General features: G+C 46.3%; 3 protein-coding genes and 1 long non-coding RNA gene across 6 annotated transcripts; 2 read left to right on the top strand and 2 right to left on the bottom strand.

The window, feature by feature from the left end:
* The first annotated feature begins 2,853 nt into the window (after positions 1–2,853).
* CHRNG (cholinergic receptor nicotinic gamma subunit) lies at positions 2,854–48,328 on the top strand. The gene is made up of 12 exons (XM_083177478.1): positions 2,854–2,896; positions 5,450–5,589; positions 7,207–7,251; positions 7,453–7,562; positions 9,917–10,072; positions 25,614–25,711; positions 28,112–28,312; positions 40,816–40,930; positions 41,952–42,066; positions 44,250–44,460; positions 45,142–45,275; positions 46,889–48,328. The coding sequence occupies exons 1-12, from the start codon at positions 2,854–2,856 to the stop codon at positions 47,069–47,071; spliced, it is 1,551 nt and encodes a 516-aa protein (XP_083033604.1). The 3' UTR covers positions 47,072–48,328.
* On the bottom strand, positions 7,391–39,704 carry LOC146064232 (uncharacterized). 3 transcript variants are annotated; one of them, XR_014471768.1, is made up of 8 exons: positions 39,499–39,704; positions 38,155–38,255; positions 29,134–29,264; positions 22,621–22,658; positions 21,084–21,360; positions 14,719–14,756; positions 13,124–13,400; positions 7,391–7,551 (listed from the first exon to the last, which is right to left on the bottom strand). It is a non-coding gene; the product is annotated as an uncharacterized LOC146064232 (long non-coding RNA). The 3 variants fall into 3 exon arrangements; XR_014471770.1 differs by lacking the exon at positions 29,134–29,264; XR_014471769.1 differs by lacking the exon at positions 21,084–21,360.
* Positions 48,329–53,791: 5,463 nt separating the features above from the next.
* LOC146064235 (phospholipid scramblase family member 5-like) lies at positions 53,792–83,501 on the top strand. Its single transcript, XM_083177482.1, has 7 exons — positions 53,792–54,309; positions 61,911–61,985; positions 64,728–64,920; positions 75,356–75,467; positions 77,933–78,032; positions 79,130–79,188; positions 80,461–83,501. Exons 1-7 carry the CDS (start codon positions 53,883–53,885, stop codon positions 80,485–80,487), a joined length of 993 nt encoding a protein of 330 aa, XP_083033608.1. The 5' UTR covers positions 53,792–53,882; the 3' UTR covers positions 80,488–83,501.
* Positions 83,502–83,933: 432 nt separating this feature from the next.
* Positions 83,934–109,028, bottom strand: EIF4E2 (eukaryotic translation initiation factor 4E family member 2). Its single transcript, XM_083177485.1, has 7 exons — positions 108,923–109,028; positions 105,945–106,059; positions 97,053–97,187; positions 95,734–95,838; positions 87,088–87,240; positions 86,363–86,499; positions 83,934–84,641 (listed from the first exon to the last, which is right to left on the bottom strand). Exons 1-7 carry the CDS (start codon positions 108,940–108,942, stop codon positions 84,602–84,604), a joined length of 705 nt encoding a protein of 234 aa, XP_083033611.1. The 5' UTR covers positions 108,943–109,028; the 3' UTR covers positions 83,934–84,601.
* Positions 109,029–127,411: the final 18,383 nt, after the last annotated feature.

The following is a 127,411-nucleotide window of genomic DNA, read 5'->3' on the forward strand; positions in this document are numbered from 1 at the left end:
AATATAATTTGAGCCCCCTTCCTTCACCCCAACCCAAATTCACAATATGCATACCTTCCAACATGACCCTCTCCAGGAGGGACACAATACTCTGCTCCTGGACTGTCCTCTGAATGTATGATTGCCATCACCTGTGGTGAACAGATTAATTGATGGAAAGGGTGCTTCAACACAGGTGATGGTAATCATACATCAAGAGGTGAGACAAGGAGCAGAGCATTGTGTCCCTCCTGGAGAAGGTCATGTTGGGAGGTATGCAATATGTAACATAGCAGTGGGTGAAATGTAGAGACAGATGGGGAGAGGCTGGAGGGCAGAGTGTGACTGGAAAAAAGAGTGGGTGACAGGGGGCCCCTTATCCCTCAAGGGCACCTGTGCACTGCACCTGCTGCACCAATGATAGTTCCACTTCTGCCTACAATTCCGGTCAGTCTGTTTTTCTCCACATAGGCATACCTCCCAACATGGTCCTCTCCAGGAGGGACACAATGCCCTGCTCCTGGACTTCTCTCTTAATGTATAATTACCCTCATCTGTGTTGAACTAGTTAATTGATAAGAAAGGTGTTCCACCACAGGTGATGGCACTCATACATTACCAGGGAAGTGCAGGAGCAGAGCAATGTGTCCCTCCCGAATTCTGTGATTGAAAAAATGCCCCAGGATTGTCATCCCTAGTTGGGAGGTATGACATAGGCACAGTCATATTTGTTCATTGAAAAATGGGGGTTATTCAGGTTGATTCGCAAGGCTGCAAATTCGTTGCCTTGCGAGTCCACCAAACCCCCCCCCCCGCTGCCGCCCCATCAAAGTGTGGCTTCGCCCGAACAGCTGAAAATGGATGTTTTGCATAAACATCCATTCGCATGGCTCGGGTAACTGCCCACATCTTTCGATGGTCACCGACCATCGAATGATGTTTAGCGTGCACGCATATATAAGTGACTTTTCAGTTGCGTACATTTGTGTGCACGCTGGCGTGGATATAGGCGGCCAGCTGATAGCTACCCGCCCCCCACACCCGTGTCACTGCCTCATTACCATGAGAACGCCCAGCGTTCCCATATGGTAATGGCGCAGCCCAGCGCCCCCCCCGCGCCGGCATGGGTGCGTGCACCCAGCGAACCGAAAGGTCACCGTGGGTGCACGCACCATACGCCTGCACATGCGCAGACACTCGCCTGCGCATGTGCAGACGCGCAACATCGGTACTGCGTGTGAATGCACGCAGTACCGAAGTGATCTGAATGAGGCCCAATGTGTGTGCGCTGAAATGGGCTCATTTCCAAACAGATATTGCCATATTGAGAAGAAAAAATGTGTTGCAAATGACACTGAGTGCAACGCAGATGCTCTTTTTAATATTAATGATAATGGCAAATATGCATTAATGTTAAACTTAAATATTTTAAGTGTATTTATGATTTGTTTTATGTGTTCTGATTATTTCTAAAAATAAGTTATTTCTTCTTTGCTCCAAGTTCTGTTGTCTATCACCACACATTACCATCAGTGATATTCAGTGCTGCAAGTAGGATTAATGTCTTAGTGGTACTGTGCCGCGCGCCGAAGACGCGCGGCGAAAAATGGGCGTGGCTGTGGGCGTGGCTGTGGGCGTGGTCATGACGCTAGTGGGAGTGGCTACACGGCAAAGGGGGCATGCATAACCAAATTTACAGCCCCTTTTCTTTGCAAACTGGACTATGCAGAGAGGTATATTATGTAATTATGTTTAATAATTAAACATTTCTGCAACGCTGTCTGACCACACTTCTGGGCCAGTACATACATCTGGGGGGCAGCCAGGGCTGCTATGCTAGCCTAGTGCCTTTGTGACTTACTGTAAGCCCAGAAATAAATATGTATTATTAAACATTTCTGCAACGCTGTCTGCACCACACTTCTGGGCCAGTACATACATCTGGGGGGCAGCCAGGGCTGCTATGCTAGCCTAGTGCCTTTGTGACTTACTGTAAGCCCAGAAATAAATATGTATTATTAAACATTTCTGCAACGCTGTCTGCACCACACTTCTGGGCCAGTACATACATCTGGGGGGCAGCCTAGGCACTAGGCTAGCATAGCAGCCCTGGCTGCCCCCCAGATGTATGTACTGGCCCAGAAGTGTGGTGCAGACAGCGTGGCAGAAATGTTTAATAATTAAACATTTCTGCCACGCTGTCTGACCACACTTCTGGGCCAGTACATACATCTGGGGGGCAGCCAGGGCTGATTACAGAGAAACTTTTCAACTTACTTAACTTCTCTAAGTAAGCGCGGGCGCGGCACACGAGTGAAGCTGCTTCAGGCCGCCGACTGTCCCCCCTCCCGTTTGCTGCGTCACAGGCTGGCTGCAGAGGATTCCCGCCGGCGCCAAATGGTCTGGCCGCGGTGACGTCCTCTGAATATGTTAAGCGTGGATGCGGCACGCAGGACGCGCCGGCGCAATGAAGTCATTGCGCATTCCGGCGCATGCGCAGTCAGCGCTGCCCGTGTTCCTGCGCATGCGCAGTCAGCGCTGCGCGTGGATTTGTCTTAGCGGTACGGCGTACCGGCGGTTTGTGATATAGTGGTACGCCGTACCACCGCGTACCGCCTGAATTGCACCACTGGTGATATTTACTGCAGTGCCCAATTCTTGCACTACAATGCAGCCCTCTGCTGTCAGCACATGTTTCCCATCACTACCGCTCAGTAATTTAGAACATTGTTATTTCCCATTGTCCTCTTTGGTATCAACAGCTGACTATTCCTAGGACAGCTGCTTATAGTGTCCCAGAGGCCTGGTCAGTCCCTAAAATAACCATTCCAGGCATTGCAGGAAGACTACAGACAGTGAATATGAGTTACAAGCATGGACAACGTGGTGGTTGTGTTACTCTCTCTGTGCTTCACAGGTAGGGACCTCCTCAGCATCTTCTCTACGCTTTTTTAATATATAGGAAATAACAGTACACTGTTCTTTATTAAAGGTAAAATCAGTAACATATACATTTGTTACTTTGATGTGTTGTTATACTATTCAAAATGATCATAGCCTTTATATTTAGAATAATACTATGATTGTATATATATATATATCTATATATATATCATTTAGACTCACTGATTTTGATATATAACAACGTTGGAAGTTCTTAACTAGATTATTACTTTTTTTAAATCGATTGCGTATCGAGTATTTGGGGTACATTTACTAAGATGGGAGATGTAGTTCACATGGGATATTGCTATGGGCAACCAATCAGATACTGTTTATTATCTTCTAGAAGCTGCTAAATAAATACAAAGTAGATTCTGATTGGTTGCCATAGCAACATCCCATGTGAAAATGAATTCCCATTTTAGTAAATGTCCCCCTTAGAGAGGTGTAATGTGCAGAATGAAATTGCTGTATGAGTGCATAACATATATGTATTATCACTGTGTGCATGTAAAATAAATGAGCTTAGTAATATGAACATCCACTGTCTCATCTCACAAAGAGTCAAATCAAATAAACAATATATTTGTAACAGCAATGAAGGATCAAGAGCTTACATATCAGGTGTCACTATCTGACGTGCTAAAATTCACACGTATCGAATCTATCAAAAGCACAAGCCCTAAATCTGATGGAAACAGACAAAGCTTAAAAAGTAAATGTTTGTAATTTGCGAAGATCAGAGATCTTGGGAATATGAAATTATGGGTCAAATGTAACAGGGTGTGAGAATGAGAAAGTGAGAGATTTTGGAAGAGTTTTCCCCTTTTTCTAAAGCAGCAACCATTTACACGGCAAAACCAAATTGTTTTTTTTTTTTTCAGTGTAAATGATTGCGGCTTTAAAATAAATGGTAAAACTCCCCAAATCTCTCACTTTCTGATTCTCACACCCTATTACATTTGGCCCTATGGGGGAAATTTACTAATATCTCACTTCAGGCAAATTCCCGGGTCTAGCATGTCGACCCGGAAATTTGCCTTTTAACACGGGTTTTTTTCCAGTGTGAACGGGTCGCATACCCAGATCTCATACATGGGTAAAACCCTTTTTTTTACCCGTGTTTGAGATCCGTGTATGCAGAGACGGGTTGACCCGTTCTCACAGCATAAAAACCCATGTTAAAAGGCAAAATTACGGGGTAGAATTTCTTCACCCGGGAATTTGCCTTGCAGTGAGAGCGGGGTCCGTCTCTGCAGTCCATGGCATTTTAATGCTGGGTAAAAGCCGTGTATTTCTCACTTGCAGTGAGAACACGGTATTAGAAGGGGTATTCACATGGGTTGTTGCTATGGGCAACCAATCAGAATCTAATTCTTATTTATTTAGCACCCTCTAAAAGATAATAGACAGGATCTGGTTGGTTGCCCATAGCAACATCCCATATGAAGTAGAATTCCCATCTTAGTAAATTTCACCCTATGTATCTGTCTCAGGGTGTTTTTCTCAGTCTGGTGCATGGGCCAATCAATAGAGGACCCGATCCTGCTCTTATTGCTGGGAACCACCTTATTCCCATGACCACCGGTAGCTCATAAGGCATTTCTGCCCACATCTACTATTATAGACCTTGCTAAACAAAATCCTAATTTAGGCCCTTATTCTGGTTCACACGCAAAAGCCAATTCCTTCTCAAATGTACAAAACCGTGTGCACTGCAGGGGGGGGGGGGGGGGGGCAGATGTAGCATGTGCAGAGAGAGTTATGCGGGGTACACACCAGGACGACCCGCTCACGATGCACATTGTGAGAGGGTCGTCAGTGTTTCTTCTGACCCGCTCACGATGTGCACCGTGAGCGGGTCCAATCTGATGGCGACCCGCACCCGGGAGTATGGTTGTTTCCAGATCCTACCTGCTGCAGGTAGGATCTGAATAACGACCGACCCGCGGGACTGCACATCGGATCGGTATCGGTCCATATCAGGACAGGAAAAGGGCCCAATCACCACACAATCTACAACCAATCGGTCGGAATTGGATCTAGATTGATGGGATCGGACCCTTGTCGTCCTGGTGTGTACCCAGCATTAGATTTGGGAGGGCTTTTACTTCAAAGTGAGATCTATATTGCAGTGTAAAAATAAAGCAGCCAGTATTTTCCCCCAGAAACAAAATAACTCACCCAAATCTAATTCTCTCTGCACATGTTACATCTGCCCCCCTGCAGTGCACATGGTTTTGTCCATTTGAGAAGGAATTTCCCTTTGTGAGTTAACCAGAATAAGGGCCTTAGTACATAAGGGAATACCAGCAACAATGTGGGGATGGATAAGAGATTTGTTTTATATGTGCATTAAATAGTTTGGGAATAGTGCTAGCAATGATTTACAAACATCAAAATATAATAAAATCCATAACCTGTATATCAAAATAGTTTATAGGATAGTAGTTAATGTAAACAGATGATGCACTTTAGGTATAAGCCATTTAGCCTAATGTGATGACATTATCTCTCCATTTCCCAGCTGTCTTGTCTCAAAATGGTGAAGAGAAGCTCCTGAATGATCTGATGAAGGACTATAACAAGAACCTGCGTCCAGCAGAAAAAGATGGTGACATTATAAGTGTCAGCATAAAACTTACCCTTACCAATCTCATCTCCCTGGTATGTGTATATGGCCGGCTGCACCATCCCTTCAACTAAGAACCATCTGTATAAACCCTAAATATAGTGTATAAATGGGACCAATAGCCTTTTATTTCTTAATCATACTTCCTACCATTGGCAGCTCCAGAGGAGTGGCTGCAGCACAAACAAACATTCAAATAGGGGAGAAATACCATCTGCCATTGAGTCAGTTTGGAATGGCAGTTGGTGGCAGTGGGTGTGGCTCCCCTATTTGAATTTTGAACTGTGCTGCAGCTCCACCTCTGGAGGTGTCACTGCTTCCAACTATCCCAGGATAGGTGGTACTAATGTGAGGCCTTTGTTCTGTTGTCCAAGCAGTTGAAATCATTGCTTGCACAATTCTTAGGACAAAGGTGTCAGATGCAGGCTAGTACTTAGATGTGACGTGTGGCCATATTCCCACTGTAATTTGCCATGCTCTTTATCTTGCAATGTTCACTCTAATAAAGAGATTGCAGGTTCCATTGGAGTCTCACACACTGCTATAATGTGGCTATCTGGGCATGATAACCTCCCGCATTATTACTTGCACCACACAGAGATGTGAGCAGAAATGACCATGTATTTTCTCTCCAGTAATTGCTAGCATTATTAGCAGTTTTAAGGTTCCGACATTACATCATGCTTTAATAAAACTGCCAATAGGCGGTCACATTAGTTCCCCACAAGTACCCTTGCAGTGATAGTAAGTGGGGCCTTGTTTTGTACTTACAATACCACTGAATTGTAGATTTTGCTAATAGCCTTAAATCCATATGTCTGTGTCGCTATTGGGCCATAAGCAAGACGGGTGGAGCACTGTGCAAGACCCCAAAATTATGCAAATGGGGTTGTGGCACTAGGCTATGCCCCCTCAATGCTCATCGCCGTAGCTGGACTGGACACGCCTCCAGCGCAGCAGATACCAATTTGAAGAAGAACAAAGTTGGGAGATATAATTAACCCAATGTGATTACATGTTGCAATTAGGGAAGCCAATCCTGGGGCATTTTTTCAATCCCGGGATTCGGGATTGAAAAATGCTCAATCCCGGGATTCCCGGGATCCCGGGATTGGCTTTCCTAAAAAAAATGCCCTACATGTTTACCTGGTTGCCGGGTGGGGTCGCTGGAAGGGTGGGCGGGGAGCTGGGAGGGGTCTCAGGGAGCAAGGAGCTGGGTGGGTAGGCAGGAGCAGGCAGGAAGCCGGGTGGGGGAGAGACGAGGGAGTTGTCCGTGAGCCGGGTGGGTAGGCGGGGTCTCCGGGAGCCAGCCAGCAGCATGTCTTGGCTGTCTGTGCGGCCTGCGCAGCGTGACCTATGACCTCATCATGCTGCGCAGGGCCGCGCTGCCGGGTACAGGGGAAGTGGGCATGGGCAGTCTAATCCCGAAATCCCTGGATTGGATACACCAATCCTGGGATTGAAATCCCGGTGTTTTGGGGGCCAAATCCTGGGATCCCGCTGATCCCGGGATTGGCCACCCAAGTTGCAATGCAGTCCTGAGAGTTTATATTGCATCCAGATTGCATTGAATATGCGATTAATGATAAATGGGCCTCTTAATGCCCTTTCAGAGTGCAGCTATGTAAATGATTCTCTGTTGTCACTTGCAGAATGAGAAAAAAGAGGCCTTGACCACCAATGTCTGGGTTGAAATGGTATGTACATTAAATAAATAGAAAATGCATGTAAGGGGCAATGTAACCTTTGCAATTTGAATGCTTTATTGATTATTCTCATACAACAAAATTGCTCTGAAAACAGACCTTTGATGTTACACTGACTAATTTGTTTTGTAATTATTATTATTATAAAGTTCCGGATTTCTAACTTGTTTTATATTTTCCCTGTTATTTCAGCAATGGAAAGATTATCGCCTGAGATGGGATCCAGAGGATTACAGTGGCATTGAAATCATTCGCATCCCCTCCACCATGGTGTGGCTCCCAGATGTCGGCCTAGAAAACAAGTCAGTATGGTTGAAGTCTCGAATAACCTTATGTTCTAAAACTAATTCACTACAGTTCTGGACATTGTTCCCCTAGCCTTCATGCAGCACTGCAGAACCCGACCCCACCACATCCCATCTGTGTAAATGTAGGTGGAGGAAATCCTGCAGGTTTTATCAAATTCCCAAAAATTTATATTGCCAGTTTTGGAATAAAATGTAAAAAATATAGTTATAAACTGACTGCAGCCATTGGGCATCAGTGGGAAAACAATGATATATGTATTGAGAATCTATAATCGCACTTCCCACCATGTTACCATACGCAGCTGCAGAGGTGGAACTACCATTGGCGCAGCAGGTAATTTGCACCGGGGCTCCTGAGGACTAAGGGGCCCACTTCTGCCACCCACTGTTGTGTGGTATATTGTGAACTTGGGTTTAAATGGAAGAAGGGGGCCCCAATTATATTTTTGCACCTAGACCAACCACACAAAATGTGCACAGCGGTATCTGGGGGTCCATGTGCTCAGGTGTCAACATTGACACCAAAGAAATTTGAAAAATACATTTTGATTCATCATAATTTTTCATGTCTGCTTTTTGCTTGCACATTTTGACCTTGTACATGTTGACCTTTTGCTGTCATCCTAATGATTGTTGACCTAGACATTGTCTGTGAGCTAATCTACAGCCACATAGAGGACCCACGCTGCTCATTGGCTGTGTAACAGCCGCCTCAGGTCTAATATCTGCCGGCGTAATAGCATTGCTTCTGATAACCTGCTGTAGTCAGCGGGCACTAGGACCCGGAGCGGATGTTATTGGAGACACTGCTACCAAACATGTTGCCAGCTAAGAGGGTTATTCAGTAAGGATCTCAAATGCAAAATCTTTATCTAATGGCAAAACAATGTGCACTGCAGGTGGGGCAGATGTAACATGTGCGGACAGTTACATTTGGGTGACTTATTTTGTTTCTGTGCAGGGTAAATACTGGCTGCTTTATTGTTACATTGCAATTTAGATTTCAGTTTGAACACACCCCACCCAAATCTAATCCTCTCTGCACATGTTACATCTGCCCCACATGGTTTTGCCCATTAGAGAAAAATGTTGCTTTTGAGATCCCCATAAGCCCAGTGAAGCTCATCTGCCCACATCCAGCTGTCGGTTGGCCCCCGCTGGTGATTGCTGATAACTCACTACAGTGAGTGGCAGTGCACGCAAGTGCTGCAGCTGCAGAGTAACTAACAGTCAGATGTTTACCTCTGTGTCTTTCCAGGTGGGGTATGGTGGTCCGGCAATCGGGATCCAGATCCCGGAATCCCAACTGCCAGTGCTCCGACAGAGAGGCAAGAGGGCACAAAAAAGCCCCTTTTGGATCCTGACTGTCAGGCATTTAAACAGTCAAGATTCCGATGTCGGAGTACTGACCGTCGGAATCGCGACTGTCGGGCAGTCATCCAGCACTCGTCTTTCCTTCTCATCCATTTACAGCATTGGGCAGAAGGGGCTTGAGTTAATGGTATTTGATCTACATTGTTAGTAGCTGTGGTTGCATCTACCCCACTCTGGGTGCAAAATATTTGTAATTTTCAGACTAACGACCCAAAACTTTTCTGCTCAGACCCAGGATTTTCTCTTCTGCAAAAATCCAGGTTTCACACTTCTTCACAGACCCAGGAAATTCCATCAGACATAAGATTCCATCAGACATAATAAGATGTTTTTTTTTAAAGTAGTCACCATAAGGGGATGGTTTGCAGGCACACAATAGGTCATGCAAATAAGGGGACAGCCCTAAATGGACTAAGTGTGGTTTACAATTGTAAATAATTGACATAAAAAAACACGATCCCCCACATTTGCATCAGGGACCATCAAATGATTTATCCAGTACACGCAGATCAGAGACACCTCTGCTTCCAGTATTTTGCCCATGAAGTTCTAGTTGCGCCCCTTGTTGAAACCCAGAAACGGCCATTTTATGGAAAGAGAAAAAAACATCTCAAATCAATTCCACTAAACAAGAGTCTCGGAACATAATTGGGGCCATTATTATTTGTACTATTATTTATTATTCAAAGTAAGCTGCAGTATATCATATTCACATATCCTGCTCTAAATAGACAGTTTACTTGACCTCCAAGAACATTTATGGTAAAAAGAAATACAGATTCTGCCACCGATTATCTGCACAACAGTTCCAAATAATATAATCCAATTATTTACGTAAAAACATTATAGAAAAAAAACACTAGTACTTCAAGATATAGCTTATGACCCTATCTTTGGTGTGGAAAGTACTGATGGTAATGGAATGTATTGTAAGTGCTGTTATGTTTAATCATTGTTTCCCCTCCATCCTGCAGTGTCGATGGCATCTTTAACATTGCCCTATACGCCAACACATTAGTGTCTTCGGATGGCTCCATTTACTGGCTGCCTCCTGCAATCTATCAAAGCAGCTGCCCCATCGTGGTCACATATTTTCCTTTTGATTGGCAGAACTGCTCCATGGTATTTCAGTAAGTACTGTCAACTATCTGTGAAATAATTCATTTGAATTATATGTAATTAAAATAATGGAAAGCATTTTCTGCCTGTGTTCACCCTGTGCATGCTGGTCCCTATTATTGCAATGTGCATTTTGCCATGGTACAATTGCAAGATAAGATCATACCTTACAACAAAATATACTACTGTACTATATGTACATTTATAAAAGTAATCACTATTGCGTGTTGCTCGCTGCAGACATTTGACTGTGCATTATAAACAGTTGGATCTAGGGGCCTGATTCAGACCTTATAGCTCACCTGCAAAGTTACAGATCACTGCCAGTACATAGCCACAGCCCAGATCGAATTTCCCAGTCTGTGCCAATGTACAGTATGTCTGACCCTTCCACGGCTCTACAACAGATAGAGGCCAGCACTGAAGTAACAGACCCTCCCTTAGAATGCATAGGCACACCTGGGTTTTTCTGACAGTCCCAGAAAACGGGTAAAAATGGCTACCACCTCCAAATTCCTGTACCTCAAATTGCGGGGGATTGCGAATAGATATTAGCATATATAGTACATATATGATCTATATGCATACGCAGTCATTTGGTAATCTAAAGGGGTACTTGTTTAGTTTCACAGTGACAGTTCCGGACTTAGGGCCTTATTTTAGTTCACTCTTTCTGCCAAAATCCTTCTTAGATGGACAAAACCATGTGCACTGCAGGTGGGGCAGATGTAAAATGTGCAGAGAGAATTATATTTGGGTGGGGTTTTACTTCAAAGTGAGATCTATATTGCAGTGTAAAAATAAAGCAGTCCGTATTTTCCCTGCACAGAAACAAAATAACTCACCCAAATCTAATTCTCTCTGCACATTTTACATCTGCCCCCCTGCAGTGCACATGGTTTTGTCCATCTAAGAAGGATTTTGTCAGAAAGAGTGAACTAGAATAAGGCCCTTAGTGTAGTGTCCCTTTCAGAATAGGGCTCGTGTTCCCGCTGCAGCGTAGTGTGTTCCACGCGACCAGCGTAGTCAGTCAGAAGTAGCGTATTGTATTAAGCGTAGGCAGTACGTAGTCAGCGTAAGCGTCCCTGTCAAAATCGGCGTAGTGTGTGTACCCACGACTAGCGTAGTCAGAAACAGCATCTAGTTCACCGTAGTCAGAAGTTGTGTCCCTGTCAGATACAGCGTGTTGTTCTCGCGTCTAAGTCAGTCAGCTGGTAGATTGAGCGGTACGCTGTTAGCGTATAGTCAGTCAGCTGTTGTGTAGTCAGTCAGCTGGTAGATTGAGCAGTACACAGTTAACGTAGTCAGTCAGGTGTTGTATTCTCTGAGAGGCACACGTATCGGAGACATGGCTGCCGAGAGGTTGACAATTTTTACTCTGCCCCAGACTGAGGAGGAGGCAGTGGAATTCCTTCAGGGGCAACATTTCCTGACTAAGACACAGACCTGCCCCAATGGGCACCCGATGAGGCTCAGTATTAGGGAGCCGATGTGGCGCTGCCATATCCGCACCTGGGGAAAAAAGGTCAGTCTGAGGGCTGCACAGTGGTTTAGAGGGTGTCATCTGACCTTCGTTACCCTCATCCATTTATATTCTGCTGGGCTGAGGAGCTGACTAGTGTACGTTTTTGTCAGCGACACCACTCTGTCTCCCAGGCCACCACTGTGCAATATAATAATTTAATGCGGGAGGCCTGCGTTGTTGACCTCCTGTGGCAGCTTCAGCGACAAATTGGCAGCCCATGCACCATTGAGAAGGTTGAAGAAAGCCTCTTTGTGAAGCGCAAGGCCAATGTTGGCCCAGCAGTGGACCCTTGAGGGCATCTCCAGACAGACCGGAGAGTGTTTTTTGATGGCGGACCACTATTTACTCCGACTGCTGGAGGGCGTACCAAACCAAGCAGATGGAGCAGTCTGGGTATCATCACACCAGGGTGAACCACCGCTAACACTTTGTGGATCCGGAGAGCAGGGTTCACACCCAAAATATAGAGAGACTGTGGGGATCCTGCAAGTGGCGCAATAAGCGCCAAAGGGGGACTGCGCGCCATCAGCTGGACTCATATCTCCAGGAGTTCATCTGGAGGAAGACACTGGGCGCAGAAGACCCCTTCAAGAGCATTCTGCATGCGCTGACCCTGCTCCCCCAGGCAGACATACAGGTGCATGATATGGGAGGTATGAATGTGTTCCTGAAACACCCCCACTATCCACGTCAGCCCGAAGTGTGGCGAGGGGACACGTTACGCGTCCTACCGACCTTTTCATTACCCCCACTATCCACGTCGGCATAGTGTGGCGAGCGCAGCGAGCCACCAAGCCTGAAGCGTAGCGAGCCCCGCAAGGGGACGTGGGAAACTTCACATGTATTCCGTGTCCACTCGCCACGCTGTACTTAGGCGATGTAGTTAGATGCTGTACTTAGACGCAATAGCGTCTACATTTTAGACGCAGCCTTCAGACATTCCCATTGTTAGCGGTTTGCCGGGGTGTCTATGTGATGATTGTATGTATATATATATAGGTAGCAATGCCTTCCCAGAAGGCAACACAGACTTTCACAGAAAGTAGCAGTTCTAGTGAATTGATGGACACACATCTATAAGTAAATGTCTTCACAGAAGGCAACATACGCTATCATAAAAACAAGACTTTTATTTCTTGTCACTTAACGGGGACATATAAGCTAACACCCCTCTGTAAAGGGGAAGTGTACTGTGCCGGACAGCCTACCCAATGGCAGACCTCAGTGGATGATACCATTCTCCCTGCTCTGAGGGGAGGGACCCGTTGTTACGATGTGATGAAGTAGATGTGAATGGACAATAAAGTTGGGGTGCTCGCGCTCAGCGCAAGCCCCAGAGCAGCCCGCCTAAACAGAGTATATAAATAGGGGAGAGCCGTTAGTGAAGAGAGATAAAATTCCCCTCAGCTTGGTGTTAATATCAGCGCGGTGCTGACAGGCAGTTCTCCTCAGGAGATTTGGTCCGGCAGAGCTACGCAGCATAGTGGCAGCGGACAGCAGTGCTGGAAAAGAGGTGCAGGAACGCTGAGACGCTTACCAGGAGAGAGCGATTGAACAGCGCTAGTCAGGCAGGATTGAGCGGAGTCCGGCGGCGGGTGCAGGAGACGGCGCCATCTTGATGACAGAGGGAGTCGCGTCATTGAGAAGGCGGGCTGCATTCGTGACAAGAGGCGGACGGCAGCGCTGGGAAGGAGGCGGCTTCGTGGACCTGGCTGTGGAGAGGCAGGTCTGGGCCGGCATCTGAGGGAAAGGCGCGGCCTGAGTGACAGGCAGCCATATTAGGAAGCGGCAGGAGAGACGGAGACTGGGCGGACCTAGAGGCAGAACGAAAGAGAGAGGGGCGCGGTGAGTCTGTATTGCTCCAGCCCATTTTTAACCCTGCATCTCCCTCAGCAAGTCTCAGAATTATACCCAACACAGCGCAGGTTGAGGCAGTAAATAAAACGCCCATTGTAAATCACGCAGTGCAGGCAAAAGGCAGTATTGTTCATCCCCAGTGCAGACTATCGCTGCTGATACACAGTAGTTCAACTCAGAGTGACAGCACATTTCCAGTGCAGACTATCGCTACTGGTACACAGTAGTTCAACTCAGAGTGACAGCACATCTCCAGTGCAGACTATCGCTACTGGTACACAGTAGTTCAACTCAGAGTGACAGCACATCCCCAGTGCAGACTATCGCTGCTGATACACAGTAGTTCAACTCAGAGTGACAGCACATTTCCAGTGCAGACTATCGCTACTGGTACACAGTAGTTCAACTCAGAGTGACAGCACATCCCCAGTGCAGACTATCGCTGCTGATACACAGTAGTTCAGCTCAGAGTGACAGCACATTTCCAGTGCAGACTATCGCTACTGGTACACAGTAGTTCAGCTCAGAGTGACAGCACATCCCCAGTGCAGACTATCGCTGCTGATACACAGTAGTTCAACTCAGAGTGACAGCACATTTCCAGTGCAGACTATCACTACTGGTTCACAGTAGTTCAGTCCTGAGTGACAGCACATCCCCAGTGCAGACTATCGCTGCTGATACACAGTAGTTCAGCTCACAGTGACAACGCATCACCCATACACGGTTGCACAATACAGCTGCTGATTAAGGGATAGTAACTGTGTCTTGAAAAGCATCCAATACAAGTGAAGCTTGAGAAATTTTGTATTAGTAGACGCTTATCTTGTGTTTTGCTCACCTCTACATATATATACATAATAGGCTAAACCCGGCTAGCAAGAAGCCAGGGGACGCCTAAGAAGACATTATAATTACCCTAGCTGACATAAGGAAGGCACAACATATTTGCTAGAGCCAGGGAACACTTCGTAGCATACAGGAAGGAAAGTATATGTTAAGCACCAGAGGCTAAACCCGGCTAGCAAGAAGCCAGGGGACGCCTCAGAAGACATTATAGTTTCCCTAGCCGACACAAGGAAGGCACAACATATCTGCTAGAGCCAGGGAACACTTCGTAGCATACAGGAAGGAAATTATATGTCAAGCACCAGGGGCTAAACCCGGCTTACGTTGGGCCAGGGGACGCCTCCAACAGGATCTTCAGAGTAGCAGATACAGCGTTACAACGACTAAAGTAGAAAGAGTCAGAGCAGGAAATTACAGTCAACTTACCTCTACGTCTATTGTAGTCGGTGCCTAGCAGCTTAACCCTAAGAAAAAGGAACAGTTCAACTTAGAAACATTTTATATAACGGTTTAGTTACAGTTAGAAAATTCTAAACTTTATAGAAGTATACCTTATTGCGCAATAAGTTCTATATCTTGGTCTGTGGTTTATTACATACTTCACCTACAGTGTAGGGTACCTAAGTGTTATTGCATTTACCTTTGTTATTTATAGCGTCAAAGGTAGGATACTATGTTATGTTTATTGTGAGAGGCTGATAACCGAGGAATTCAAGTGGAGAACAGACAGGTTCCGGTTTAATAAAATTTGCATTGAAATGGTAGTGTATTTCATGTAATTACTCCTGCGAGAGGAAAGTTACACTGTAATATTGTCTGTTTAATACATTGTTCAACGAATAATAAAAGAAAACCAGTCTTTGAAAACTAACGTGTAATCTTTTAAGAAGAGGAAACCATCTACATACTTACCCAGGAAAAATCTATACGGGATTTCGCAATTGGCGTCCACGAACAGGAGACGAAGGAAAAATGTCAAATCCACAAACTCCTGCGTCAACATCCGGAAAAAGGTTCCTACCAACAATAAACCTTTCACCTAACAGTAAAATAAACGCTACAAGAGAAGGAGATGCAACGGATACAGTAAGTTCTACCATGCGTAAACCGGCATCGATAACCATGCCCTATTACTTTGGAGCACCCTGGCTTCCCACTTATACGGGAGACAGCAAGACAACTGAAACCAATGCGTTCCGCGACTTTAGGGAACAAATTGAGACCATGTTCCAGGTATACAAATTAGATGAAGACCAACAAGTGGAGATTCTTTTGGCTCAACTGAAGGGGTTTGCGAAAAGAGAAGTGAAGTCGTGGCCGGAAAGCCAAAAGAAATCGGCAAAGGACATATTGGACAAGTTGGCAAAGGAGTTCGATGAAAAGACTCTGTCCGAACTTAAAACACTGTTTTATTCCAGGAAACAACAGCCGCATGAAACACTTCGAGAATACGCTGTAGTATTACAAGAGGCCTTCCGGGATATAAAGTTGTGTGCCCCAAAAGAACCTATTGAAGAAGACGAGACCTTAACCAATCAATTCCTAGACGGGATTCATGATGTGAATACCAAAGGACAATTAAAAATGTTACATCGACAAGAAGCACCCATCAGCTTTTCAAACTTCAAGGAATTGATCCGAAAAGTGCTAGGCGATAAACCCAAAAAGGGAAACGTAATTGTACCTGTTGAAACCACCCTTCAGCAAATCCAATCCACCGCCTCTAAAGACCCTATCACAGAAATAAAAGGGCAAATTGCCGAATTAACTCAAGGGATGACTGAGCTGTGTCGAGAGTTAAAAACGTTGAAAGAAACACAGGCACCATCAAGATCCTGGCGGATGGGTAGAGAACCACCCTATGGTAGTGCAGGGCGAGGAACTTCGTGGAGCTCTAGACGACTACCTACAGATCAATTCGACGAGCAGGGAAGACCTATCTGCCGGCGTTGCCAGAGAAGTGGGCATATAGAGAGAAATTGCCGTAGCTCCGCCCCTTTAAACGAAGAAATCCCGAGGGCAGGGACCAACCGTCGGGAGATTCCTCAATAGAAGGTCCCACCTCTCAAGAATGGACACCGAAATTCGTGGGGTGTTGTCCCATCATCGAAATTAAAATAAATGGAGTCAACTTACACGCGTTGTTAGATACTGGGTCACAAGTGACCACCATTCAATGGGATAAATTTACTCAACACTGGCGAGAAGACAACATCATAACTCCACCACCACCTTGGCTGACACTATTGGCCAGCAATGGACAAAGTATCGAATGTTGTGGATATTGGGAGGCTGAGATTGAAATAGGACGAGCCAGACTTCTCAATCAGGGATGCTTGATTACAGCCGTCAAAGATCAATGGCTACCCCCCATCGTTATTGGCATGAATGTCCTAAAGAATTGCCCAGAAGAATTGATTGATGCTTTGAAACAAGAATTGTCTACCCGAAATCTTCCCGAACGACGATCGGTACAACAGACCATCCGATTCCTTCAGAGTCAACAGAGATTTGCTGACAAGAGAGGAGAGATAGGAACTGTTCGCAGTGCTGAGAGACGAAACATCATATTACCCCCAAATTCAGAGCATCTGATTTGGTGCAAGACCAAAGTTGGCCCACGAGGACGAGATTACGATGCTGTTGTGGAGAGAAATAAGCACACTTGGACTGAGCCGTTCGTTGTAGCCCGGGCCCTAGTCACCGTTGTGCAAGGAAAAGTTCCTGTACGACTCCTGAATCCGCACAATTACCCCGTCAAGGTGGCCCGCTTTCAAACCATTGCACAGATTTACGAAGCAAATTTCCAAGATATCCTAGATGTAAGCACCATTGCCGTCCAACAGACTGTCACCGATCAGAAAGAAACAAAAGTCAATGGCCAGGAGGAATGGTGGAGAAGTTTACAGATTGGAGAACCTGATACCCCAGAAGAAGAGAAAGCGGGAGTACTACGGCTAGTCCTGAGGAATGAGGAGGCTTTCAGTAGACACGCTGCCGATTTTGGTAGAGTAGAAGGGGTTCAACATTACATCCCTACTGGCACTGCTTCCCCGATAAAAGAAAGACATCGTCCAATACCGCCTGCTCTGTATCAACCAGTGAAGCAGATGATAGAAGACATGAAAGCTTCTAAGGTGATTCGGGACAGTCACAGCCCGTGGGCTGCGCCGATAGTCCTAGTTCGGAAGAAGAATGGAGAACTCCGTTTTTGCGTCGATTATCGAAAATTAAATGCAGTGACTCATCGAGACGCCTATCCTCTTCCCCGAATAGAGGAATCCTTAGCTGCCCTAAAATCGGCTGTGTACTTCTCAACTTTAGACCTGACGAGTGGTTACTGGCAGGTGCCAGTGGCCCAGGAAGATGTTGAAAAGACTGCTTTTACAACCCCCATGGGTTTATTTGAATTTTTGCAAATGCCCTTCGGACTCATGAATGCGCCAGCCACTTTCCAAAGGGTGATGGAATACTGTCTAGGATCCAGAAATTTTGACATCTTACTGTTGTATCTAGACGACATCATCGTGTTTTCTCATACTTACGAAGAACACCTTCAACATTTAGAAGAAGTTTTCCAACGGCTGGCCAAATATGGGTTTAAGCTTAAGCCTTCTAAATGCCACCTCCTTAAGGCCAGTGTCCAGTATCTAGGCCACATTGTGAGTTCTGAAGGAATTACAGCAGACCCAGAAAAAATCAGAGCAGTGCAAGACTGGCCCACCCCGGTGACTGTTAAAGATGTCCGACGGTTTCTGGGATTTGTAGGATATTACAGGAGATTCGTGGCTGGATTTGCAAAAATTGCCGCCCCTCTTCACGATCTGTTAAGGGGTATACCGGGGAAGGAAATCCGAGGAAATACCCGAGTCAGATGGGACGATCGACAGGAAGATGCCTTTCAACAGCTGAAGCAGGCTCTCATCGACGCCCCCTTACTGGCATATCCAAATTATGACTCACCCTTTAAAGTATATACGGATGCCAGCAATCAAGGGTTAGGTGCTGTCCTAGCACAAGACCAAAACGGCAAAGAAAGAGTAATAGCCTACGCCAGCAGGAGTCTGAAGAAATCCGAAAGAAACGATCAAAACTACAGCGCGTTCAAGTTAGAGCTATTGGCTTTAATATGGGCGGTGACAGAAAAATTTAAAGACTATTTAGCCGCCACCCCATGCACCATCTATACTGACCACAATCCTCTGGCACATCTACAGACTGCCCGACTTGGAGCGTTAGAACAGAGGTGGGTCTCCCGCTTAGAAAACTTCCAATATAAGATCAAATTCAGAAGCGGGAAGAAGAATTCAAATGCGGATGCCCTTTCGAGATTGCCCCAGGAAGTGGAACCGGAAGAGGAAGATTCATGGGAAGATGTCGAAATACCCTTATTTGGCCCACAGCCCATTAAACAACGAACGGTTGTCCTCCGTGGAGCAGAAGTTGTCCTTTCAGCAGTTCAAGGGGGTGCATCCAGTCATCAAGATTTAAATTGGAAGGAATTGCAAAGTAAATGTTCTATGCTCCAACAATTAAAACACTTCCTGATTTCACAAAGAATCCCCAGCCGGGAAGAACGGCAAAGACTTCCGACTGAATTGGTCCAATTGCTGAGGTATCGAGACAGACTAAGCTTCGTCAATGGAGTCCTGGTCAAAAGCAATATAGATCCCTGCACCCATGATCATCTTAACCAGATACTTGTCCCCACGGAACAGCGGCCTCAAGTGTTACAAGCTTACCATGACAAAACTGGACATTTCGGGGTCAAGAAAACCGAGAGTGCCATTAGAAAGAATTTCTTCTGGGTAGGGCTTCATACCTATGTTGAGAAGTGGATCGAAAAGTGTCCTGCTTGTGCAGTTAAGGCCCATGTGCAACCCGGACAGAAAGCTACATTACAGCCCATTCAAAGTACCTTCCCACTTGAGATAGTAACCTTGGATCATGTCAAGTTGGGGCCCAGTGATGCCGGTTACCAGTATGCCTTAATGATGATGGATCACTACACAAAATTTATGGTGACCGTACCCGTCCATGATCTGACCGCAAAAGCCATGGCAGAGGCTTTTATGAAGAACTTTGTTAGACCCTACGGGTTTCCAGAACAGATCCTCACAGATCAAGGTTCAGCATTCGAGGCGCAATTATTTCAAGAACTATGCAAAACGTATGGGTGTAGGAAGATCCGAACTACGCCCTATCACCCACAATGCAATGGGCTTTGCGAGAGAGCGAATCAGACTTTACTGGGAATGATCCGGGGCTTGTCCACAGCTCAACGATTAACCTGGCCTTCATTATTGCCCGAACTTACCTACGTGTACAATAACCTTGAGCATGCTTCAACGGGACATACTCCTTACTACTTGCTCTTTGGGCGAAAAGGCAAACTACCAGCGGACTTGGAGCTCAATGCTCTTACTGAAATTCCGAACCCTGCCCAAACTGACTGGGTAATGGAGCACAAACAAAGAATTGATCTTGCTGCCGAAGCTGTCGTCAAGAGAATGGGGGAAGTCCACTATCGCCAAGAAAGAGACTACAATCAGAATGCCAGGGCAGAACCGCTAAAAGTAGGAGACCGAGTTCTGAAGAAAAAGCAACACCGAAACAGTAAATTGGACCCTATCTGGGAGAGTACTCCATACCAAGTGGTTCTTTTACCTTCAACAGAGACTGTAGTGTATGGAATTGTGAAGGAGGGAGAAGAAAATGGTGATGTGAAGATGATCCATCGGAATAACCTGAAAATCTATAAGGCTCAGCCAGAACAAGACTTCTCCGAAACAGATCAACACGGAACCAAGGACCTTCAGCCGAACCTGGGAGACTTTTTGCGCGATCCTATGGACTTGTTACTTCTTATGAACGGCTCTGTGCCACCTTGCGGAGTTCGCAGGGTACCGTCGCACCAGTCAAGTGATGACAGAGCTTCAGAACTTATTCCGCTACCTGAACCGGCTTCGTTCCATGAGGAAGTTGAAACAGAGCAAAGACCAGGAAGACCGGTCAGAAGTACTCGGGGGGTAAAACCCCTCCGCTTCAGAGACTAAACATAAATGTTAAAGTAAAGCATGATTACCGATACAAAGGTAAACCTTCTGACTCCGAAAACATGTGATGATTTGCAATGTTAGAAATATAGATATGTATTATATTGATGCTTAAAAAAAATTATAAAGTTCATTGCCTGAGGACATGCAATGTTTTACCGGGGAGAAATGTGATGATTGTATGTATATATATATAGGTAGCAATGCCTTCCCAGAAGGCAACACAGACTTTCACAGAAAGTAGCAGTTCTAGTGAATTGATGGACACACATCTATAAGTAAATGTCTTCACAGAAGGCAACATACGCTATCATAAAAACAAGACTTTTATTTCTTGTCACTTAACGGGGACATATAAGCTAACACCCCTCTGTAAAGGGGAAGTGTACTGTGCCGGACAGCCTACCCAATGGCAGACCTCAGTGGATGATACCATTCTCCCTGCTCTGAGGGGAGGGACCCGTTGTTACGATGTGATGAAGTAGATGTGAATGGACAATAAAGTTGGGGTGCTCGCGCTCAGCGCAAGCCCCAGAGCAGCCCGCCTAAACAGAGTATATAAATAGGGGAGAGCCGTTAGTGAAGAGAGATAAAATTCCCCTCAGCTTGGTGTTAATATCAGCGCGGTGCTGACAGGCAGTTCTCCTCAGGAGATTTGGTCCGGCAGAGCTACGCAGCATAGTGGCAGCGGACAGCAGTGCTGGAAAAGAGGTGCAGGAACGCTGAGACGCTTACCAGGAGAGAGCGATTGAACAGCGCTAGTCAGGCAGGATTGAGCGGAGTCCGGCGGCGGGTGCAGGAGACGGCGCCATCTTGATGACAGAGGGAGTCGCGTCATTGAGAAGGCGGGCTGCATTCGTGACAAGAGGCGGACGGCAGCGCTGGGAAGGAGGCGGCTTCGTGGACCTGGCTGTGGAGAGGCAGGTCTGGGCCGGCATCTGAGGGAAAGGCGCGGCCTGAGTGACAGGCAGCCATATTAGGAAGCGGCAGGAGAGACGGAGACTGGGCGGACCTAGAGGCAGAACGAAAGAGAGAGGGGCGCGGTGAGTCTGTATTGCTCCAGCCCATTTTTAACCCTGCATCTCCCTCAGCAAGTCTCAGAATTATACCCAACACAGCGCAGGTTGAGGCAGTAAATAAAACGCCCATTGTAAATCACGCAGTGCAGGCAAAAGGCAGTATTGTTCATCCCCAGTGCAGACTATCGCTGCTGATACACAGTAGTTCAACTCAGAGTGACAGCACATTTCCAGTGCAGACTATCGCTACTGGTACACAGTAGTTCAACTCAGAGTGACAGCACATCTCCAGTGCAGACTATCGCTACTGGTACACAGTAGTTCAACTCAGAGTGACAGCACATCCCCAGTGCAGACTATCGCTGCTGATACACAGTAGTTCAACTCAGAGTGACAGCACATTTCCAGTGCAGACTATCGCTACTGGTACACAGTAGTTCAACTCAGAGTGACAGCACATTTCCAGTGCAGACTATCGCTACTGGTACACAGTAGTTCAGCTCAGAGTGACAGCACATCCCCAGTGCAGACTATCGCTGCTGATACACAGTAGTTCAACTCAGAGTGACAGCACATTTCCAGTGCAGACTATCACTACTGGTTCACAGTAGTTCAGTCCTGAGTGACAGCACATCCCCAGTGCAGACTATCGCTGCTGATACACAGTAGTTCAGCTCACAGTGACAACGCATCACCCATACACGGTTGCACAATACAGCTGCTGATTAAGGGATAGTAACTGTGTCTTGAAAAGCATCCAATACAAGTGAAGCTTGAGAAATTTTGTATTAGTAGACGCTTATCTTGTGTTTTGCTCACCTCTACATATATATACATAATAGGCTAAACCCGGCTAGCAAGAAGCCAGGGGACGCCTAAGAAGACATTATAATTACCCTAGCTGACATAAGGAAGGCACAACATATTTGCTAGAGCCAGGGAACACTTCGTAGCATACAGGAAGGAAAGTATATGTTAAGCACCAGAGGCTAAACCCGGCTAGCAAGAAGCCAGGGGACGCCTCAGAAGACATTATAGTTTCCCTAGCCGACACAAGGAAGGCACAACATATCTGCTAGAGCCAGGGAACACTTCGTAGCATACAGGAAGGAAATTATATGTCAAGCACCAGGGGCTAAACCCGGCTTACGTTGGGCCAGGGGACGCCTCCAACAGGATCTTCAGAGTAGCAGATACAGCGTTACAACGACTAAAGTAGAAAGAGTCAGAGCAGGAAATTACAGTCAACTTACCTCTACGTCTATTGTAGTCGGTGCCTAGCAGCTTAACCCTAAGAAAAAGGAACAGTTCAACTTAGAAACATTTTATATAACGGTTTAGTTACAGTTAGAAAATTCTAAACTTTATAGAAGTATACCTTATTGCGCAATAAGTTCTATTGCGCAATAAGTTCTATATCTTGGTCTGTGGTTTATTACATACTTCACCTACAGTGTAGGGTACCTAAGTGTTATTGCATTTACCTTTGTTATTTATAGCGTCAAAGGTAGGATACTATGTTATGTTTATTGTGAGAGGCTGATAACCGAGGAATTCAAGTGGAGAACAGACAGGTTCCGGTTTAATAAAATTTGCATTGAAATGGTAGTGTATTTCATGTAATTACTCCTGCGAGAGGAAAGTTACACTGTAATATTGTCTGTTTAATACATTGTTCAACGAATAATAAAAGAAAACCAGTCTTTGAAAACTAACGTGTAATCTTTTAAGAAGAGGAAACCATCTACATACTTACCCAGGAAAAATCTATACGGGATTTCGCAATTACTTTAGACACCCCGTCAAACCGCTAACCAAGAGGGTGTCAGAAGTGTGCGTCTACAATGACCTGTGAGCGCTGGGCTGCCGCGGAGTCACTACGTTCACAACGTAGTTCAAGGCAGCCGATGAGCTATGCTGATAATGTAGCTACACTGATAACATACAGTAGCTTAGATAAGAAAGCCACGTATAGCGTAGCGCTGCTGCCCAAGATCAATTCCTATTATTTATGGTCAATGTACCAGACAAATCCAGTGCTTGTGGCTGCCAATCATGATATATGTGGACAAACGGAAGCAAATCCTGTCCCTCACCACATAACTGTGACATATACCCACAATGCACTTAATTAAAAAAAAATTTTAACTGAATTTCTCGATAAGAAGCATTTTGGCCTAGGGGTGCCTTGAAAATATTTTGATGCTCTAGGGTGCCGTGATTCAAAAAAGTTTGAGAACCACTGCCCTAAGTCCATTTGCACTGTATATGAGTCGGACTTGGATAGAGATGAGCACGTCCAGATTTCTGAATCCAGAAGCTACCGAACGGCAGGGATCTGAACTGAGATCCGAGCTCCATTCGGTGATTCCCGCCAACCTTGGCTTGCAGAACGAGGCAAACGTCATTATCCCAGTATCGGATTATCATGAGATCTGAACTCTATATAAGCCCCCCTCAACCACTGCGATCTTCACTGTGGCATTGGAGAGGGTTGAGCGAGGTTGTGTCTATCTGGGAAGCTTGCGTGGGGTGGCGACCTGGTCGTAGTGGAGCTGTTCTGTTGTGCCCTGTGCAGTCCAGTCCTGTGGTACTGTATTGTCTGTTGCTGGTGCTGGTGTCCTGTACTGCTGTATAAGTCCAATGCAGTGGTGCTTGCTGTTTAGTGCTGCCATTAAGTCCAGTGGTACTGCTGTTAAGTCCAGGGTAACTTAATGCTAGTCCAGTGGTACTGCAGTTAAGCTCAGTGATACAGCTGTATATGTCCAGTGACAGTCCAGTGTACTATAAAAGGGTTATTTTAATCCGTCTAATTTTTTCAGGCTTTGCCGTGTGTGTGTGTCCTCATGTGCCGCAAAGGGCAGTGCAATGTTTTACTCTATTTGTCAGTATCTCCCTACAATATGCTGTCACCCTCAGCCTCTCCCCCTTCTACCCTGACTTCTGCTGTTACCTTCGGCCTCTCCCTGTCACCCACTGGTTCCCCCTGCACTTCTTACACCCTTGCTTTCCACTGTCACCCTCTGCCTAATACTGTCACCATTTGCCTCTCCCTGTCACCCACTGTTGTGTGGCATATTGTGAACTTGAGTTGGAGTGGAGGAGGGGGGACAGAAATTATATTTTTGCACCTGGGCCAACCACTCACAGGTTCCGCCACTGGCTGGAAGTACAGCAGACAGAGGTGTCTTTAGAAAAATTATCTTTTCTATGTCTCTGCAGCCCATCCCTGTGATCTACTTTGCCGGGTGCCAGGGGCCTGCGCATGTGTCAACTTTTCCATGTCGACCTTTTGCTTGTGTCAACCTTGTGCGTGTCGGTCTTTTGTCAATGTTGACATTGTGTATGCTGACCTTTTGGTGTTGACCTATTGACCTAGACACTGCCGACCATATGATTTATAGCCCATTACAGTGTCCCACTTCATATTATGTAATACTGCAAATGCCCTCCAGTTCATTTTATACCACATTACAATGAGCAGGGCCAGGGTCATAAACGGATATATTGTAGGCCACAAAGAAAAAGCTTGTAAGGCCACTATCTACCAACCAATGGTGACTGACAAGTATATATAACACATGTATCTGTGAAAGGGAAGGTGGACCTCTCTCAGCTCTGGGCCCCATAGCAGCTGCAACATGGGGTATGGATCATTATGTCCACAAGATGTTGGTCAACAAGCATTGGGTCAACACCATTAGGTCGACATGCAAAGGTCGACATGGGTCTAGGTCGATGTGTATTGGTCGACATGGGTCTAGGTTGACAGGTCATTAGGTCGACACAAGCATTAGGTTGACATGGGCAAGGTCGACAGTCAAAAGGACGATATGGGATATTTCTCTGTTTTTTTCACCCAAATGTCGACACAGTCAACATGGACACTGAAACGTATCACCGCTTCTGCTCGCCATGCTTCGGGCACAATGCCTCGCTACGCATGGCACACTATTTTATTCTCCAAGTGGATGGTAGGGCATGAAATACCGCCTGTCGGCACATGTTGGCTCAAATACAGTGAAAAACCACTTGTCGACATTTTTCAATGTCGACATTGCCCATGTCGACCTAATGCTTGCCGACCTAATGACCTGTCGACCTAGACATATGTCGACATTTCTGCATGTCAACCTAATGACCATATCCCCACCCATGGTAGCTATGCCCTTGCTAGTTGATTCCTCATAAACTGCACAATTATGTTGCTTGCAGATTTGTTTAACAATTGTTCCTCTTTAACTAGGTCACAAACATATAATGCCAATGAGATTGAGTTACTCCTGACAGTCAAAGATGGGACGACAATAGAGTGGATTGAAATAGACCCAGAAGCTTTCACAGGTAAATACAACAACATCTAAATAGTAGTGCAACAAGGAGGGATGATTCTGAATTGGAAACTTTGAATCATGAAAAACCTACAGAGCTCCTGCGCTAATCAGTTTTCTAGAGCCGCTGGGAATCTAATGAAGATAGAGCTGGGGTTGAGTTCAGCCTTTCAAAGGAGCTGGATTTTGTGGGTGGGGCAATTGACACTGGATCAGCTGGCTGATCTGATAGTCATTTATACTTTAGCCATACTTGCCTACTTTTGAAAACTAGTTTCAGGGAGTTTCTAGTTAGGAATAGAATTGAATAGAATGTCATGCTCCACCTAAAGGGTGTGTCTCCATATATGGAGAGATTGTAAAAGTGATTGTGACCGTGGCACCTAGAAACGTGGGTGTGTAATTTAAAATTACTTATATACAAATGTGGATGAGCCCCAAAGCAGTTAGTAAGAGCTACTATACTTGGTAAAGTGCTGGGAAATGGTGCTGATCATTCAGTGTAAAGGCCCCCATACATTAGGCCGACTTGTCCTTAGGACAAGTCGGACCCAATACTCCTGTGAGCCACCCGGCGGCTCCCCGGGAGGCTCACATACAATTTGGCACTTGATGAGCCAAATTTTACATGTGATAAATCGCTTGCAATTTATCACATGTATGGGGAGCTGCAGCGGGCGGCGACGGGCAGGGGGCGGGCGGTGAGGGGCATGGGGGCCGGTGGTGATCAGGGGCAGCAGTGGGGCGGGCAGCGGGGGTACTGAGTGCTGACCTGGGGGTGGTGTGGTCAGCAGCAGGGCTCATCAGGGGGACGCCGGAGCGGGCAGCGGGTCCTGACGCTGTAACTAGCCGGCGGCGCCTGTGTGTGATGATCTGGCCGGGCGCTGTGATCATTCACATATATTATTCAGCAGTGCTGCGGGACGGACGGGGCCGGGCAGTGGCGGGTATTATATTTTTAAAACACCTGTCAAATGACTAGCCATTCTCTGATTGGCTGAGAGCTCTCAGCCAATGACTGACCGTTTTCTGAGAGCTCTCAGCCAATCAGAGAACGGCTAGTCATTTGACAGGTGTTTTAAAAATATAATACCCGCCACTGCCCGGCCCCGTCCGTCCCGCAGCGCTGCTGAATGATATATGTGAATGATCACAGCGCCCGGCCAGATCATCACACACAGGCGCCGCTGACTAGTTACAGCGTCAGGACCCGCTGCCCACTCCGGCGTCCCCCTGATGAGCCCTGCTGCTGACCACACCGCCCCCAGGTCAGCACTCACCGGTGCTGCCAGCTAACAGGGAGGTCGGACGTGATCGTATGTACTAACCGTCCGACCTCCCTGATCCGATCCAATGCGCACGGGACCGCGCATCGGATCGGATCAGATGTCACAGTCCTGCGATTTTGGGCCGATTTCACCCAGTTATCGGCACAAAGTGCCGAAATCGGATGAAATCGGCCTAAAATCGCATAGTGTATGGGGGCCTTTAATGTATCTATCTCTCATTCCCTTTTCCCCAAAAAATGTAACAGTGTAATGTGGGCTAGGTGACATGAGGGAGATTGGTAGACTAATGAGGGAGAGAGGAAGATTGCTGCTATTTCAGAGAATCTCCTGCAGAATGCAGGAGGGTAGGCAGCTACAGTATGACTTTAGCCCAATACTTATGGGTGATATAATGAGCGATATTGGTAATTTAGGCACTTCTAAATTATATTGTTATAAAACAACACCCGAGGCACACTTTTGTGGGTTATTATCATCTGTGCATGTACAGAGGAGGGAAAGCACCATTAACGAGGGCCATTTCCCCTCCCCCTCTGCCAGCATCGGCAAGTGTGTATGCACTTGCCTATGCCTGCACCCCACCAGTTCCCCACAGATGCCGATATCGGCAGTGGCCAGGTTCACCCAATATGTATATGGGCCTGTTAGGTAGTGCTAATTGGATTGACTATGTGAAAGTTCTCTGTCATCTTGAAAAATAAAACAGACAGTTAAGGTGCGTACACACGGGGGGAGATATATTGCTAGCAATTTATTGCTTGCAATATATTGCTGAGCAATATATTGCTCAGTGTCTCCTTTTCAACAAGCGACCAGAGATGGTCGCTGTTGAAAACAAACCTCTGCTGGGGGTGCCACAGAGGTAATTAGCTGGTCGCAGGAGCAAGCTCCTGCGACCAGCGATTACAATGGGGCAGAAAACGGGAGCGCGCACCCAGCGATTTATCGCCGGGGCACACTCCCAATCACTGGCAATATGGTCGCCTGCGACCATATTCCCAGCGATTATAGCACCTATCTCCCCCGTGTGTACACAGCATCAAACTAAAGTGTTGTCATCAGCTTGGAAGTGTCCATATTACACCAAGTAAATGTTCTTGTTGATTTTCATTTGCTCCTCACAGAGAATGGGGAATGGGCAATAAAACACATGCCAGCTAAGAAGATCATCGATCCTCGTCTGTCTCCAGATGATATCAGTTATCAGGCAATTGTCTTCTACCTCATCATTCAGAGGAAGCCTCTTTTCTACATCATCAACATCATTGTTCCCTGTGTGCTTATCTCATTTGTCAGTGTGCTGGTTTACTTCCTACCTGCCAAAGGTATCATTCCGTACTATTGAATTTTCTGAACATATGCACTTCCTTTAACTTGCCTAAAATGTTCTGTTATAATTCAAATCTGCCTGGACTTTGAAGCTGGTTGCAATGTCTACACCACAGGTTCTCAAACTCGGTCCTCAGGACCCCACACAGGGCATGTTTTGCAGGTCTCACAAGTGAAATAATTAGCTCCACCTGTGAATCTTTTAAAATGTGTCAATGAGTAATGAATGCACCTTGCACCTGCCGGGTGACCTGGAAAACATGAACCGTGAGGACCGAGTTTGAGAACCACTGGTCTAGATAGACAGTCAATAGGTCAATTCCATATTATCGAATTGCATTCAGATGACATGGTCAAAAGGTCAGGATTAAAAGGTTGACAGGTAAAAGGTAAAAAAAAAGGTAAAAAAAAGATGCTGGATTTTTTCACAGAATGGCCTCGCGAATGCACGATACAATCCCTAAGCGAGCGTAGTTGGTGATCGATAATAGTCCGAATTGCAAAATCGCAGGTCTTTAATAAGGTCTGAATAACCCCTCATGGTTAGGAATAGTAACTTTGCCCGAAGTGTGGTGAGCGTATATGTGATACCCTGCTATACAATGCTTTGTTGTGATAATGAAGCATGCTAGAGTGAATTTATTTACAGTGGCGGATAAATCCCAGCAGCCTCTGCAAATGCACATAAAGTCAGTAGCATGTCACATGACCAGTGTCAGAAGGAGAGCGAGCAGTAGTTAGGCAGGGTAGTCTGTGAGGAGAGGTCTGGGGAGCAAGAGCATCAGACAGTGGGAGCACAGAGGGCGCTTATACTTACTGGGGGTATGCAGAGACGGCGGGGATTCCCTCTGGAGTTCTTGCAGCAAATTAAAAAAGGAGAGGTGTGGTAAGTCCAGCCCCAGTCCAGCATTCATCTTGCCTCCGGGCCCCTGGGACAAACTTACGCCACTGTGTACAGTGTTGTTACAGTGTTGTTACAAAGTGAGAAAGCCAGCAATTATTAGTTTATTACCTGATATTCAAAAGAAAGAAACACCGCTGTGGACATTCCTACAGTTAATATAATTACCTGCTAGAAGTATAGAAAAGGGAAGTAATTCATATACTTTATAGTTTATTACATACAGTATACATTTCCAATCATTGTGGTCACATATGTTGAAGCATAGAAAATGACACCCAAAAAACTTAAACTTGCGTCAACCTTTTTTTCTATCCTGTTGATATTTTGACCCTGTCAACCTAATGCACGTTGAACATATGGGGTCACCCTTATGACTGTATATCTAATTACTGTAGTAGTGTTCCTTCTAGCACCCGCCATATTTTAAAACCCAAGCAGTTCCTCTTCCCTGCCTGGGGTGTCGCTGTCTGCTGTGGGGATTCTAGTACAGGTCTGGTTTGCATATCAGTGCTGATATACAGACCACACTGTGAAGAAGCACTACAGAAGACAGCGACACCCCAGGCAGGGAAGAGGAACTGCATGGGTTTTAAAAGATGGCGGATGCTAGAATGAACACTGCTGTAGATATTAAATACCACACCACTTTGAAGCTCATATAAGCTCTAATGTAATATGGTGCTATTAGTGGTTGGATTTTACCGAATATCCACCACCCCGCCCAGTGTCAGTGAAGTCAGCTGAAGTCCGTGACTGCACTGGCTTCATTGTGACTGGCTGTGACTTCATATTGGAAGTCCTACTGCCAGTCACCCGCATGATAGTCAATCTCATTGGAAGGTGTATAGGTGCCCATACATGTTACAATTATTGTATACAATATCGCATCTCATCGCATCTCGGTTTTGCGATGATGAGATCTAGTACAAAAAGTGTGTGCTGCACATACTTTTTGTGCTAGATCTCATCTCATTGCAAAACTGAGATGCGATGAGATGCGATATTGTATACAATATTGTATACAATAATTGTAACGTGGATGGGCACCTTATCTTCTATGGGCTGCAGTCAGTGCAGCCGATAGAAGCTGGAGGTTTGTGCACCACAGCAACTGCGAATGTAATGGTCCTGGCACCTGCTGGATCGGGACCTGGGGTTGGCCTTTGTCTACTCTTCTGGGCATGGGGGGGTCTCAGCCCCTCTGCCAAATATAAGTAGGAGCTGCTGCTTCTGCTATTGATTTAACAAACTGCACAGGCATATAGCTATTTAAAGGCCAATAGTAATTAATAAGAGGAGTAAAATTAAGCTTTGTGATCACATTGATTATAAGAAAAGAATTAGAGGTGTAAGAGGCAGGTTGAAGTTTGGTGTCACTCTTTTGAGAAAAAACGTAAATAAAGGTTAAAGGTATATAAACACACACGAGTTACATCATTACTTGCATAAATAGGTGCTTAGCCATTCTACAGGGACAAGGGGTGCCGGCCGGCTCCCTGACAGTCAGGATTCCGACAGTCATCACTCCGACGTAGGAATCCCAACTGCTCCCTCGTGGGGTCCATGACCCCCATAGAGGGAGAATAAAATAGGTGGCGAGCGCAGCTCGCCACCGTGTCCGCAAGGGGTTTCATTGCACTCCCCATGCTGTGCAGTCGGGATTCTGACGTCTGACTAATGACTGTCGGAATCCCGACTGTCGGGTAATTATACCACAACCGGGACAAGAGCCTCCAGCTAATCTGTGTTACACAGCCAGTGTGTCAGAGTCAGGCTCACAACATTCAGCTGCCTGCAGCAGGTAGAATTAGGTTTCTTCCTCGCTCTCCATGGCAGCCATTACTCTGGGTATTCCCTTTCTCTCTCTAGGTTTAGACAGGTAGATTTGAAACTCCTCCCACCTTGGGTATATGTCTGCCTCCTCCCCTTCCTCTCCAGTCTTTTTTCCTGTCTCTAAGGGCCTTATTTTGGTTCATTCTTTCTGACAAAATCCTTCTTAGATGGACAAAACCATGTGCACTGCAGGGGGGCAGATGTAACATGTGCAGAGAGAATTAGATTTGGGTGAGTTATTTTGTTTCTGTGCAGGGAAAATACTGACTGCTTTATTTTTACACTGCAATATAGATCTCACTTTGAAGTAAAACCCCACCCAAATCTAATTCTCTCTGCACATGTTACATCTGCCCCCCTGCAGTGCACATGGTTTTGCCCATCTAAGAAGAATTTTGTCAGAAAGAATGAACCAAAATAAGGCCCTAAGTTAGACTAGGTAGGATAGGTTTGTTATTTTTGGTTTGTCCAGGCTTACCTCAGTATTGACAGCCAGACGTCCCTGCGTGGCCGGGCTGATATGGGTGACTACCCGGGGAGAAGAGGGTGCTCATCAGGCAGCGTCCTGCTCTGAGTTACCTTTGGGATGGCCGGCGGCACATGGCGGCAGAATGTGGACTTCGTCATCCCCCTAAGGTTTGTTCCGTGAGGAAGCGTCAGCCGGAAGCAAGAAGCCGGCTACTGAAGTCAGGACTGGAGGACGCGTGTACTGGGACGCGGCGGAAGTGACGCGAAGGTCCCTTTGCTGAAGTGAGTAGTAGCAGGCGGGTGGAAGCCGGGCTATTTCCTTCTCAGCTAATGGCGGAAGTAAACACACGGCGTCCGGAAGGACGCAATGCGCAGCTGCAGACGGCGGGCGCTGGGTTTAAAAGCGGCCTGGATCTGAGCGCTAGTACTCGTCAGAGCAGCGCTATTCGCAGTCATGGATCCAGAAGCTAGTCCTTCTCCCCTCATGCCTGAAACTGCTGTGGAGAGGTAAGCCCTCAGTGAGGTGCGATCTTTTGTAACATCCATTAGAACAGTTAGTGATAGGTTTTTCTGCTTAAATTCATAGTGTGTCTAAAGCTCCTGCAAAGAAGAAGGCAAAGACTAAGAATGTTATGAGTAATTGCATGTCATGTGATAAGGAGTTTACTGCAGAAAAAGGCATTAATCTGTGCAAGCAATGCAGACAAGCTACAGTATCACAGGCTGTGGACCTAACCCAGCTATTACAGTGGATGAAAAGCTCATTGGTCACTAAAGATGATCTTAAGGACATTCAGGGAACTAAAAGAACTAGGTCCCAAGCTAGCCTGGAGGGTGATGCGGATTCGGATCAGCCCATACTTAATGTGGATGACACAGACACATCAGAGCCAGAATCAGGTGAAATACCTGAAAAAGAGAGATCATTTAACCTAGATCTGGTGGAAAGCCTATTAAAATACATATATAAGGCTATGGATTATAAAGAGAAGGAGGATAGAGCCTCTAAGAGCAGAAGTTTTCCTGTGCACAAGGTGCTTAAGGATTTGATGCTGGATCAATGGCAGAATATTGACAAAAAATTCAGCAACTACAAGAGAGTGGAAAGGATGTTTCCTTTTAAAGATGAGTTACTGGAGAAGTACTGTAAATTGCCCAAAGTGGATGCGGCGGTATCCGAAGTCGTCTCCAAAACTACAATACTGCTGGAAGATGGGGCTAATTTAAGAGACAGTGGGGCAGATGTATTAAGCCTGGCGAAGAGATAAACTGGAGATAAAGTGGAGAAAAAGTGGAAGGAGATAACTCACCAGCCAATCAGCTTCCAACTGTCATATTTCTAACACTGCTGATTGGCTGGTGTGTTATCTCCTTCCACTTTTTCTCCACTGTATCTCCAGTTTATCTCTTCGCCAGGCTTAATACATCTGCCCCAGTATGGATAAGAAGGTAGAGATGGGCCTAAAGAAGTTGCATAATACTTCAACGGTTTCTCTGAAAGCGGGAGTCGCTATGGCTTCAACCTCGAGAGCGCTTAGAGTTTGGGGTACTAACATGGCGACGGACATAGATGAGAAAATATCAAGACAATATCTGATAAAGAATCTTAACATTATGATGAAGGCTATAGATTTCCTCTGCGAGGCATCACTCGATGTGGTAGAGTACTCAGTCAAATCCATGGCGGCAGGGATAGCAGCCAGAAGGGCCATATGGTTGCGAAGCTGGGCCGCAGATTCAAATTCGAAGAATCGCCTTATAGCCCTGCCCTATGAGGGTAACCTATTATTTGGGAGTAAGCTAGACTCCATTATTCATAGGATGTCAGGTGGAAAGTCTGCTAAGCTACCGCAGGATAGAAGACAGAGATTCCGAGGTCAATCTCCCAAGCAACATTTCAAGGAGGCTAGAAGCTATAGGCCCGGAAGACAGTACGGGAGGTTCAACTCAGGCAGTACAAGGCAGTCATTTCGCCAGTCCGCAAGAAGGGGTTACAGAAGATTCTGACAATTACTGCTTGAAGGAATGTGTCGCAGTAGGAGGGAGACTGACCAAGTTTGTGGACAAATGGAAGCTATCAATTCAGGACAGATGGGTTCTCTCAATTCTTACTCAAGGTTACAGTCTGGAATTCCAAAAAATCCCGTCAGGAAGAAGATTCATAAAGTCAAGAATGCCTGCGACAACAGAGGAAATAGAAGCATTAGAACTTATAATACAGGAAATGCTAAAATCAAAAGCACTAGAAAGAGTACCAGCGTGCGAAAGAGGGAGAGACTTCTACTCCAAGCTATTCCTAGTAAAGAAATCATCAGGAAATTACCGTGCAATATTAGATCTGAGGGAGCTGAATCTAAACATTCAGGCAAAGAAATTCCATATGGATACCCTACAGGTCATCCTTCTAGGCATAAATCAGATGGACTTCATGTGTTCAATAGATCTGAAGGATGCCTACTTTCATGTTCCGATAGCTATAAGAGATCGAAAGTTCCTCAGACTGATGGTCCTAAAACAACATCTCCAGTTCAAGTGTCTTCCGTTCGGTTTATCAGCCTCCCCGAGGGTGTTCACAAAGATACTAACAAGTTTAATAGCATTCATAAGAATGCAAGGAGTTGCAATTTGGTCCTACCTGGACGATTTACTGATATGCGGAAGAACAGAAGAAGAAGTAAGACATGCAGCCCGAATTACAATCACAATACTTCAAGATCATGGGTGGCTGATAAACGAAGGAAAGAGCCAACTGGAACCTCGTCAAAGAATTCAATTCCTAGTGGTTACTATAGATACAGTAGAGCACGCGGTATACTTATCAGAGGAGAGATGCGAAAGAATCCTAGATCTGGCCTTGCTGATACAATCACAGAAAAGGACGACATTAAGACAAATTCTCCGGATGCTGGGTATGATGTCATCTACCATAGGGATGATACCCTGGGCAAGGTGGCATATGAGAATTCTACAGAAGGAAGTGAGGCCCCTCACGAGAAGAGAAACAGACCTGGAGTACAAGGTAGAACTAAGTCAAAGGAGCAGACAATCCCTAAATTGGTGGTTGGACCCTCAATTAAGTCTGAGGAATACATCATTAAGTCAGCCTCTGTATCAGGTTATTACCACGGACGCAAGCGCGACAGGATGGGGAGCTCACTGTCAGGACGCGAAGTGCCAAGGTCTGTGGTCCCAAGAAGAAAGAGCAATGTCCTCGAACCAGAGGGAAATGAGAGCCGTAGTGAGAGCGCTAAGATTCTTTCAGGAGCACATCAGAAACACCCATGTCAAGATCAGATCAGACAACATGACGGTCGTAGCGTACGTGAATCGTCATGGAGGAACCAGGAGTATAAAACTCTGGGAAGAAGTCTCCGACATTATACCATGGGCAGAAAGAAATTTATGTTCCATATCCGCACTCCATGTCCCAGGGAAGGAGAACGGCCTTGCGGACTTCCTAAGCAGAAAGCAAGTGGTACCAGGCGAGTGGGAACTAAATCAAGGGGTGTTCCTAGAAGTCACAAGGAGGTTCGGGTACCCACAAATCGACCTTATGGCGGCGAAGCACAACATGAAGGTGAAGAGGTTCATGTCAAGAGAATATGTGACAGGGACAGAGGGCGTAGACGTGTTCGCGCAAAGATGGAAGTTCAATCTCGGGTACGTTTTTCCCCCTTTTCCCATGATCGCAAGAATTCTGAGGAAAATCAGGGAGGAGAGTGCCACAGTGATCATCATACTCCCATTCTGGCCAAGAAGAAGTTGGTTTCCTACAGTACTGAGGATGGCAGTCAAACACCCTTGGAGGCTACCACTCATCCCAAATCTTCTTCAACAGGGACCATTAGTACACCCAGACATCAAGACCCTGAGTCTGTCGGCATGGATACTGAACGGTTAATCCTAGTACGGAAAGGCTTATCCCAACAGGTGGCGCAGTTTCTGCTAAAAGCAAGAAAGAAGGTCTCGTCCAGAATCTACTATAGGGTGTGGAGTAAGTTTACGGAGTGGTCCAAATCATATCCAGAAAATATAAGAACGGGGATCCCTTGTGTACTTCAATTTCTATATGAAGGATTCTCTAAGGGCCTGGCGGCATTAACTCTGAGGGTACAAATCTCAGCCCTATCAGTCATGCTGGACAGCAAATTGTCTGATGACCCGCTCATAAAGAAGTTTTACCAGGCAATAAAGAGAGAGCGTCCTAGAATTAAGGAGCCAGTGGCCCCGTGGGACCTAAATTTGGTCCTTAATACCCTCATGATAGCCCCTTTTGAGCCTTTGGAAGAGGTGCACATGAAATTCGTTACTTGGAAGGTAGTCTTCCTTACAGCAGTCACGTCCGCACGCAGGGTGAGTGAGCTACAAGCCCTCTGGGCAGAACAACCGTACCTCAACATCCTTCACGATAGGGTTTTGTTGAGAACGAACTCTAAATTCCTCCCTAAGGTGGTTTCCAACTTTGCTCTGAATCAAGAGATCATTCTGCCAGCTTTTTTCCCGGAGCCAAAGACAGAGGAGGAGAGGAAGATGCATACGCTTGATATGCCTAGGGCTATTACTCTATATCTAAAAAGATCAGAGGGAAGCAGAAAATCCAAGCAACTATTTGTCTTACACTCAGGAGCAAGAAAGGGCGGAGCAGCCTCCAAGGTGACTATAGCTCGCTGGATAACGGAGACTATAGCGTTCGTTTACAAAGAAGGCGGCTTGGAGGTTCCAAGAGAGCTGAGGGCACACTCTACCAGGGCCATATCTACATCTTGGGCCAACAAGGCGAGACTCTCAGCAAAGGATATCTGTGCAGCAGCTACATGGAGTTCGCTACATACTTTTGTGAAACATTATAATGTGAACGTATCTCCTACCCATTTTGGGAAGGTGGTGCTACAACATGCTGTAATGCAATAATTCAATATATATATACTTAAGCATCATCTTGGTTGTGTCAATTTTTTCTTACTGGTCCCCCCCCTGTTTTTATGCTTTGGTACATCCCAGAGTAATGGCTGCCATGGAGAGCGAGGAAGAAAGGATTCAATTATACTTACGATAATTCCGTTTCTTCTGAGCTTCTCCATGGCAGCCTATAAATTTCCCTCCCTGTTTATGACATATATTAGAGACACTCAAAAGACTGGAGAGGAAGGGGAGGAGGCAGACATATACCCAAGGTGGGAGGAGTTTCAAATCTACCTGTCTAAACCTAGAGAGAGAGAGGGAATACCCAGAGTAATGGCTGCCATGGAGAAGCTCAGAAGAAACGGAATTATCGTAAGTATAATTGAATCCTTTCTCAAGCTGTTCCCATCTCATAGTTCATCTGGAGCACTGTCACTGAAGCACAGGCTGAGCAGTACCAGGCAGTGGCATGAGCCATATTGCAGGTGTTAGCAGGGGGCTCCTGGAACCAATCAACTCTGCAGCAACACTCTGGGAGTGCAGCAGAGCTTTGTTGGAAGAGCAGTGGTCACACTTGGAAACTACTGCGAACCACACAGGTGCTACTTTACATGTAGGTGCCCCTCCAGGCAGAGCCAGATTAAAGGGGGGGCCTCTAGCTAGGGCCCCCCTGTGGTTGGCATGTATTTAAAAAAATTTTTTGTTTTTTAGCTAAAGGTTTTGTGCATGGGAGTGGGGTTGTGCTGCAGCTTCAGCTATCTGCCAATCAGTGGCGTAACTATAAATTTTGCTCCCCCCTGCCAAAATAGTATCTGGCGCCCCCCCCCCCATAATGCTGCTTACACCATCATTTCACGTACACTGTATGCCACACACCGTATTGCCACTTACACTATACTCCACACACATAATGCCACTTACAATGTACACCACATACTGTAATGCCACTTACACTGTACGCCACACACCGTAATGCCACTTACACTGTACACCACATACTGTAATGCCACATACACTGTACACCACACTCATAATGCCACTTACACTGTACACCACACACATAATGCCACTTACATTGTACACCACACCGTAATGCCATTTAAACTGTACGCCACACACCATAATGCCACTTACACTGTACGCCACACACCATAATGCCACTTACACTGTATGCCACACACCGTAATACCATTTAAACTGTACGCCACACACCATAATGCCACTTACACTGTATACCACACACATAATGCCACTTACATTGTACACCGCACACAATGCCACTTACACTGTATGCCACACACTGTAAGCCACACACATAATGCCACTTACACTGTACACCACACACATAATGCCACTTAAACTGTACGCCACACACATAATGCCACTTACACTGTACACCACACACATAATGCCACTTACACTGTATGCCACACACATAATGCCACTTACACTGTACGCCACACACATAATGCCACTTACACTGTACGCCACACACCATGCCACTTACACTGTACGCCACACACCGTAATGCCACTTACACTGTACACCACACACTGTAATGCCACTTACACTGTACGCCACACACAGTAATGCACCTTACACTGTACGCTAGACATAAGGTAACACTCAATAGATGTCAGGCAGTAAGTCACCATGGGGAGAAGGAGCAGAACCCTCCCCACATCCACACAGACCCTCCCCAGTGCTTTACCAATAAAAAATTGTGCTTACCTGCATTCTTCAATTGTGTGGCACTGTACATGGTCTTGTGTTGGTCTTGCAGAAAACAGCCATGGAGGGGAGGCATGGGTACACATAAGGACATAACAGAGCTGCAGAGGTACAAATGGGGAAAGCAAAAGAGGAACACATGGGGGGTCAGAGGTAGAGATGGCAAAGGGTCACACATGGGGTGGAAAGGACACACATGGGGTGGGCAGGAGCAAGGGCACACATATGATGGACAGGGGCACACATGGGGTGGGTAGGGGCACACATGGGGTGGGCAGGGGCACACATGGGGTGGGCAGGAGCAAGGGCACACATATGATGGACAGGGACACATGGGGTGGGCAGGGGCACACATGGGGTGGGCAGGGGCACACATGGGGTGGGTAGGGGCACACATGGGGTGGACAGGGACACACATGGGGTGGGCAGGAGCAAGGGCACAAATATGATAGGCAGGGGCACACATGGGGTAGACAGGAGCAAGGGCACACATATGATGGACAGGGACACATGGGGTGGGCAGGGGCACACATGGGGTGGGCAGGGGCACACATGGGGTGGACAGGGACACACATGGGGTGGGCAGGAGCAAGGGCACAAATATGATAGGCAGGGGCACACATGGGGTAGGCAGGAGCAAGGGCACACATATGATGGACAGGGACACACATGGGTGGGTAGGGGCACACATGGGGTGGGTAGGGGCACACATGGGGTGGACAGGGACACACATGGGGTGGACAGGGACACATGGGATGGGCAGGGGCACACATGGGGTGGGCAGGGGCACACATGGGGTGGACATGGGCACACATGGGGTGGACAGGGGCACACATGGGGTGGGCAGGGGCACACATGGGGTGGGCAGGGGCACACATATGATGGACAGGGACACACATGGGTGGGCAGGAGCAAGCTGCACACATATGGCGAACAGGGGCATACATGGGATGGGTAGGGGCACACATGGGGTGGACAGGGACACACATGGGGTGGGCAGGGACACACATGGGATGGACAGGGACACACATGGGGTGGGCAGGGACACACATGGGGTAGGCAGGAGCAAGGGCACACATATGATGGACTGTGGACAGGGACACACATGGGGTGGGTAGGGGCACACATGGGGTGGACAGGGACACACATGGGGTGAGCAGGGGCACACATGGGGTGGGCAGGGGCACACATGGGGTGGGCAGGGGCACACATGGGGTGGGCAGGGGCACACATATGGTGGACAGGGGCACACATGGGGTGGGTAGGGGCACACATGGGGTGGGCAGGGGCACACATGGGGTAGGTAGAGGCAGTGGCACAGCTAGGGATAGAATCTAGACTTACAGTAAGCAGGGGAGGACAGCAGCCGAACTGAGAACGTGTAGCAGGAGATCTGGGGGCGGAGCAACACGTCGTACAGGAGGAAAAGGAAATGCAGAGAGGAAGCTTCTCAGGCTCAGCTGCTGCTGGGACTGGACTCACTGGAGGTTTAAGTGCGTGTGAGACTCCAGAGGGGGAGAGGACCGGCCAGGGGGATCGCGCTGCAGAGCTTTCTTTCTCCACTGCTGTAGCTTACTGCTGCCTGTCAGCTGTTTGACAGGAGCAGCAGGGACAGCGCTTGTCCTTCCTGCACTGCAGAGCGTGCTGAGCAGCCAGCGCCAGCTCTGTGTGCAGTCAGTGACCTTTCTTCAGTTCTCAGTGCGCCCAGCAGGCGCTGGCTCCTCCAAGCCATGGCGGGGGCTGCCTCAGCATAGCTACGCCCCTGCTGCCAATGTGACAATGATTAACGGTGCCAAGGCACACTGACTGCACAAGTGTGCAGTGCATTACTGGGAGTTGACTAAGTTCTATGACACTTTGCACAAGAGGTCAGAGGCTGAGAGGTTTGTGCTGAGCTCTGATTGGTGGGCCCATGGAGGACAGCAGCAGCAGTCTAGTCATGGGAGGGTTTTTAATCAGAGGCAGCACTGAGCCTGTGAGGTCTCCCACAGTCCTACAGAGTAAGGTGCAGAGGGACAAACACAGGTGTTTCATGTGGTAGATATACCCATGCAGTTTGCGGTCAGTATTGACAAGTGCAAGGGGGCCCCCCTGTCTAAAGTGCCCCGTGCCCCCCGAAGGCTTAATCTGGCACTGCCTTAAGGGCTTGTAGCCCATAGGTAGGCACAGAGTTACCTACTTTTAAAGTCTCCTCTCTGGGAGAAGTCCAGAGAGGAGACTGTCAGCAGCACTTTGGGGGGCGAGGCCTGATATAGACGTCATGAAGTCCTGCCCCCAGTACTGCAAATCCTGCAATTTGCAGGTTTTTTTTGGGGGGGGGGGGGGGCTAAATGATGCAATTTGCGTCTTTAACCCCACCCCCTCCCCCGAACAGCTGTGAATCGCGGGAAATTAATGCTGCTGCGGGGGGAGATGCGCACGGGGGGGGGGGGGGTGTTTGGGGGTTGGATGGGCACTGGGGGACTTGGTTTTCGGGAGCCACCCGGCCATTCCGGGAGGTTAGGCAACCCTGGTTATGCATCTCCATTGTCTGTGAAAGTAGATACATATCATAGAAGCTATAGAATAAATGGCTATAATAGCTGTAGTGATATAATTTTATTTCATTCAATTTCAATCAAGTAATAGTCTCTCCTTTTCATCTCTTTTCCCGGTTCTCAGCTGGAGGTCAGAAGTGCACAGTGTCCATCAACATCCTCCTGGCTCAGACTGTCTTCCTCTTCCTGATTGCTAAAAAGATTCCAGAAACCTCCACAGCTGTACCCCTGATTGTAAAGTGAGCCAAACCTCTGCTCTGAGCTCTAGATGTGGTCAGGTGTAGGCCTCACACATGCCTATTACGCTATATGAACAGTTTTATGCAAAACATTATTTCTAATATTGGTTGGGCTTTTTTTTATTAGGTAACATCCAATAAGTGTGAGAATCATTGCACACCAATTTACACAAATCTTTGGTACAGTGTCTCAACCAGATTAGTATGATAGAACACTGGCTTGGTTTTCACCACACCAGGTGTTAGGGTTAGCACCACCCGTCCAGGATTACTGCAGACAGTCTGGTAATTAAGACCTGCATCCGAAGTCTGGAGGGGTGGCATGCCCTGTCTAAGTAAGTAGAAAACTTCCCAACTAGACATTTTCTTTATGTATTGGGGTCCCAATGTACTGCAAGCAATGCTGCACCTTCCATTAGGCAAGTGATAACTTTTTATTTATTATAATGAAACAAAGAGCAATTGTATCCATAGTTGCCTACCCTCCTGCATTCTGCAGGAGACTCCCTGAAATAGCAGCAATCTCCCTCTCTCCCTCATTACTCTAGCAATCTCCCTCATTTCACCTAGCCCACTTTACACTGTTACATTTTTGGGTAAAAATGAATAAGAGATAGATACATTTACATTGAATCATCAGCAAAATTTTCCAGGATTTTACCAAGTATAGTAGCTCTTACTAACTGCTCTGGGGCTCATCTACATTTGGATATAAGTCATTTTACAAGATTCCTCTCAGATGTACACACCCATACTTCTAGGTGCCACGTTTAAAATCTCTCCATTTATGGAACTAGACACGCCCTTTTCGGTGGAGCATGACACGCCCCCTCAATGGTGCGCTGAGCAAAATTATACTACCATTTATAATCTCCCTGAAACTAGTTTTTAAAAGTAGGCAAGTATGATTGTATCACAGTGTGGTAAAAAAACATAAAGGAAAACAAGGACAGTGTAAGATAATCCATATTCACTTTTCTCATTAATGTAACGAATTCCTGAAATTTTGTTGTTTTCCCAGGTATTTGACATTTCTCATAGTGGTAACTATTACCATTGTGGTTAATGCTGTCATTGTCTTAAATGTGTCTCTCCGCACCCCCAACACTCACAGGATGTCGGACACAGTCAGAGAGGTATGTGTGCACATGTGGTGTTTGTTACTTGCGCATATTGTAAGTTTCAATAAGAACAACACAATGAGGATGATTTGAGTCTTAGAGCCTAGTTTATGTATGGAATTATGTGCACTGGTTACATCTTACTATGGGTAGCAGTCAAGTCACCAACGGACGTTTTACCGACGGTCATTAAACCGACACCCGTTGACCAAAAGTCAAAATGTCGACATTCATTGTGAAAACATATTCAACTTCAATTGACTGACACAGTCAAAATGCCGACATTTACCATGCCGACATTTCAACATTAGTTTTTCATGATGCCTGAAGCATGGCAAGTGTAGCGAGCCATGCGAGGGGACGCGGTACACTTAGACAGTGTCCATGTCGACCTAAAACCACAGAAACACATGTTGACATGTCGGTATTTGGTACTTGTGAGTTATCCGGGCGCCCGATTTTTTGATTGTATGCCTTAAGTTAAGGCATACAATCAGATGCGATGCGATATCGCATCGCATCGCATCGCATGCGACCATCGGATGCGATGACCCGATTTTTCCATAGGAATCAATGTTAAAATGATTCCTATGGAAAAAGGGGTCCTTTTCATACCCCTACTATCCAAGTGGGCATGGAGTTGGATATAAACCTGTGGCGAGCGTAGCGAGCCACCGAGCCCGAAGCGTGGCGAGCGAAGCGAGCCCCGCGAGGGGACGGTATTCCGTGTCCCCTCGCGGGGCTCGCTACGCTCGCCACGCTTCGGGCTCGGTGGCTCGCTACGCTCGCCACAGGTTTATATCCAACTCCATGCCCACTTGGATAGTAGGGGTATGAAAAGGACCCCTTTTTCCCACTGAATTCCATGTTAAAATGGACTCAGTCCATTTTAACATTGATTCCTATGGAAAAATCGGGTCATCGCATCGCATCGCATCGCATCCGATGGTCGCATGCGATGCGATGCGATGTCCCGATCCGACCCGATTTTGAAATCGGGCGCCCGGATAACTCACAAGTACCCGGTAGTTTAAACATGTCATCAATTGAACATGTCGTCAACAGGAATATCTGTATATTAACCGTCAGTATTTTGACTATCGGTCAATGGGTGTCGGTATAATTACCATTGTGAAACGTCTGTCGAGAATTATACTGAACCCCTTACTGCACATCTACTTGCTCATCTATATGACTCTTACCTGTAGCATATTGTAGTACAATTTATTGTCAATTATTGGTATCTGAATGGAGGTAGATTTGTATGTTCATGTTCGTAATCCTTAATTTGTGGGGTCGCTCTTTATTATTCTCTGCATTGCAGGGTTTTTTACTTCCACCATTCCCCTCTTCCTGGCATCTCTTTCCATGTCTCCATCCTCCATATCCCTCTCTCCCCCTCTTCCATCTACTATGTCACTCCCTTTCTCCCATCTCCCTCTCTGCTTCCTTTGATTTCTCCCAGAATTTATCACTCTGTATTTGTGGAAGTAATAAGGATAATTCACGTGGGTTGGGCATCACTATTCCGACCATCACTATGCCAACAGCACCATCCAGATATTGTATTGGGATTTTGCTGTTGGTATTCTCTCTGTCTGGATCCTGACCGCATCCTATCCACATATGTGTCACCCTCCATTTGGTCAACGGCAGATGTAGGCCCAGATGTATCAAGCCTCAACAAGTTATACAGTGGAGAGTAATAAACAACCAGCCAATCAGCTCTTACCTGTCATGTTACAGGCTGGGTTTGAAAAATGACAGGTAGGAGGTGATTGGCTGGTGGTTTATCACTCTCCACTTGACTTTTTGAAGCTTGATACATCTGGCCCTAAGGAACAGGAAATTAAGATTCTTATTATTTTGTAGATAAGATGGGGTTTATTTACTAAGATGGGAGTTCTATTGAAGATGGGATGTTGCTATGGGTAACCAATCAGAATCTATGTCTTTTTTATTTAGCACCTTCTATCTAGAATATAATATACAGAATATGATTGGTTGGCCGCTGTGTGTCAGCGGAGCATTTTATTGACTTTATGTGACACCTCCAGGTCTTAGTTACTATCAGTTATTAGAGTTGGAGGCATAGAAGCCATAATTATTTACCTTTTTCCTTCACATTTATTCTAGATGTGTGACCCTGACACTGTTTTTGCTATTTGATAGAGTTTTCTATTTCTTTGAACCTGCAGCTTTTCTTGAGGAAGGTCCCACGGCTACTTAGAATGCATCTCCCCCACAGTGATGTTACTCCAGCACCGGCTCCGCTCACAAGACGAAGCAGTTCTTTAGGGTTGATCATAAAGGCGGATGAGTACATGATGAGGAAACCCCGGAGCGAACTCATGTTTGAGAAACAGAAGGAGAGAGATGGTCTAATGAAAATTGTGCTTGACAAAATAGGTATATATGTATTATATACTGTATGGCCTAATGTCTTGACATTGACTATGTTAGCATTCATCATGTAGACACTGATGAAATGTCAACATGTGACAAGGTTGGTGTATTGCCTCTGGTGGCTCAGCAGTGACTTACCAACTCCTGATGACTCCAGTCGAGTCTCTCAGGTTCTAGTTGTCATGTGATTGTCTGATTGAATGGCGATTCCGGTGAATATTCTCCATCAACCCATAACCCTTATAACTACTTCTAACACTTTTTCTAATGCCTTACCCTAACCCCTTCAGCCTAACTCCCCCACCCTCATAGCCTACCCCTAATGCCCCTACCAACATCATAACTGTACACCCTGTTATTGTCAACCTAAAGACTACGGGCCAGATGTACTAAGCTTCAAAAGTGATAAAATAGAGAGTGATAAACAAGCAGCCAATCGGCTCCTGCCTGACATTTTTCAAACACAGTCTGTGGCATGGCAGGTTGGAGCTGATTGGCTGGCTGTTTATCACTCTCCATTTTATCACTTTTGAAGCTTAGTAAATCAGGCCCTCCATCCCAAACTCACACATACTGTAAATTACACATCAGTATTTTGGAATCTCGCTTAACAAAACATTTACAGTTCCAATGGTAGCTTAGGAAACATTAATCTTTGTGGACATAATATTTCATTTCTTAAAGGCAGAGAAATGGGAAACGGCTCTATACAAGATCTCATCCATAGTCTGAGCCAAGCTGCCCCAGAGATAAGAGCCAGCGTGGAAGCCTGTAACCACATCGCCAGGGCTGTGAGGGATAAAAACCAGTTCAAAAGCGTAAGTCTCCTGAAATGTGAAATGAATGTACCCATGGAAATCATAAGGGAACGGGAAGCGGTATCACTATCCGAATTTGTACTGTGGATGTAAGAAATATTTTTCATGTAAATTCACGAACCTGTTCTAAATCAAAATAATATAGATTTAATGGGTTTTTAAAATATATTAATGGTCCAAAAAATGTTATTACTACAAATAGAAGTTTTTAATTTTAAATTTTCTAAACATACCAACAGACTTTTTCCATTTAGACTGGGGGCTGGGCAATAAGCTGCCCTCCAGCTTTTGTGCCCTGTCATAGTTTTGCAGTTTGGCCATGCTTATTGCCCACAAAATATATGAAATAAACCGGTCAACTATTATTTTTCATTGTGTGGAACATGGAATATACAATACTGTTAGAAGCCATATATATAACTAACATGGCTGGGCGGACCTATGTGTAGTTATAGTTTCAGCTGTAGTCGTAATTACAGCAATCTGCAATGGGCCTATTCACTTCTTTTACATTACACAGGACCATAATTAGGGGCTTGTAAGTGGCACTGCTTACCTGGGCACAGGGCCCTGGGGGACCGGGTATCACTGTTGCTGCAGGGGCATAAGTAGCCCAGAGGCAGATGGAGTTTGGTGCCCCCACCCCAAATATGGTGTGTGTCAATATTCCTCTGTATATGATCATCTCAGAGACTAGCAGCATTGCTTGCTGCAGCACAGGCTGAATGGTACCAGACAGGAGCCACCCTGTCACCTATTGCTGATGTTAGCAGGGTTCCTGGTATAGAGCCTATTAACAGGTGCGCCACAGAGCTCCATTGCCAGAGAAGCAGTCAAACTTGGATCCCACTGTGAATCACACAGGTGCTGCTTTTCATGCAGGTGCCCCTTCAGTGCTTGCAGCCGGAGGCTGGAGCCTCCATTGCCTCTGGGAGTTACACCCTGTGTTGCTGCCCCATGGCTCCTGCATTTGGCTTGCTGGGTGCCTCAAAGGTGTTATCCAGATGGCAGGCAGACTATGTCTAGGTCGACAGTCAAACGTATGACACCAAATGGTCAACTTGTACAAGGACATTAACCAAGTGGGAAGGTAAAGTGCCATCTCAGCCGAAGCATGGTGAGGGAAGCGGTACACTAATTGGGGGTCCACATGCTCAGGTGTTGACATTGTTACCAAAAAAAAAAATGAAAATAAAAACTCACGGGGACTTTTCCCATTTTGATCTTGTGCATGTTGACCCTTTGTCAATGTCGACCGTGGACATGTTAACCTTTTTGCTGCCGACCTAATGACTAATGACCCAAACATTGGGTGGGATGTAAGGAAGTCCGAGATTGGCCGCCATGTGGGATGCCGTCCGGACTCTGACTTTTCTTAAAAGGGTAATCATTTCCAAGGCATTTATGACATTACATCCCACCCAATCCACCCTGGCCAGTGCTCTTCTTCTTAGAGCCAGCAGACCTGCCCCCTCACTGTGTTATCATGACGTCAAAAGCTTCGGCACTGAAATGCATAGGAATAATTTGGTGTGGTTAATAAATCTAGTAAGATGTACTCTGAAGTGAATTGAAATTATTTGCTAAATTCTTAAAATTTTATTTTATTCCAGGCGAATGAGGAGTGGATTTTGGTTGGTCGAGTAATAGACAGAGTCTGTTTCTTGATCATGTTCTCTCTGTTCATCCTGGGATCCCTTGGAACCTTCCTGGCAGGCCACTATAACCAAGCACCAGCGCTGCCTTTTCCTGGAGATCCTAAACTCTACCTACCACAGTCCCAAGGTTCTACATGAAAGGGTTGCTGTACAATACCTGCCCATGAGCCTTTCACTGTGTCTACCTCTAATATTACTGGCAAGCCTGTAGTAGTCAATGATTGTGTGAGCCTTTTGTCCTAGTTTTGGGCAGGTTCCCGATATTTTTCAAACTAATAAGTTAAGAGAAGTCTTAGAAACATGTACATAGATAGCAATCACTGTGTAAAAGACACAACATGTCTGAAGAGAATGAGGTCAGACCTTATTCAACCCAGGACATCGGCGGACAATTAAAATGCAGCACCAGCTGGTGAGCCCAATCAGAACTTGCGTACTGGCAGTCGCTCTGATTGGCCACCAGTGGGTGCTGCATTTTAATTGGCCACATGCATCCTGAGTTGAAGAAGCCTGCGCTCAGGGACCTACAGGCTGCAGCTCAGCGGAAGAGGAGATGGGGGAGCAGGAGCTGGGTTACTGTAAGTCAAGCTAGGAGGGGGGGCCCGGGGTCCGAACTGCAAATGAGTCCCGGGCACCAAAATTCCTGATGGCAGCCCTGGGCCTGATTCATGTTTTTAAGATAAGTAAAGATGTAAGCAACTGGGTAAAACCATGTGCACTGCCGGTTGGTTAGATGTAACATGTGTTGTGCAGCCAGAGTTAAGCCCTGTACGTACGAGGCAATTGCTGGTAGCCTGCGTGCTGAGTGATGCAGGCTAGGAAAACCGCTTCTGTGCTTCCTAGGGGCTAGATTGCCCATACACACGTAGCGATGTGTGTATGGGCGATCTGTGATAACCAGTGTTCTCTGGATAGAACACTGGTGATCTGACTAGATCTTGACTACATGTAGTCAAGATCTAGTCAGGCGATGGTGACACGCGGACAGCGCATTGCCGTCACTCGGGGACATACACGCAGAGAGCTCTGTGTTTAATTACTAAGCAATTTAGTCAGATTGCTTAGAAATAGGGCTAAAATTGCCCCGTGTGTATGCCCCCTTAGATTTGGGTGGGGTGTGTTCAAATTGAAATCTAAATTTCAGTGTAAAAATAAAGCTGTCTAATATTTGTGGACTACATTCAAAAGCAGATAGTATTTACCCTGAACAGTAACAGTGTAACGATATTTGCTTCCCTTGCATGGCAACATAGGTCCTGATTCAAACCCGATCCCTCAGCTGCAAATTCACAAACCGAGCGATTATCGAACAACCATGCATGCTCACGGTCTGCAGTGTGCATGCGTGCGCCATCTATGCGACTCGCAAATTGAGTGACAGGCTCCGGGCGTAAGGTGGTGGCACATCAGCATTTTCTTCGAGTGCCCCGGAAAACGCAGGCTTTGCCCAGCCGTGGGGACAGAGGGCCGCTGATGTTAGCAACAGCCTCCTTTTCCCCACGGCCATCACAGCACTTATGCTGCTTTCACATTGCCTAAACGTTTAAGACCTGGTATTTTAAAACGGGTCTGAGCCACTAAACCGCTTTCACATTGCAGGTGCAAACCGTTTTAATTAGCATGTAAGTACCATTCACACATTCAACCCGTTTAACCCCAAGAAACATGTTTCAAGCCATAGAAATAGAGCCGTTCATACTGCCAATAAAACGGCTCGGAAATGGGTAGGACCCTGCTTTTTACCTGTTTAACAAATACCGGTATTTGTTAAACGGGTAAAGCACTTGGAGCTTTCACACTGCAGCTCTACCCGTTTTAAACGGCTAAAAAAACAGCAATTTACCGTTTAAGAGCTGCAGTGTGAAAGGGGTATTAGTAAGTCTAGACTTATACATCAGCTGCGAACAGGGGAAAGTTCGATGGTAACTGATTGTGAATGGTTTTCCCCTGTGTGAGCAGCTGCAAATGTATTCACAGCTGTGCACAGGGGTGGGAGGAAACCGTGGCGGGGCGGCAGTTACCTGATCACTGGGCTCCAAAGTATCACTGCACAGCAATCAGGTCTGTATCAGGCAAGCCCATAGTTAGCTTTTTTTCCCTTTACTTCCAAAGACAAATCTAGACTGCTAATGGGTAGAGGGGGTTATTCAGACTTGATCAATGGGCCCTGCAATCAGATATACACCAGCCAGCCAGAGTGAAATCCCACCCCATGCATGCCTGCAATCTGCTTCACGCGGCATAGAAAAATTAGCGGGATCGGCAAGTAGCTGTAAATCTACTTGCACGCCGGTCATCATCTAATGATTTTTCAAGTGTGTGTGCAGCCCAGGACTTGGTGGCTACAATAGAAACAGGCTGTTCGGGGTCAAAACTGATGTCACATGAACTTCCCCTCAAATACCTGGGTAGGCCTGCGCTTATCCAGCGATCCAAAAAGTAGCAGCCTTTTATCGCAGGACGGCCTCGTGCATGGTCCGTATGCATGTGCAATCTATCGATAATCGCAAGGCCTGAGAATTTGCAGCCATGCGATCTGGTCTATATAAGCCCCATAATCCAGACATGAAAATTATATCTAATATGTACGTTTGATTTTTGTACTGTGCTCATTTAAATGCACAAAAAGCAAAATGTATCTGAGTTCTGTTCTGGAAATAAATCTCATGTACCCTGAATATTTATGAACAGGTGTTAAGAGAGGATATTGCATTGAATATACTGTATCTTTTCCAAGTGCTTCAGTGATATACTGTAGGTGTCAGATTATACATTTTAAGATATTTTTGCACTGTCGAATGACTCGAACCTGTGAACATTAAAGTGTTTTATTCACCTATTAATTCACCTACATATATAACAACTGGTCTACCAAAGACTTTATAAACAGTTATCGCATCATTTGCATCACCTGAAAACATTCCTTTGCCTTCTATGGAGTTAGACACCTCCTAAAACAGTTTCAGTTTTTCTCTTATGTATCTGTTATGTTTTAATTTGCCCTGAAATCTCAGCTCTGTCACTATTGAGTTGTTATTGCACTGGTCCCCCAAGCACTAGGATAGGGGCACGGATAGTATTCAATGCTGTCGGTGAGCGGTGACAGCGAGCAGGGCTGGCTGCTCGCTGTCACCGCTCGCCCGGTCAGTATTCAACTGACCCCCCGCATACACCGTTTCCCCCCTTCTCCATCTTTGGAGCGAGGGGGAATCGGTGTATGCAGCGGCAGAAGCAGTGAGACCGGTGGCTAAATGCAGCGGGCTCCCTGCATTAGCTGCGGGTCTCGCTGTTTGGGGGAATCCTCCCTGTCCTGTGACGGCGAGGATTTCCCCGGAATGTAGAAAAGGGTGAGTGGCCAGCGAGGGGGTTAAACAGCTATGATCGCTGGTTTTCTGTGATCCCCGCCATTTAACCCCTCGCTGGCCGCTCACCCCCGGCATTTAATACTACCCTATTGTCTGTAGAATGACAAATCATGCACTCTTTTTACTTGAACTGATGAGTATCTTACAAACCCCCTGTTCTATCTTAAAGCGGAACTAAATATTTTCATATGTTGAACAGATGGATACACTTTTGTATAAGTTCATGTTATACTACATACTATAAGTTGTTGAATTGGACCTGTAAATAAATAACCTGTTAGAAACAATGTATGCTACAGCATTTTTATTTTATGTTTAACTGTTTATCTTTAAATAAAAATGTATGTTGCTAAAGAGGTCTCTTTGCTCATAGTAAATACATCAAGTGTACAGCTCCATTTCATTTTTGGAGATCATCCAGATGGTACTTTGCCAGCAGTACAGTAGCTGTGATATAAGGCAGGGTATAAAAAGTCATTTAAAATTTACAAATGTACATCTTCAGTATTTTAAAATATAGTTATGGCTAAACCTTCTGTTTGTTTAATTCATTTTGCAAGATAATTTAATCAATCTAACACAGTGGTGTAAATTTACAAATATGGGCGTTCTCCTGAAGATGAGATGTTGCCCATAGCAACCAACCAGATTCTATCTATTATCAGAGCCGGCCCTAACCTAAATGATGCCCTAGACAAGATTTTGGCTGGTGCCCCCAGCACCGCCACTAGTTCCACCTCTGACCCTGCTCCCCTTTCCCAGCACCATTAACCCTCATCATAGCAGTCATCATTTTTGTGCTCCTACCCGCAATATTTTAAATAGAAACAGTGCACATATTCGGTGCGCAGCCCAACAGGGGAAGGGGCATGGTACAATACAATTGCTGGGAAGGGGCATGGTACAATAGTACCCCCAATTCAAATTATGCCACACAGTAGTGCAACTTCATGCGATGGTGTCCCTTATTCACATTACAACACACAGTAGAACCTTATATACATTACCCCTCACATTATTCACATTATACCCTTAGAAAAAATTCCTGGGAAAAAAAAAGTATTTTAAGCACCTCCATGGGCACACTGCAACCCAGCACAAAGCAGTGGCTGTACCTGCATACGGAATGCTATGTTACAGTGATTTCCATTAATACACTATTTCATATGCAGATACAGCCTCACTTACACACAGAATATAGGCATTCTGCATATCATTTTAATCAGCAAAGGATCAAATGAATTGGACTGACCTTCTTGATGTATAGAGATTTGCTGCTATTACTGCTAGGACACCAGGACGCTTTAATATACAATTGTGGTTTAACTCCCCATTAGTTACTTCATTTCACACTGTTTTATAATAATTACTACTCTATACGTATCTGTTGTATATATTTTATGTACAGTAGATACATTCTTTATTTTACTTTAGGTATTTTAAGTTAATTTTACTCTTTTTCTATATATAAAATTATTTGGTATTACGGGTGACAATTAATAGGATGCGAAAATGTGATTTTTGCTAAATCGCACTTTTCCCTGAATTCGCATATTTAATGAGATGCGAAAAACTGCAAAAAAATGCAGATTTTGCCGTGAAATCCCACTTTCTGAAAGTGCGAATTTTAGTCGCGCCGGAACTCGCATCCAGATGTTTTTCCATTGAAAAGTATACAATTCGCATATTTAATGAGATGCGAATTCGGGAAAATGTGTCTAAAAATCACCAAACATTTAGACCAGGTTCTGATATGCAAATTGGCCAGAACCCTGCACAGATCATTGAGATCTGTGCATGGTTTTTAAACGGTGTGGGGTCCCCCCTCCTGAGCATAACCAGCCCCGGGCTCATTGAGCCGGACCTGGTTCCAAAAATATGAGGGACAAAAAGCATAGGGGTCCCCCGTATTTCTGAAACCAGCCCCAGACTCTTGGACTGGTCCTGGTTCCAAAAATATGGGCAACAAAAAATCTGGGGGTCTCCCATATTTTGAAGCCAGCACCGGGCTCCAACAGCCTGCGGTATCATGCCACGGCCGGGGGACACTTTTTATATAAGGTCCCCCGGCTGAAACATGAGCACCGTGGCTGGTCAGCCTTGGACGGGGTACCTGGAGGAGTGGGGAGCCCCCCCCCATAAAGGGGTCCCCCCCCCAGGCTTCATCTGTCTAGTGCTGAAGCCCGGGGCTGTCACCAGCGTCCGTGGCCAGTGGATGCCGGCCTGATAGGGTTAAATCTCACATACATAACATTGCTCTATGCAGGAGAACCACAAGTTCCAGCATGCGGGGCATATAATGCCCACAGTTGTTATGCCACTTATATAGAGTACCACAGTAATAATGCCCCTTTCATATAATTTCTAGAGAAAAAGTGCCCCTTACACATAATGCCCACAGTTGCAGTGGTGCTTACACACAAAACCAACAGTAGTAGTGCCATTTATCTTTATTATGTTTTGAAATATATATATATCTTCATTGCAAAGCTCCGTATGGTGTTAAATATAATAAATTCTACTGCTGGTATCCTTCATCTATAACTACAGTACATCTCTATTATCTGGCATCACTAAAGGCACTGACAATGTGAATTTCACTTCACTAGCACCAGGCAGAAATCCCCAGAAATCCAATACTCCCATCCTATTCTGAAACATGTTGGTCCTTATACAAACATGAGACTTGTCATTTGGAAGTGTCATGCTGTCAGATGGTAAAAAGAACCTTATTTGGAATCAGATCCAAAGTAAACATTGCAGTGAATTCTCCTTGTATTGCCTGTCTGTGGGGTAGAAGGCAGCCAACCATCGCCTCATTTCCCAGAACTACTCCTGTACAGTGTGCTCAATGACAGTATTGTTCTTCATTCCACAATACAGGCTCCAATAAAGCCAGCTAACTAATGCAATGCATAACTAATTGCAACAGGCTATTCTCAGACCTTATTATGATTCTGGTACACCAAAGCAGAAACAAACATACCCAATTAAACTCTGTGGAATACATAGCGTTAAAGGCAATGCATTTCCCTAGTATGGTGCAGACGGTGTAAGGACATCTGTATTTAGCATTCTGTTTTTTTGTAGACAAGCAATGGACTTTGAAGCGGTGTAAAATCCCTCTGAAAATCAAGAAATGCTATATACTACACTTGCTGCTGTTTCTAACATATTTTTTATAAGAGAATAATAATAAACTGCTAGAGAATCATGTACTGAAAATATAATCAAGTATGATTTGGAACTCCAAGCATGGAAAAGGCCTGTTCCAAAAGATTGACAGTCGTCATGAGCAAAGAATGTCCACTGTCTCGTTTCTCCTATAATCCTTGCAAGAATTTGGTTGACTTTTGCTCTCCTTTTATTCTGTGTCCCATCTCTTGGGATGACAGGTCGGAGAGCACCCTGCAGAGGATTAGGCTGGATCCGGTTGGTTGGGATGGAAACTACAGCATGCAGGGGGGAGAAATATTAAGGACTAAACTGGACGCAGGCTCTTGTGCGTACAAGTTGGGATGAGTAGGAGTTTGGAACAGTGACTTACAGTTGCCTGCTGCCTTACTAGGGGTACATGTTTTGAGATGTCTGTTATAGATTCTCAGCCTTCCCCTTTTGGATATCTGCAGAGAGAGAGGCACATTGAGCCTCACACTAGGGTGCCTAAGGACAGAAACATTTGCAGATGTATGGAACTTTTACAGAGGCAGCCTTCTCTTCAACAAGATGATGACCTAAGAAGATCATACAGAATACATGAGAAGATTAAAGAACAAGAACCACCAAAAATATCTTGTGTTGCTAACAGTGTAAAACCTTCAAGAAATGCAGACAGCCAGGTTACATGTACACCTTCGCTATTGGCTGCATCTTCTCAGGTCAGGCCCACAGAGCAGAGGTTACAGAGGGCTCTAACAGTTGTGGAAGAATTAGATGAATCCCATTGTCCAGAGCTGCAGATTTTCGCAGGTGCTCAACAATTCTGCATAACTTCCAAAGCCAGACCACAAGGTAAGGTGTTCTCCAGAACAGTTCTCAGCTATGTTACATTTATCTAAATTACATCACTTTGCCACTCAAAAGAAGCATATTGGGGGGCCAATTCAGAGTTGCACGTAATTTACCCACTTTGCTTGTTTAAAATAAGTGCATAGTTGGCCATATCTATGGGGCGCACTGCCCCCGGCCCTAACCACCTACTATTGAAAGTTGGCATCCTCACTATGACCATGCCTTTCCACCACCTCATTACACATTACACAGAGGGGCCGATTCATCCTTACAATGCATACATTACACAGAGGGGCCGATCCATCCTTACAAAGCATACATTACACAGAGGGGCCGATCCATCCTTACAATGCATACATTACACAAAGGGGCCGATTCATCCTTACAGTGCATACATTACACAGAGGGGCCGATCCATCCTTACAATGCATACATTACACAGAGGGGCCGATCCATCCTTACAATGCATACATTACACAGAGGGGCTGATTCATCCTTACAATGCATACATTACACAGAGGGGCCGATCATCCTTACAATGCATACGTTACACAGAGGGGCCGATTCATCCTTACAATGCATACATTACACAGAGGGGCCGATCATCCTTACAATGCATACATTACACAGAGGGGCCGATCCATCCTTACAGTGCACACATTACACAGAGGGGCCGATTCTTCCTTACAATGCATACATTACACAGAGGGGCCGATCCATCCGTACAATGCATACATTACACAGAGGGGCCGATTCATCCTTACAGTGCATACATTACACAGAGGGGCCGATTCATCCTTACAATGCATACATTACACAGAGGGGCTGATTCATCCTTACAATGCATACATTACACAGAGGGGCCGATTCATCCTTACAATGCGTACATTACACAGAGGAGCCGATCCATCCTTACAATGCATACATTACACAGAGGGGCCGATCCATCCTTACAATGCATACATTACACAGAGGGGCCGATCATCCTTACAGTGCATACATTACACAGAGGGGCCGATTCATCCTTACAATGCATACATTACACAGAGGGGCTGATTCATCCTTACAATGCATACATTACACAGAGGGGCCGATTCATCCTTACAATGCATACATTACACAGAGGGGCCGATTCATCCTTACAGTGCACACATTACACAGAGGGGCCGATCCATCCTTACAATGCATACATTACACAGAGGGGCCGATCCATCCGTACAATGCATACATTACACAGAGGGGCCGATTCATCCTTACAATGCATACATTACACAGAGGGGCCGATTCATCCTTACAATGCATACATTACACAGAGGGGTCGATCCATCCTTACAGTGCATACATTACACAGAGGGGCCGATTCATCCTTACAATGCATACATTACACAGAGGGGCCGATTCATCCTTACAATGCATACATTACACAGAGGGGCCGATCATCCTTACAGTGCATACATTACACAGAGGGGCCGATCCATCCGTACAATGCATACATTACACAGAGGGGCTGATTCATCCTTACAATGCATACATTACACAGAGGGGCCGATTCATCCTTACAATGCATACATTACACAGAGGGGCCGATTCATCCTTACAATGCATACATTACACAGAGGGGCCGATCCATCCGTACAATGCATACATTACACAGAGGGGCTGATTCATCCTTACAATGCATACATTACACAGAGGGGCCGATTCATCCTTACAATGCATACATTACACAGAGGGGCCGATCCATCCTTACAATGCATACATTACACAGAGGGGCCGATCCATCCTTACAGTGCATACATTACACAGAGGGGCCGATCCATCCTTACAGTGCATACATTACACAGAGGGGCTGATTCATCCTTACAATGCATACATTACACAGAGGGGCCGATTCATCCTTACAGTGCATACATTACACAGAGGGGCCGATTCATCCTTACAGTGCATACATTACACAGAGGGGCCGATCCATCCGTACAATGCATACATTACACAGAGGGGCTGATTCATCCTTACAATGCATACATTACACAGAGGGGCCGATTCATCCTTACAATGCATACATTACACAGAGGGGCCGATTCATCCTTACAATGCATACATTACACAGAGGGGCCGATCCATCCTTACAGTGCATACATTACACAGAGGGGCTGATTCATCCTTACAATGCATACATTACACAGAGGGGCCGATTCATCCTTACAATGCATACATTACACAGAGGGGCCGATCCATCCTTACAGTGCATACATTACACAGAGGGGCTGATTCATCCTTACAATGCATACATTACACAGAGGGGCCGATTCATCCTTACAATGCATACATTACACAGAGGGGCCGATTCATCCTTACAGTGCATACATTACACAGAGGGGCCAATCCATCCTTACAGTGCATACATTACACAGAGGGGCTGATTTATCCTTACAATGCATACATTACACAGAGGGGCCGATTCATCCTTACAGTGCATACATTACACAGAGGGGCCGATTCATCCTTACAGTGCATACATTACACAGAGGGGCCGATCCATCCGTACAATGCATACATTACACAGAGGGGCTGATTCATCCTTACAATGCATACATTACACAGAGGGGCCGATTCATCCTTACAATGCATACATTACACAGAGGGGCCGATTCATCCTTACAATGCATACATTACACAGAGGGGCTGATTCATCCTTACAATGCATACATTACACAGAGGGGCTGATTCATCCTTACAATGCATACATTACACAGAGGGGCCGATTCATCCTTACAATGCATACATTACACAGAGGGGCCGATTCATCCTTACAATGCATACATTACACAGAGGGGCCGATCCATCCTTACAGTGCATACATTACACAGAGGGGCTGATTCATCCTTACAATGCATACATTACACAGAGGGGCCGATTCATCCTTACAATGCATACATTACACAGAGGGGCCGATCCATCCTTACAGTGCATACATTACACAGAGGGGCTGATTCATCCTTACAATGCATACATTACACAGAGGGGCCGATTCATCCTTACAGTGCATACATTACACAGAGGGGCCGATCCATCCTTACAGTGCATACATTACACAGAGGGGCTGATTCATCCTTACAATGCATACATTACACAGAGGGGCCGATTCATCCTTACAGTGCATACATTACACAGAGGGGCCGATTCATCCTTACAGTGCATACATTACACAGAGGGGCCGATCCATCCGTACAATGCATACATTACACCGAGGGGCTGATTCATCCTTACAATGCATACATTACACAGAGGGGCCGATTCATCCTTACAATGCATACATTACACAGAGGGGCCGATTCATCCTTACAATGCATACATTACACAGAGGGGCCGATCCATCCTTACAGTGCATACATTATACAGAGGGGCCGATCCATCCTTACAGTGCATACATTACACAGAGGGGCTGATTCATCCTTACAATGCATACATTACACAGAGGGGCCGATTCATCCTTACAATGCATACATTACACAGAGGGGCCGATCCATCCTTACAGTGCATACATTACACAGAGGGGCTGATTCATCCTTACAATGCATACATTACACAGAGGGGCCGATTCATCCTTACAATGCATACATTACACAGAGGGGTCGATCCATCCTTACAGTGCATACATTACACAGAGGGGCCGATTCATCCTTACAATGCATACATTACACAGAGGGGCTGATTCATCCTTACAATGCATACATTACACAGAGGGGCCGATTCATCCTTACAATGCATACATTACACAGAGGGGCCGATCCATCCGTACAATGCATACATTACACAGAGGGGCTGATTCATCCTTACAATGCATACATTACACAGAGGGGCTGATTCATCCTTACAATGCATACATTACACAGAGGGGCCGATTCATCCTTACAATGCATACATTACACAGAGGGGCTGATTCATCCTTACAATGCATACATTACACAGAGGGGCCGATTCATCCTTACAATGCATACATTACACAGAGGGGCCGATTCATCCTTACAGTGCATACATTACACAGAGGGGCTGATTCATCCTTACAATGCATACATTACACAGAGGGGCCGATCCATCCTTACAATGCATACATTACACAGAGGGGCCGATTCATCCTTACAGTGCATACATTACACAGAGGGGCCGATCCATCCTTACAATGCATACATTACACAGAGGGGCCGATTCATCCTTACAGTGCACACATTACACAGAGGGGCCGATCCATCCTTACAATGCATACATTACACAGAGGGGCCGATCCATCCGTACAATGCATACATTACACAGAGGGGCTGATTCATGATCACTTGTTGCAATCCGAATTCGCCCCAGTCCCGATGCTCGGGGTTTGCTCATGCGCATTTCTGCACATGTGAAAAACCTGGCGACAAACAGCTTTGGTAAGTTACATACTCGCCGGGCAGTTCGCTGCGGGGAGGGAGGGCTGGGGGCAGGCAGGGGGCAGCTGCAGGGGCATGGGCATCCCCATAAAAATGCTGGGTGTTCCCCTGGGAACGCAGGCATGGCATTCCCTTGTCAGGGTGGGTGACTGACATCACATGACATCAGCGCCCGCCCCCTCTTCAGCGGACTCCGATGAAAATAAGTCTGTTTAGTCAGAGACCTTTGAATGATTTCGGCCACATGCGTGGGGAACTGGGCCATTCAATGGCATTACTATGGGAGTGCTGCATTAGTAAGCAGCTGAATTCAAAGCATACCTCCCAACTGTCCCAATTTTTGTGGGACAGTCACGATTTTTCATGTCCCACCAGTGTCAAAAGTGTCCTTCAGTTGGAGGGCACATGCACACCTCTCAACATTCCAACTTCAGGCAGCAGGCCCCCCGTGCACAGCTCCACAGCACGCTTCCAAAAAGGGGGTGTGCTCTTGGCAAAGGGGCATGGCTTGGGGACAATAATGTGATCACTAGACCACGCCCCTATTTTCATCGCTATTGGAGGCATGACCAGTGCTCTGTGAGCTGCTGGCCATGCCCCCCCCCCCCCTGCCTCTGTACATACTGTAGAAGCTCCTCACCCCTCCTCTCACGATACCTACGCTTGCAGCTATGCAGCAACTTTGCAGCAACAGAAAGAGTGACAATTATTTCTGTACATGTTACATCTGCCCCACCTGCAGTGCAAATGTTTTTCCCCATTTTGAGAACAAATTTATCCTGCGATAAGGTCTGAATAAAGCTCAGATTCTAGTTACAAGTATATACATTAGATGATTAGACAGTATGAAGTCAGTGGGTAGACAATGTCTAGGTCGACAGTCACTAGTTCGATCACTAATGGTCGACAGTGACTAGGTTGACACCTAAAAGGGTCAACATACCTCAGTTTGGCACTGGTTGACACAAGCCTATGGTTGACATAAGGTCAACATTCAATTTTTAATGATTTTTTTTTCCAAAAGAAGGTGGTTTGCTATCCAAGTGGGCATTTAGTGGAAATATAATAGTATGACCAGCAAAGCAAGGCACCGTGCCTGAAGCATGGCGAGGGACGCAGTACATATATACACAACACACACAATTCAGTGTGAATATAAACATATGGTACTTGTTTCCTATCTGGGCGCCCGTCGCGGGCATCGCGGGTACATTTATGCCTGCCCGCGACGCGACCGACGCGATGCCCGCGATTTTCCCATTGAAAACCATGTTAAACCTGAAAAATCGCGTCGGTCGCGTCGCGGCCGGCCATAAATGTACCCGCGATGCCCGCGACGCGATGCTCACGATTTCCCATAGGAATCAATGTTAAAAGCCGCGATGGACCCGATTTTACTGTTAAATGCCTCAATCCACCCGATTTGGCCATAGGAATCAATGTTAAATGGGCCACAGAGCCCATTAACCCTTAAATGTCCCCCCAAATTTTTGACGCCACCCCACGATTGACGCCAACCCGAAGCGTGGCGAGCGCAGCGAGCCCGCGAGGGGCGGCGGTACGCGTCCTCCGACCTTTTCATGCCCTACTATCCACTAGGGCGTGGTGTGAGAATATAATAGTGTGGCGAGCGCAGCGAGCCACCGAGCCCGAAGCGTGGCGAGCGCAGCGAGCCCCGCGAGGGGACGCGGATACCTTCACAATTATGCGCGTCCCCTCGCGGCCTTCACAGTGAAGGTATCTGCGTCCCCTCGCGGGGCTCGCTGCGCTCGCCACGCTTCGGGCTCGGTGGCTCGCTGCGCTCGCCACACTATTATATTCTCACACCACGCCCTAGTGGATAGTAGGGCATGAAAAGGTCGGAGGACGCGTACCGCCGCCCCTCGCGGGCTCGCTGCGCTCGCCACGCTTCGGGTTGCCGTGGATCGTGGGGTGGCGTCAAAAATTGGGGGGGACATTTAAGGGTTAATTGGGCCTAATTCAGGGTTAATATGGCCAAATCGGGTCAATTGAGCCATTTAACAGTGAAATCGCGGTCAATCAGCCTTTTTAACATTGTTCCCTATGGGAAAATCGCGGTGATCGCGGTCATCGCGGGCATCGCGACCATCCAATTTTACCCGCGATGCCCGCGATGACCGCGATCACCGCGATTTTTACCCCCGATCACCGCGATTTTGATCGTGGGCGCCCAGATAGGAAACAAGTACCAAACATATATATGTACTGTATTATTAATAAAATCAGCAGTATAACAGAAATTTGGCAGCATAGGTCACTAAAGTAACTCTGTTACTTGTAACCTCTCTGGTGGTATAAAAGCAAAATTCAGTTACAGCATTACACAAAGCAGACATTCAATTAGAGGTCACACAATGCAGTTCTCTTATCTGATGATTATTATACAATGAATGTCCCAATGTTCAGAGCTGGATTAAGGTTTTGGGGGTCCGGGAGCACTTAAGGCCAACATTTTGCTTACAGGCAAGCACCCTAATTAAGATGTGGTTGCAGTTGCTATCGCTGCTGCTTACATCGTCCATTTTGCTAATGATATATTGCCCAGTGAGTTCCCTGCTTATCATCTATAGAAATGTCTAGTGTCTGTGCGGCCCCGAAACACTGCCATCTGTTGGCAGCAAGTGGAACTACGTCTACTAGCTTTAAAAGCATTTGCTTCAAGCAGGCTTACTAGTTAAATATATGTGCACAAAACAGATAACTATGAGTCTTTTACAGTTAACATAAATATAAATTTTACACACAACTGAAAATAATAGAAGTATAATGGAATTAATGCAGTGTTTTCCCTGAATAGTCACTAATGACTTAGGGGAGAATTCAATTATCGGTGAATGATCTTGCTCAGCTAGTATACTTTATGGCAGCAGCATCTCGCACAAAAGTGTTCACTACCCCATAGGGTAGTAAGCACTTCTGTGTGAATTCGGTATTCCACAAGGTAGGGATAAGGGTGTAAGATAGGGTGCTGTTGCTGTCGGTTAGACGCCACGGCAATGGAAATTTGCAAACTTTGACTGAAATTGAATTCACCTTTAATGCATTTTATATTATTTATATTCAAGAGTGCAGTTTAATTTAATGGTGTGGTTGGTGCCTGTTTTGTACAGATTTTATTATTTTGATTTATAAAATTGTAACTTTCTCTTTTAGGATTAAGCTGTCAATCAAAGAAACAATATATTGTTTCCAGTCGCACAGCCAAGCAATTACTTGTGGCTGTTGAAGGTAAATTATTATGGAAATGCAACAATGTGGATGTGTAGAAGGAATGATGTCTGCAGTTCTGTTAAGACTTACTTATGCTGGATACACACTGACTGATATATCTTCAGATCAATCCATCTACATATATATCTACACATGCATTGGGCAGGTGTTCTCCATACACCCTACCAAAATGTTATTTCAAGGCGATGTGGTAGACACTGTCTAGGTCAATACCAAAAGGTTGACATTCACAAGGTCCACACTGGAAAAATGGTGACACGGAAAAGGTTCACACATGAAAAATTCTGACTTTTTGTGGCAATGTCGACACCTTAGGACTTGGACCTCCAATTAGTAAACCACTTCGCTCGCTATGCTTTGGACCAGGTGCCTAACATTGTTACCCTGAACTCAGCACACTTTACCATGTGCAAATCAGAGCCTACATCAATAGTAATGTATTAATAAGAAAAAAATGAAAAAATCCCCCAAAACTCATATTGACCAGATTACCATGTATGTATGTCAACCATATGGTGTATACCTAGATATTGTCTATCAACCATCCGGATACCGGATATCAGGCTGTTGGCATAGTAAACATATTAAGATACATTTTACTTTTTTTTTTACCTGAGTAGTTGGTGTTTATTCATTTACTTACCAAATTACCTACAATGGACATCTTGTTTTGTTCCAATGCTCTAACTTTCTAATCAGAGTACAGCGTGTTGGCCAGTGTATACAGAGCAGGCTTAAGGGAGGGGAGGCCCATGGGTACGTTACACTCACCCCCTGTCTCTTAGGGGCCCTGTGCAGCATGATTAAATTACTGCTGCTCCTCACAGAGACCACCAGCCTAGGAGAGCTCTCAGCATTTAATGAATTCCACAGGCACCAGCAGAGGGAGCTACTGAGCACATGTAGCTAAAGAAGCAGCAGCTCCACTCACATGGAACTCCAGGACCAGCAGTGACTGAATACCTTATCTCTTGTTTAGTTGTGTGTGTGTGTGTATGTATGTATGTACACATGTAATGCAGGTGCGGGCAGCTGACGTCAGCGGTGTCAGCTGCCCGCCCACTTCCTGTACAGGCACTTGCAGATGTAAGACAGAATGAGAAATCATTCAATGGTTGACAAACTCCCCGAGCAAGGGGGGGGGGGGGGGGGGGGGCGTGCAGGCGGCATTACATCTACGTGCAAAGCTGCGAAATTTGCAGCTTTGCGTGTGGACTAGTATCAGGCCCTTAGTCCAGCTAATATGTAATCCAGACACATTGCATCGGCCCTGCTGGACAGGCAATGCTAATATATCTTACAGATACATCAGCCTATCAGGCTGTATGTATGGGCAACGAGACAACCACCTGTACACTGACTGCAGGGACTGACATCACATATAGGACAGCAACAATGACTGGTATGTCAGCAGCAGCGGCGTAGCTAGGATTTTTGCGCCCCCCCGCCGTTATAGGAGGCGTCGCCCCCCCCCCCCCCCTAGGTCTTCCAAGAGTTAAAAACACCCCCCCCCCCCCTTACCCCTCTGCCGCCGCCGCCGCATTCCCGCAGCGCAGATCTCCTCCAGGCTCCGGACCGTCTCCTCCTGATGTACAGTGCTAATGAAATAATACCATCACAAAACGGCTGCCCCCTAATAGCCAACAGATTTTAAGGATGCTAGAGGAGGCCGCCGCCTCCTCTAGCATCCCTACAAAAACTGTCTGCTGTTAGGGGGCAGCCATATTCTGAGGGGCAGTTTTCAATAGCACTGTACGTCAGGAGGAGACTGTCAGGAGCCTGAAGGACTGGAGATCTGCGCTGCGAGAATGTGGCGGCGGTGGCACGAGGAGGGGTAAGGGGGGTGATTAACTGTCCGAGGGCGGGCGGATGGGAGGGCGAGGGGGCCGCGCTGTCTGCCCACATGTCCCGGCCAGCCTTACATAGCGTAACATAGCCCTGCAGCGGAGACCGGCGCCCACAGTTACTCAGCGCCTCCCCGCCATGGCGGGGGCTGCGGGGCTATAGTTACGCCCCTGGTCAGCAGATCCATCAGCATATTGTTTAACATGCCTTATAATATACACATAAAAGTTTACACACTTTGACAGAACTTAAAGGAGCTTTCCTCTTAAAGATAGACTTGGGGGACTGAATTTATGTATTTTACTAGCTGTACAAATATCCAATAAATCAGCATGTAGAAGCCACTTAGCTTCCTGCTCTGAGCAGATACGGCAGGACTGTAGGTCCCACAATGCACTGATATGTATTTATTCTGCAGCACATTATAATGCAAGATGTCACTATAATGTGCTTTTGAAAATAGAACTGCAGCACATTGTAGAGGTGGGTGACCTGCAAGGGTACAAGGCCTACAGACATGGGGATTCCCTATAGGCTCGGAGCATGGAGATTTGCAGTCTGAGGCGTCTGTATGCTCGGCAAGCACAAGTCTCCTGCACCTGTACACTTCTTATTATTGATGACCCTGCAAACTAGATTATTTTATGTATTTTTATAGTCCATTAGAAAACCATAAACTATGGACCAGGTCATTTCATCACTACCAGACACAATATCACTGTTATAGTCATTGGTGGTCCTAGTCATTATGCCACATAAAATGTGTAAAAAAAGAAAGTCTCTTGGTATCCCTTAAAATAAAATAGGTATTTGTGGTGTACAATATAATTTCTTTATTATCCGTTAGACCATCTCCAGAGAAAGCACTCATTTGGATGCACTCTCTTATTGCAGAGTCCAGCTTCCTGTGCCTGCAGCTGTGTGGTCCTGCTCGTTCCTGCTGCCTGCACCTCTGTGACCAGAGCAAGGAGGAAGTGCTGAGGTTCTACAGACCTTACAGGGTGGATGTGTGCTGCTTGTTCTGCTGTCTTATGGTCATCAGAGTGTTCTCATCAGCGAACAACCTCTTAGGCTTTGTACAGCAGAGGTGAATCCAGAGAATCATTAAGTATTATTTAATAATAGCTATCATTAGTTTGTGCAATTGACACATTTTATTTTGACTAGAGTGGACAGAACATATTTCTGCTGTAATATGTATCTGTAATTCAGAAATGGTCTATTTGTTTTCATTTTTGGTAAACACTGTAAAAGCTTTGTACCGTAGCCAATATTCTTATTTTCCTCAGCGTATATTTTACATACATACTGTAGTTACATAGGGCCTTATTCTGGTTGGTGCGGCCGGGCCGTACGCGTACGTTCCGGGGTTTTTCATGATCTGCGCATGCGTACATTCGCTAATGCGCAGGCGCGAACACTCCACAACGCTTACGGACGGGTCTCTCCGTGCAAAAAAACCTGTACGCGAGAGTACGGGCATTGGGGGCGGCATAGGGGCGTGTTGAGGGGAGCGGCCGAAATAATGAGGGAAAATGGGCGTAAACATGGGCGTACACGGGGGTGTGCACCAAAAATGAACGGTGTTACTACCGCACGATCGCCTAAAGCACCGTTCATTTCGGACACAAAACAGGCGGCCGCCAACCGCCACCTCAGACCACCCCTACAGATACCGCATGCCTGCGTGCGCCTGGGTTTGCTAATTTACGCTGATTACTACTCAAACACATACACCTGAATGTAATAAGCAATGCTGCAGTCTATTAAGTCAAAACCATGATTTCACTACCTGCAAGCCACACACAGCACTCAAACACATTGGAAGCTTATCTTTCTATACTTCTCTACATTTAAAGGTTTGTTTAATTTAAGGTAAGAATCTTTTTAAGACCTGCTTATATATGCTAAGGTAGCTATTTGTTAAACAGTTATACACATTCACTACGTGCTTTCATAGACTTTACACAGTAGCACACTCAATCTACACAAGTCGACATGTGTCAACGTGTTCACTCTAATACAAACATAGGTTTTGTATTTATGATACAATAACATAAACCACATCTAACACCTACAAAGGATGTTTCAGCAATGTTTTAAGCCCATGCCCACTATTTTGCACACAATCTTTGTATAGTACCCAAAATACAGAACTGTACCACTATCTGATCTGCTATGAATTGGATTTTACTACACTCTGGATGTAAGATGCCACCAATCACATTATTGCACTCACATCTCTCTAACAAAGGATTCCTACATCTGCTTATGACACTGTAAAATCATATATATTTAAAAAGTTATACATGTTTGTTCACAAGCAATTTTCTCATGTTTGGCCGATTCACACATCTTTTTTTAGGGAGGACACATATGCATTCCTACACAAATGTACCTTTTGACCCTTGTTTGTCTGCCTCACCCACTCCATGAGGAAAGCATTGTTCTGGACCTGCTTTTACCTACTACTGTAGGAGCTACCTCACCTGCACACAAACTGCTTTCTCACCTATTAAGTTGCTCTGCACATGTGCTGACACAAACTAATTAGCAGGGAAAAGTTGGATAGGAACATGGGAATGGCCATGGAGAGGGTTACACATGGGAAACTTCTACCACACTTCAACAAATGTTCAAAAATACCCTGGTCAGTAAGTACACATAAATGTAGTATTTGTTTCACACAAGAAATTACACATACAACAATTTTGTTTTAATTGGTCAAATAAATTTATTTGCTGTTCAGCATCACAGCTTATTTGACACTTTAATGTCATAAATCAAATAAACAAATAAAATAGACACACAAATAAAAAAACAGCCAGAACAAGAGGTTGCATATCTCCAAACATGTGTTACCCTGCAAATGCAATGGTGAAAGAAATGGGGACACCAGAATACGTACTGCAACAACCAGGGTGAATACTAAGCAAGATACACACCACCAAAAATTTATCCTGCATTTGTAGAGGTCAAAATAAGAACTTTAATGCCCATGGCACGAAAATGGATCGATGGCCAACTCAGGAAGTGGATGTCCAGTGCAATTTAAACATTTGGGGTCCAACCACAGAGGAAGTAAACCAGGTCTCATTATTTGGGCCCTTTTTTCCCCCTTTTAGATGGGGCCTTGGGGACAGGGGCCTTTGGCTCAGATGGCTTGCGGTGTCTTCCCCTAGTGGACACAGGAGGGTCAGCAGAGGTGGAAGGTTGGGGAGCAGCTTGGGGTGGGCCAGCAGATGGGGGATTGTCCCTTAGGGACCTGGCGGTGGTCAGCAGCTCCGCAAGAATTTCATTCGGGCGGCTGAGGTGTTGGCCAATGCTTTGCATGCCAGCCGCCAGAGTGTCATTCATGCGGTTGAAGGCCTCACACTGCTGCCTGTTTGTGGCCTTCCAATCCGTCAGAAATTCCCCAACCTGCTGCTGACGGATCGCAGCATCCACCCCTTGCTGCTCGATCCTCTCCAGCATCACCATCACGCTGGCATCCCATGTCTCCTGTGGCTGGGGGTGTCGTCTTGGTGGAGGCTGGACCACTTGCTCCACCTGTGGCTCTGCAGAGGAAGATGCTGCCGGTTCATCCTGGGTTTCTGCTTCTTCTAGGATAATAATTGAAAACAATGTCACATCACATACGCACAAAAAAATATCTTTCAAAATACAATGCATTACTGTGACTTACCATCAAAAGCAGCAGCAAAGACCTCCGCCAGGAGCTCACTATCCATATTGGATATCCCCCTGACCTCGGCCACATCAATGACATCCAAGGCGTCCTGCTCCAGGGGGGTATACTCCAAATTATCTGGCATAGGCCCTCTCCCGGTGGACATGCTGTGGTTGTACCGGTCAGTCATCTTCCTCTTCAGTGTCGTTTTGAAGTCTGTCCACCTACAAGTTTAAAAATACAAATATCACCATGAGATATGTGCACCACTGTGCTACGTGACATTTCCTAGTGTGGGTGATCTTATGTTTTTTAGCCATATGTGTCCCACACACACATTAATGTCTCCATTAGGAGGCATTTCAGTGTCTCATCTCATTCATTAGGCCACTAAATGCACATACATAGATCACTATGCAGAAATGACATCATCCATGGCCAAATTATGCACCTCCACCTGTTGTGAAACTACACATTCCACCATAGCTTGACAGTGTGGTTATTATGGAGTAATTTAACTATGGGATGGCATACTGGGATGTGTAGTTTCTCACCAGCTACATGTGCACAGTTTGGTCATTCTTGTTTCAGTAGCATCATATGGAACATGTTACAACAACTCTTTCAAAAACACACTTTCTCTTGTCCCATCACATACTTCACATACTTCACATGAGCAGAACTGTGCCCATAACCTCACATCACACCAATGGTGCATGTTTCATATATCAATGTGGGTTATTAGACATGGTTGTGTTCACATGTGACATTGAAGTGTAGCACTATCTACAAACACACCTTTCTATTATTCTCAAAACATACATGTAACATATGTACACACATATGACATTATCAGGGGGACAAACACACTTGCCTTTTCTTCACCGCTAGCCAATCTCTGACCACTGGTGACACCTGGTTCACTTCCTCTGTGATCTTGTCCCAAAGGTTTCTCCTTGCACTGGCACTCGGCTTCCTGGTTGCCAATTCTATCCATTCGCGTGCCCTGGGCACTAAAATTCGCAATTCTGCCTCAACAAATGCAGGGTTTCTCTTTTTGGTGGTGGTATCCTGCTCAGTCCTCACCCTAGATGTTGCAGCTCGTTTTCTGGTGGCCCCAGTTCTCTCACCATGCACCTGCTGGGTCACACCTGTTTGGAGAGATGCAACCTTTTGTTCTGGCTGGTTGCTTGGCCCTTGTGGAGCTGGTGCAGTTTGAACAGGGCCTGTTAGTGAGGGGCCCGCTTGGTCTTGCAGGCTACTTCTCTCTTGGGCCCTCCTTCTACGCTCCTGTTCCCTCTTCTGCAAAGCTTCAAGCAGGGATTCTGCTGTAGCTCTCTGTAGAGCGTCCTCAGCTGCGGAATCCTCTGAGCTAGACATGTTTGCAGCAATTCTGGCCTGCATCTGACTGAATATTTATATGGTAATCTCCCGCCATGAACAAGGGGGCGTATATTTTTCCCCGCATTGTAGTTGCTAATTTACGCCGATATTTCCCGCCGATAATTCCCGCTTAAATTACGCAGGTCTCAACGCACCTGATCAATCACCTGTATATGCACATACACAGGTTGTGGAGCATTGTGTACTACATCGTGAAATGTGTGCACCTGTCATTCCAATGATGAGTGTTGTCAGCTGGTATCTGTTGGAGTTCGTGTATGCTTTCGGAGTCACATTTCAAAACATCACGTTATAATGCTTTCCTTACATATGTAATGAGTATGAAATTGTCATACGCCAACATGTTGCATTGTGTCTTTTTTATCAGCGTCTTTATTAGTAGACGGTTGCGTGTATTATTTTCCGCACACTGTATATACAGTACGTCTCTCCATGGAAATCGGTGTATTGTGCCCTTTTATCAGCGTATTTATTAGTAGACGGTTGCGTGTATTATTTTCCGCACACTGTATATACAGTACGTCTCTATACATTGAATGCATGCTGTTGGTTATGGTGTGTGTATATCGGAACGGTCCGCGTAAGTTTCTATTCGCATCCAGTTTGTTAATGTAAGAAGGATTAATAAAGTTAATACTAAACAAACAATTTTTTACACCAATCAGCAAGCACCAAAAGTGATATATGTACCTGCAATTATTAACTGCGCCATTGCCACTATGACTTCAAACAGGGCTAGGGCGTTTTCGACCCAGGAGCTGGTGGCCTTGGTTGAGGTCATGGACCGTTGGCTGGGGCCCAGGGGCCCATATGTGTCCAACATGGACAAGCGGCGGGCGTATAATGCTGCCCGCCGCCTAATATACACCCGGACCGGCGTCCGCAGAAGCCTGGGCCAAGTCGAGCGGCGCTGGTCTGACCTGCGCCGGCGCCAGCCAGTCATGCTGAGTTGCATTCGCCGCCATATTGCCCGATGTAAGTTTTTATTAACTAGTATGTCTGCGTTTTTTTTCAAATGATTTCTGTTCTTTTTATAAATATGTTCCTGAGTATGTGGGTGTATATGGGTGTATAGGGGGTGTATATGGGGTGTATATGGGGTGTATATGGGTGTATATGGGGTGTATATGGGGTGTATATGGGTGTATATGGGTGTATAGGGGGTGTATAGGGGGTGTATATGGGGTGTATATGGGCTGTATATGGGGTGTATATGGGTGTATATGGGGTGTATAGGGGGTGTATAGGGGGTGTATAGGGGGTGTATAGGGGGTGTATATGGGTGTATATGGGGTGTATATGGGGTGTATAGGGGGTGTATAGGGGGTGTATATGGGGTGTATATGGGTGTATAGGGGGTGTATAGGGGGTGTATAGGGGGGTTTAAGTAGTTGCTCAGTTTTTGGGTGTAGCATATCAATTAGTTTGCATGATAAATGTCTGAAATATAACAGCAATGATAATTTGGAAGGTTATGAGCATGACTAATGTGAATTTTTCTTTCCCCCTTTTTTATGAAACCCAATCTTCGATTTCTATGCCATCAACATGAACATTTCAGCACGGGCAAGGGCACGCATAGAAGCCCGGGAGCAGGCAGCCCGGGAGCAGGCAGGCCAGGAGCAGCCAGACGAGGAGGAGGAAGAGGAGGAGGAAGAGGAGGAGGAAGAGGAGGAGGAAGAGGAGGAGGAAGAGGAGGAGGAAGAGGAGGAGACAATGGGTCCAGCTGGGGCCCACCAAATTTCTACATCCCCTTCCACCAGCCACTCCCCTACCCCCTCCCCCTCCCCAACCCCCACCCCCTCCCCAACCCCCACCCACACCCCCACCCCCACCCCCACCCCCTCCCCAACCCCCACCCACACCCCTACCCCCACCCACACCCCTACCCACACCCCTACCCCCACCCCCTCCCCCTCCCCAACCCCCACCCCCTCCCCAACCCCCACCCCCTCCCCAACCCCCACCCCTACCCCCACCCCCTCCCCACCCCATTTCCAACCCCCCTACACCTCTCCACCACCCACCCCCAAACCTCTCCAATCCCCACTCCAACCCACTACCAGTATTCCAAGTCCTATCCCATCCCCCTTGCTCCTGACCCCCCCAACCACCGCACACCCAACCAGCGGCGAGCAGGATGGCTCAACTAGCCGTAAGTAAATAATGTGTCTAATGTTTACCTACACATTTCTACACATAAACAATCACAACAACCACATATGTGTATCCAACATCAACATTAGTTGCAACATATCACTGCAGGGCGACCATGAGGTGTGGCCTGTCCTTCTCCAGGAACAAGGGTCCCCTTGGTGTTTTTTTTTTAGTGTGGCCATGCCTCACCCCTTGAATAATTGACATAACAGTACATCCAATGACATATCCGACATTAGTGGTGTTGTAGTTATGTGGATCCAGGTGTTGTGTAACTCCACTTCCCAGCATGATGTGCAACATAAATTTATAGATTGTTTTGTTAATAGTGTGTGAGGCCATGCAGATGCATGCTTTACAAACATAGCTTTAGGCCTATAATTTGTACAGCAATGTCCTAAATTTTAAATAGTAAGGAGTGCTTAAGCCACAACAATGTCATAACCCTTAAATAGCACAGCCTAATTGTGAGGTTAGAGGTGAGTCCCCCAAAACAAAACTACCAATTGGGATACAGCATACATCCATCCAAGAAGGAGTAATTAATTTAATGTTATGTAATATGTACAGTATGTGTGTGTCAACATATACATTTTTAGTACTGTGTTCACAGCAGAACCATCTTAAATGTAGTTGAAAAATGTATGTGGCCTTCACACTTAACTCACAACTTGGTATTATGTTAAAATACAACAAACATTTGTGTATATTATATATTAATTATTTTTTTTTCCTTCACTACAGACACTGAACAGCACCAGGAGGAGGTGGCACAGATTATTAGGGAGATCTTCCTGACCCTCCTCTATTTACATATACTTTTTGCCCAACTGGAGGCCCGCATTTAATTTGTAAAAAAAAGTTTTAATGTTCGTTAAAAAAAATAAAAGTTTATGTACAGTTAGAAGTTGCCTGTGTTGTTAATCATAAATATGTTATAGGGTTTGTAAGGGCAGGTACAAACAGATGTGTAATGTAAGTTATATTTGTAATTTGAGGTGAGGGGTAACGATTGCTGTGTGAATGTGTGTGTGTTTTTGAGTTAAATAACACATAGTGAAAATGCATGAATGATTAATGTTGTTAGATTAAAACATCACACATAACATCAGGGTAGGTATACATGTTACACATTTTGGACAAACTAATTATGGACATAATTTAGTACATACACACAAACACCAACATAAATTTATTTAAAAGTAAAAGCAATGTGGGGACACATAGATAGTGATTAAAATGCCACATTAGAACATAACAAATATACATGTAATGAGGGTTAAAATGTTGTTTTATTAGGGTCTTTATTAAGGTAGACAATTGAGTTAATAGAAAACAATAATTGAATAACAATTAGAATAATTAATTAATTGTCAGAAGTGTAGTTGAAAGGCAAGATTTGCAGGTCCATATATGTGAGGGGTATGCCAGCGTGCACGGACGTACGCTCACTCTCACGAGCGGTGACATAAGCTGAGTTTTCTATTGAAAACAATAGGGACCCGTCCGTGCAAGTTGGCGTACGCTCAGATAGCCGCAAGAAGTCGGCGGGAAGACGGACGAGAGACGTCCGTAAACGGTGGCGTACGCTCTGTTGTACGCTAGTTGTCGGAGTGTAAGGGCTGGTCCGTCCGTGTACGTTGGCGTACGCTCAATTGTACGCCACTCCCCTTCGACGTTGTTTCTGGCCGTACGTATGCGGCTGATTTGTGGGTGGACTTAACCCCAACGGCCGCGTACGGATAGCGTACGTTAATAGCGAACGTACGCACGTTTGGCCGCTCCGATCAGAATAACCTCCATAGTTACATAGTAGATAAGGCTGAATAAAGGCTTGCGTTCCATCGAGTTCAACCTAGGTTTTAATAGCTTATTCCTTGTTTAAGACAGAATATGATTCATTTTAAAGACAGATTATGATTCTTATTTGTACCCTTGGATGTTTTTAACCAATAAATGTTTGTCCAACCTTATTTTAAACGTATATTTGTACATGTTGAGCATGTCTCCCCTTAAATGTCTCTTCTCTAGTGTAAATAGTCCCAAATTGCTTAATCTCTCCCCGTAGCTTAAATTCTCCATTCCCCTGATTAGCTTAGTTGCTCTTCTTTGGATTTTTTTCCAATTCTATGATGTCCTTTTTGTAGTGTGGGGCCCAGAATTGTACTCTGTATTCAAGGTGAGGTCTAACCAATGCCTTGTACAGAGGCATAATTACTTTTGAGTCCCTAGTTTCCGTGCCCCTTTTAATACATGCTAGAATTCTGTTGGCCTTTTTTGTTGCTATGTGACATTGAGCACTGCACCCCAGTTTGTTATCTATTTGGACGCCTAGATCCTTTTCAAGTACTGAAATACCCAATGCCTCCCCGCTTAGGTTATAACTAGCACACAGATGATGCCTCCCGAGGTGCATAACCTCGCATTTATCCATATTGGGGCAGATGTATGAAGGGTCGTTATGGGGGAGAAGGGGTATCAGCGCACGTTATGTGCACTGATACCGCTTCTCCCCCATGTATGAAGGAGGTGAGATGCTGTAAAGGACAGGGGCCCCTGTCCATATCGGCGCTGCTATCAAAATGATAGCAGGCCGAATGTATGAACGGTCAGCATCGCTGACAGTTCCGCACGAAGCCGGGTTTGGCTTCGCCAGCATCAGGCTGGCGAAGCCCTATCTACACAGCAGGGACAGCGCTGTCCCTGCTGTTAGGTCTGGGCTGCGCTGGGGATCTCGCGTGAACAGCGAGATCCCGTGCATGCCCAGTGCGGCCGGCCGTGGGACAGGAGATAGCGCATCAGTATTAACTGATGCGCTATCTCCAGAAAGGGACATCGCCGGAGGGGGGAGTTAACGCTCCCCTGCTTCGGCAGACAAGATGTTAATACATCTTGTCGATGTCCCTTCCTGCTTCGCCTCGCTATTGAGGCGAAGCAGGAAGTATCATAGCGGCGCGATAAGCGCTGCTATGATACATCTGCCCCATTGAACCTTATCTTCCACTTTTTAGCCCACTCATCTACAGTAGATTGTTAAGATCATTTTAAAGTGCGAAGACATCCTCTGTTGATTTAATAACTCTGCTCAATTTTGTGTCATCAGCAAAGATGGATACATCGCTGAGTAATCCCATCCCAATATCATTAATATATATGTTAAATAAAATGGGCCCTAGAACCGAACCCTGTGGCACTCCACTTAGTACTGGTGTCATATTTGATACGGCACTGTTCACAACCACTCTTTTTTCTCTATTACACAGCCAGTTCCCTACCCATCTACAGATATTTGCCCCTAATCCCAGGTCCTCCATTTTATTTATCAACATCTTGTGTTGTACTGTATCAAAAGCTTTTGCAAAATCTAGAAAGACCACATCTACAGCGTTTCCATTATCAAGGTTTTTGCTGACATCCTCATAGAAGCCTAATAAATTTGTCTGGCATGAAAGATTTTTCACGAACCCATGTTGATTAATACTAAGTAAACTATGAAGGTCCAGGATTTTTTTACCATCCCTTGAAAATCCTTCAAATATTTTACCCACTATTGATGTTAAGCTCGCAGGTCTGTAATTAGCTGGGTCATCCCTTTTTATTTTTTTTAATATTGGCACTACCTATGCTATTCTCCAGTCTTTTGGTACCTTACCTGATGATAGTGAATTATCAAAAATGCAATATAGAGGGGTCGCTAGTTCCTCCCTTAGTTCCATTAGTACCCTAGGATGGATCCCATCTGTCCCTGGTGATTATGGATATGGTTATCCTGTACTATATATACAGTATAAGACACCATAATGTTCTGCAGTGCCTTTAATGATAACATTAAGCATAGTAAAAGGAGCTATAATAACAGAAAAAAAACAGAACATAAGCATAATAGAGAACATACATCGGGCACAGATGGAGAAGAGAGCCCAGCTTGTGGGAACTTACAATCTATTGCAGTGGTTCTCAAACTCGGTCCTCGGGACCCCACACAGGTCACGTTTTCCAGGTCACAGGTGCACTCATTACTCACTAACATATTTTAAAATATCCACAGGTGTAACTAATTATTTTACTTGATTCTCTGCTGACACCTGGAAAACCTGCACTGTGTTGGGTCCTGAGGACCGAGTTTGGGAACCTGTGATCTATTATGACAATGAATAGATGCAGTGTACTTTATAAACCATTTTATTTCCTTTTTGCAGAATAATTTTTCTTAGCATTAATGTATAATAATTATAACAATGCTGAATACAAGGATAGTCTCTTCAGGTTCTTCACTGTTCTCCTGGTCCAGGTGGAGCTTGTTTAGCCCAAGCCTCTCAGTGTATAATTCGGAAGGAAGGAGAATGATGGATATCCAGGGCTCCTGGAGTGCAGCTCGCTGTCATTCTGACCAGGAGTTCCAGGTAATTATGTACTTAGCGCCAGAACGCTGAATGAGCAACATTTGACTTATTATTGACACAGACTTATCTACCTATAATTAACTGTAAACTGTGCGAACTACTGTAACTGAGTCTGTAAGTAGAGCCCTGATGCCAGGAGCTTTACTATAACTTATTGGGGCCAATAGCAAAATTTTGAGGGGACCCTGTCCCAATGCTTCTAGAGCAGGGATGGGCAATAAGCGGCCTTTCAACTGTTGATAAACTACACATCTTAGCATGCCTTGTCTTAGTTTTGCTATTTGGCCATGCTGAAACTGATGCAAGGCATGCTGGGATGTGTAGTTCATCAACAGCTAGAGGGCCTCTTTTTGCCCACAACTGTTCTAGAGACATCTGATCGCAGCAGTTGTTCATTTTATACTCCATAATAGTTTCCTAATTAATTTTCTAAACCTTAGTAGAACCCTAGGTAATGTAATGTCATATTATGAGTAGTGCCCTTGTTCATTGTCTGAACAATATTAGTGCCCTAGTTAATGTAATGACTTATAGCAGAGCATCAGTTCAGTTTCTGCACCAATGAAAGCTAGGCCCTTGCAAATAACACATTTAACAGTGATGGTAACTAGGCACGGGATGCAGTCTAAATCCCGACGGTCAAAATACCGATAACCATTGACCGACGGTCAAAATCCTGACAAGGTCAAAATACTGACATATAGCATGTAGACAGGTGAAAAAGTCAACATGACTTTCAGTCGACAGGTTGCGAGGTCGACATGGGTTTTTTCACTGTTTTTTTGACCCGACATGTGCCAACAGGCGGTATTTCATCCTCTACCATCCACTAGGGCGTGGTGGGAGAATAAAATATGTGAAGGGGCTACGGTTGACTTCCAACTGTGTCCATGTCGACATTCAGGTTAAAAAACAGTGAAAAAACCCATGTCGACCGAAAGTCATGTTGACTTTTTCACCTGTCTACATTCTATATGTCGGTATTTTGACCTTGTCGGGATTTTAGATGTCGGTATTTTGACCATGTCGGGATTTTGACAGTCGTCAATAGCTGTCGGGATTTTGACCGTCGGGATTTCATACCAAATCCCTAGGCACTTGTAAATAACACATGTAACTGTGATAAGGAAGGTTGGCCCTCTCAGCTCTGGGCCCCAAACTGCACTTATGATAGTTAGGCCCTTCCAAATAACACAGCTGTCTCACATTTGATACTATAGGGGCACTCATTTTGGGTGTACTGACACAAAACCAAAAAGTTCACTTTTCCATTGCACATGCATCATGTTCTAAAAATGTTATATTTAAAATTTTAGTTAGATATGTTTCTGTACAAATCAGCTGTGCAACTGACTGAGGGCCAGATGTAGCAAGCTTCAAAATGGTGATAAAATGAAGAGTGATAAACAGACAGCTAATCAGCTCCTAACCACCATGTTACAAGCTGGGCTTGAAAAATGACAGGTAGGAGCTGATTGGCTGGTTGTTTGTCACCATCCACTTTATCACTTTTTGAAGCTTGATATAACTTTCCCTAAATTACTAATATCACTAAAGTTAAAATTTGTTACCATCGATGTAAAAAAAAATGGGTACTTGTTTCCTAGCACGGAGCCCATCGTATACCATAAGGCATAAGATGGTATGCAATGCGATGTTACGCGATGGCATCCGATGTTATACAATTTAAAATTCTATACATCGCATTGTATGCCATTGTATGCAATATACCATGGTATACGATTTATAATGGTATAAGCACCCTAATTGGTGTTTTCAATGTTAAATGTGCCCCCTATAAGATAATTAATTGTATAAGCACTGTAATTGTAAATGCACCCCCACGCCACCCCCACTATTAACGCCAACCCGAAGCGTGGCGAGCACAGCGAGCCCACGAGGGGAGGCGGTACGGGTCCTCCGACCTTTTCATACCCCCACTATCCATGTCGGCGTGGAGTCGATTCTAGATAGTGTGGCGAGTGCAGCGAGCCACCGAGCTCGAAGTGTGGTGAGCGTAGCGAGACCCGCGAGGGGACGTGGAATACATGTAAAGTAATACGCGTCCCCTCGCGGGGCTTACTGCACTCACCACGCTTCGGGCTCGAAAATCAACTCCACGCCGATGTGGATAGTGGGAGTATGAAAAGGTCGGAGGACGCGTACCGCCGACGCTCGCCACGCATTGGGTTGGCGTTGATAGTGGGGGTGGCGTGGGGGTGCATTTTACATTGTAAGCACCCATTAGGGTGCTTATACAATTAAAAATCGTATAGGGGCTTATACAATTTAAAATCGCATATGGCATGCGATGCGATGCAACTTAATATCGTGGGCGCCGTGCTAGGAAACAAGTACCAAAAAATGCTGCTGCTACTAAAGTTTTAGAAATAATTACAACATGAACTACAATTAAGTAATGACAATACTGATGCAAATGCATGGATGTCCCAATCTGTGTGCAGGTCACATCCCTGGATGGGGAACTTGTTGCTATCATTTGGAAGAGGTGGCCTGGATTTAATGAGGATTATAACATGGATCATGACTTCTTTGGCCTGGATAGTACGTAAATATCATTTGTTTGTGATACGTTTTAAAAACAAATCATAATGTATATAATAAAATATCAGTAGTACAATGATTTAAGATTCTACATGTAAGCTGACTGTATGTGCACATGCATGGAGAAAGCAGTATAAATAGTGAAGAAGCATATGGTACAGACCAGTGGTCGAAGTGGGGCGGTATACGGGGGTATGGCATACCCCCACTTTAATCTGAAGATAAAAAAAAAAATCCCCTCAGGATGCTCTCTGATCACTCAGCAGCACATATTGTGCTTTTGTAATACCCCTGTACAACGGGGCAGTCTGGCAGGGGACGTTGATGGACAGGGGGGTGTCCGAAGGTGCGCACTATATTCACTCTTTACTTTTCCATACCCCCACTTCAAAATTTCCATACCCCCACTTCAAAATTTCCACTTCGACCACTGGTACAGACTATAGTGATAAAAGCCTATATTGGGCCTGATTCAGGTGTGGAGTTCTATAGCTTCTGCTTACATGGAAGTAGCATCTACAGCACTGATATGGTAATGCAGCAGGAGGTATCACGCCTCGTGCTTATTACTGATCTGAGCTGTATCCTAGAATGCAGCATTGGATTATCTCCAAGACCAATGAGGTCGGGCAAGCTGGCCTCCATCTATGCAACAAATTGGCCAGTAAATATCTGTCCTCCGACGGAGAACCTAGCCTTGTCCCTTCCCTGCAGTGGTGACGACTTGCCGGTTTTGTAAAATGGAAGCCACAGCTAGTCCTTCCCTACCCCCAAATGGCATCAGACTGTGAATCACAGACAGTGTGAAGCCTTATTGTGTCCACATGTGCAGCACAGGTCTGGCGCAAGGGAGATGGATCTAGCTGAGAAGAGATGACTGGAGGCAAAGAAGTCAAGTTGGTGTTTTGATGGTTTCTAATCTAAACTGATAGTATATAGAATATCAAAACTAACGATACCACATAGAATAATGTATTTAATTATTTCAATTGAATTTCAAATGAAGTGATATTTGTCATCTATCATAATTGAAAAATCCCTTTTTAATATCTCCTTATAAACATACGCCATGTGCTTATAATGTCATTTGTTTCTAGTTTCGGCTGCACTCAGTCCTAGTGACAAGGCTCTTCTTCTGGCAGCAACATTTTTGTTGGTAAGGTGTATGCACTGTTCAAAAACAGGTTTTTTTTTTTTATATGAAACTAGGGTACTTATGTAGTATCTGGGCTGCCGATTTCTAAATCGGGTCGGATCGGAAGATCGCATCGCATCGCATGCGACCATGCGATTCGATGCGATGCCCCGATTTTTCCATAGGAATCAATGTTAAAATGGACTGAGTCCATTTTAACATGGAATTCAATGGGAAAAATGGGTCCTTTTCATACCCCTACTATCCAAGTGGGCATGGAGTTGGATATAAACCTGTGGCGAGCGTAGCGAGCCACCGAGCCCGAAGCGTGGCGAGCGAAGCGAGCCCCGCGAGGGGACGAATACCGTCCCCTCGCGGGGCTCGCTTCGCTCGCCACGCTTCGGGCTCGGTGGTTTGCTACGCTCGCCACAGGTTTATATCCAACTCCATGCCCACTTGGATAGTAGGGGTATGAAAAGGACCCATTTTTCCATAGGAATCATTTTAACATTGATTCCTATGGAAAAATCGGGTCATCGCATCCGATATCGGATGCGATGCGATGCGATATCGCATCGCATCGCATCTGATTGTATGCCTTAACTTAAGGCATACAATCAAAAAATCGGCAGCCCAGATACTACATAAGTACCGAAACTAGTAAGCCCGCTCAACGCAAATGCTTCGAAAGCTATTCTGCTACCTTGTGATTGCATGTGTGGGAGGGAAAGAGATGTAGTTTCACTCGCTGCCAACAGATGGCAGTGTTTCAGACACTAGATATACAGTATATATATATATATATAGATATATATCTATAGATATATATATATAGATATATATAGATATATATTAATATATATATATCGATATATATAGATATATATATATATATATAGATCATATGAAAAGCAGCATCTAAAGCGGTGTACATATGGTGCAATTTTGCTTGTGATTTTGGCTATTCAGTTAAAATCGTAGAGAAATGTAGCCAACATCGCAGTGTTTTCCCTGCTTGCGATACCGATGCATGGCCCGTGAGGTCGGCATTGCATGGATAAATAGACTGGGAGGGCAAGGCAATTATGACTATGTCACTTGTTATGTATTTGGCCATAGGCACAGTCAAAATTGCAAGTGAAGATAGTCAAGATTCTGTGGTTCTGTGCTCTGGGAAGTTTAGGGGAAATCACAGTCAAATCGACCATAGCCAAAATCTCACAGGGGGTACACACCGTTAGTCATTCTGACTGATCTGCAAGATTAAATATTTTGTACAATTTATCATTGCAGAATTACATGTTCTTTGAGATGAGCTGAAAAAGGACACAGAGGAAGGACTTCGGACTTAGCAGAGTCACATGAGAAGATGAACAAATCTATGCTAAACAATTATAATTAGGTCAATGTTTTTACATCTTAATGCATCTTCATATGTGAAATGTATCCATTATTAGTGTAAAAGAAGGTCAACCAGTAGTAAAGGTACCAGTGCTTAGGGCTGCATAGGCAAAACCAATGTCATTAGGAAAGTTTGTGGTGCATGATCATTTTTGAGTTTCATTGAGATTTTTTTATTTAGTCAGCAATTTTTTTACTTTCATTTTTCCAGCCAAAAAGTTTTTTTTTTTTTCAGGTGAAAACAAAAACACACAAACATGTCTTTTTATGGAAAAACCTGGACTGACAGAATGATCAGATTTTTTTGAGTGTGCCTTAAAATGCCACTAACAGAGACAATTGAATATCCTCTTTTTGGTGGTCCAGCGGTGTAAAATAGCCGTGGTAATTTACTGCAGCTAATTACATATCCCCCTAAGTGCTATATTTACTAGATTGATCAAATAGCTGAAAATGTATCTAATAGATGCTCTTCAGGGGCTGTAATACACAATTACATATAATTAAAAATGAATATCTTAGTTGCGTGGCATGGAGTACTAGCAGCGGGACATGTTTTCCAGCTCTCCCTCCTTAATCCTGTTTAAATATCCTTTTTTTTTTTAGCAGTGATATCCATTCCGGGTTGGGTAGAATGGTAGGGCATTCCTCTATAATCCCTGGTCTACTGTGGCAAAAACTTTACCCGGCACGAGCTTTCAGCCTGGCGATCTTTGTGGCCAGGTCCGCTGGCTGCCTCTGGGAGCTGTATCCGGTGGATGCTTCTTCCTGCTCCCCGTTTGGAGCTCCTTTGGTTGTGTTCCTGGTGTCCGGCAGTGGTCTCTGCAGGTCGATTTTCCCCCTGCTGTTGACTAAAGTGTGGCTGCCTTGCTCCGGTCGTGGTAATTTTGAGGGCCACCAGCTCTGCTTTTTGACCCAGAGTGAACAGTGTCTCACTGATTATACATACTTCTTCCACTCCATCTGGTTACAGCTCAACAATATTGCAGTCAGTTGTGTTGCAGCTCTCAATCTTCTCTGCACGTTTGGTAGTTTGCTAGCAGTCGCCATCTTTTCTTAGGACTCCTCTACAGCAGCCACCCTGTTCTCCTGCAAGTTTGGAGCATCGGCTATGTATATTCTACACTTAAATATGGAAGTTTCTTTACAACGAATCCTGCAGGCTACATAAGAAGCCTGTCAGCAGAGGTGTAACAAGTTTGCTGTTGGGCAAGGGGGTGTCCTCTCTACCTCCTGTGTCCCTGAAAAGTGTGATGTATATGAGGACATGATGCTGCAGCCCCTACAGATTCTTTGTTTGATAACACACTGGATGTGTACTTCCAGATGGATCTGTCCAGATTTGAGGGTACTTGGTAACCCATACATTACATGAACGGATGATGATGTGGTCCACCCAAAAATTCCTTCATTGCTCCTGAAGGCAGCTTTACTATTCTGGATTTAATTTTTGAATATCCTGGATCTATTCCTGTGTATCAACAAGTGCTTGGAAACAAGATTTGTGATTACACTTCAGTCCTTTCAAGATCTCTAACACTGGCCAGACTAGTGTTTGAAACCACATAGTAGTTTGAGATGCCTTTTCAACCTTTATTGTTTCTCTCATCAATATATATTTTTATAGATATCCTGTTATTCTTTTTTTATTACAGCGCATTTTTCCAAGTGCTATATGTGAAAGGTATCTATATTTTCTGGGGAGAACTGGGTCTAGACGAGCCTAGCTTAGGGTCATTAATATAATGCCCATGTCAATTATTTGTTGTGTGATCCTGTACTTTTGGTATGTTAGTCTATATGAGGGGAGTTGTGGGGGGAGGAGTTATAGTTAGTGGGTAAGCGGTCTTTGGGATACAAGTATACCTAGGTTGGGGGTAGGTCATACAGGGTTGAGGGTTATGGGGAAGGATTGCTTTGTTTTTTTATGTTAGTTATGTATATATTTCTGTTCTGTTAATGAACTTCATCTTGGTATACAAATATTCTATTTCAAATTGTATAGGATGGTTTTGAATACCTTTTAATATACGAATACTATTTTAGTATATACTCTTAATTACCTTTGTATTGTTGAACCAGAATGACGCCTATGGGTAATTGAGTACAATTACGTTATAGGGGGAATTTGTTTATCCGGATTGTGATATAAACCCTTATAATATGTATACGGTCATAAGCAATTGCAAATTGATGAAAAACGACCTTTATTTAATATACCCCCAAGAGGTAATACTGTATAAACATAAATGAATACGATTATATTAAACTCATCATTATACTAAACAGGTGGCTTTAATGCTGTGTATTGGTAAATCAAAATGACCCATTTCCTGTTGGAATATGATTTTAAACGTGTTCACTAAAATAAAAGGCAAACTATTCTACAAATAAAAACAGTGTAGCTCGGTAATATTTGCGCTATAGTATAATTTACACCAGTCTGAGTCTTTGCCTCTTCCTCCACTCATGTTTCATTGGCAGTTATGACATTTCCGAAAAATTATGTGCCCACGTGATCGGTGCTATTAAATTACATTTCCTTAAATGGAGGTACATGATGGGATCTGGCTGCTTCTTCTTGCGTGAATTTTTGGTTGACAGCAGGTGGTCAACATGAATAATATGTTGACAGCATTAATGCCGACACCTGCAAACTGTCGACATTGACAGAATCCTTATTAGGAGTAGGAAGAGCTTTACATGAGAAAAAAAAAATGACTGTCAAGATTTTGACAATGTTGACAAGGACACTTTGGACATGTTTAACATAGACATGTCAAAATTGTGAATGTCAATATCACACCCGGGATATTCTTGCAAATATGTATTGTACCAAATATATAAAAATGTGTTATCAGTTATTAAGAACGTGGTCCGCAAAAGGACAAAGGAACACAAAATAATATACATATGTATGTATGTATGTATGTATGTATCAGCATTGGGGAGAATAGAATTAAAACTACTTGCAGATAAAATAATGGAACCTGAAGGCACAAGATGAAAATAATTTAGCACAGGCAGATTTAGGAACGTGCTCAGCTCTGGAAGGTAGAAAGTAGGTATGGCTAATTCCAAGCACGCGAACAGTGATGACAGACAGGTGTCATAGGCAGATGCAGGAACAAGGTCAGAGCAATGGCAGTAACATCAGTTAAGATTACCATAACAGATGGAAAGGTATGCGGTCAGACATTGCAGCACACCGCTCAGACCTGAATTAGCCCTTATGAAGAATATATGCATTCTATTATTTTTGTCGATGGGGTTTTTACGTAGAAATAAAAATGTGTAGCGTGTCCACCTAATATAATTACAGGTATGATAAAATTTTTTTTAAAATAATCAATAATTCACAGGAAGAAAGACCCAACAATTTAATGACGAGCTGCAGCATAGTAGTTGACAACTCCACATACAGGCAGCTAAAATGAACATTTATCCTATGTATACTAGAATAATACTGATATGTCTCAGTAAAGGGTCTGGCAAGGTGATTATTACTTATCATACACGAAACATACAAATATTTATTCATTCCATTCAAAACATGAAAGGAAACTGACAAAGTGCTGAATATACATTACAAGGCAAAGTTTGGGAGCACAGATTGCTTGTCACAAATGAAAGCATTTAACTCCATCGGCACTGGAGTGGCCACAACAATAAGAACAATCTTAAAAAAAAAAAAAATTCAAAATAAAGTTCCACGGTAATCACCTACTGGCCCTTAAAAAAAATAAAAATGACAAATTGACAAATAAAAATCTGAATGCAAAATAAAGTTTTGGTGCTTATCTCTCCCAGGAAAGTAGTAGTATTGGGCAGCTCATGTGGTGAAGACTGACGTAGCAGTCACAGAAAAGGTCTTATTCCCCCTTGTGGCTGACAGAGGCCAGCCATGCCTTTTTGCCAGAAATTGCTGGACTCTCTGGAAGCAGATGGGTTAGTGGTGTCATTACAGCACAAGAAGAACACAGTCTGTTGGTGGGAGTGATAGACTTAAACAGCAAAGGGCAATAAACGGCTTTCACAACGCAATCTTTGTATTTCGGAAACTCGTTTTGTCCCTGTAAAAAAAAAAAGGAAAAAACACAATAAGAGATAGATATAGATATCCTCCCAAAATGTATAAGTAAAGCTAGCATTAGGAAAGGGATCCCATTGTCAGTTGTCCATGGATAGGGAGGAGGGAAGATGAATCTGTTCTTTAACTACTTCTTGAATGGAAGTAGGTCAATCTGCATTATAATTAAATCAATATTATATAAACTATAACAACATTGGGGGTTCTACCAGAAACACCCTCAATAAATTACTGACAATAAAAAAGACTGACACCTAGAGATGATCATTGCAATTGCACAAACTACTTCCAAGGCAACTAAATGTATAAATTAGACAGGAACAGCTGATTTAAAGGTGCCCCTTAATTGTGAGTCACACCAATATACCACTGAAGAAACCAGAAAGATATTAGATAAGCTGCATTAAATACCAGCCAAACAGTGAAAACCCTGATTGGTCATTGTTTGCATAGTCTCTTTTAGAATGGCAGCAGACTACAAGGATGAAGGGACCAAATCAGGTTTCTACTGTTATCTCTTACCTCCATTTACCAATATAGTTACTATCTGCAGCACATCACTATCTCTCTATAGCAGCGGTCGCCAACCCACCGTTCACAAGCTACCGGTAATTCGCAGCAGCGATTGGGGTGGCTCGACCACTCTGCCACCGCCCGCCCCTCCATTATGCACCCCTCCATTATCCTCCGCCGCCTGCCCCCCATTACTCGCCAGCGCTTCCCTTTTCCCTGAGGGGAGGAGAGCGCATTGTGCGTCTCTCCTACCCTCACTGTGCGTCTCTGTGACTGCAGCGTCCGCCAATCAGAGCTCGCGGGCTGGCAGACAATCAGGAGCCGGTCCGTGAGCTTTGATTGGCGGATGGCAAAGTCACAAGGAGAGAAGCGCGGTGCACTGTGCTCTCTTCCCCTGAAAAGGGAAACAGCAGCGCTGATCCCAGACACAGGGGACACACAGCGCCAGCACCACTACAGGGGAGATCGGATGACGGAACAGTTCTCTCAACAATGGTGAGTGTGCTGCTGCTGGGAAACACCTGGCACTGTGGGGGGTATACTTATTGCTGGCACTGTGGGGGTATTCCTGTTTCTGGCACTGTGGGAGCATACGCCTATCTGGCACTGCACTATTGGGCATATGTGTATCGCACCCCCATTTTCATTGGCTACACACAATTTTTGTCACGCACCTACGGCATGCGCACGCCCTTATGTATATGGCATAGTGTGTCAGTGTGTGCCATAATGTGTAAAGGGCATTATTTGGTTATTAGGCAGATTATTTTTTTTATTTTAGTAGCTCTTCGGGTGGTTTATTTTGCCACGAGTAGCTCACACCCCAAAAAAGGTTGGAGACCACTGCTTTATACTGAGCAGGAGATATGACACTGCAGATTGTCTTTAAGCGGTCTGTCTCTTAGCCAACCAGCATCCTGTTTGCATGGTAGCAGCCACTGATTGCCTGGCAGAGATCCAAGTAAAGGAATACACATCACTTCACTTTAGGTAGCCATGCTGTATGTACCTATGATCATGTATCCCAGTGATGCCCAGTGTTCCAACTCAGATAAAGCAAATTTTCAATTTGAATTCTTTGTATTCCAAGTAATGCAAATATTTTCCAAGTCACAATCAGTTTTCATTTTCTTTTCCTCAGAATGAACAGCTGACACTTGTTATATAAGGAGTAAAATAATTTATACATACTTGATACTGTCTGTGTGTGTTTTATATTCCATAACAGTATTGGGTGGCAGATTCAGGACTCGCCGTAAAGTGTCTCGGATCCGAGCAGTGGTTGCCTGATCGCTTGCAGTTTTATTCCAAATCGAAATAATGTCTTCCTAAAAAAAAAAAAAATGTCAAGACTTTGAGTCTTTAGGTTTAACTGTAATAGCGTGTGAGAAGCAGGAAATGCTGTATTACGTGAGAGTCTGGCTAAGTTTATAAAGCGGCAATCATTTATACGGCCTAATAACCAAGTTGATTTTTCTAAGTATGCAACTGAAGCTTTAAGCCCGGGCCACACATAGCGGCCAAGCAGCTTTGCCGGAAGGACACTGGGTGTGTGTGTGTCACACAGCTTTGTGGCTGGATCTGCCATTCGTATTTCAAGGGGAAAACACACATTCAATTGTATGCGTTCACCATGAAACCTGGTCGTCCCGGCATCCCGTCCATCCGAAGCATGCTGCAGTTGCGGCCCAGCCGCATAGGTGCCTTGTACAGGCTCCTTCTGTCCAAGCAGGTCCCGCTGAATGGGACAGACTTGGCCGCTATGTGCAGTCCCAGCCTTATAAGTCATTTAAAACACCCATCTAATGGGAACTATTATTTGAATGACAACTTATGTTTTGGTTTTGAATAAATAAGCAATGTCAGTAACAATTACATGGTACAGGAGAACACTCTGAATTTCTGTTCATTCTCACCTGAAAACGGACAGAGACAACAGCCCCACAGATCTCCTCTCCGACCATGAATTGCTCCCCCAACATGGCTAGAATAAGGTTTTCCCAGCACCGAGAAGCCAGGCCTTTGCGCAATCGTATTATCCACTTCCCTCCATTCTTGTTTGCATCATCCTACACAGGAAGCAAAGAAAAAACGATGAGGCGGACAGCCATCTTTACTGTATGCAAACAGAATTAAATATGCTACATTGGTTATTTCTGATAAAATATTTCTAAATACATTTTAAGGAACAAGTTGTGCAACCCTACATACATTTTGTTTAAATAACCTTTATTTTTCAATAAAAAGTAAAAAATAAGGTCAGTTGTAATATATTAGTTTGTGAGCCAAGTTACTATATATGCTGTAGAGAGCAAGAACGCATTTACTACACAATAGATGAAAAAAATTGCATGGAAAGGTTAAGGAAGACAGGAAGATACTTAACATCGAAGAAAATATTCTGCAAAGCATATTTCCTGCACTAACTTATGCAACTTAAACCACTGGCTAGCCACAATACATGCTATATAATAACAGGCCACTAGATGGCGATCAAAGGAGCAATTTAAGTGTAGCTTCATTCCGGCAAGCAGGACTAACATTACTGTTATGTGGTTTCGTCATTTTGATGAGCTGCTAACTAGTTAATCTCTAGCTTTTTAGGGTGTACTCTAATTTACAGAAAATTCAGATAGAGGGAATAGAACAATGGCGTCTGTGCATTTTTACACACATTGCCAGGACAGCACCAACCGACTGGTGGGATACTGTGATACATTTTATGGGTACTAAATTAATATAGCAAAGCATTATGAAATATGAATGCGTGATTCAATAATGTGGATACAAAAAGCGGTTGTGCACAGTTTGTTAAAAGGTCTTGCTCTTTCCTGCACAAAATAAATGCAAGTAGTTTATCCATTCAAACAGTTCACAGAAGTGCTATTATTTTCTGCGCACATATCATCTGTTTCGTCTGGCACCTGAAAAGAGGAATTTGGTACCTACCGGTAATTCCGTTTCTCTGAATCCGCAGGGGACACTGGCGTTCACGCTGGGTAATAGAGGTGGATGGCTGGGAACTGGCACACTGTAACTTTAAACAGCTGGCTCCTCCCCTCTAGTACCCACAATCCCCAGTTAGGAAAATTGGAACGAGAGGAAGGACACCAGACTACTACTGACAAATAACCACATATTTACAACATAGATGCATATATACAGACAACAACAACTGTACACACATGACAACAATGACCGGCAGGCGACCAGAGTAGGGAGGGAGGCCAGTGTCCCCTGCGGATTCAGAGAAACGGAATTACCGGTAGGTACCAAATTCCTCTTTTCTCTATCATCCAGCAGGGGACACTGGCGTTCACGCTGGGGAGGTTCCAAAGATTCCCCCTTGGGCGGGAGAACTCGGAGGAGCCTGCAAAACCAAACGACCAAAATCCGCCGCTGAAGAGGCGAACGTGTCGAATCTATAGAACCTAATGAAGGTGTGAGAGGACGACCAAGTAGCCGCTCTACATAGCTGAGCTGAAGACGCGCCTCGTCGCGCCGCCCACGACGTGCCCACCGACCGGGTGGAGTGAGCTGTGATAGAGGAAGGCGGAACCCTACCCTCAGCCAAATAGGCCTGCCTAATAGTGAGCTTGATCCAGCGAGCTATGGTCTGCTTAGAGGCCGGCCAACCCCGTTTAAGGGCGTCGTACAGGACAAACAGGCCGTCTGACTTCCTCAAGGACGCAGTTCTGGACACATAAACTCGCAATGCTCGGACCACATCCAGGGAGACCGATTGCGGGTCAGAGTCCGTAAAGGCAGGGATGACAATCGGTTGATTCACGTGGAAAGAAGTAACCACTTTAGGCAGGAAGGAGGCCCTCGTACGAAGCTCCGCCCTGTCCGAATGAAAAACAAGAAAAGGCGCCCGGCAAGACAGAGCACCCAACTCCGAGACTCTCCTTGCCGAAGCCAGAGCCAACAGCGTAACTGTCTTCCATGTCAGGAATTTTAAATCTACCTGCTCCAAGGGCTCAAAAGTGTCGGACTGCAGGAAACGCAAAACCAAAGGCAGATCCCACGGCGGTGTAGGAGGAACGAAGGGGGGCTGGACTCTGGCCACCCCTTGCAAAAACGTCTTGATTTCTGGCACCGAAGCCAACTTCTTCTGAAACAGGATGGACAGTGAAGAAACCTGCACCTTCAGGGAAGCTAGACGAAGCCCTGAATCCAACCCCGACTGCAGAAATCGAAGTAGCCTAGGCAGATGAAAACTCCTGAACGGGTAACCCCGAGCAGAACACCAAGCGGAATATGCTCGCCATATCCGGTGATAATGTCTTGCGGAAACCGGCTTACGGGCCGCCAACATCGTGGGGATTACTGAGGCCGGTATCCCCTTCTTCCTTAAGATGTCTTCTTCAATAGCCACGCCGTCAAACGGAGTGGCTTCAGTGCCGGGTGCAGAAATGGTCCCTGCTGGAGGAGATCCGGCCTGTCCGGGAGTGTCCAAGGCTGGTCTATGAGCAGGGACTGAATCTCGGCGAACCAAGTGCGTCTGGGCCAGAATGGAGCAATCAACACGGCTCGGACCCCTTCCCTTCTTATCTTTTTGAGAATCCTTCCTAGAAGAGGAATCAGAGGAAATAGGTAGACGAAGTGAAAGGGCCACCGAACCTCCAGAGCGTCCACTGCCCAAGCCCCGGCGTCCCTTGTTCGTGAGACGTAACGGGGAAGCTGATGGTTCTGCCTGGAGGCCATGAGGTCTACCTGAGGCAGACCCCATCTCCTGACTAGCTCCTGAAACACATCGGGATGCAGAGACCATTCCCCCGGATGGAACTTCTGCCTGCTCAGAAAGTCGGCCTCCCAATTGTCGACTCCTGGCAGGTATACTGCCGACAGAATCACTTTGTGTCTCTCCGCCCAGTGTAGGATCCTTGCGGCCTCCTTCATGGCGCCCCTGCTCTTGGTGCCTCCTTGTCTGTTGAGGTACGCGACAGCCGTCGCGTTGTCCGACTGGACCTTGACAGTCTTCCCCCGAACCATGTCTGGAACAGCCAGTAGAGCATTGAGAATTGCCCTGAGCTCCAGGACGTTTATGGGCAGACTTGCTTCCCACTGACTCCAGAGACCCTGTAGGCGACGATCTAGAATGACCGCGCCCCAACCTGTGAGACTGGCGTCTGTTGTCAGAACTATCCAATCCCATATGGCGAACCGTCGGCCCTGAGTCAAATTCTGTCTGTGTAGCCACCACAGCAGTGACGACCTTGCTCGACTGGATAGCTGTACCCTCCGGTGGATGAACAGGTGAGAGCCTGACCATTGACGAAGCAAGTCCAACTGAAGGGTTCGAGAGTGGAGCCTCCCGAACTGAAGCGCCGGAAAAGCTGCCACCATCTTTCCTATCAGTCGAATGCAAAGCAGGATCTGAACTCTCTTGTGGAGTAGAATCTGACGCACCAACAACCGGATGGAGTTGATCTTGTCCTCTGGCAGGAATATTCTCTGTGCGCTGGTATCCAGCAACAGGCCCAGGAATTGCAGGCGCTGGGACGGTACCAGCGAGGACTTTGGATAATTCATTATCCACCCGTGCTGCGTCAGGAACAGAATCGTTCTGTGAGCATGCTCCTGCAGAATCGAAGGGGATGATGCTTTTATCAGGAGGTCGTCCAAGTACGGCACGATATTGATGCCCTGAAGCCTCAGACAAGCTAGCAGGACTGACAACAGTTTCGTAAAAACGCGAGGGGCTGAGGACAGCCCGAACGGAAGGGCGCGGAATTGGAAATGCTCCTGTCCAACAGCGAACCTGAGAAAAGACTGATGGTGAATCCATATAGGGATGTGGAGGTACGCATCCTTTATGTCTAAAGAAAGTAAGAACTCCTGGGGCTCCAGAGAGGCTATGACAGAATGTACCGACTCCATTTTGAACGGATGGTACTGGACGAACAAATTGAGTGCCTTGAGGTTTAAAATGGGTCTGGCGGATCCATCTGGCTTGGGCACCGTGAAAAGATTTGAGTAAAAACCTCTTTCCCTCTCCTCGAAAGGCACCGGCATGATCACTCTGGATTTCAAAAGCTTCTCCATAGCCCCTTGCAGCTGTACTCTCTTCTCCTGCTCGCGTGGCAGAGCAGTTGTGAAAAATCTTGAAGGTGGGGAACCCGCAAACTGAATCCTGTATCCGTCTGAAATCAGCAGACGGACCCAAGTATCCGACGTGGTGGCAAGCCACTGCTGACGAAACTCCAGAAGACGGGCCCCAACCTGGGAATCCCCCAGCATGGCTGGAGGATAGTCACGCTGCAGGCTTCTCCTGGGGCTTGGGCAGCTGGGCCCTGGCCGCAGGCTGTCCTCTTGTCTTCCCACGGGACCCACGAAAGGAAGAGGAAGAGCCTCTTCCCCTGCCGCAAAAGGACTGCTGTGGGCGAAAGGAATTGAACGATGGCCCCGTGTACTGCCGTCTCGCCGGTGGAGGAGCAGATGGCAGAAAAGCCGACTTACCTCCCGTGGCCTGGGAGATCCACTTATCCAGCTCAGGGCCGAACAGCATGTCTCCAGTAAACGGCAAGGCTTCTACAGCCTTCTTCGACTCCATGTCCGCTTGCCAAGACCGCAACCACAAGGCTCTCCTGGCGGCGATAGAGTTAGCCGACACCCTGGTAGCAACCGTCGTGATATCCTTGGAAGCGTCCGTAAGGAAATCAGCCAATTCTCGGATATGCTCTGCCAGAACCCTTAAATCCTGGCGGGGAACCCCCTCTTCCAGGCCCTGGATTAACTGTTCCGCCCATTTAGAAACAGCCTTACTTACCCAGGCTGAAACCACTGCTGGACGCAGCTGCGTCCCAGACGCCACATAGATAGCCTTGAGTGTATTCTCCAGCTTCCTATCTGCAGGGTCCTTTAAGGTGGTAGCCCCCGGGACCGGCAGGGCAGTCTTCTTAGATAGGCGCGAGAATGAAGCATCCACAGGCGGAGGCGTCACCCACTGCGCAAGTGCAGACGGCTGAAAAGGATATAATGAAAGAAACTTCTTCGGAACCTGGAACCTTTTATCCGGGTTCAACCATGCGGAATTCAGCTGCTCCTGCTTTGGAAAAGGAAAGACAACCAGCTGCTTAGGACGTACCTCAAAGAGCTCTAAATCCTGGGACACAGGCTCAGGCTCCTCAGGGAAGTTAAGGACCCGCTTCACAGCAACTATCAGAGCCTCCACCCCAGCCGGGGCTGGTTCTGGATCCGTTGCCTGCGGAACCCCCTGGTCCTCATCCAAATCCGGGTCCAGGTCGTCAGCCAAATACCCCGGATCATCTCCCGACTCATCAGAGTCCTGGCATTGTAACAACGGCCGTTTTGGACGCCTTTGCTGAATGGCAGGGGCAGACATCGAGGAAACAAACGAATCCATGGATCTAGTTAAAGAAGAGACCCACGCTGGCTGAGCCACCCTGGACTCCGCCAGCTCAGAGGACAATTGAGACATAGCGCCCACCAATGAGGAAGCCCATGCAGGGGGCGCGCTAGAAGACTCATGCTGAGGGCCTGCTATACCCCGGCATGCCTCACATTTAGTAGCCTTGCCCTCCGCAGATGTCTGAGAGAATTTTGCACCGCAGGAGATGCAGCAAAAAGCCTTTTGAGAGGCTTTTGTGGAAGCCTTGCCAGTCATTTTGTAACAAATGAACCCACACACACACACACAGAGATAACACAGAGGAGGTGTAGGGGCAAAGGGACTGTGGGCACCAGAGGGAAGCACTGCCTCCTTGTAAGCAAACCACCCTCCCCCTTACTCAAAGCTATACAGCTATATCAAGCGGAACCAAGGGTTAACAGTCCCACTGCTGTGTGCACCTAAGGAAAAAAGGTGACAAGCAGAAACAGCGCTTTAGAATAAAGCTGTAAACAGCAGTATTCAGCACAGCATAAAGCATTACAGCCTTACAGCATTATCCACTGCCCCAAAGCCCCCCTCACCCGCGGCATTGATTTTTAAAAATGGCGCCCGCCGCGTGCGGTACCGCGCCTGAGCTGCTTCTGGCAGCGCTATTCAGCGTGTCTCCCCACGGCCGCCTCCCGCCCAGAGAGGGTTAAAACCCCCAGCACTCGGCGGTAGCAGCGCTACAGGTCCACACGCGCGCACTGACTAAGCCCACACAGAACGCCCCGCTGAAGGGGTACTTACTATTAGGAGTCTTCACCGCCGGAACGCAGGACAGACAGGCAGGCAGGCAGTTCGTGTCTGACGGTCCCTTTGGAGGGGGACCGCAGGAACACAGGAGTCTGGCAGGCGTCTTTGACGAGACCCTGACAGAGCGCTGGACTAGCCAGCGGCGCCAAAGCTCCCTTGCAGGGAGAGAATAAGAGTATCTCAAAGCTGCAGCAGCAGAACCTTTGAGAAAAGGCTAGAAAACAACACTAAAGGAGATGCTAGAACGGAGACAAACTCCTGCGTGGCCAGCTCCCAGTGCACAATTTTTCTAACTGGGGATTGTGGGTACTAGAGGGGAGGAGCCAGCTGTTTAAAGTTACAGTGTGCCAGTTCCCAGCCATCCACCTCTATTACCCAGCGTGAACGCCAGTGTCCCCTGCTGGATGATAGAGAAATATACATACATACATACATACGTACGTACACACACACACACACACACACACACACACACACACACACACACACACACACACACACACACACACACACACACACACACACACGTATTTCTGATACCTTTGAATTAAAGAAAATGAGCAGAAATAAATGAAAGAATGCTGTGTTAAATCAATCATAACTTTGCTATTTGATATATTCCCAAGAGCTCAACTGCGAAAGACCTCAATGACTACAGGCCGATTGCACTAACATAGGTGGTCATGAAAGTGCTTGAACGTATGGTGCTGAACCACCTGAGAGTTGTTACAAATGCTCACCTCGACCCCCTGCAGTTTGCCTACCGAGCAAACAGAAGTGTCGAGGATGCAGTCAACCTAGGGCTGCACCACATTCTACAGCACCTGGACAGTCCAGGCACCTATGCAAGGATACTATTTGTTGATTTCAGCTCGGCATTCAACACTATCATCCCTCACATCCTGGAGCCAAAACTCCGTTCACTAGGAGTCCCAGAGCCTACATGCTCCTGGATCACTGACTTCCTGACTGAAAGGAAACAGGCGGTGAAAGCAGGCGCATTAATTTCAAACACATGCACAATTAGCACCGGCGCCCCTCAAGGATGTGTCCTCTCCCCCCTGCTCTTCTCCCTCTACACAAACGACTGCACCTCAGCAGAACAGTCAGTAAAAATTATAAAATTTGCAGACGACACAACGGTTATCGGCCTAATCATGGATGGAAACGAGTCGGCATACAGACGGGAGGTGGATCGGCTAACTAAATGGTGTAGCAGAAACAAGCTTGACCTCAACCCCCTCAAAACGGTGGAGATGGTGGTGGACTTCAGAAGGAAACCAAATGCCATGCACCCACTCATAATATCTGACAGAGTAGTGTCGAGGGTCGACTCCTTCAAATTCCTAGGAACAAAGATTTCCTGCGACCTCAAATGGGGTCCCAACATCATTACAACTGTCAAGAAGGCTCAGCAGCGGTTGTTCTTCCTGAGGCAACTCAAGAAATTCAACATCCCGCAGGAGCTGCTGCTCATCTTCTACACTGCCATAGTAGAGTCTGTCCTTTGCTCCTCAATCACAATCTGGTTCGGAGGAGCAAACGAGAATGACAGATGAAAGTTGCAAAGAGTGGTGAGGATGGCAGAAAAAATCATTGGGGCGGAGCTCCCCACTATCCAAGAACTATACCTAGCCAGGGTCAATAAGCGTGCAGGAAAGATCTTGGCGGACAAGCTACACCCTGGCCACAACCTGTTTGAACCCCTTCCGTCAGGCAGACGTTTCAGGTCCATCCCAGCAAAGACGACAAGAACTACAAAAGGCTTCTTCCCAATAGCTGTCCACCAACTAAACCGTATTGAACATACCAAATACTAACTCGAACTTTTCTAGATACATGTGAAATGTATGTGATGTATGTTTACGCCTCTCTTCCCACCCCCTTTGTGTTCCCTGATTGATGCTGCACTATTACCACAAAAAATTCCAAGCATACGCAAGTATACCTGGCCAATAAAGATGATTCTGATTATAAAAGATATATTGAGAAAAATGTATAAAACCAGCAAATGCTGATCTGAAGTTAATAAAAAAAATTCACTCAGTCTCACAAACTTTTTTCTGTCTGTGCAAGTCTTATCGTCAAAATTAGGCAACCAAAAATATTACAATTCTATAATCATGGTTCATTTAGACATCTGATGGATAGCACCTTCTAGCCATATATTAGCCATGACTTATAGGGATAACCCAAAATAAATGACAAGAAGTGCAAACTAGGAGTAACACAAACAATCCAATAAAAATAGCAATTGATTGTTTCAGATGTTTAGCAAGTACTATTTATACATTAACAGATTATCTTATTATATGAAGTGTGCAGATATGTGATGACTAAGCTATATTATATATGGATACACCATACACTATTTTACAGTCACAGTGTTGACTGTGGTGAAATGCCGCACCTCCCACATTGGTTTGATCCCTTCCTTGAATAGATGAAAGTCACTGTGTCCGGTCAGGTCCCCGGGACGAACCATGTGGCTGTAGAACCTCCAGAACTGCTCCACCTGCAACACCAAGAGCAGATATCATTCATTTCATGCCGATCCATTCAATCTGCTTTCCTGGAGAAAAATAAAAATCAACATAATAAGAAAAAATTTAAAACAATGCCAAGGAGAAATCTGTTATTGGAAACCATTCATTATTTATTTGAACAATTTTATATTAAAGTTATGTGTTATCAGTAAAAACCACAGATAGTCTAAAGCATGGGTCCTCAAACCGCGGCCCTCCAGATGTTGTGAAACTACAAATACCAGCATGCCTTGCCACAGTTTTGCTATAAGGGAGTGTTAAAATTGTGGCAAGGCATGCTGGGATTTGTAGTTTCACAACATCTGGAGGGCCGCAGTTTGAGGACCCATGGTAAAGTTTTGCTTCTAAATTTTTTTTTTTTTAAATTGGAAAGGTAAAGCGATAAAAAGAGAAAAGAGACTCCTCTACCAGGGCGATAGATATGAGGGGGAAATTTAATAGGCGGAAAATGAAAAGGATGAGAGATTCAGAAAGTGAGAGATTTGGTAAGAAATCTCCAGTTTTGTTAAAGCAGCAATCATTTACACTGCAAAGTCAAACTGGTTTTGCAGTGTAAATGATTACCCCATAAAAATAACTGAAGGTATCTTACTAAATCTCTCACTTTCTGAATCTCTCATCCTTTTCATTTTCACCTGAGGAGTCTTGATTTGCCAGCTGAAGAACGTATGTATATTTTATTCATGGTTTGTGAGGATATTAAATTATATGTAACATTTGTTTAATTGTACGAGTTGCTTCTCCATTGGCGGTATGTTATTTACACCACTAAAGATGTTCTTAAGCAGTGATTTTGTCACTGTAGTTTGTAATTTCAAAGTAATAAGAAGAAATTCACTTGCCACTCAAATGGTTGAATAAATTAAACTTTTCTTGATCACTTCACTAAAGGGCCAGACGCACCGATCTTCAAAATTGATAAAATGGAGAGTGATAAAAAATCAGCTCCTGTCTGACATTTTTCAAACACAGTCTGTGACATGGCAGGTAGGAGCTGATTGGCTGGCTGTTTATCACTTACCATTTTATCACTTTTTGAAGCTTAGTGCATCTGGCCCACTAACTTTATATCCTAGTCTTCCTTTAATCTCCTGTCCAACACTACCTTGGTCAGGTAGTCTTTATGCTGCACTGTCTGGGGATCTGCATCATCAACCAATGTAATAAATCAGCAGACACTCACAGAGGCGAAGGTACCAATCTGCTTGATGTTCTGTTCATAGCTCTGGGAGCTGGTTGGCCTGCCTGGAGTTCTGCGGGAATACCAGAATGTGTAGTTGTACTGCAATGGGTGCTCGGCTGGACCTGGCACAACAGTCTGAAAGCCAGAACAAATGTTTATATATCAGAGATATCCTCTGGGCTTATCGTTATGCACTGAAATTATCATGTTCGCATATCTTATACAAAATGTTTTGTGCTCATCATCTGATATGATAAAAATGATACAAATGCAATTCTTCATTTTTAAAATGACCATTTCTATGACCTTTGAGAATTAAGGACAACGCTATACATACACAGAATGTATCATAACGTAAATACATTTCTGGAATAGTAAAATATGTTGTCTGTTACACCAATTTGATGTACTGTAGAAAAATAGAATCCCACCTTTTAAATGTTAAATCTACTTTTTGTAAAAGTTAACAATATTTGTTCACACAGTATAAACTATTGTTTCTTGTAGAACAAACCTGTTCCCATCTCCTACACTTCCTGAGCAACAGGTTGTAGTAGGACAAGAAACTAGATTGAACTCCAAGGTGCTGGGTATAATGCAGCAGGTCACAGCAATTCTTGTTAGCGGTCCATGAAGATAGAGGAGACAGCTACAGAGAACCAGGGCTGTGGAGTCGGAGTTGGAGTCGAGGAGTCGGAGGCAATTTCGAGTACCTGGAGTCGGGGTCGGAGTCGGCAAACAATGCACCGACTCCGAAAATTATAATTAACCCCTTCCCGACCGGGCGGTTTTTGTTAATTTTTTTTTTTTTTTCCTCCTCGCGTTCAAATAAGCGTAACTTTTTTAATTTTCCGGCTATATAGACACATGAGGGCTTTTTTTTTGCGGGACAAGTTGTACTTTTTAATGGTACCATTTACTATACCGTATAATATTCTGGGGAATCAGGAAATAATTCAATGTGGGGTAAAAAGGAAAAAAAACGCAATTCCACAATTTTGCGCTGGTTACGTTTTTTTTGGAGTTCATAGTTCGTTTAAAATGATGGGTTATCTTTATTCTATGGGTCGTTACGATTCTGGTGATACCAAACTTATATAGTTTTCATTACGTTTTACCACTAAAAAAAAAAATAGAAAATTTTACGTTTTTTCTAATTTGCGTCGCCATGTTCTGCGGCTTATAACTTTTTTATTTTTCCACCTACGGACCTGGGTGAGGGCTCATTTTTTGCGGGCTGAAGTGTACTTTTTAATTAATACCATTATGGGATATGTGCGACTTTCTGATCTCTTTTAGTTACATTTTTTTGGGTAGGCGATGCGACCAAAAAACGTAGTTTTGGCGTTGGGAATGTTTTTCCGTTTACGCCTTTAACCGTGTGGGATAACTAATGTTATATTTTAATAGATCGGACTTTTAGGAACGCGGCGATACCAAATATGTTTAATTTTTTTATTTATTTTTATTTGTGAAATGGGGAAAGGGGGGTGATTTGAACTTTTAATATTTTTTTATTTTTACTACAAGGCCCCCTAGTGTACTTGACCTCTAGGGGGCGCGATCGCCTGTACTAGGTTCAGCCATAGAGCTCTATGGCTGAACATAGTGATTTTCAGCACTTCCTATTACATCCTGCCTCATGCAGGATGTAATAGGAATGCTGACACGGCCAGCACAGGGGTCTACATTAGACCCCTGGCTGCCACGGCAACCGATCGGCACCCTCCGATCTCGCCGCGGGGGGCCCCGATCGGCGCCGGAGGGGGGCGCCCCCCCTCCGATCAGCTATTTAAGCACTGCGGGCGCTTTGCCCGCGGTGCTTAAACGGCCACGATCGGCGAACTCGCCGCTCGTGGCCGTGAGAGCAGGTACCTGGCTGTAATATACAGCCATTACCTGCTCTCTTTCAAGCCAGCTCACTCCGTGAGCTGGCTTGATTCCCCCGCAACCGACACATGACGTACATATACGTCATGTGTCGGGAAGGGGTTAATGACTTCTCTACTGTAAGAATAAAGACCAATGCATGCAGTGCCTCACGTAACCGCAAAACGAACACGTTAAGTGACCGTGAAAAAGCATGCTTTTCATGTGCTTCACTATATGGCACGCAACACACAATTCAGAGCACCAATACTTATAAATGTATTCTCCCTTGTAGGTTACAACTTATTTCCAACGTTGAATAAGGTTTTCAATACCTCGTTGGTAGAAATCACCTGGTGTAGACTCAAAAAATTAATTCAACCAAGCTCTCCCACCATACGCACATCTTTTTGCGCGGATGAAGATCTTGTTTCATGCGCGGGGAAATTTGTTTACCTTGGCTAAGCCATTCCTTACGCTGGTTCATATTGATGTACAGGCACCATTTTTCATCGCCAGTAACGATTCGGTAAAGAAATCGTTCCTTGTGTCCATGAATTGAACAGTGACGAGCAAGCAAACCAGCGGAGATTGTGGCTTGTTGATTTTTGTTGTCGTCACAAAGCATGCGGAACTCATGCTCCACACTTCTGAACCTTTCCTATTGTTTTTGTTCCCAAACCAACCAAATAATGTGGTTTTTATCTTTGAACTGGTAAAGTTCCTGTTCCTGATGTTTATGCCTACTGCTACTATCCAGCCATTTAATTAATTAATACATTTTTTTTTATAAAACTTTGTTTTCATTGTGTTTGTCCTTTGCTTAACTGTTCAATACAGTAAGACTGTTGGCTTCCCAGCCTCTAGTTTCTGTAGTAATAATATGTATGTTGCCTTTCTTTCCTTCAAGGAATGTATCAAATACATTTGCATATTAATACAGAGGAGTCGGAGTCGAAGAGTCGGCATCAGAAGTACGATGAGTCGGAGTTGGGGTCGGAACATTTATCTACCGACTCCACAGCCCTGCAGAGAACTACCAGTAACTTTAGAAGTCTATGAAGTGAGTTGTCATATTAAAAAATAGGATTTATGGTCTTACCTTGATAAATCCCTTTCTTTGAGTCCATAGGGGGCACAGGAGTTCACGCTGGGTATGAGAGGTGAGGTAGCAGAGCGTGCACCAAAGGGTTACAGAAATGTACCCAGCATGCTCCCTGCCTCCCTTCTCCCTCATATCCCGCCCCCTGACCCTGGGTCACCAGTTTCGTTAGCAAGCCCAAGGCAGGAGCGGAGCAGAGAAGAAGGAAGAGCAAACACACACACATAGCATACAAGGCCAAAGCCATGGAACTTCCCCATATAGGAAGCCCCGCTACCAGGTGCGTCTGGGAGGGCGTCCTGTGCCCCCTATGGACTCAAAGAAAGGGATTTATCAAGGTAAGACCATAAATCCTATTTTCTTTATCGTCCACTAGGGGGCACAGGAGTTCACGCTGGGACGTCCTAAAGCTGTCCCCTCACGGGTGGGGGACGCTCCTGGACTGCGGAAAGCACATGTCTACCAAACTGTGCATCAGCCGATGCAAAGGTATCAAACGCATAGAATTTGATAAACGTGTGGGAAGAAGACCAAGTCGCTGCCTTGAGTTGTTCTGCCGAGGCCCCTCGACTAGCGGCCCAGGATGTACCCACAGACCTGGTAGAGTGTGCCGTAACCCCCTCCGGGGGAACCAACTGCGCTGAAAGATACGCTTGACGAATGACTGACCTGAGCCATCTCGCCTAGGATTGCTTGGAAGCAGGCCAACCTCGCTTCCTGGCCTCATACAAAAGAAAAAGAGAATCCGACTTACGAGTCGCCTTAGTCCTGCGAAGGTAAATCTGCAACGCACGGACTACATCCAGAGAAGCCTCTGCTTCTGATGAACCAGGAAAAGAAGGAACTACAATCTCCTGGTTGAGGTGGAATTTTGACACGACCTTAGGAAGAAAATCTAGCTTGGTACGTAGGACCGCCCTGTCTGGGTGAAACACCAGAAAGGGGGGCCTACAAGACAATGCACTAAGGTCGGAAACCCTTCTAGCCGAAGAGATAGCCAGGAGGAAGGCCACCTTCCAGGACAGCCACTTCAAATCCACCTCCTCCAAAGGTTCAAAAGGAGCTGCCTGAAGAGCTCTGAGAACTAAAGCAAGATCCCATGTAGCCACCGGTGGGCTTACCGGAGGCTGCAGATGAAGAACCCCTTGAAAAAAAGTTTTTACATCTGACATGAACGCCAACTTCCTTTGAAACAAAATTGACAAGGCAGACACTTGTACCTTTAAAGAGGAAAGGCGTAAACCTAAATTTAAGCCCGCCTGAAGAAACTCCAGCAGGCGGGACAAACGAAAACGTCTAGGCTGAAAACCTCTAGACGAACACCAATCAAAATAGGTCCTCCACACTCTGTAATAAATCCGTGCTGACGAAGGCTTTCTAGCACGCACCATAGTATGAATGACCTCCGGTGAAAATCCTTTATCCCTTAAGAGGGATACCTCAATAGCCAGCCCGTCAAAGCCAGGCGGCTCAGGTCCGGGTGGTGGAGCGGACCCTGAAAAATGAGGTCTGGACGTAGAGGCAGTCTCAGAGGAGACGCCACTGACAGATTCCTTAGGTCGGCATACCAACCTCGACGGGGCCAATCTGGGGCCACTAGAATCATCATCCCCCCTTCCTTCTTGAACTTGCGTAGAAGACGAAGAAGAAGCTGAAATGGAGGGAATGCATACACCAGACGAAACGGCCACGGTGCCGTGAGAGCGTCTACCAGGAAAGCTCCGGGGTCCCTTGTCCGAGAGCCGTACCGAGGAACTTTGCAATTGTGCCTGGACGCCAACAGATCTATTTCCGGCACTCCCCATTGGGACGTCAGCCACTGGAACACTTCTGGATGAAGTTCCCATTCTCCGGTGTTGATGTCCTGCCGACTCAGATAGTCCGCTTCCCAATTGAGAACCCCTGGGATGAAGACTGCGGAGATTGCGGGAAGCCGTCTCTCCGCCCACCTGAAGATTCTGGACACCTCCTTCATTGCTCCTTTGCTGCGTGTCCCGCCCTGCCTGTTGACATAGGCCACGGCTGTGGCGTTGTCGGTCTGGACTTTTACCGGGCAGCCTTGAATGAGAGATTCTAAGGCCTGAAGAGCCCGAAGAATTGCTCTCAACTCCAGGACATTGATAGGCAGGTGACTCTCCTGTGCTGTCCAACGACCCTGAACCGACTGAGAGTTGCAAACCGCACCCCAGCCCCGAAGGCTGGCATCCGTGGTTATTAGAATCCAAGATGGAATCCAAAATGGACGACCCTGGGATAAGTTGTCCGCCTTCAACCACCAAGTGAGAGACAGGCGGACCTCCGGAGATAACGTGATCAACTGACTCTTCAGACGAGAATGATCTCCTGACCATTGGGCTAGAACGCACAGCTGAAGCTGTCGCGAATGGTACTGTGCATACTCCACCATGTCGAATGAAGCGACCATAGAGCCCAACACCACCATGCAACTGTGCACAGAGACCCTTCTGTGACTGAGCAGGGAGAGAATCTTTTTCTGTAGAGAGTGGATCTTGCTCTCCGGCAGAAAAACCCTCTGGAGCTGAGTGTCCAGCAGAGCGCCCAAGTGGACCATCCTTTGAGAAGGAGTCAGAAATGATTTTTTCCAGTTTATCTTCCAGCCGTGAGATGATAGAAGCGTAATCGCCAATTGCAGATGATTCTGCAATAGGTCTGGGGAATTCGCCACAATCAGAAGATCGTCCAGGTACGGGATCAATCGAACCCCCAGACGGTGCAAGTGAGCCGACATAACTGCCATCACCTTGGTGAACACCCTGGGAGCCGTGGACAGTCCGAAGGCCAAAGCCCTGAACTGAAAGTGGTCCTCCTGGATGGCGAACCTCAAGAACCGCTGATGGTCCAGCCGGATGGGAACGTGGAGGTACGCGTCCTGGATATCGAGCGAGGCCATGAAGTCCCCTGGTTCCAGGGATAGAATAATGGACCGAAGGGACTCCATACGAAACTTCGGCACCCGCAAAAACACATTGAGCGACTTCAGATTGAGAATCGGTCTGTGAGAACCGTCCGGCTTGTTGATCAGAAACAGAGTGGAGTAGAACCCCTGCCCCCTCTGTTCCTGAGGAACTGGAACAATAACGTTCGAGTCTAAAAGGGATCGGATGGAAAACTGTAGCGCCAGTTGTTTCGCTGGGTCCCTTGGAAGACCCGTGCGAAAATAACGCTGAGGAGGGGGAACCCGGAACGTAAGGGCATAACCCCTGGAGACCACCCCCCTGACCCAAGCATCCGTCGTGGTGTCGCACCACGTCGGCGCAAAGGACAGGAGACGGCCCCCCACCCTGGGATCCCTCGGGTGTGGCCTCGCCCCGTCAGGCTGCAGGCTTGTCAGTCTGCTTGGCCGCTGGGCGTCTGGTAGCCCAGGGCTGCTTGGTGCGGGGTTTGGCTGTTTTGGAGGCCGAGGCAAATCTGGCAGCAGATTGACCTCTGGCCTTACCCTGGGTCCGAAAGGACCGAAACGTCGACTTCTGCCGGGGAGGCGCTGCTGAAGGCAAAAATGCAGTCTTAGAGGCCGCCAGGGTAGTCACAATTTTGTCCAACTCTGGACCAAACAGGGTATCCCCCTGAAAGGGGAGAGCCTCCAAAGCCCTCTTGGAATTGTTATCCGCTCGCCAGGACCTAAGCCACAAAACACGTCTGGCAGCAATAGTGGCTGCGGAAGCCTTAGAAGCCAGGACTCCCGAGTCCAGAGCAGCCTCCCCCAAATACAAACTAGCTTTTTGTATATTCTGTACGTGGCCCAGGAGAGATTTGCGACTAGAACCATCGGACAATCCCGACTCCAACATGCCCGCCCATTCAGAAACTGCCTTGGCAACCCATGCTGCTGCAAGAGAGGGACGCGTGACTGCGCCCACCTGTGAATAAGCAGTTTTAAGGAAATTTTCCAATTTCCTATCCGACGGGTCTTTTAAGGAAGAAGAATCCGGAATGGGCAGCACTGAAGAGCGCACCAGCCTAGCCACATGAGCATCCACCGGGGGAGGCTTCTCCCACTTAGCCCTCTCTGAGGGAGGGACCGGATAGAAAGAAGTAAGGCGCTTAGGAAGCTGGAACCTTTTAGCCGGCTGAGCCCATGCTGTTTCCAATAAATCTTCCATATGGGCCGAAGGTGGAAACTGAGCCAACACCTTCTTAGGCCGCTTAAACAGCGGGACCTTGCTACTAGGAGCAGGGGCCTCCTCCTCCAACTGGAGGACTGCCCTGACCTCCCGCACCAATGAGTCTACCTCTGCTGAGGACAAAGTGTCGTCAGCCACAGTGGATCCGTGATCTGAAGTATCCGTAGACCCCCCTGCAGCCGAGTCCGAATCGGAATCGTGAGAATCCTGCACAGGACTCCTGTGCCTAGGCTGCCGCCTGGACCCCCTGTCCGCCAAACTAGCCGATAACCCCTGCACAGACTGTGCAAAGGACTGCAACCATGGGGGTTCTACATAAGCCTGAGCTGGCCCACCACTGGTATTAGCGACAGGGGGCAGGGGGAGCTGGTGCGGACAAGCGGTCAATAAGCTGTGTCATTACCTGAGTCAACGTCGAGGCCCAGGCCGGTTCCTGCTGGGTAGGAGGCAGAGGTAACGGGTTTGCTTCCACCGTGATACACCTGGAACAAACCTCCTCTTCTTGAGACAGTACATCCGAACAGTCTCTACAGGTACGCTGCATTGGAGAAGGAGCCTCCTTGCTCTTCGCCTTAGGCATACTGACCGAGCAAACAAACAAACACCAGCAGTTACTACCAGACACAGAATAAGCAAGTGTCCCTATATAGGAAAGGCCCAGGGGCACCACACACTTGCAGCCTTTCACACAAAAAGCCTTAGCAAAGCAATTTGTAAAGGGCAAATATATCACAGTTCAGCAAGCTGAATAGGAGACAGAGATTATGCAACACACAAACTCTGTATGGTGACAACTCCTTTCACCTGTAATAGACAAGATTGGCCTGTCTGTACACAGGAAAGGAGACAATAGCAGGGCTCAACAATCCAGCCAGTAGCAGGAGAGGAGAATACTGTACCAAACCAGGCTCCAGGAGCAAGGTGTAAGGGAGAATTCCAGCAGCCTCCTGTCTCTATACCCAGCATGTGCCAGAAAGGCTGCTGATTAGGCTTTTTAAAGGAGGAGCTGGAACACCTGGGGCTGTGAGAGGTAGCACTCAACACTTCCCAGGGGTGGGGGAGGGACCTCAGGACATCCCATTAACCCCCTCAGGCATCAACCTCCCGGGACACACCTGAATAAAAGTCCCTGGTGGTCTAGTGGAAGGGTGGCTACGCCAGACCCACACCGCCTGCCCCCCCGCTGACTCCCACAAAACGGGGGGGATCTGCTGCTAGACGCGGTCCCCTGCACACAGGGAACCGCTGCTTACCTGTCCCAGGACGGGGCGCAGCTGCGGGAGCCTCCGGAGTGAAGACCCCGCGACGGAAGACCCCAGCCCAATTGCCAGCGCTGCCGTCTCCGTCTCCAGGTGTAGGAGCTGCGCCGCTGACACTCACTAAAAGAGCAGTCGCTGCGGCAGCTCAGTAACCCTGGCTGTACTAACAGCCGAGAAAAAAATGGCGCCGCTCAGTCTGCCTGAGCACCAAAGAAAAAACTGGTGACCCAGGGTCAGGGGGCGGGATATGAGGGAGAAGGGAGGCAGGGAGCATGCTGGGTACATTTCTGTAACCCTTTGGTGCACGCTCTGCTACCTCACCTCTCATACCCAGCGTGAACTCCTGTGCCCCCTAGTGGACGATAAAGAAAATATATATATGTATAGATATTTAGTTTATGGAATAACATATTAAAAATAACAGTAAGATAAAAAAAAATAAGTCAAGTCAGTGACTTTACAAAGAGACAGTACTGCTCTAAAAAAAAATGCTTCGGCAGCAAATGATTGGTTATCCCACCTTCTTCCTGCATGAACTCTGGTTCTTGTCCTTGTCATTTTTTTCCTTCTCACTGTCTTTCTGTGTGCCGTTCTCCTCATTCTGATCGTGATCCCCGCTGTCATCATCTTTCAGACTGTGCAAGAAGCAAAAAAACAGTTAATAGTGTTATACAGGATTTAGTTAGTATTGATCTTTTGGAAACTAAAAGTGACTGAAAAAACAATGGAAATAACTTAGTTGATAATCCAAAAGTAAAAACAAACTCATTTGACAATAATGTCAGATCACTTGCACCTACTTATGACCCCTTATAATCACTGGTTGCAGGAGCTGATGCCCTCTGCGGCTCCCCCTGCAGAGGTTCCCTTTCATCCGTGACCATCTCTGGTTGCTGATGAAAATTGGACACTAAGCAATATATCGCTCATCGATATATCACCCCATGTGAACGCATCTTAAGCTGTGTATACACAGTGCAATATATTGCCCAGCAATATATTGCAGAGATGGTCGCTGATGAACAGGAGACTCTGCAGGGGGAGCTGCAGAGGGAAACAGCTGATCAGCGACCATTAGGGGGCTGAACACGGGAGCGTGCACCCGGCAATTTATCAAAAAAATTGCTGGCAATATGGTCTCTCAGCAACCATATTGCTAGCGATATTGCACCTAGGGATGGCCTTCGACCATCGATGATTCGAAATCATTGATGGTTCATGGCCGATGTTGAATACTTTTGCCATCGATGGGGGAGAACCAGATGGTTTTCCTCCTTCGATGGCTCCGCCCTGACACCAATTAATCCCCGCCCCCATGTTTTGCTGGCCCACAGGCCAATCAAACACAATGGATGACCATCGATATGTAAAAATATCGATGGTCAGCCATTGCTTAGTTTAGCATTATCGATGGCCAGTTGCAGAATTTCCATCGATGGCAACCATCAATGGCAACGATGGCCATCCCTAATTGCACCGTGTGTACACAGATTAAGCTATATATTGCTGAGAGATATTAAGCCGGTACACTGAGCAACATATAACTGAGAGATATTGAGCCAAAATTGCTCAGCAACAATATTGCACCATGTGTGCACACCTACCCTATTAAAGGGATGGGGAACCTTGGGCACGCCAGCTGTTGAACGAAATATACCAGCATGCCCTTCTGCAGTTTTGCTATTTAGCCATGCTGAAACCATTGTAGGGCATGCATGTGTAGTTCAAACAGGTTGGCGTGCCAAAGGTTCCCTATCCCTGTGCCCATCAGTACACCTTGTTCCCATCTCTCAGGGGACTCTATTCCTGTCTGTCTGTGCACTTAGGGTACAAGGCTCCTTAAGTGGTTTTATTCCTTCATACTCCATGCCCCACATTATTGCTTCTAAAATTGAATCACCACATAGATGGCTATTTGGTTCTCCGCCATTGATAGCGTAGAACCAAATGGTTCTCCACCAATAATGATACTGAATCAAGGAGTCACAGAATATCAGAATTTTTTTTTAGCACCCCAAGGCCAAATGAAATTTAGAAAAAATATAAATAAAAGAATGTGTTTCTATGTCACACAGGTTCATTTATGTGGTAAGGGACTGGATTTAGTTCTGTTTATACATATATTTTATAATTGGCAGCCACCAACACTGATTTTGCCTATTACATTGACCAGAAATCATTTGAATTGGTCGTGGACCACTAACCCAGGGTACCGCTGCAAGTGCCCCAAGGCACCACAAGACACACAGTGTGGGAACTACTACATCAATGGTTTCAAGGTTATTAGTTTAATAAAGTCAATGTTAACCCAGCGATGACCATCCCAAGTCTATAGACCAGGCATGTCCAAACTATGGCCCTCCAGCTTTAGTGTAACTGCAAGTCCCATCATGCCTTGCCACAGTTTTGCTATTAGGGAATGCTAAAACTATGGCAAGGCATGCTGGGATGTGTAGTTTCACAACAGCTGGAGGGCCACAGTTTAGACGTGCCTGCTATAGATTGATTGTGCTGCGGACACCTAGTGCCATCCTATAAATATAAGCCAATGATAATAAATATGGTTTTACCCAGCAATGAAAATTGTTTATAAAAACCAATGGGTAACCAGAAACATATGCATGGGACAAGCAGTCACACCGACATGTGAGCGTACAGCCATGGTTTATAGAACAATTTATGCTAAGGTGGCCATACACCATACCTCCCAACTTTCTTGAAAGAGCAGGAGAGATGCTCAGATGCGTGCCAGAAATTTTGGGGGTGTAGCCTATACTCTGCTCTCCCCATTTTACCTCCTATTCCCGGCCGACAGAGGGGACTCCCAACTCGCATGCAGTGTATGGCCATACCTTCCTGGGCAACAGGATAGAATGTGGTCTTTTGACATGATGCATCCCAGCAGCGGGAAACGGGGCCGCATGTGAGGGGGACAGAGTCAGAGGTCAAAACGTGCAGCAGGTCCGACTCAGATGGGACAGTGCACTGAATCCAACTGCAAACACACCCACATTCTTGGCCCAAGCCATCGGAATCAGGTGAAAAGTGCCCAAATCAAACTACTGTATAGCCAGTTTTACAGTACATGGCTGTAGTATCTAGTATTAGGCTAGAAAATCCTCATCCTATAATACTTCAGTTCTTTAACTCGGCCCTCAGAAACCATTACAGGTGTATGAGCATCTGTCACCTTCTATATGAGCCACAGGTGACCTGGAAAACATGACCTGTTTGGGGTCCTGAGGACTGGGAACCCCCTAATGCTACGTGTGTAATACATGCGTACACAGTATACCCGTCCACAGCGACGCATGGTGCTGGGACAGGCATCACTTTGATCATGAACATCATCCATGATCTCTGTGGTGCATGTAATACACGGAGAGCTGCGGGCTCTGCCTGAGAAACGCCCGTCCGCAGAACGACAGGGGTGCGGTGCTGTACTCGGCGCCGGTGGGGTGCGTGGCGGTAAGACAGCGCTGCGAGACACAAACTCACGCATCAAATTTGTTGTTCATCGTCTCTGTGCTGCTCTCCCCAGCGCCACTTCCGCTTCCAGCACAACATTCCTCCACACCTCCACTGCCGCTTCCGGGTACTGCTAGGAACCCTGTTACCAATAGCTATTTTGTACCCGGACAAAATAGTACAGTGCACAGTAGCAGAAACATAGGCGGCCATCTTGCGTATGGTAATAGACATGTGTTTTATCCAGTAATGTTGCAGTTTAAAATGAGAAAGAATACAAAAAAAATAAAAAAAAATAAAAGACCCCTTCAGTTTTGACAATTTTCCCATCATGTCCTGATTCCACGTATACCTGGAGAGGGGGAATATAAATCTGTGGAGAGCGAAGCGAGCCCGCGAGGGTACAATGCAGCCAAAATAAAACAAAATAACCTACACCTATGTGAATTACAGATAAAATAAAAAACGGGTACTTGTTTCTTAGTACGGCCACAATCGCGGGCATCGTGTACCTTAAAGTTAAGGTACACGATGCCCGCGATGGACCCGATTTCCTTTGAAATCAGGTCCATTTTGCCGGCAAAGGCAAAATCGCGGGCATCGCGTCGGTCGCGGCCTTTAACATTGCCCCCGACGCGACTGACGCGATGCCCTCGATTTTGCCATAGGCTTCAATGTTAAAATATTTTTTAACATTGAAATTGGGAGCATCGCGTCGGTCTTGTGCCATTATAATGGCACAAGATGAGATGGACTTCATTAAGTCCATCTCACATAGGAAACAATGTGAAATGGGCCAATATGACCCATTTCACATTGTATATGGCCCCGTCGTCACCCCACGATTGACGCAAACCCGAAGCGTGGCGAGCGGCGGCGGTGCGCGTCCTCTGACCTTTTCATTCCCCTACTATCCACGTCGGTGTGGAGTTGAGAATATAAAGTGTGGCGAGCGCAGCGAGCCACCGAGCCCGAAGCGTGGCGAGCGCAGCGCGCCCCGCGAGGGGACGCGTATACCTGTGAAGTAATATGCGAAGTAATATGCGATACCTGTGAAGTAAAATGCGATGCGACCGACGCGATTTTTCCGACACGACCACCCCGATGGAAATCGGTGTGGCCGTGCTAGGAAACAAGTACCAAAAAACGTTGTGAGGGTATCTAACAACTTTCGCCCTCACTAAACATCATATCCTGTAATCAAAACTGAAGGGGATCTAGTCTCTACTATACTAACAGCTGGGTCTAATTTTCAGGCAGTGATCGATGTTTCATGACAGTGTTGGTGTGTACAGTAGCTGTGTTACATCAGCTGGTATCCTGCACTGCAGGTAATTGGATTTTCTTCCGACTTTCAATGCAAGGCAACCCTATTCAAATGGTTTGTTAGTACTGCAAATAGCTGTCCACTTGCCGAGCAACTGTCCCTAGCGCACGTTAGGTTTGCTAGTAATTCATCAGGAAAAACGTAATCCCCCCAGTTAACTAGCGTTAAGTGCAGAGATGCACTTCTTAACCCAAAGTTGCCTACCCTCCTGCATTCTGCAGGAGACTCCCTGAAATAACAGCAGTCTCCCTCTCTCCCTCATCAGTCTAGGAATCTCCCTCATTTCACCTAGCCCACATTACACTGTTACATTTTTGGGGAAAACAGAATGAATGAGAAACAGATACATTTACATTGAATCAGCATTTCACAGCACTTGAGCAAGTATAGTATCTATTACTTACTGGTGGCTTTTCTAATTCTCTACTTTTTATAGAAGCGCACATTGGTCGCCTCATCCATTATCTGAGCAGCCCTTTGGTCAACACACTTCTGAAATGGTGGAGACCCGTTCCTTCGAAACAAATGCTCACTGGGCTAGATGCAGTAAGCCAAAATATATCTGCAAAAATGCAGTTTTCTGAGGTTTGGCTGTGTTCTGCATATGCACCAAGCCCTAAAATGGGATAGATTCAGAGCTTCAGAACCTTCAGATTAGCATTGCCCAATAGAAACTCTGGAGGGGAGGAGCTGCAGCACAGTTCAAAATTCAAATATGGGAACCACACCCACTGCCAGTGAGACAGTTTGGGTCGATAATCGGTGGCGGAAGGTGTGGCCCTTCTATTTGAATTTTGAATTGTGCTGCAGCCACCACCCATGGGCCGCCTCTGGCAGTGGCAGTGCCAAATGGGAGCTGGCATCTGTCAGGAGACCCCACTGGTCCTTAGGACTGGTGGGGGAAGGTAATAACTTGTTTTTTATTGGTACTTGTGTATTATCACGGCACCCATTGCATTGCATACCATAAGGCTTAAGGTGCCCACACACGCACCGATCCTGGCGTGCGTTGTGGGCTTAACTAGCACACATAGTATTGCATCGTATGCCTTGTGCATACGATGTGCATGTGATGCTATGCTAGAAAAAGCTAGTACAAAAAGTATGTGCAGCACATACTTTATGAAATGTGCGATGAGGTGCCGCGGGAGCGCGCACCCCATCGTATAGCATTGCACCGCCGGGATCGGTGCGTGTGTGGGCACCTTGAATATGGTATGCGATGAGATGCGATGCGATGGGACCCGATCTTATACAATTTAAAATTGAGATGAGATGAGATACGATTTTAAATTGTATAAGCACACTAATGGTTGCTTTCAATGTTAATTGGCCCCCATATAAGATTTTTAATTGTATAAGCACCCTAGTGGGTGCTTACAATGTTAAATGCACCCCTACGCCACCCCCACTATCAACGCCAACCCGAAGCGTGGCGAGGGGCAGTGGTACGCGTCCTCCGACCTTTCATACCCCCACTATCCATGTCGGCGTGGAGTTGATTTTATATAGTGTGGCGATAGCAGCGAGCCCGAAGCGTGGCAAGCGGACGCGTAATACATTTAAAGTAAAACGCAGCCGCTCGCCACGCTTCCGGCTCGGTGGCCCGCTGCGCTCGCCACACTATATAAAATCAACTCCACGCCGACATGGATAGTGGGGGTATAAAAAGGTCGGAGGACGCGTACCGCCGCCCCTCGTGGGCTTGCTGCGCTCGCCACGCTTCGGGTTGGAGTTGATAGTGGGGGTGGCGTGGGGGTGCATTTAACATTGTAAGCACCCATTAGGGTGCTTATACAATTAAAAATCTTATAGGGGGGCCAATTAACATTGAAAGCACCCATTAGTGTGCTTATACTATTTAAAATTGTATCTCATTGTATGCCATATACAATGGTATACCATTTTAAATTGTATAAGATGGAAATCGTGGGCGCCGAGATAATACACAAGTACCTTTTTATTATTTTAAGCAATAGGAATAGTGCTTTGGTTATACAGCTAAACTGCAGGAGGACAAGCCCCACTCATCCTACACAACAAAAAAGTTAAATATAATTTTCGGATATCTGACTGCTTTTATAGTATTAGTGAAATGAGTATAGGAATGTGCTGTCCGCTAGGTATATCCGCGAGGTGTAAAGCACATGCCACTGTTGGTATAGGTCTGGGGTAGCCAACCCTAGTCCTCGAGAGCTACCAACAGTGCATGTCTCCTCACAGAATCACAAGTGAGCTAATTAGCTCCATCTGTGTATCTTTTAAAATGTGTCAGTGATTAATGATTGCAGCTGTGCAGCAGCTAGGTTATCTGGAAAATGTGAACTGTTGGTAGCTCTCGAGGGCTAGGGTTGGCTACCACTGGTATAGGTTCATACCTCCCAACACTCAACGATTTCAGCGGGACAGTCCCGATTACCGGGTCCTGTCCCGCTGTCCCACACGCGGCCGGAGGTGTCCCGCTGCGGGGGGGCAGTTGGGAGCCCCCCCAATTTAACAGAATAGACGCTGTGCACATGCGCACAGCGTCTATTCCCGGCCGAAAACGGGGATGCGGCTCATTTGCATAAGCCGCGCCCCCGCGCGAGTGTCCCTATTTCTGCAGCTACAAAGTTGGGAGGTATGTAGGTTGATACCTTTTTTGGTACTCTTTACCTAGAACGGCGCCCGCGATTAGCATCGCGGGCAAAAAATCGCGACCATCGCGACCATCGTATGCACATAAAAAACGGGTGCGACGCGATGGCCGCGATGCCCGCGATTTTCCCATAGGGATCAATGTTAAAAGTCAGATTGGACGCGATTTTAGTGTTAAATGCCTCAATGCCCGCGATTTTTACATAGGAAACAATGTTAAATGGGCCACAGAGCCCTAATAGTCCCCCTGAAGTCTTAAATGGCCCCCACAATTTTTAACGCCACCCCACGATCAACGTGAACCCGAAGCGTGGCGAGCGCAGCGGTACGCGTCCTCCGACCTTTTCATACCCCCACTATCCACGTCGGCGTGGAGAATAGAATAGTGTGGCGAGCTCATGCGGATACCTGTGAAGCCCGCGAAGGGACGCGTTTACCTGTGAATGTATCCGCGTCCCCTCGCAGGGCTCGCCACGCTTCGGGCTCGGTGGCTCACTGCGCTCGACACACTATTCTATTCTCAACTCCACGCCGACGTGGATAGTGGGGGTATGAAAAGGTCGGAGGACGCGTACCGCCGCCCCTCGCGGGCTGATTGGCGATAGCCCATTGTAGCCTATGGCTTAACCACGCATGCGCAGACCCCCCGGCTTCCGACTCTGGGTATCGCCGGGACAGGCTCCTTTCGGAGCCCTGTCCCTGTGCCCTCAACCTTCATACATTCAGGTGATATGATCGCATATTACAATGCGATCCTGGGTGGTAATATTCCGCCCAGATCGCATTGTAAATGCGATCTTGGTAAATGTACCCCTATGGGTTTTAGATCACCAACATAAGAACAGGGTTCCTCTCAAACAATAGCCGCCGATCATGCGGGGTCAGTGGGCCGTGCATACGCAATTGTCCCATCGCTGAAGTGAGCACATCGCAGGGAAAGGCTCCTTTCGGTTGCCCTGTCCTGGATGGTGCTCCTCCTTACATGTGGCTGGTATAATTGCTTCGTGTACTGCAAATTTGGGTGCTACTATTGTGCCCAGATCATATTGCAGTTGTGATTATTAGTAAATGGGTCCATTATTATGTTTGTTGTCACCGTACTGCATGTGTTTTATGTCAGTGTAATAGTATCTGGTCTCCACCATCAGGACCAACCAGCCAATCATACACCTTCTTACTGTACAATTAATATCTTATAGATATATAAATGTAAAAACACAATACAAAATACGGTACTTGTTTCCTAGCACGGCCACAATCGCGGCCATCGGGGGTAATTTTTAGTGGCCTGCGACGCGACCGACGCGATGCCCCCGATTTTTCCATTGAAATGCATTGAAAACAGTGAAAATCGCGTCGGTCGGGTCGTATGCGGCCAAAAATGCTTAAATGGTCCACCCGCGATGGCCGCGATTTCCCCATAGGGAACAATGTTAAATGCCTCAATTTACCCGCGATGACCGCGATTTCCCATAGGAAACAATGTTAAATGGGTCAATTTACCCAAATCATCATAGGGAAGAATGGTAAATGGGCCAGAAACCCCAAAAAACCCCCCTGAACATTGACATGTCCCCCCAAAAGTAGTTCACGCCACCCCGCGATCAACGTGAACCCGAAGCGTGGCGAGCGCAGCGAGCCCGCGAGGGGCGGCGGTACGCGTCCTCCGACCTTTTCATATCCCCACTATCCACGTCGGCGTGGAGTTGAGAATAGAATAGTGTGGCGAGCGCAGCGAGCCACCGAGCCCGAAGCGTGGCGAGCGGACGCAGATACCTTCACAGGTAAACGCGTCCCTTCGCGGGCTTCACAGGTGTCCGCGTCGCCATGGACACCTGGGAAGCCCGCGAGGGGACGCGTATAACTGTGAAGGTATCCGCGTCCCCTCGCGGGGCTCGCTGCTCTCGCCACGCTTCGGGCTCGGTGGCTCGCTGCGCTCGCCACACTATTCTGTTCTCAACTCCACGCCGACGTGGATAGTGGGGGTATGAAAAGGTCGGAGGACGCGTACCGCCGCCCCTCGCGGGCGCGCTGCGCTCGCCACGCTTCGGGTTCACGTTGATCGCGGGGTGGCGTATAGTACTTTTGGGGGGACATTTTAATGTTCAGGGGTGTTTTTGGGCCATTTACCATTGTTCCCTATGATAATTTGGGTAAATTGATCCATTTCACATTGTTTCCTATGGGAAATCGGGGTCATCGCGGGTAAATTGAGGCATTTAACATTGTTCTCTATGGGGAAATCGCGGGCATCGCGTCTGGCCCATCGCACCTGATTTTTTAGTGCATACGATGCCCGCGATGGCCCCGATTTTACCCCCGATGACCGCGATCATGATCGTGGCCGTGCTAGGAAACAAGTACCCAAAATACACCTCCCAAATAACATATTTTTAATAAAAGATTTATTATAAAATATCTGTCTTTTATTGTCAGTTTTCATCCTTTTCACGTGGACTCAGTCAGTGTTGTAGGTTGCGTTTGATGTGCTGTATAATCACCAAAGAATAATACATTGTGCTAATTACACATGAGACTGAGCTACTACATGGGGTTAGTGGGTGGTCCCAGAGTCTCGTCCTTACAGGGTCACTTGGGAGTTGTCATGTACTTTTGAGGGTTCATTTACCAAGATGGAAGTGCTATTGAAGATGTGATGTTGCTATGGGCAACCAATCATAATCTACTTATTTATTTAGCACCTTCTAGAAGATAATATAGTGTTCATTCTAGCACCCGCCATCTTTGAAAACCCTCTTTCCTTCCTGGGGTGTCACTGTCTGCTGTAGTGCTTCTAGCACAGTGTGATCTGTATATCAGCGCTGATCTGCAAACCAGACCTGTGCTAGAAACAACACAGCAGACAGCAACACCCCAGGAAGGGAAGAGGAACTGTATGGGTTTTCAAAGATGGCGGGAGCTAGAATGAACACTATAATAGACAGAAACTGGTTGCCCATAGCAACATCCCATCTTCAATAGTATGACTATTTTTATCACCCAGACACGCCAGTATGTCTTACTAGGTGCACAAATACTCTGTATAATAACACTGACATATAACAGACATATGCGACCATAACCCTTCCTCTCACAGGGCGGGATGTACTAACGGGAAAATGCGGTAAAACTGGGGTTTTACCGCATTTTCCTATGTACGATTACCCGTCCGCTCCGTCAACACATTGTAGGTTATCGCCACCCTCTGGGTGGCGATACCCTACAGAAGCCTATGGGCTTCTTTCGCCCTATGGGCTTCTTTCGCCCTATGGGCTTCTTTCGCCGCGCGCCCCTCCCGTCCTCCGTTGTCTCCTCCTCCCCCAGCAGGTGTCACAGAGCCGGGAGGACATCCGGCTGCAGGGGGAGGAGGAGACGCAGGGGGACGCTGCCAGCCGCCGGGATGTGACGGAGACCCCCGCAGACCACATCAAAGGTAATCTAACACATGTAATGGTCTTTGAAAGGAGAAGATATGGAAATTAATGAATATGATCATGGGTGTATTAACACTCAGATGAACATGTGTACAGTGGTCCTCCCTTCTTTATGTTCATCTTACCACTGATATTGGGAAAGATAGAGCATGCACACAAAAATAGTGATCACGGAAAAGAGGGCGCATTGGCACACTAATTAGAAAGGGTGGGGGGATGCTTGGCACACCACTTGCGACCAATGAGATATGCTGCTCTGGGAGCTGACGTGAGGCACATGCCTAGGGGCGGCACATGTTTGGGGGAGGCACTTGGATGCATGTGATAGTACTATCAACCTGAAATGTACCAGTAACTGCAAAATATCCACTGTACTGCACCATATTCCATCTTAAATAGAGTGTAAATGGACAGGACATGCAGATACTGCCCCTGTAAACTGTCCTACTTAGTAAATATGTATACATATTTTAAAAAAGTCTCAGTTAGTGGCTTTTTTAATGAATTCATTAAATTGGCAATTATCCAACGAGGGCACTGCTACATCTTAGAGGCATGTCATAAAATGTACATACCTGTACATTGTTCAAAGCGATTTGGACTACATGGTTAAAATCACTTAGAAGATTAGTCTGAATCACCCCATGTTTTCACAGCGAGCGAAAGTGATGCGTGGCCCCACAGTGTCACTATCACCTGGCCGAATCCTGCAGTGTCTGTTTGGCTGTACACGCAGGCTGTTGCTGAGGAAGGCCGCTGGCTTATCTCCGGCAGCAACATTGCGATTTTGACTAAGCAAAATCGCTTAGTCAAAATCACCCAGCCTCCAGCCCATGTGTACACCCCTTTACATCCCTATGTAGATGGACCCCAAAACAGTCAGTACGGTCTACTGTATTTGTTGAAGGGAAGACACTGATACCTGGGAGGACTTGTTCATGTTTTCTGTTTTACACGTGGTTCCATATAAGTGGCCATGAGAAACCATATTTGAAATACATTTAGCCATAGAGATCATTGGCCCTTATTCTGATTGAGTCGGATGGCTCCGTATGCGGACGGATGGCCGATGGTTTGTGTATGTGCAGAGGCATATCTGCGCATGTGCGAACGCCTCACACGGGGGTGGAGAGGGGCGTGAAGGGCTGATTTTGCTCATTACCATATGCATACGCGTTTCGTGGGTGTTTCCCATGAAAATGCTGGGCGTACATATGGTTATCCGGCCGTGACGAACGTGGTGGGGGGTGGACATATGAAATAGCCGGATGCCAGCTGCCTGCCCATATCCCTGCTTTTGCACGGAGAATGCCCGAGTAGTCTGGAGCACTCGGTGCTGCCTAACCACTCGGTCCAGCATACGATGGTCGACGACCATTGAATGATGTGAGAGGTTCCCACAGATGGAGGAGGTGTTCACATGAAAAATCCACTCGCGGTCCGTTCGGTCGGCGTCTTACCGCATTCGGACGGTGTGTGCGAACCGTACGGAAGGCGGGGCTAAGAACACTCACTTCCTGTCCGAAAATACTCATCTGTCCGATTCAACGTATAACAACCAATGCAGGGAAATGCCACTGATAATTCCATTGGAATGTATATATATCAAATTTATATTTTCCCCAAAAACTTAACAGCTGCATAGTGTGGGTTAGGTGAAATCAGGGAGATTGCTAGACTTTCAGGGAGTCAGGGAGATTTCTACTGTTTCAGGGCAACTATGACATGTCCATGACACTCCCACAAGTCAGGTTCCCACATGACATCGTTGCTGCTCTGAAATATCTTTAAACGTATCCAACTGGGTTCTATGCGAGTCATAATAGAACAGAAAGCAGCACAAATACATAGAAATGAGCTATAAATATGCAATCATTCCCATTTGCCACCCACCACACAGATTCTTTTGCCTCCGTATCAGCTTCTTTGTGTGTAAGATATTAGTTATAATGTCTGATGTTAGTCACTGTCATTGTATGACTCTATACATTCATACAGTTGTCACACAGTTGTGCTGAGGGGTATGGATCATTAGGTCGACATAGCTTAAGGACGATATGACTTAAGGTCAACATGACTAAAGGTCAACATGGGTTAGGTCGACATGGGAAAGGTCGACAGTGAAAAAAGTCAACATGTTTTTTCTCGCATGGCTCGCTACGCTCGCCATGCTTCGGACTCGGCACTCTATTTTATTCTCCCACCATGCCCTAGGGCAGTGGTTCCCAACCCTGGTCCTCAATTACCCCCAACAGTACAAGTTTTCCAGGTCACCCGGCAGCTGCACTCATTATTCAGGCACATTTGAAAAGATCCACAGGTGGAGCTAATTACAGCACTTGTGATTCTGTGTGGAGACCTGGAAAACATGCACTGTTGGGGGTACTTGAGGACCAGGGTTGGGAACCACTGCCCTAGGGGATGGTAGGGCATGAAATACCGCCTGTCGGCACACTGCGTCCTCTCGCATGGCTCGCTGCATTCGCCATGCTTCCGGCACACTATCCTATTCTGCCACCACGCACCAGTGGATGTTAGGGCATGAAATACGGCCTGTCGGCTAAAAAAAACAGTAAAACAAAACCATGTCGACCTAATGACCCTGTTGACCTAACCCATATTGATCTAAAGTTATGTTGACCTCCCTGCTTGTCGACCTACTTGGTGTTGACCCAATGACCGTATCCCGCGCTGAGCTACTAAAGGGCCCATTTATCATTCAATAATTGCAGCTAAATCTCCCAAAACACCCAAATATTAAGTATCCCCGCATGTATCTGGAGGGACCGCAGCAGTAATCTCTGATCCCTGCTGCGATCCCTCCTGCACCGCCATTGGCCCCCATAGGTTTTGGGGATGCAAAGCTGTCCAATGTTGATACATCAGGCAGCAGCGCATCGCATCCCTGGGCTACCTCCATTCTGAGATGCATCTGCAGGAGGGATTCTAACCATTTGTATTGGAGACCCAGCAACCGCATTGTCTATACTAAGGCCAGGGCAGTCGCATTATCCAGAGATTCGAACCTGCCAAATAAAAACCTGACGAGCCTCTTTTCTTTATCTGTCTGGTAAAAGTCCCCATCTTATTCCATTTGATATTTTCCATTTTATTGACGCTGTTATCCCATTTTCTGTGGGTCATTTTTATATAAGTGTGTCTTATGAAAAATGAAATACTGTTTTGAAGTATTACACCATTATACTCTTTATATCTTTTCATATTATTTACCATTGGTGACCCACCGAGGGCGAAGATACATATTAAAGGGAAGTACCAATCATATCCCTGTTATCCCCTCACGACCCTATATCACATTCTTCACATTTATAAACCCTTTGCGCACAGTCTCTCTTCGCACCCCTTTCCATTTCATACATGGTTATTTGCAGCAGGCGTTCCAGGTGTGATGGGGAATTATAATACTGGAGGTATCAACGCTTTTGTATGTATACTTTGTCTAATGCATGAGTCACTGGAGTGTTTAAGTGTTTTCGTGCATGCACAATTGAAAATGACATGAACGTTCGTGCTCTGTCTGGCTCTGAATCAGGCCCTGCATGTTCTATGTACACTAGCAGAGATTCCAGTTTTAGGGAACATTTTGCCAGATAGTGTCATCTCGGTTCCGGTTGCTGAACCTTCCTTCTTGATCCCGCTTATATCCGGTGAAGCGTTCATCTGTATTATGTCCTTGGTTATCACTCACAGAATCTGTAAGCTTTCTCATGGCTGATGCCCTCCCCTCTCTTTTCAGCCCAGATTTCACCAACCCATTAACTTCAACTCAAATAAAGACAATGGATGTATGTCATCCTCCAGCACTCAGGAGAGGAAAAACCTCCTGTGAGGGAAACCTCTGGGGAACCATGGTTGGAAGGACCGCCCTTCTCTCTGGGCATTAAGAGGCTCTGCAGCTATGGGCTGTGCGTACTCTATGCGAGATGTGTCTGCAACATACCTCCCAATCCACTATTAGAGGACTGCTGGATGCAGTGTCCTGCAGGTAATTGGAAGGTTGGGGGGACTGTGCAGCAGTGCCAGCTAAGGGGGTGAATGGATGCGCATGCACGCACTGTACCTCAGTGGAGGCTAGAGGAATGATGGACCTATGAAGCCTATGGGCTATGGATCGCACTGTCGCTTGGGTCAGAGGGGTATGCGCTAACCGCACATGCGCAGGCACTCGGCTCAGCACATGGCTCCTTTCTGAGCCCTGTCCTTGCATGATACATCCTGCTGATATGTTCGCATTTTACAAAGCGATCCTGGGCGATAATATTCCACCCAGATCTCATTGAAAATGCAAACCTTGATAAATCGGCCCCTATATCTTTTAGGCAGGGAGAGAGGCCTCAGCAGTTGTGTAATGTAGTACAGGCGCCAGCAGCCATGCATAGTGTGTGTATGGTGGTAGTGTGTATGTAGGTGTTTCATCTACTGCTTCTCTGAGCATCTATGCGATGGAAGTCACTCCTTCTGTCACCTTTACTCCCGCTCTTCTCCGGGCTTGATGGGATCTTTCTCCATCTCTTCTTTAGATTCTCCAAATCTTCCTCAGAGCAGTCCAAAGTGATCTTCCTCTTCCAGATGTCTCTGTCCTTCTCCTCAGGGCTGGATGGTATTTTCATTACCTTTTTCATAACTGATACCGGTACTCTTTACCTAGATAGGCGCCCGCGATTGAAATCGCGGGCGTCGGGGGTAAAAATCGCGGTCATTGCGGGCATCGCGGGTAAATCGCGAGTACATAAAAATCTGCTACCCATAGGGAACAATGTTAAAAACGCTGATTGAGCGCGATTTTCATGTAAAATGCCTCAATGCCCGCGATTTGGCCATAGGAATCAATGTTAAATGGGCCACAGAGCCCAAATAGGTCCCCCCAAATTTTTAACGCCACCCCACGATCCACGCCAACCCGAAGCGTGGCGAGCGCAGCGAGCCCGCGAGGGGCGGCGGTACGCGTCCTACGACCTTTTCATGCCCTACTATCCACTAGGGCGTGGAGTGAGAATAGAATAGTGTGGCGAGCGTAGCGAGCCACCGAGCCCGAAGCGTGGCGAGCGCAGCGAGCCCCGCGAGGGGACGCGGATACCTTCACAGGTAAACGCGTCCCCTCGCGGGCTTCACAGGTGTCCGCGTCGCCACGGACACCTGTGAAGCCCGCGAGGGGACGCGTATAACTGTGAAGGTATCCGCGTCCCCTCGCCACGCTTCGGACTCGGTGGCTCGCTGCGCTCGCCACACTATTCTATTCTCACTCCACGCCCTAGTGGATAGTAGGGCATGAAAAGGTCGGAGGACGCGTACCGCCGCCCCTCGCGGGCTCGCTGCGCTTGCCACGCTTCGGGTTGGCGTGGATCGTGGTGTGGCGTTAAAAATTTGGGGGGACATTTAAGGGTTAATTGTGGTTATTTGGGCTCTGTGGCCCATTTAACATTGATTCCTATGGCCAAATCGGGTCCATTGAGGCATTGAACAGTAAAATCGTGTACATCGGGCCTTTTAACATTGATTCCTATGGCAAATCGGGAGCATCGCGGGTACATTTATGGCCAGCCGCGACGCGACCGACGCGATTTCCATGTTTAACATGGGTTTCAATGGGAAATCGCGGGCATCGCGTCGGTCGCGTCGCGGCCAGACATAAATGTACCCGCGATCACCACGCCGGGCGCCCATCTAGGTAAAGAGTACCCTGATACCTTCTCCATGTCTTCTTTAGTGATGTGGTCATTTGGTCTACAGCGTAATGGTCGACAGTCATTAGGTCAACATGTGAAAATGTCGATATGGGAAAAGGTCGACATGGTTCTAGGACAAAAGGTCATTAGTTCGACAGGTCATTAGTTGACAGTCAAAAGGTCGACATGGGGTTTTTCACTGTTTTTTTGAGCCAACATGTGCCAACAGGTGGTATTTCATGCCTTACCATCCACTAGGGTGTGGAGGGAGAATAAAATAGTGTGCCGAGCATAGCGAGGCACCGTGCCCGACACCTTGCGAGCGCAGCAAGCGATGCAAGGGGATAAGGTGCACTTTAAACTGTGTCCATGTCAACTGTGTTGACATTCAGGTAAAAAAAAAAAACACTTTGTATTTATAATAGAAGTACACATATTGTCACATGATAAACCTGCCTACGTACTTTCCAACCCTTTCGACCTAAGCCATGTTGACCTAATATGGGTTGACCCATTCCCAGCCCATGGGCCAGTCAGCATACCTCCCAACATGACCCTCTCCAGGAGGAACACATTGCTGTTCTCCTGCACATCCCTCTTCATCTATGATTGCCATCAAATGTGTTGAAGCACTTTCTCATACCTCCCAACTTTGCCCCTAGTAGGATGCGGGACACTGACGATGTGCGCCGCAGGCGCGTCGTCATTTTTGGGGGTGTGGCCTAATTTCGGGGGCGTGGTCTATAATCGGAGCTGCCCCGTGAGGCCACGCCCCATTTTGCCGCTATGGGGGCATGTGAGCCTCTAGCCATGCCCCCAGCCCCCTGGTTGCGGGAATAGACGCTGTGCGCATTCCCCGCTGTTTAGCAGCTGACAGGGGGGACTCCCAACAGCCCCCCCTTTCCGCGGGGCACTGCCGGCCGTGGGAGAGACAGCGGGACAGGTCCTGATAATCGGGACTGTACCGCTAAAATCGGGGCTGTTGGGAGGTATGCTTTCTTATCAATATACCTGTTCAACCCCCGAAGTTAGGTAATCATGCATTAAGAAGAAAGCCAGGAGCAGAGCATTGTGTCCGTCCTGGAGAGGGTCATGTTGGAAGGTATGCACAGGCCCGGCGACAGGGGGGGTCAAAGGGGACATGTGTGACGGGCCCCGGCAATCTGAAGGGCCCCAGATCCTGGCCGGGGCCCGTCTGTATGCTGTGCTACCCCCACCGTCTACTGTGCAGTAAATCTGTGCCCCCGCCCGTGTCTGTATGCAGCCGCGCACCGTCACCAGGTCTCTCCGGCTGCTGAGTGCATAGGCGGATTTAGCAGGGGGGGGGGGGGGGGGAAGCACCCGGACACACATTTCTAACACACATACCCTCCCCCTAACAGGGACAGCCGCCGCCGGGACTTCACTGTAATTGTAAGGGTCTCCTGTGTCACGCTGCCTGGCAAGGCACCACGTGACACTGACTGGTAGGAGATAAGATCAGGAAGACCTACCTCGCCAGCCTAACTCCGTTGCAACCAGGTGACGTTGGCGTGCGTGTGCGGAACTAAGCTTCACCACTAATAGCCGCGTTCGTAGGAGCCCGTTAGTCAGGCTCCTACCTCGATGCCACCTGGTCTTACAATGGGACAACACACACGCCAAGGTCAGTGTTTGACAAGGGGACAGACTAACTAAACCCTTCCTCTGGCGAGGATCTCGTAAGGACCAGAATGTGTGAACAGGGTATAACGAGCCACAGTACACACGAGAAGACCCACAAGATGCAGCAGATAACTCACTCAGATTGTATGTGTAACAATACACGGCAGATGACCCAACAACGTAATACGTGTAACAATACACAACTGATGACTCAATATGTAATACGTGTAACAATACACAGTAGATGACTCAATATGTAATACGTGTAACAATACACAGTAGATGACTCAATAAATGCAATGAGTGTAACAATACACAGAATAATGCAGGCACTTAGCTGATGCAGGGCTGCAGCTGGAAAGAGCAGGAACACAGGCTGCTAAGATGCCGGACAGGACACAGAGGCTGGACTGCTGTGGCCAAGGCAGAGTCAGGGTATCCAGGGACCAGGAACACTCAGGGCACAAGGTCTGAGCTATAACCGGCCCTGAGCGTCCTGGCCGGAAGCCTTATATAGGGGGCTGGATGTTGAATCTCCCGCCCGGCTGCCTGGCGTCCCCAATCGCCTAGGCAACCGAGGCGGGCGCTGTGGGAGCGGGCGGGAGCTAGTCTCCCGGCCGTCAGACGTGGGTTGCGCGTTGCCGTCGCGTCCCCGTCTGACTACACGCTGCGGAGTGACGCGGCGGCGTCCCCGCTGCCCGGCAACAGCCGGAGCGCGTCGCTGAGATCCCCCTGCGCCAGCCTCCGTGCTGGACGCAGGGGATCTGACAGTACCCCCCCCTTGAGGAGGGGTCACCGAACCCTTACTCCCGGGTTTCCACGGAAATTTCTCAAAGAACTCTGTCCTCAATCTGGGCGCGTGCAAAAACTTGTCAGGAACCCATGATCTTTCTTCATCCCCGTAACCCCGCCAATGGACCAGAAATTTGAGCTGACCGCGGACAAGTTTAGAGTCAAGAATCCGTTCTACCACGAATTCCTTATGACCCTTGATGATTACAGGTTTTCTGGTTCTTTTTTGACGAAAGAAAGGGGAGACCGGTTTGAAAAGAGAACAGTGGAAAACACTATTGATCTTCAAGGACTTGGGTAAGAGTAACTGGAAGGCCACTGGATTGATTTGTTTGATGATGCGGAAAGGTCCAATGAATTTAGGCCCCAGTTTATGACATTTCTGGCGTAACTTAATGTAACGAGTAGAAAGAAAGACTTTCTGCCCAACCTTAAATGAACAAGGCCTCTTGTGTTTATCATAAAACATTTTGAACCGGAGTGCAGATTGATTCAAGGCAAGACGCACCTTCCTCCAGGATTTTCTAAGAGTGGCAACTGCCGAGGAGTGGGATTGATTAGATGGTAGCGGAGAGTCCAGGGAAGCACATTTGGGATGCAATCCAAAATTGCAGAAGAAGGGTGACACTTTGGTAGATACATGGTAGGCGTTATTATAAGAAAATTCCGCTAACGGAACCAAATCTGCCCAATTGGTTTGACATTTGGCAATAAAGCAACGTAAATATTGTTCCAAGGACTGGTTGACTCTTTCTGTCTGTCCGTTTGACTGAGGATGGAAACCAGACGAGAAACTGAGCTGAATACCCAAATTGGAGCAGAAAGATTTCCAAAACCTGGCAATAAACTGAGGACCCCTGTCAGAAACGATATCCGTGGGAAGTCCATGTAATCTGAAAATGTGAGTAATGAAGAGCCTAGCCAATTCTTGCGCTGAGGGGAGCTTGCGCAAGGGTACGAAATGAGCCATCTTGCTGAATCGATCGACCGTAACCCAAATGGTGGAAAAGTGGGAGGATACGGGAAGGTCGACAATAAAATCCATAGAAATATGGGACCAGGGTTTTTTTGGGATGGATAGTGGTAGAAGTTGACCCATAGGAGAAATTCTGGGTGTTTTCTGTCGAGCACAAACAGGACAAGCTGACACAAAACGGGTGACATCCTGTTTCATGGTGGGCCACCAAACCACTCTGGCTAGGCTTTCGAAAGTCTTGATAACACCTGGATGTCCGGCAAGTTTACTAGAATGAAAATCATGGAGAACTTGGTTTTGCAAGACCTTGGGGACAAAGAGGCGATCTTGAGGTGTCAACTGAGGTGCCGAGGACTGAGAAGCAATTATGCGAGTGGCTAAATCTTGAGTTACCCCAGCCAAGATAACATCAGGCGAAATAATGGGCTCGTTCACCACCTCGGAGTCTTGACAGGACAGAAAACTTCGGGAGAGTGCGTCGGCCTTGGTATTTTTAGGTCCGGGTCTGAATGTAATTACAAATTGAAATCTGGTAAAGAATAGAGCCCATCTAGCCTGACGTGGATTGAGTCGTTTGGCTGACTGAATGTATGCCAGGTTTTTGTGATCAGTGATGACGGTGATCCGATGCTTTGCTCCTTCCAACCACTGGCGCCATTCTTCGAAGGCCCACTTAATAGCAAGAAGCTCTCTGTTACCGACGTCGTAGTTTCTCTCCGCAGAAGAAAATTTGCGTGAGAAATAGGCGCAGGGATGTAATTTATTATCCGGGCTGTGGGTCTGAGAGAGTACTGCTCCAGCTCCGACATCGGAGGCATCAACCTCCACAATGAAAGGAATTTGGGGGTCTGGATGATGAAGAATTGGAGCAGAGCAAAAAGCCTTCTTTAATTGTTCAAAGGATCTGATAGCCTGGGGAGACCAATTTTGTGGGTCTGCTCCTTTGCGAGTTAGCTCCACAATTGCCGCGACAATATCGGAGAATGAACGAATGAATTTGCGATAATAGTTCGAAAAGCCAAGGAACCTCTGAACGGCCTTGAGGTTGGTAGGCCGAGCCCAAGACAGAATGGCTTGAACTTTATTGGGGTCCATAGAAAACCCTTGTGGGGTAATGATATAGCCCAGAAAGGATATTTGGGAGACCTCAAATTCACATTTCTCCAGTTTGGCATAAAGTTGGTTTTCACGAAGTTTTTGAAGGACCATGCAAACGTGTTGTCTATGTTCAGACAGGCTCTTGGAATAAATTAAAATATCACCCAGGTAGACAACCGCAAAAAGTCCTAAGAAAGGGCGGAGTACTTCGTTGATGAAATCCTGGAAGACCGCAGGAGCGTTAGCGAGACCAAACGGCATTACAAGATACTCGTAGTGGCCGGAATGAGTGTTAAAAGCGGTCTTCCACTCATCCCCGTGTTTGATTCTTATGAGGTTATATGCCCCTCTTAAATCGATCTTGGAAAAGATCACGGCTTCTCGAATCTGGTCAAACAAGACGGTGATGAGGGGCAACGGATAGGAATTCTTGATGGTAATCAGGTTTAAGGCACGGTAGTCGATACAGGGGCGCAAAGAGCCATCTTTTTTCTGGACAAAGAAGAAACCCGCCCCCACAGGAGACTTGGAAGGGCGAATGAAGCCTTTTTCTAGGCTCTCCCTAATATACTGATCCATGGCACGAGATTCAGGAGTAGACAAGGCATAAAGACGTCCTTTGGGTAACCGGGCATTGGAAACGAGGTCGATGGCACAATCATATGAACGGTGAGGCGGCAGTGTGTCTGCTTCTTTCTTGGAGAATACATCAGCGTAATCATGATAAGGAATGGGTAAAAAAGAAGGAACCGAAGAGACTGCCCTTACGGGTAAAGATAAACAATTACTAAAACAAGACGACCCCCATTGAGTAATCTCGCCTGAAACCCAATTGATACTAGGGCAATGCTTTTTTAGCCACGGAAGACCTAAGACCAAAGGTGCGAAAGGGCAATGAAAAATTAAAAAAGTTATTTCTTCTGA

The sequence above is a fragment of the Crinia signifera genome, chromosome 3 (genome assembly GCF_055691185.1).
Source record: "Crinia signifera chromosome 3, ASM5569118v1, whole genome shotgun sequence".
Taxonomy (NCBI): Eukaryota; Metazoa; Chordata; class Amphibia; order Anura; family Myobatrachidae; genus Crinia; species Crinia signifera.

Excerpts from the sequence above, each read along its gene's own strand:
- CHRNG (XM_083177478.1), top strand. The coding sequence starts at position 2,854 with ATGGACAACGTGGTGGTTGTGTTACTCTCTCTGTGCTTCACAG. Across the intron at positions 2,897-5,449 it reads ACTCTCTCTGTGCTTCACAG|CTGTCTTGTCTCAAAATGGT; the intron begins GTAGGGACCTCC and ends TCCATTTCCCAG. Across the intron at positions 45,276-46,888 it reads ATAAAAACCAGTTCAAAAGC|GCGAATGAGGAGTGGATTTT; the intron begins GTAAGTCTCCTG and ends ATTTTATTCCAG.
- LOC146064235 (XM_083177482.1), top strand. The coding sequence starts at position 53,883 with ATGTCTGTTATAGATTCTCAGCCTTCCCCTTTTGGATATCTGCAGAGA. Across the intron at positions 54,310-61,910 it reads TTCCAAAGCCAGACCACAAG|GATTAAGCTGTCAATCAAAG; the intron begins GTAAGGTGTTCT and ends TTTCTCTTTTAG. Across the intron at positions 79,189-80,460 it reads TGGCAGCAACATTTTTGTTG|AATTACATGTTCTTTGAGAT; the intron begins GTAAGGTGTATG and ends TTATCATTGCAG.
- EIF4E2 (XM_083177485.1), bottom strand. The coding sequence starts at position 108,942 with ATGAACAACAAATTTGATGC. Across the intron at positions 106,060-108,922 it reads ATGAACAACAAATTTGATGC|TCTGAAAGATGATGACAGCG; the intron begins GTGAGTTTGTGT and ends CTTCTTGCACAG. Across the intron at positions 84,642-86,362 it reads ACACACACAGACAGTATCAA|GGACAAAACGAGTTTCCGAA; the intron begins GTATGTATAAAT and ends TTTTTTTTACAG.